Source organism: Taudactylus pleione, unplaced genomic scaffold (assembly GCF_031769625.1).
Source record: "Taudactylus pleione unplaced genomic scaffold, aTauple2 ptg000016l, whole genome shotgun sequence".
In the NCBI taxonomy this organism is placed as follows: domain Eukaryota; kingdom Metazoa; phylum Chordata; class Amphibia; order Anura; family Myobatrachidae; genus Taudactylus; species Taudactylus pleione.
The window spans coordinates 47483075-47601235 of NW_028284418.1; the positions used below are offsets into that span (position 1 = coordinate 47483075).

The window sequence follows — 118161 nt, forward strand, 5'->3', positions numbered from 1 at the left end:
TAACCTCCCCCTCTCATCAGGCACTGTTCCTTCTGCATTCAAGCATGCCCTTGTCTCCCCCATTTTTAAAAAACCTACCCTTGATCCTAACCTTCTAACTACTGACCCATCTCTCTCCTCCCTTTTGCCTCCAAACTCCTTGAGCGGATTGTCTACAACCGCCTTACCACTTTTCTTTCCTCCCACTTCCTCCTTGACCCTTTTCAGTCCGGCTTCCATTCCCTCCACTCCACTGAAACTGCCCTCACGAAAGTCAGCAACTACCTCCTTGCTGCCAAATCCAAAGGCCACTACTCCCTGCTCATTCTCCTTGATCTCTCTGCTGCTTTTGACACTGTAGACCACAATCTCCTGCTGCATATCCTTCACTCCCTTGGTCTACGTGACTCTGCTCTCTCCTGGCTGTCCTCCTACCTCTCAGACCGATCTTTCTCGGTTTCCTCTCAATACTTATCTTCCCCCTACAGCCTCTTACAGTAGGTGTCCCCCAAGGTTCTGTTCTTGGACCTCTACTATTCTCCCTCTATAGGTGAACTCATCAGCTCTTTTGACCTCCATTATCATCTCTATGCTGATAATACTCAGATCTACTTTTCCTACCCTGATCTCTCCCCCTCTCTTTTGACTCCAACTGTCTCTCAGCTATATCTTCCTGGATGTCCCAACAATTTCTCAAACTTAATATGTATAAGACAGAACTGATCTTCCCACCCTCCCACATAACCTCACTTCCCGCTATTTCTTTATCATTGATGTCATAACTATCTCATCTAGTCCCAAGACTCATCCCTCTCCTTCAAACCACATATCCAGAACCTTCGCAGTCCTGTTGTTTCCAACTCAAAAATATTTCCCTATCTCACCCATGATGCTACTAAAACCCTCATACACTCACTGGTCATCTCCAGATTAAACGACTGTAACCTCCTCCTATCTGGCCTACCCAAATGCTAGGACCGATTTTTAGTCCCTGCACTGCTGCCTGCATGATGTGACGTGTAATCCCAGCACACTGTACACTCTGCGTGTATGACAGGAAAACACTGATCTCCCTAATGTACATGGCTGCGCCCGCCTACAGTATGTGTGCTGCTGCTGCTCAGTCCCCGATTACATGAGGACGGTACAGGGATTCCCTCCGTGCTGCTGCTGCTGCTGTACTAGCTCTGCCCCCTGACGGCGGCCGCGGCGCTGCTGTTTACATCACCCGGGCCCCAGCAGCAGGTCAGCTGACCGGTCACACGCATCTCGTGGCGTCAGGTGGTCGCCGCCCCTCCGGAGTCACGTGACGGACACGGCGGGTGGAGTTGGTCGGTATTTGCGGAGGGTCCGGCCCGGTGGGAGAACATGGTGAGTACTCAGAGACGTGCGGAAGGTAGGGAGGCTGCACAGTCGAGGCGGGATACCTGCGCACCGGCCTCCAGAGAGTGACAGGCCGGGGATTCATCAGGGCCTAGCACGGGGCGGGACACCCGGCCTGGGCTGTCACTGCTCCCGTACCCCGTGTCACTGACTAAGTTCTGTGTAACTTCCCCTGGTGAGGCCGGGCAGTGTGATGCCGTGACATCTTCTCTGTGACCGACAGCCATCAGCCTGACTGTCTGTCTACACAGCTCTGCCAAGTTACTATATGCAAAGCTCCCCAGCAGCTCATATCCTGCCAGCAGCCGCTGCTACCATAAGTGTGTGTGTTGCACTGACTGTATATGTGTGTGTATATATATGTGTGTGTGTAGCACTGACTGTGTGTGTGTGTGTAGCACTGACTGTGTGTGTGTAGCACTGACTGTGTGTGTGTGTGTAGCACTGACTGTGTGTGTGTGTGTGTAGCACTGACTGTGTAGCACTGACTGTGTATGTATGTTTGTTTGTGTGTGTTGCACTGAGTGTGTATGTACACTCCACTGTATATATGTGTGTGTTGCACAGTATGTATGGGCAGAGTGTGGAGTCTGTGATGGGCACTGCCAGTGCCTGGTAATGATAGTGAGGCAGCTGAGTGCCACCGTGCAGGAATAATGACAACACCCATCAGTTAGAACAACCTGTGCTCCGGTATTTTTCAAATTGTTGCTTTTGGAGAAGGTGGAAACTTCCAATGGATGTGCCGTTTACTACTGGCCTCCAGCAGCCATGCTGCCCATACAATTCATGTATAAGAGACTGGTAAATGAATCAGCTCTTCACAGAATAAAGAAATAATGGAGGTGAATAAATACCCCCACCACTAATCCTGGTGTTCAATAATAGTTTGTGAAAAAAAAAAATGTAAAAAAAAGCTTAAGGTGATAATGAGATTATTGCAAACACTTAAGGAGGAGTGGGAAATTACCTTTTCCAAAAAGATATGATGAAGTGTCAGAAGTCATGGGATAGCAGTATGTAAAGGTAATGGTAGGTGGTGTCATGCTGTGACATCTTAGAAATGCCCAGACCTGCGTCAATTGTAATCTGACATCTCGTGAGTCAGTGTGAACGCCGACTAGGCTGCTCATGGCAATGTAATGTGAATAATAGTAGTTTGAATGGGGCGTGATAGTGGGTGCTCGACGAATGGGAAATTCCATTTATTGATTTACGGTGTCACTTGTGCCCTCGGAATACCTTATGAAAGGCATTACCACCCATCGTGGACAGCGCAGTGACCGACACAGGTGCTTAATGATCGTGACGAGCGACGTCTGGCCAGAATTGTCCATAGTAACAGACAAGCAACACTGTCTCAAATCACATCCACATTCAGTGCAGGAGGTACCAGATGCATATCCAGCAGGTCAGTGCAGCATTCTTTAGCTTCCATGGGATATTGACGCAGACCCACCAGAGTGCCCCTGTTAACACTACAACACTGGACACAGCACCTCACCTGGGCTTGTGACATCGCTGATTGGACACTGGAGGACTGGTAACATGTGGTGTGGTCCAATGAGTCACTGTTCCAGTTGTTTTTCGGGCTGATGGTAGGATTTGGGTGCTGAGCGCAACTCGCAACTTGACTCATCGGCCAACTCCACATTATTCCTTTATTCATTCTGTGAAGAGCTGCTTGTCTGTTACCACGGACAATTGAAAACTGGGTCCCATAAGGCAATGGACCCCAGTTTTCAATAAGGCACCGTGCAGGCTGGTGGTGGTCCCATAATGGTGTGGGGGTATTCACGTGGCATGGGTTGGGTCTGCTAGCCGGCCTGAATATGTAATTGACCGGTAACCGCTATGTTGCATTGTTTAATGACCATTTGCAGCGCTTCATGTACCTCCACAACGATGGAATATTCCAGTAGGATAATGCACCATGTCATCAGTTCCAAGTTATCCAGAGTTGGTTCGAGGATCATTCTGGAAAGTTATGAGGAATGGTGTGGCCACCACTTTTGCCTGACATGAACCTAATCAAGCATTTATGGGACTTGCTGGAGAGGTCCATTCGCACCCAAGTTCCTGCACCTAGAAATATCAGGGAGCTGTGGGAAGCTATCCAGATGGCATGGGTAAACAGCACTCCAGAGGTCTCTATGTCCACTTGTGGAACCAATTCCACGTCGAGTTGCTGCACTTTGCTGGGCTGGAGGGGGTCCTACAAGATACTAGGCATCTATCCCATGACTTTTGGCATTACAGTGTAGAATTGATATCCCTGTGCTAATTAATAAAATGTGTGTATGTTAAAACCAATGGTCTGGATGCTTCTTGACATACAAAGAACAAGAAGGCTTCTGTAAATCTGAAAATATTTAATAGTGAATAAACATATATATCACAATTTAGTATCCACATATCTGCATTTGCAGAATGAGGATCCTGTAATCACTAGTTGATGGTTGAAAATTAGATTGTTGCTACATGCAGATGGTTAAATTGAAGCATGTTATGAAGTTGCAGTGAGATGATTGTAATATTTCAATATTAGTAAGGTGCTTGTTAGCAGTATATACTTTTAGCACTATATAGTAATAGTTTTAAGCAGATAAGCAGCATGCATACGACTTGTTGGAATTTAAGGTCCAATTAAGAAGCTTAAATCCTGCAAAAGTGGCAGAATCCCAATGTAGCGTTCTTGGTAAATAAATAGTGCAGGAACCCTATCTACCATAGGGTCAGTGCTCCTGTGTGAAAATGTGCACCACCTGCAGATAGTCCAGTGAGACGCCAGGTGTGCCTTGCTGAAGTCAGCAGCAGCACATAATTAGAGGGACATTTATCAAAGCTTGGAGAGCGAAAGTACCAGCCAATTGGCTCCTAACTCTCATTTTTTAAATGCAGCCCCTAAAATGACAGAAGCTGATTGTTAGTACTTTATATATCTCTAAGCCTAGATAAATCTCCCCCTTAGGGGTCAAATGCAATTAGGTGCTAGTTCCTCATACCTGTGAGTAATTGCGGCTGTATGCCGCAGTTACGGTACCTCCGGACTCACACATTTCTGTTAGCAGCCCATAGGGCTTGGAGCAAAAATGCACGGTTCCAGGATGAGATCGGCGTTTCTATGCTGTTCCAACGGCAATTCGCACCTAATTGGATTGACTCCATAGTATCTGCTTGCTGCGATCGGTAGCATTAGGCCTGTATCCGTGTGCTGGTTACAGGAGCTGGTGAGTGATGCAACGTCACTCACTGGCTCCTGGCTTTATGGCAGCTAAGGCTCCTTCACTATTTATTAACCAAACAAGCTAACATTGGGAATCTGTGACTTTTTTTGGAGGACTTATACTTCCAAATTGGGCTGCAACTTCTGACAAGTTGTATATATGCTGCCTGTTTAACGGAACTGGTGCATTACTGCTCAAAACTAATTTCAGCCACAATATTGCTAAAACCATATACTGCTAACAACCCCCTAATATTGAAACATTATTACAATTATCCAGCTACAACACCATAATGTTTCATTTTAATTATCTGCATGAAGCAACATTGTAATCTACAACTGTTTGTTTCTTACGGGATCCTAATTCTGTTAATTCATGTAAGTGTTTGTATCTATTATGTATATTTTAAAATGTGAATATTATATTTTTTAACATGTGGATAATACATTTTATATTTTTAATAAATATTGTGAGATTTGCAGAAGCCTCCTTGGTTTTTTTTTTCCATGTGAAGAAGCATACAGACCATTAGATTTAATATATACAAACTTTATTAACTAGCGCAGTGATATCAATTCTAGCATCAAAGCATGAGCGTGGCTCACTTCTGTAGCTGATGTGTTATCAAATAAGGTTGTGGGCAATCTAGGGACAAAAAGAGGCCCATACAAGTGAAAAGAGGGTGGCCTAGTTCAAGTCATAGTTTTTAGTAGTGTCACTATTATTTCTATTATTAATGATTGCAGCAATGTTTAAATGATAATTAAAATATTGATCCCCTACCCCACTGAGTATAAATATAATTTATTCTTTGCAGGCACCCATTTAGCTCATTATAACTTGCATAGCTTTAATCATATTAATGAACAATTATGAACTGCCATAGTATGAATAAGCCTGCTTAGTGATATTTAGTGCAAGGACACTTTTTTAATTTTTTTTTGTCTCAAAAAATGTGTGACCTATATCCCACCTACACCACTGAAACCAGTTGGTCAATGGATTCTTCTGTTTACTACTTATAATGTACTTGTATTGTCAATCAGAGATTTTGTGCCTTGTGCGCTTTTGTTTAGCGACACTTTTACACTTGTTTTTAGAGCTATCACTAAAGTTTTTTACTCTCACATCCACTGCAGCCAATGAAAATAATACTAGGTTCTATGTGATACAAAATGTGTACCTATATACAAAAGTTGTAGGTACAGAACATCTCATATATGTTGGCAGAGGCGTCAGAGTCTGGTGATACACGGTGCACACACTAGATACCCCCCAAAAAGGGGGAGTGACCTAAATAAAGACGGCATGGCCTCGCGGGGGATTCCGATAATATCACTCCGGGGACAGTTCAGTATCACCGGAGATGCTGGGCTGCCCTTGGAGACTGGGCAGTCTATACTGTCTGGCTCCTCTTCTATGACAGGAGCCGGGTGCTGCAGGAGAATGTCACACTGCAGCACCCAGCTCCAGTCACTGCAGAGGAACCAGCATTTTGATGTGCACCCCCTCCGAGGGTGACACCCAGGTGCGTCCCGCACCCCGCTCATGACGCCACTGCATGTTAGCATTTCCATAGACATTTGCCATCTCCTAATACCACCTACTGTACATCAATTAGCAATCTCTTCTCATCCAGACACGCATCCATGTGCCACATACACATTCTACTGACACTCAGAACTTACAGAGTCTTCTGACATTGCTCCTCCCTCATCACTGTCTGCACAGGACCTTATCTCTATGTTCTTCCCATGTAGGAGTGAGTCCTTTGGGTTCACTGATGTCCAAAACAATACTAGTAGCTTATTGGCAAAAATGTACCTTAATGTTTGTTTGCCTGTTTATGTAGACTGTGAGCTCCAATGGGGCAGAGACTGATGTACTTGATTAAGTATTCTCTGTATAGCACTATCGAAATCAATTTAAACTTTTCCCACTGAACATTCAGACCCCCTTTTCATTGTATTCTGCTCTCTCTCTCCCTTCTTGTAAAACTAACTCCCTTCCCCACAGACGCAAGCCTGAGCATGACACTCCACTATTATTTACAGACTCTATAATTACTGTAGCTCCATTATAGCCTGTGTTTGTCATTTTCTGTTGGCAATCTATGGTTCAGTACTGAATGGTTGACTAGCCTACGATCACTTTTTTTCCCTGGGATGTGATTACATAATGTTGATTCCATGTCATTCTGGCTTGCTGGCTAATGATATTGTACACCTACTTCAGACATTCAATGAACATGCAATAAAAAAAATATTTATTTTTATAAAACCTTTCAAATGTTCAGTGTACTGAGGCATACAGTTGTACTGATATACAATGCAGCAGTTCAATATGACATGCTATGCACACTTAAGTGACGGGCAGTTGTCCCGACATCGGAACAAATGCCTGTCAACAGTAATTGTGTGTCCACACTGGATGACTTTAATAAAAGACGTAACGATCACCCGTTGCGTAGTTCATTAACTGGCCGCTAGTGATATCGCTAGGTTTGGTGTGCAGCACATCAAACCTGGCAACAGTCTCTAGGGAGTGCTCAAACATGCGTACATACTGAGCGATGCAGGCGATGTGTTATGAAATGAGATATTGGCCTGACATCGTTCCAGTATGTACCCAGCTTTAGATTCATATTGTAAGATTTTATTAAATGTGTGTTGATTAAAGCAGATATTCTGCAAGTGCAATTTTAACTTAAATAAAAATGGTAGGCATTCATTTTAAAGAGAAATGACAGTATTGTTGACCCATACATTGATTATGAAAATCTGCATGCTGAAATAGTCCAGGTGATCCATTGACATAGTCTGTAAAGACAGATAAGTATTTAGTAACATTGCCCAAAAGTACCCCTATGTCTTAAAACTAAGGCCCTCATTCAGAGCCGTACGCTCTGAGCAGAGCGCACGCTCTGAATGAGGGCCGGCCTCCATGAAAATGGAGCGTCCTCCTGGACGCTCGTATAGCTGTGGGTCACCACCCACAGCCTATACGAGCGTGCATTTTGATGGCCGCGATGGTCGTGACCATCGCGACCATCGAAACTGCGAGCCGGAGCCTGCGGTTGAGGTTTTCAACCGCAAGCTCCGGAGTGATTTTGGCTCTATCAGAGCCAAAATCACTCCCACTGACATCACTAGCGATGTCAGTGGGCCGGCTTCTGACGGGAGGCGTTCCCGCGGGAACGCCCCCGTCAGGGTGGCACGCCCCCGGCATGCCTACCAAAGGGGGCGTGCTGTCAATCAACATCGACAGCACGCCCCCTTTGATCAGACACAACGAGCGAAGGACTTTCCTTCGCTCGTCGCGTCTGGCGCATGCGCATGACGGAGCTCCCTCCGTCGTGCGCATGCTTAGTCCAGAACATCGACCCACTTGCGAGCGGACAGCCGCTCGCGAGTGGGTCTGAATCAGGCCCTAAGTTGTAAATCGACTGTTGAAGTGAGACAATGAAAGTATCTCATTGGATGATATAATTTAGTGCAAATTGTGGACCTACATACAATTGTAGTAAATGAGTGCTAACGAAAGCAAAGTATGTTTGTCACTATGGTAGTAGGACTTTGAGTAATGCTTATTTAGAGCTTTCAGAACTAGAAAGTGACCTTCATCAATGGTCCGGCACTTTCCAACAATTTTCCATTTTGTTGTTTTTGGTTTTTTTTTCCTTTTAAACATTAAAATTCTTCACCCTTTAACTTTCCTAATTTATATTTCTGCAGAGTTTTCTAAGCGGTTTGTTTGGTCCGATTTGTGAGATTGACGTTGTACTCAATGATGCAGAAACCAGGAAGGTATCAGAGATTAAAACTGAAGAAGGCAACATTGAAAAACATTTCTTGTTCTACGATGGCGAATCAGTAGCTGGAAAGGTAAATGGTTTGCTATCCATTTAAGTAATTCAGAACACCCCACCCTGCTAACACTTATTTTTAAGTCTTCTTGAAACTGGATCTGTAGTCTTAGTGATTGATCCATTCATCGGGAGTATAAAAATAAGGTGGATGGCTTGTATCTGTGTGACCAGTCTTGTCGGAAAGAGCAAAGTAAAAAGGAGCAATGGCCTTAAAGACTCAGCAGTGGTCATATAAAATGTATACTATGGTCTGAAATGTGTTAATATTTGTTATACATATGGCATGTAATCAAAAATCTAAAATCAATTTTATTGAGGGACAATTACTTTCAAGACTTCTTGCCTACTGTGAAAGTGTTTTTTCTAGTACAGTGGTTTTCAAGCACCCCCAACAGGTCTTGTTTTCAAAATTTCTCTCTGTGGAAACAGATTGGATAATTACTGGCCCAGCCAAATAGATGTACATGATTAAAGAAATCTACTAAAAAAGGACCTGTCAGGGGTACTTGAGGATTGGAGTTGAGAAACCACTCTTCTAGTACCATGGCCAGATGATATATATGATTTTTATTCTCTTTCAAACAATTGTGCCCCAAATCTCGGGCTGCCAAGATGAGTGTGATTTTACTGTCCTCCAATTGTCTTGTTTTTACTTATATTCTTAGTATTCTGTAGGGATGAGTGGGGCTTAATGACATCATCAAGCTCCAGTTCCCAACGGTAGAAACTAGTAATAGAGGATTACTATGTAATTGTTTTTTTCTCCCCTTTGACTACTCCAGTGCTGAGGAAAAGTCTAACTTGTCTTTAGTACTTTTGATGTATTGTCTGAGGACGAGTCCCACTTGTTCTTGGCACTTTTGTTGGCCACAGGGCAAGACAATTCTCCACATCAGGAGAGCATTTTCATTAATTGTTGATATGGGATGGTATGTTATATTGATCAGGGGTTGCTGAGCAAGTGCAAGACATTACCTGGGGCATTACAACTTTACCTTTTGTCATTCTATACACTAGTGGTCAAAAGTTTTAGAACACCCCTATTTTTCCAGTTTTTCTTAAAATTTATAGTTTAATCTGTCAATGTTCTCTGAAAATAAAGAACAAATAAACAATTGGAGATAAAAAGAAATACTAGTGTTTTGTTTGACAAACTTCAATCTATAAAATTTTGACTCCTCAAAGTAGCCACCTTTTGCAGATATAACTACCAGATACAATTGTGGCATTCTTTCTACAGTGGAAATCAAATATTCAGGAACAACACTGTTGCTTTGCCTCCACCCTTCTGTCCATTTCATTGCAAACCATCTTAATGGGGTTCATGTCTGGAGACACTGCTGCCCATTCTATTATTTGAAGCTTACCGTTTTGTTCTTTTCAATGAAGGTAGTTCTGACATATCTTGGAGGTATGTTTTGCGTCATTATCTTATTGTAGGATTAACACTTGACCAACTATTTGTAAACTAGTGGGTATAGCATGGAGCTGTAAATTGCTGCAGTAGCACTTTTCGGTCAGGGTGCCAGTCACTCTGTGCAAGTCGCAGACTCTGGATCCAGCAAAATAGCCCCATACCATAAAGTTTCTCCTCCATGTTTAGCAGTTGGTGTCACACATTGAGTTACCATCCTTTCACCTACATGATGGTGTGCAAAAACTCTGCATGATGAACCAAAGATTTGAATTTGGAAACTGGATGAATCTCTGACAGGAAGTGGTATAAAGCCACAAACAAGTTTTACTGAGAGTCAACAGCTTGTGTGATAGGCGGCTCACAGGACAACAGCTTGTGTGATAGGCGGCTCACAGGACAACAGCTTGTGTGATAGGCGGCTCACAGGACAACAGCTTGTGTGATAGGCGGCTCACAGGACAATAGCTTGTGTGATAGGCGGCTCACAGGACAACAGCTTGTGTGATAGGCGGCTCACAGGACAACAGCTTGAAGCACAGCTTAAAGCTAGAGATGTGCGGGTTCGGTTCTACTCTGTTCTTTCCGGCATGTTTGGATTTATGTTATTAGCTATCCAAAACACGTGACAGCCGATAGCCAATAAGATTCGGTTTTCAAATCCGAACGTAACAGAGTAGAACCAAACCCGCACATCTTTACTTAAAACTAGTTGAAGTATAAAGTCTCAGATTTAACTGCGAAGAGAAGACTTTGAGCTGCAGGTTTGACAGGTTGAGTGGCTGTAAGAAAGCCATTGCGAAGAGGCAAAATAAAAAGAGACTTGTCTGGACCATGAAGCACTGCCAGTGGAATACTGAAAACTGGAACTCTTGTGGACTGATAAATCAAAATTTGATTTCTTTGGTTCATTATACAGTGTTTTTGTATGCTGTCGAGTAGGTGAAAGGATGGTTCCTCAGTGTGTGACACCAACTGTCAAACATGGAGGAAAACTGATGGGCTGGTAGTCATTTGCTTGATCCAAATTAGGCTTTGCACAGTGTGACTGTGGTACCCTGAACCAAAAGGGCTTCCACAGCATAGTGCAGAACCATGATACCCTGTATTTATGCGTGGTTGGTCAATGGTTCATCTTACAGCAAGATAATAGCCTGAATGTATGTTTTAGGTTATTTCAAAACTACCTTTGAGAAACGTACAAGACGGTAGGCTTCAAATCATGGAATGGGCAGCAGAATCTTCAGACTTCAGACACCTCATTGAATCTTGCAGCTTTAGGGCCGTATTCAATTAGAAGCGGAAATTACATTGCCGGACTTTTCGCCGTCATCGGAGGTTTTGCCGGCGAAAACTTATCGCACACGTCCCCGCGTATCCCCGTATTCAATTGCAAATGTGCGAAAACGGGACCCGGCAAAACCTAAATCTGCAAAAAGTCCAGTTATTCTTTGGGAAATCATCCTGAAGATGCTCTGACATGGGGGTTCACTATGGGTACCCCCGAATAGCCCTGCTAAAGGTATTTGGGGATTTTAAATGGTCTCAATAGGCACTATTTAGCGTCTTTGAGCAAGTGATGAATAGCATTATGTAACTTTTGGGAGAAATTAAGTAGTCCCATCAAATTTGGGGTACATGAAAATGGGTGCAAGCATATTTAAATATCGCTAAAGTTGAGCATTAAAAAGTGCCAAAAATGCACCTATAGCAAGCACCTGCAATCAAAAATTGCGTTTTTTGACGCAGTTAGTGTCAAGGGGGTGTACAAAGGGTACAGAGTGGTTTCTGCACCTTTGCACCTCAAAACCCCAATTCTGTACTTTCTACTTCAGGGTCCATAGGGTATCCACAGGATACCTTGGGGTATAGGTGATGACTTCAGTCTTCAGGCACCACAGAGTTAAAGTTTTCAGCCTCCCAGGATGCATCTGGGTCCCTCTCCTATACCCCGCCCCCGGGCCAAGGCATCTCAGTTTAGTCGGTGCCTGGCCGGAGTCGTAGGCACTGTGCAGAGGGGGGCTATGAAGAGCCCCTGAAGTTTCTTTTAAAGGCAGCGCTGGCTGCACATCTGGGAGTACAGCATGGACAGTCAGTACTGACGTCCATGCCGTCTCCCCTACACCCCGCCGGTACCAGAACGCCGGTACTGATCCGGGGATGCTGGTAGACATCTGGGGGTGTCCCCAGATGTTTTGGACCATGGCCGGATCCAAGGGGATGCAGGTAAGCAGCGGGGTCCCGCGGTGGGTCCCCGCTGGTCACATGGTCCTGAGTCCCCAGGCAGGGGGCTCCCTGGGGACTGGCTGCAGCGTGGAGCCAGGCGACCAACCTGCGCTTCCACTACCCCCTGGGACAGCGGGCCGCTGCTGAGCGGCTGCTGGGGTTAAATGCATGCCAGGGGAGCGCGCTTTCCCTGTCTCACAGCCGGCGCCTCCCCTGCTGCACACAGCCTCTCTGCTCTGCCTGATTGGCCACAGTGTGTCAGCTGTCCTCCCCAGGCCGGCCTCCTTCATCTTCTGCTCCTCGGTGGCCATCTTTAAAGCATGGTGAACACTGCTGGAAGTCTGTGAGCGGTGGCATTGCGGTCTGGGTCCCCCAGCATACCTCTCCTCTGTTTGTCACAGGTCAGTGTATGCAGCGCTGAGTCCTACCAGCCTGAGGGTCTGAGTAGTTGAGAATCAGCGCTAATAGTGCAGGGATTTGTTTCTTCTGCATTGTATGTGACTGAACTGCTAGCCTGCTGTCTGTACTTTCACTTTCTACTGTCAGCTTTATTACTGTCCCTGATCTTGCTCTGCTCAAAGCCCTTGCGGTGCGTGGTGTGCAGGGTGTTATTCACACTATACCAATACGTATAGGTGTGAGTGTCACATACTTACCATCATGTCTGAGACTGATTTTCCTCTCCAGCTCATGTGTACTAAATGTAAGGTACCAATAGCGGAGGGGGAGGGTAACGCGGAGGGGTTATGCCCCCAGTGCCTGGCACTGTCACGGCCGATTATGGTCACGGTCCCGGTACAGGAACCTCCCTGGGCTTGTTTCGCTAAGGCGCTTACAACCCTTGTGAGCCAGCTAGCTCCGCCACCTGCGTTTACCCAGACGGGTTTGTCCCAGCAGTCAGTGGTGTCGTCACCCATGCGGGAGTTCCCGAGACAATTGATGGTACCCCACAGTCTCCCTGTCCCTTCCCAGGTTTCTCCGGAGCCTGCGTGGGTTAATACTCTTAACTACATCGGTTCAGCATTTGTCCGATGTTTTACAGGGGGAGTCTGTGTTGCGGCCTCATAACGGCCGGTGGCGTCTTTATCTGCTCCTTATGGGGATGACGATGAGACGTCAGATCATGGGGAGATTCTGGATCTATCTGACCAAGAACCTCTCCGTACCAAAGAGCCGGACGCTAAGTCCAAGGTGTATATCCCTGGTCTTATTCGAGCGGTCCGCTCGGCTTTAGTTATTGAGGATATTGATCCTTTGGTGGCCACATTCATATATGCCTTTTTAAGGATATTAAGGGTGAGGCTACGGTGTTCCCTCTTTCTGATCAATTAGTGGATCATTTAGAGGAGGCGTGGAAAAATCCAGGTAAGCGGTTTCAGCCCCAGAGACGCTTAGCCGTGGCTTATCCGTTTGCGGTCAATTATTTTTCTAAGCGGGAATCCCCTACGCAAGTGGATTCACATGTCACACGCCTAGTCAAAAGTGCCACGTTGCCTATGCCTTCGATGTCATCCTTGAAGGATGTCACTGACCGCAAGGTGGAGATCTGCCTCAAATCCGTTTATTCCCTTGCAGGGAAGCATCCAGACCGGCTCTGGCCGTGTGTTGGGTAGCCAGAGCTATGGAGCGCTGGGCGGATAATTTGGAGGCGTCTTTGGACTCTGACTGTTCGGCTGAATAGACCGAGTTGGTGGGCAATCTCCGAGACTCGGCCACTTACATTAATGAAGCGGCCTTAGATATTTGTATGCTCACCTCTAGGATCTCCTCTGCAGCCGTGGCTGCTCGTCGCACCTTATGGTTGCGTTCTTGGAAAGCGGACGCGGATTCCAAAAAGGGATTAGAAGGTCTGGACAGGTACTATTTGGTCCAGATCTGGACACAATTGTAGTTACGTTGGCAGCAGCAAAATGTGCATGTCTTCTGTCTGCTACGATTCCTTCTAGTGCTGGTGGGTCGTCCTTTTGGCCTCACAGGGCCCAAGGTAGGCCTAAAGTACAGTCCTTTCCACGGCAGGCTGGGGCCAAGAAATTGTCCAAGCCCAAGAAACAGGTCTGGAGTACCAGACGTCCGGCTCCTAGGTCAGATAACAAACCTGCGGCCTGACGGTCCAGGCCTCCTTTTGGGGGACCCCAAAGTGGGGGGCGCCTGCTTCAGTTCGCCCGGTGCTGGTCGCAGTGCATGTTCCAATTTCCCAGAGGGGCCTGGGTTTCTATTCCATTCTATTTTTGGTGCAGAAACCCAATGGGTCTTACCGTTCAATACTAAACCTAAAGGCCCTCAGCAAGTCCTTGAGGGTGCCTCTGTTTCGGATGGAGACCTTGCGGTCCATTATTCTGGCACTGGAACCTGGGGACTACATGGTGTCATTGGACATCCAGGACGCTTACCTGCATGTCCCTATTCTTTTGCGCCATCAGCAGTTCCTCAGATTGGCAATCTGCAACGAACATTTCCAGTTCCGGGCACTGCCTTTTGGCCTGGTGACTGCTCCACGGGTATTCACCAAGGTCATGGCGGTCAAGGCGGCTCTCCTGCGGACGCAGGGAGTCCGACTGTTGCTTTATCTGGACGACCTCCTGTTGATAGCGGGGTCTCCAGAGCTTCTTTTACACCATCTGGATCTGACGATTGCGGTACTGCAACGTCACGGCTGGTTGACAAACTGGCAGAGGTCCACTCTCACCCCGTCTCAGAGGATCCTGCACCTCGGGGCCTTATTGGACTCCAGGCAGCAGTGGATCTTTGTGACGGAGGAAAAGATCCTTGCTTTGTAGTTGAGGGTGCGCAGTTGTCTGCAGTGTCGTCGAGTGTCGATACACTTGGCAAAGAGGTTATTGGGCTCAATGGTGTCGGTATTCGACATGGTGGAGTACGCCCAATTTCACTCCAAACCTCTGCTATTGATCCGGTCCAGATGGAATGGATTGCCTCAGTGTCTCAAGTCCCAGACGATGGGTCTCACTCCGGATGTTCGCCTGTCTCTAACCTGGTGTTTACAGACGACCCACCTCAACAAGGGTCGCCCGTTCTGGGTGGCGAACTGGGTCCTGTTAACAACGGACGCCAGTCTCCGGTGCTGGGGAGCTGTCACGGGTCCACACTTGTTTCAGGGCAGGTGGACTCGGGCGGTAGCGGAGCTTCCAATAAACATTTTGGAGCTCCATGCGGTGTCAAGAGCTCTCCAGCGGGCACAGCCGGTTCTCCAGGGTCACCCTGTGCAGGTCCCGTCGGACAACGCCACCACGGTGGCCTATTTAAACCAGCAAGGAGGAACCGGGAGAGTGGTCTTTATACCAGGACGTCTTTCGGAGTCTGGTGGACAAGTGGGGTCTTCCGGAGATAGACCTCATGGCGTCCCGGCACAACAACAAGTTGCCGGTGTACGGGTCTCGAACATGAGACGAAAAGGCGTCTCTGGTGTATGCCCTGTCCGTCTAGTAGACGTTCCAGTTTGCCTACCTTTTCCCTCCGTTTTCCCTTCTTCCGCGGGTATTACGGAAATTCAAATCAAGAAGGAGGTACGCTACTGTTGATAGCTTCCGAGTGGCCCAGACGGCACTGGTTCTCTGACCTCCAGAGTCTGTCAGTAGACGTTCCTCTGAGGTTACCATTACGACCGAATCTGCTGTCATAGGGTCCTTGTCTTCACCCGTACCTGACTCGGTGTGGCTGTTGAAACGGTCATGCTAAGGTCCAGAGGGTTTTTCTAGCTCCGTGGTGCAAACCATACTAAGAGCTCGTAAACCTTCCTCGGCAAGAATCTACCATCGTGTGTGGCATACTTTCTTCCGGTGGTGTAGACCTAGAGGGTATTCCCTTAGGGAGTTCCGCCTGTCTAGGGTGTTGGCTTTCCTACAGGCTGGACTGGATCATGGGCTTCGCCTGGCTTCTCTGAAAGTGCAGGTGTCTGCCCTGTCAGTCTGGTTTCATCGTAGGATTGCTGCGCTCTCTGATGTGCACACCTTTATGCGAGGTGTTCTTCGCATTCAGCCACCTTTTGTTCCACTGGTGGCGCCTTGGAATTGGGCTGTGGTCCTGAGAGTTCTCTAGGGGCCGCCGTTTGAACCACTGGTCTCAGTGGACTTTAAATGGCTTACAGCTGAAACCATATTCCTTCTGGCCATTGCCTCGGCCAGACGGATTTCGGATTTAGGGGTTCTCTCTTGTAGACCCCCTTTTCTGATTTATCATAGGAATAGGGCGGTGCTTCGCACTCGTCCGGGATTCCTTCCCGAAGTGGTATCCAGTTTTCACATCAATGAAGAAATTGTTGTGCCGGCTTTCAATTCACCTGGACTTTCAGTGGGTGAAGCCACTTTGGATGTTGTGCGGGCCTTAAAGATTTATGTGTACCGCACTTCTTCTTTTAGGAAGTCGGACGCCTTGTTTGTCCTCTATGGCTTCCGTAAAAAGGGTTGGCCTGCTTCAAAGTAGACTTTGGCAGGCTGGATTCGTATGGCAATTTCAGAAGCTTATCTTCATGAAGGTCTTCCAGTTCCCTCCTTGGTGAGGGCTCATTCCACTAGGTCGGTGGGTCCTTCGTTTGCAGCTAGACGTGGTGCCTCTGCAGTTCAGATCTGCAAGGCTGCTACGTAGTCTTCTGTCAATACCTTTGTGAGGTATTACGCTTTTGACATCTTTGCCTCTCAGGATGCTTCCTTCGGGCGGCGGATTCTCCTCTCTGCACAGGAGCGTCCCCACCCTTAAAGGATACTGCTTTGGGACATCCCCAAGGTATCCTGTGGATACCCTATGGACCCTGAAGTAGAAAATATGAGATATGGTAAGAACTTACCCTTGTTATCTCTATTTCTACGAAGTCCATAGGGTTCCACAGGACTCCCGCCCTGTCGCACCTGTACTGCAGATGGGCTTTATTTTGGTCACCGGTTTTTCCGTCTCCCTATGGTGAGAATGTGATTCTTGTGAGTGTCCAGATTTTTTTCTTCTCTCTTTCTTCTCCTCCTCCGGCCTATGGCTTGTGACGTAACTGAGATGCCTTGGCCCGGGGGCGGGGTATAGGAGAGGGACCCAGATGCATCCTGGGAGGCTGAAAACTTTAACTCTGTGGTGCCTGAAGACTGACGTCATCACCTATACCCCAAGGTATCCTGTGGAACCCTATGGACTTCGTAGAAATAGAGATAACAAGGGTAAGTTCTTACCATATCTCATATTTTTTTCAGCTGGGTATTCATAGGCGATACTTTTCCGCTGGTTACAAGACGCAAACTTTTCACACCGGCGAAAAGTCAGACAAATTGAATACGCAGCTGATAGCTGCTAATTGAATACGGCCCTGTATGTACTAATTAGTTCTAATGATTGTCTGTCTATATATTTCACTTTTTTTTTTTCCTATTTAAGTTAGATTTAATGAAAAGTGCAGCACAACATTCTGAAGACTAATGCTTCCCATACTTGTTTTGTAGTCTTTAGGATGGTGTCACACAGGCGCTCTGAATGACAGCCCTTTTCCAGCTAAACCCCATTCTTCTCTCTGCATACCGCATGCAGCGCCTTGTGACTAAGGGGAGCGCCCTTCACTTCAACCTGTCAGCATGGAACTGATTCGCCTTTCTATTAGGAAACTGTCCTTGTATTCAAAGCCCCTGTGTGACCTCCATCCTAGATGTGCTTCCAGAGACCAATACAGTGTTCTACTGTGTCTCTCTGACTGTTACTTGCAGCAGAGCAGCCCATAAAGCGTGACTACAGTATTCTTTTCTATATTAAATTGATAAGACTAAGAAAAATGTGTAGAACTTAAACATTTTTCACCATCTTGCTTTATATCTCTATAGGTCAACATTGTTTTCAAGCAGTCTGGTAAAAGACTAGAACATCAAGGAATTCGAATTGAGTTTGTTGGACAAATTGGTAAGCTTGGCATACATATGTTACACACACCCTGTATAACACCAGTACCTGAGATTTTCCCGCGATTCCATTAGATGTGAAGTCTGCTATGTGCCGTTCAGGAACGGCACATCTTGGCCTGCAACACATTGTTTATCCTTACACCCCATGGGGATGTTCAGTGACATATTGCCTATAATTTAATTGCTCCTTTTGTTCTCTAACATACATAAGCTCTTGCACCAATTAGTTTCTGGGGTTTGTCACAGTCTTGTCCTGATTTGGCATACTTATATAATATTCCCTTATGTAGAATTGCATTACCTTCAGATTTGGTCAATGGCAAAATCCGTATTTTTATTTATTTTATTTTATATGCACGGAGTAGTATTGGAAGTTTTAATTTTAAAGGATGGCTGCCATGTGCTTTATCAAAAATTAATGTAAATCACAATGTTTTTAGACATATTTTGTATGGTTTTTGCCATCCTCATTAATACTGTATCTGATCTCTTAATATAATTTATGTAATAGTGGGATACTAGCCACTAAAGCTGTAAACTCAATCTGACTTCTAAATTGTCATCCCATTGATACAGCCCCCCACTAGAATCAGAGATAAACATCCAAAAGGAGCACTTGTGGTGCCATTTTAAATGGTAGCTAGACAGTCAAATTGTCGATGTTGTCAAAAGATTGATATGCAAATGGTCAACACATGATTTTTCTTGATTTTTAAGGTGAGGCTGTGGAATGGAACGGTTAGGGTTAGGTGGAGGATTAGGGTTAAAATGACAAAACACGTCAACCCTTTGTGTCAACTATTTGCATGTCGACCTTTTGACCTTGTCAACCTAAGCCCTTGACTATTTGCATGTCAACCTTTTGACCTAGTTGCTGGGGTGGTGAGAGGTGAGCTGCTGGGGGGGGGGCAGGGGGGCAGGCAGGCATAATGTTATAAGGGGCATTACTGTGTGGGATAATGTATAAGGAGCACTACTACTGCATGGCATAATTTGCATTAGGAGCACTGTGTGGCACAACGTGAATGGGCTTTGAATGGTGTAACGCACGGGTTCTCAAGCTCTGTCCTCAGGACCACAAACAGTGCATGTTTTCCTGGTTTCCTCACAATTACAAGTAAACTAATTGGCTCCACCTGTGTAACATTTAAAATGTGTCAGTAAGTAATGATTACACCTGTGCACCTGCTGGGTGACCTGCAAAACATGAACTGTGGGGGGGGTCTGAGGACCGAGTTTGCAAACCACTGGTGTAACGTGAATGGGCACTGTGTGGCAAAACGTGAATGGGGCACTACTGGCATAATTTGAATTGGGGGTACTAGTGTGTGGTCACACTCCTTCCCAGCGAGACCACACCTGTTTTTAGTTGGTGCGCACTCTCCCTGCTTCAATTATTATGTATGTATGTGTGTGTGTGTACAGTCAATATTTGCAGTGGTGACCCTTCTTTTTCAAGACCTGCAATTCGCGCTGGCATGCTGTCAATCAACTTCTGAGCCACAAAGTGGCTGATGGCCACCCATTCTTGCTTAATCATTGCTTGGAGTTTGTCAGAATTTGTGGGTTTTTGTTTGTTCACCCGCCTCTTGAAGATTGACCACAAGTTCTCAATGGTCCGGGGAGTTTCCTGGCCATGGACCCAAAATTTGGATGTTTTGTTCCCCAAGCCACTTAGTTATCACTTTTGCCTTATGGCAAGGTGCTCCATCATGCTGGAAAAGGCATTGTTCATTACCAAACTGTTCTTGGATGGTTGAGAGAAGTTGCTCTTGGAGGATGTTTTGGTACCATTCTTTATTCATGACTGTGTCCTTAGGCAAAATTGTGAAGGAGGCCACTCCCTTGGCTGAGAAGCAACCCCACACATGAATGGTCTCAGGATGCTTTACTGTTGGAAAATTTTCAAAACCAATACTTGTCATTCTCAAAACTTTTGCCCATGGACACACACACACACACTGCAAAAATGTATTCAACTTACATATACGTATAATCAATAGTATAGTCTTGGTACAGATTATTTGTCCACATAGTTCCCATACTTGTCTAAGCATTTGTTTCAATGGTACACCGAGGCAGCTATGTCTGCATAGACAAAAAGGGGTCAAGTGCCAATTACGAATTGCCTTCCACACAGGTGCTTCTTCAATGGTCCACAGGACATAACTCAGTGCCTACTCAGGGCTGTAGGGAGGATGGTCCAATACCTCCCAATGGTAGCGCCGTAACACCTCATGCATGCGGTTCGCTGACTGTGGCCTGGCGATATCGTGCAGCAATACGATGCCTGCTTGCAGTAATCCAGGTTGTTTTTGACAAATTGTCCTCCACAAATGGTCAATGTGTCACAATAGCGGAGAGCATTCACAATATCTCACTTGGTGAGGAAATCAACAAGAAGCAAGCCCCTGTTGTCCCAAAACACTGTCCCATGACTTTCTTTGCCGTTGGAGTTGTTTTGCATTTCTTTGAAGGTGAGGACAAGGCGCGTTTCCATGTCATGGATGATTGCTTCGTCTCCGGTGTCACATGATGCATCTATGTTTCATCACCTGTAACAATACGCTGCAGGAACTGCACTCCCTCCTCATGGTACTGTGTAAAGTACACAAGAGACAATCCCAGCCTATTGGTTTTGTGACCTTCTGTGAGTTGTTTCGGTACCCAGTGTGAACACTTTTTTTTCCTGTACCCCAGTTGCTCATGAACGATGTTGTACACAGTATCCACGAAGATGTTCAGTTCATCAGCAGTGCCACTAACTGGAATGCGTCTGTCCTCCTGAATCAGAGCTTCAATGCAGCACAAAGTGGCATCCGCGATGGACGTGCTTGGCCGGCTGGATTGCTGCTCACCTTCAACGTCTGTCCTGTTATCAAGGCAGTGCACCAAACCTGTTTCCGTGACATGACGTTATCACCATACACCTCAACAAGTTGGCGATGAATTTCGGCTGCAGGTGTGCCCTTTAGATGCAGACATCTGATCACACTACGCACCTCAATGTTTGACTGACTATGTTTCCGCCATCCCCGTCATCTTACATCTGATGCTGGGACAGTATGACTGATATGAGGCGCAGTCTAATGGGCGTGAGGGGAAGTAGTGGTCTACCTGCTCTGGCCTGGCGGGAAATTAGAACGAAATAGAGAACATTACACACGAGAGGTCTTGTTACACACGAGAGGTCTTGTTACCTTACTTATTGAACCACGTGTGTGTGTGTGTAAAATATTTTTATTTTTATTGCCTTAAACAAAATACTTAATATTTATTTATTAAATAGTTGTGTGTGTACTATTTGACCTAATTTACTGTTTTGTTTTTTTTTCTAGAACTTTTCAATGATAAAAGCAATACACACGAGTTTGTAAATCTGGTGAAAGAATTGGCTCTACCTGGGGAGTTAACACAAAGCAGAAGTTATGACTTTGAATTCATGCAAGTTGAGAAACCTTACGAATCCTACATAGGTTCAAATGTTCGATTGAGGTACCGTGTCATTCTTTTGGTTTAGGATTTGATTATTTTATGGCTTTTTTTCTATTATTATAAAACTGAAAAGACTGAAGATGGCAATCCATAGCTACACAAAAACATATATGGCAGCACTGTCAGTCCCTGAGTTTCATGCTCCCTGCAGTGTTCTGCTTTTCTCTGCTGAAAGTTGCTGGGTAAGCATATTAGTGACAATTGGGTTATTTTGCTTTTCCAGGTACTTCCTCAAAGTGACGATAGTAAGGCGTCTAACAGACTTGGTAAAGGAGTATGACTTACTAGTTCACCAACTTGCCACATATCCAGATGTCAACAACTCAATCAAAATGGAAGTTGGAATAGAGGACTGTTTGCACATAGAATTTGAATACAACAAATCTAAGTGAGTTCTTCTATTGATCATGAAGGGAATATTCATTTAGCTATATGGAGAGCTTTCCTCTGTTGACATAATTATAGAAGATGAACATGAGCTGATTCAGATTCTGAATAGGTCTGACTTGAACAGGCAGCAGTAAAGTATACATGAATCATCCATTATTTTGTTAGACTTCTGAAAGAGTGATATAAAAACCTAATAATCCCTCCCTGCCCCCAGGCCAGGAATCTGAGTGTATTGTTTACCTAACATGAAAGTAACATTAGTTTATTCTAAACCGAATTGTTTTATTCCTCTGAAAACCTGCAGCTACGACTTTATTTTTAACGTATTCTGATACTTACAATGAGATTTACCATGTCTGACTCTTTTTGTTTGGTTAGGAACTTATTTTATGCAGTTAAAATATGTAAATATGTCTGTGTTTAAGTTATGGCATTGCATGTTCTGGTTTATGGAAATTTTTCACTTTTTTGTGTCAAAGGTACCACCTGAAAGATGTTATTGTTGGGAAAATTTACTTCCTATTGGTTAGAATAAAAATCCAGCACATGGAATTACAGTTGATAAAGAAGGAAATTACAGGAATAGGTAAGAATTGTATCTCCTCTGGGTTGTTGGACGACTTATAACTGAGATACAGACGTTTCCTCATACACTTATCCTTTGTGCACCAAATGTCGCGAGACGCATGGAGTGGTTACCTCAATTTTGCTACTTTGTCCACAAGTTTGCGTCTTATGACCTGATTCAGATATGGTCGCTAATGCGATTGCAGCTGCGATTTCGTATGGAATGCAGCTGCAAAAAATATGCTCATGTTGGCATAGTTCACCCATGCACAAAGACGCCCACTGCTGCTTTTTTACCTGCATGCGACTACGCATATCTGCTTAAATATCGGTAACATCGAAGCACATTGGCAGCCATCTTACCCATCTGCCACAGCCTTAGCTGCTCTTCTGACACGCAGAGCTGCGTATGCAGCGGCTAATTTATGCACGCCTATGTAACTGCGTTCAAACGTCTGTGTTTTGCCGACACCCCCAAATGCACTGCGATGCATGCGCAATGGCAAACAATCTGATCGATCTGTGTTAAAATGACATTAGCGTCCATCTCTAAATCAGTCCCCTAGTTTGAATATATTGTGTGTATTAAGTACTTATGCTTTACCTGCAAATTTATACTAATTGCTTTGCAACAAAAAAAAAAATCCTAATTATGCATGGCTCAGGTCACTGATATCGGACTTGTCTGTCTTCTTCAGGGTCCATAGGGATCCACAGGGATACCATGGGGTAATGTGGGTGGAGAGATCCAGCCACAGTCCTTCAGTTGTTCATTTGGTGTGGCAGTATTCAGCGCACCTTTGTAACAGGAGACTACTCAGGCAGTCCTAAGCTTTTATTTTATGATTTATTTCATTTTCTATGTTTTTGGGTTGGCAGTACTGAGCTTCTGGATTAAGACGCAGGTACTGTGACTGTCTACCTCCGCCGGGCCGGAACACCAGTAACGGCTGGTGATTTTTGGTGGGTTTCGGCTGAGCTTGCTACCAGCGATGCTGGGACCCAGACTGCAACCGGACGCACAGAGATGTCAAGTAAGGTGATTCCTCACTTCCGGCGCAGGAGACTCACCGGAAGCCGCTACAGTCAGGGCCCGGAATGTCCGCGTCCTCACTAGACCACCTGGGCCTTATCGTCTGATGTCGGGGATCGACAGCAGACGCTTCTGCTGCCACGAGGCCAGCGTACTCAGCTGGTTGATGCAGTTTAGGGGAGGTAGGCACTCCCCCCGGCAGCTCCGACCCAGACGCAGTCTCTTCAAAGGTTTTCGTGTGTCTGGGTCGCTCCTCCTACCCGCCTCATGTATATGAGACACTCACAGTCCGCTATCGGTGTGCTGCTGTAGCTGTTGGTCTCAGGAGGTTTTGGGTCAGTCTCCCTGTATACCTTTCCCATGGGCCAGGTATATAGTGCTCTATATCCTACCAAGCAGCGTGTTTTGAGTAGTTGATTCAGAGCCCAGTGCAACTAAATTTGCATGTGCATTGTATGTACCTGTTTGCTAGCTGCTGTGTTAATACTGCCTTTTATTTTATATTAGACTGTCAGTTATAACTATAACTGTTTTTCTCCTTATTCCTGTTGCAGGTGTGTGGGTTTTTTCTTTTATACTTCATTTATTTGTTATTTGCAAAGTTGTCACATTGCATTGTTACCTTTTATAATTGATATGTCAAAAAGTAAAAAGGGAATCAGGAGGGGAGAGGCTCCTTTGCTGGTTTCATATAAATCCTGTTTGACAGGCTTGTCCTCTCAGGACTTTATAAAGGATGGTTTGTGTACTGTCTGTTATAAAGAACCACCTCCCCAGTCCAGTATACCAGTCCCTGTACAAGAGCCATCTTGGGTATCCTCCACGTCTCCGGTTATGAAGCAGTTTGTGGATCGTATGGCTACTCCCATACTGCCTCCTTGTATGGGGTATCCACAGCATGATATGTTTGCACCTCCTATACATCCTTCCTGGATGGATGCTTATGCAAGTCAGAGTATGGCTTGCATAAGCATCCATGGTTTAGTCAGCTGTTGCAAGCAGACTGGTAATTACTAAGGCACATAAGCAAAAGTTATCTTTTTATCGGTCTGTTCAGCATATGGATTCAGACGCATCATCAAGGGAATCGGATGATGCACAGGGTTCTTTTCCAGGCTCTAGCTCGGGACAGGAGGATCATCTGTTCAGTGGATGTTCCTTCTTGGTGAGGGCAGTTAAATCAATCCTAGATATTCAGGATGATGATTCAGCTCCTAGTAAGTAGGCTCCAGTGTTTAAACACCGGAAGGTGGCCAAAACAGAGATTCCTAAATCCAAGCAGCTCACTGAGCTTATGGAAGAGGCATGGGGTAACCCGGATAAACGGTTTTATGTGAATAAAAGATGAATATTGTTGTATTTTTTTCCCAGTGGGAGGTACCTCCTACTGTGGATGCTCACGTGACGCACTTAGTCAGAAATGCTACATTGCCTATTCCGTCAGCATCTTCTCTTAAGGATTCTACAGATGGGAAAATTGAAACATGGCTTAAGGCATTATTTTCATCATCGGGAGCTGTTACTTGTCCAGCTATGGCTGGCACCTGGGTAGCCAAAGCTGTTGAAGAATGGACGGAGGCATTGGAAAACTCTCTACCAGATGCTACCAGAGAACAGATGACGTATATCTCCCACATACAGGAAGCGGCCTCCTATTTGGGAGGAGCTGCAGTAGATTTTAGCTTCTAAAGCATCAGCAGCTTCAGTAGTGGCGCGCAGGGTCCTTTGGTTAAGATCCTGGAAAGCTTATACAGGATCAAAGGCGGCTCTGGAAACCTTACCTTTTCTATGGAAATATACTTTTTGGAGCAGAGTTAGATAATAGTTACTTTGGCAGCTTCAAAGTCTGCAGGTCTGCCATCTACGGTTGCAATAAAATCTAGGCACACAGGGACGAGCAATGGAACAATCTTCCTCCAAGCCGTCTAGTTTTCGCAGGACATCCAGGCGACAAACTAAGAGGTCTGGGCCGGACAGACGTCCAGCATCAAAGTCTGACGACAAACCCTCAGCTTGATGGGGGCGGGCCTCCTCCTGGTGGATCCCAGGGTGGGAGGCTGACTTCTTCAGTTTGCGGATTACTGGCATCAAACAACAACAGATGCCTGGGTCCGAGAAGTGGTCTCTCTGTGGGGTATGCATTCACTTTCTGGAGTCATCCTCCCCAGAAGTTTTTTTTTGCACAGATCCTCCATCAGGTGCGGTCAAGGCCTTGACCTTTCAGGAGGCCGTTCACTCCCTGCTGCAGGCAGGGGTAATAATCCCGGTTCCTGTGTTGCGACAAGGAAGGGTTATTATTAAAATCTATTTTTGGTTCAGAAACCAAATGGGTTTCATCGCCTTACTCTAAACCTAAAACCCTCAACGGGTTTATCCATGTACCCAAGTTCCGTATGGAAACTCTCCGGTCAATTATTTTGGAAATGGAGCCTGGGGATTTTAATGATTTCCCTGGACATTCAAGATGCGTTTCTGCATGTTCCTATTACGCCATCCTACCAACAATTTCTATGGTTTGCTGTTTTACAACATTACCAATTTCAGGCACTGCCCTTTGGCCTATCAACGGTCCCCCGGGTATTTACCAAGATAATGGCAGTCATGACTGCCTAGCTCAGGCGTCAGGGAATCAGAATACTACTATATCTGGACGATCTTTTGATATTGGCACAAACTCCAGTTGTTTTACAACACCCTCTTCAACTGACCTACAAAAGCACGGCTGGATCCTCAATTTTCGAAGAAATCCTCTTTCTCCAACACAACAGATAATACATCTGGGAGCACTTCTGGATTCTCAGGTACAAAGGGTGTTTCTACCAGAGGACAAGATTGCGTTCCTATCATTACGAGTACACAAGCGAAGGGTATTCATTCTATCAGTGATGTAGGTCCTGGGATCAATGGTATCCACCTTCGACATGGTGGGGTATGCTCAGTTTAATTCAAGGCCTCTGCAAAGATTGATTCTCTCCAGGTGGAAAGGACAGTATCAGCTAATAAGATCCCAGAGGATCCTTCTCACTACAGAGGTTCATCTCTCCTTCCTTCCTTGGTGGCCGAAAAAGGATCATCTGGACAAAGGGGGCGCCCATTCTGGATTCCAAATTGGGTGCTTCTCAGCACGGACGCCAATCTTCGCGGATGGGGGACAGTGACGGGTAATCACACCTTTCAGGGAAAATAGACAAATCAGGAAAGTCATCTGCCAATAAACATCTTGGATCTGCGAGCTGTATACAAAGCACTTTTCATGGCACAGGACCTGCTCCAAGGCAAGCCGATCCAGATCCAGTTCAACAACGCGACTACACTGGCCTATCTCTATCATCAGGGAGGCACGCAAAGTCATGTAGCCATGAGGGAAGTGACACAGGTTCTGATTTGTGCAGAATGGCATCTTCCGGCCATCTCTGCAATATTCAGACCAGAAGTTCTCAATTGGGAAGCAGACTTCCTAAGTCGTCAGGACATACACGCAGGAGAGTGGTCTCTCCACTCGGGAGTGTTTCAGCTCTTGGTGAACAAATGGGGTCTACCAGACATAGACCTCATGGCATCACGTCACAACCACAAGGTCTCCAGGTACGGGTCCAGGTCCAGAGACCCATCAGCAGTATTAGTGGACGCACTGGCAGTAAGATGGGACTTCAAGCTGGGGTATCTCTTTCCTCCAAGTTCCCTTCTCCCAAGAGTCCTCAGGAAATTCAAGCAGGAAGGCGGAACAGTAATACTAGTGGCTCCGGCTTGGCCCAGACGTCATTGGTTTACCGACCTACAGAATCTATCCATAGACATTCCGTATCCTCTTCCTTTATGGCAGGATCTGTTAATGCAGGGTCCCTGTCGGCATCCGATTTACCTCACCTGGCTTTGACGACATGGCTCTTGAATCTTCCATCTTAAGAGCCGAAGGTTTCTCCAGCTCTGTGATTCAAACAATGCTTAGAGCACGGAAGCCTGCCTCTGCCCGCATATATTACAGGGTTTGGCATTCTTTTCGTCAATGGTATTCCCAAAGAAAGTATGACCCTAAGGTGTTGAGGGTTTCCCCAGTACTGACTTTTCTGCAGGCTGGGTTAGATCTTGGTCTCCGCCTGGGCATTTTGAGAGCGCAGGTTTCTGCATTGTCAGTCGATTGCTTCATTACCAGATATTAGAATTTTTTTTAAAGGAATTCTGAGTTCAGCCTCCTTTTGTCCCACCGGCAGCACCGTGGTATCTGCCTTTTGGTTCTTAAGGGGCTACAAGCTCCCACATTTGAACCTCTGGACTCTGTAGACTTGAAATGGTTGACAGCGAAGACACTTTTTTTCCTTGCTATCTCTTCTGCATGCAGAGTCTCTGATTTGGCAGAGCTTTCTTGTTGCTCCCCATTTTTGATTTTTTACCAGGATAGAGCTGTTCTTCGTACAAGGGAGGGTTACCTTCCTAAGGTATTGTCCCATTTTCATGTAAATTAAGAAATTGTAGTTCCAACTTTTCAGGCTCCAGACCTCTCGGTGGGTGAAGCCTCCCTAGATTTAGTTTGTACGCTCCACATAGATACGGAGAGCACAAACTGTGTTAGAAAATCAGATGCTCTTTTTGCATTATATGGTTTTCACAACGAGGATAGCCAGGTAACAAGCAGACCTTGGCTCGATGGTTACATATGACTATCTCTCAGGTGTACACACAGGCTGATCTCCATGTTCTAAACACGGTGACAGCACAATCTACTCGGTCCGTAGGGCCATCGTGGGCATTTAGTCATCTTGCCTTTGCTGAACAATTGTGCAAGACAACTACGTGGTCTTCTGTCCACACTTTTCTTAGGTTCTACGCCTTTGATACTTTTGCCTCTCAGGATGCTTTCTTTGGGTGATGAGTTCTCCTTTCTGCTCAGGAGCATCCCTCACCCTTAGGGAACTGCTTTAGGACATCCTGTGGACCCTGAAAAAGAAAATAAGCGTTATGGTAGACTTACCATTGATGACTCTCTCTCTTCGAGGTCCACAGGGCAACCACCCTGACGTAACTGGCTGCATTGGGTATTTTTTCTTCAGTCACAGAATCCTTCATCTTGTGAGAGTGTGCTTCTGGTGTATGATTGTTCTTCCTTCTCTTTCCTCCTTTTGCTTTGAGGCTAATTTACAAAAGTGAAGGCCTGTGGCTGGGGGTGGGGTATATATGGAGTAGGACCTGAGGCATCCTGGGAGCTGAACTGTTTGCTGCCTGGATCTCTCCAACCACATTACCCCCATGGTATCCCTGTGGACCTTATGGACCTCAAAAGAGTTATCAATGGTAAGTCTACCTTAACTCTAATTTTTGCCTTCTTACACATACTGCGTACTTTTTCCCTCAACTTTGTATATTACACTCTTATAGTGTACTAGTAATTTAGGATTAATACTTCTTCCTCCACTAGGGACCACAGGGATGACACTGGGTATAGCTTGGAAAAAGAGTGTGGGCACCAAAAGGTTAATTATTATTACACAAGCCCAGGCTCCTCTCCTCCATACCCTGCCCCCAGCCACTGGACCTCAATTTGAGTTTGGTGCCGGCAGGAGCTGAGCACCAGTTTATAGGGGGCTGCTTTAGGTGGTCCCCCACAGTTTTATTTATTTTATTGCTTTTTACAATGAGCGCGCAGTGTAAGGCATCCTATTGGACGCCCCACTGTCGCTCCACCACCGGCAACTGGGTCAGTGACTTCGGCCATGGACTCCAGAACATCCAGAGCCGCAGCCCAGCTCAGTGGAGAACAGGTAAGGTTGCTCCCTGCATGGGAGTAGGAGACCTCAGACGGGAATGGTAGTGTGGGCTCCCAGTCTCCCGCGCTTCCCAGTAGACTACCAGGGATGTGATATGGAGCCATGTTCCCTTGGGTTCAGCCAGGCAGGGGAGGCAGGTGCTCTCTGTTAGCCCCTCCCTCTACCCTGGGGCGCGCTCTCCCTCTGCAGCCAGCAAGCACCAGGCTAGATCCTCCCCTCTCTCCTCCTCCTAAACACTCGAGCGGCCATTTTACCTCATAACCTATCTCAGCATTGGAGAGAGAAGCTGGGCTCCGGTCTCCTCACATAGCCTGCTCCCAGAAGCTGCTCTAGTCACATTGCTCCTAGAGCTCCTTAGCTCATATTTCTGCATTGAGTGGTCTGTGTTTATGTAAGTAGTCGTACTTTTATTTGTGTGTCTGTACCTGCTGTGGTTACTAGTCACCAGGGGAACATCCCTTGCAAGGGTGAGTACAGCTTCCAGTATATTTACTCTTATATAATATATACAGACACACTGTTTAAAAGACCCTTATTGCTTAAACACATGTCCTCAATTTTAATGATGTGTGGGGATTCTGCAATGTCCTGAAATAAAACTACCAAGGAGGTAGGCGCTACAGTGTTGTGCACATGTAAGAAGTGTGGTACGGTCATTTCGCCTCAAGATCCAAAGCACGATGGCCTTCGTGTCAATTGCTTTATGGCCCTGGAACAGGTGACTTCATCCCTTGAATCCAGTCCAGAACCGGCTTGGGCGTCCAGGTTATCACCGGTAATATCACAATTTGTAGACAGGATGGCGTTTCCAGTGCTCCCTGTCGCTGTGTCTCAGCTTCCCATGGCGGAGCCACCCTGGAATCAGACTTTTGCACACAGTCCAGGGGTTAGCTCAGGTGTCCACGTCCTTTCAGCAGATGCTAGATAGGGCTCCAAGATGCAGGCTTGCTGCACGCGAAAATCTCTACTCCTTTATCTGGGGGAGATTCAGATTCCGAAGTGTCTTCAGATGGCGAGGCCAGTGCTTCCATTACCTCTGACGTTGGAACGTCTTCTGTCCTAGAGGAGGCGCTATCGCCAGTAGACGTAGAGGCTCTTATCAGATCAGTAAAGTCCATTCTCCTAGGGGAGGACTAAGAGCAACCTCCCAGATCCAAGGCACCTGTATTTAAGAGACAGAAGAAAACCGTTACGGAATTTCCGTCTACAGCTCAGCTAGAAGACCTCCTAGCGGGGCCTGGACTCACCCTAGTAGGCGCTTTTAAGTTTCCAAGGGCATTGCTACATTTTACCCTCTACCAGCAGCGGGGAGGGCTAAGTGGGAATCTCCTCCCCCTGTGGATGACCATATTACTCCTCTAATTAGGTCATCCTTCCTTCCTATTCCTAATACTGCATCTCTTAAAGATCCTACGGATAGGAAGTTAGAACATTTCTTAAAGACCATTTATGTCATTGCGGGTGCTCTGGCTTGTCCAGCCTTTGCATCGGCTTGAGTGACTAAAGCTGTCCAAACCAGCAATTATTAGTTTCAGGCGTTACCCTTTGGTGTGTTCATGAAGCTCATGGCGGTAATGGCAGCACATCCTCGCGGCAGAATCTTACCTTACCTGGACAACTTGCTTCTTCTGGACCAGTCTCCGACAGTTCTCGGGGATCCCATCCAAGTGACAGTGGAGCTTCTACAGTCACACAAATGGATAATCAATTGGCGGAAATCCACGCTAGTTCTGCCCAAGAGCTGCTACATCTGGGAGTATTGTTGGATTCCAGAGCTCAGTCTTCCTCCTTCTGGACAAGATCTTGACCTTACAAACCAGAATCCGCACCTTTCTCAGCCACTCGTGCATGCAGATTCTGGGGTCATTGGTTTCAACGTTCGATATGGTGGAGTATGGTTAGTTCCACTCTCTGCCTCTTCAAAGGGTCATTCTAAAACGATGAATAAAGTCTCGCCCGAACTTCCAGGCCCAGACTTTAATCCTTCCCCAGGAGGTACGTCTCTTCCTACTGTGATGGCTCCAGCGTTCACATTTGGACAACGGCTGTCACTTTTAGATCCAGGACTGGGTCCTACTCACCACAGATGCAAGCATTGGGGGGCGGTAACCTGTCACCTAACCTTTCAGGGTCATAGGATGCGTCAGGAGAGCCAACTTTCCATCAGCATCCAGGAACTTTGTGCCATATACAGGGCTCTGTGTCCGGCACAGTAACAACTTCACGCAAGTCCAGTAAAGGTACAGTCGGACAGTGCAACTACGGTGGCTTACATAAACCACCAGGGCGGCACTTGTAGTCAAGGATCCATGCAGGAAGTCAGTCAAATTCTCCGTTGGGCGGAGCATCATCTTCCAGCACTGTTCGCCGTCTTCATCCTTGGAGTTTAGACTTGGGAAGCGGACTTCCTAAGCAGTAAGGATGTTCATGCAGGCCAGTGGGCGCTGCATCCAGATGTTCTAATGCGCCGTTGGGGCCTGCCGGACATGGACATGATGGGGTCTCATTTCATCCATCAGCTGCCGAGATACTGCTCCCACACAAGGGATCCAGAACCTCTCCTGGTAGATGCCCTAGTGGTTCCTTCGAACTTCCCTCTGATTTGACATTTTCCCTCTGATCTCAATGATTTCTCGGGTTCTCCGCAAGTTCAAGCTGGAGGGCGGCACATTGATCCTAGTGGCACTGGATTGGCCTCGGCGCATGTGATACGCAGATCTATCTCCGTAGATGCACCTCTGCATCCGGATCTTCTGTCTCAAGGTCCGTGTTTCCATCCAGATCTTACCCGCCTCGCTTTGACAGGGTGGCTCTCGAGACATCCGTTGCAAGGGTAAAAGTATTTTCCAGGAGGGTCATTTGGATCATGCTGCAGGCTAGGAAGCTTTCTTCGCCGCATATCTACCACCGGGTTAGGTGTACCTACCTTTCTTGGTGTACGACTAGGGGGCTCACTGCAGCTCAGAAGCATCCCCGCCCATAGGGGACAGCTTTGGGATGTCCCTGTGTCATCCCTGTGCCCCCTAGTGGAGGAAGAAGAAAAGGAGACTTATGTTGCTTACCTGTTAAGTCTCTTCGCTTCAATAGGGGGCACAGGGCGGCCACCCTGACGCACCTGGCTGCCAGGGTGTGTTTCCTTGGTGACCTGTCCAGCTGCACTTTCCATGGTTTGTATGGTTCTGTGTGTGTGCCGTACTTCCTTCTCCTTCTCCTCTGCCTCGCTCCTGCCGTGGGCTTGCAAACTAAACTGAGGTCCAGTGGCTGGGGCCGGTGTATAGTGAAGAGGAACCTGGGCTTGTGGGTAATTTTCAATTAACTACTTGGTGCCCAGACTGTCCTCTCCAGGCTGTACCGATTGTCATCTCTGTCCACCCTATGGAGTCGAAGAAAGAGACTTAACAGGTAAGCAACGTAAGTCTCCTTTTTTTAGCAAAGGAATTTGTAGGCGACCTCTTTGCCTTTTTACACTAGATCAGGGGTATTAAACATGTGGCCTTCCAGCTGCTGTGGAACTACACATCCCAGCATGCCTTGCCACAGTTTTGCTATTAGGGCATACTAAAACTGTAGCAGTGCATGCTGGTATATGTAGTTCCACAGCAGCACCTAGATTGTGTATATTTTGCTCCATTTTCCTCCGTTTTGTCAGTTCACTAAGTAAAGGGTACTTAAGATTAGTGTTTTGGTGTGACTAAGTCGCAAAGTCCATGGCGCGCTAAATGGGGCTATTTGGCGCAATTTGAGGATAGCTGTATGTGGACACATCTGTATTATGTGTGAATCGCACCTTTTAGTAAACCTGTTTTTCTGTGTAGTTCTCATAATGTTTTATCTTTTGCTTGAATACATCTTTTTTTTCTGCCGACTGGAAGCATGGGGTTTGTTAGACATATAGGACCTGATTGCTAGTTGATGCAGGTCCGGATGTGGCCGCATTTGGAATGCAGATATCTTGCTAATGCGATTATACATGCATTTTATTGCATATGCATTATTCTGTCACACTGTATTGTATCCAATCAGAATCAGGCACAAGGGCGGCACTTGAATTTGTACTGTATTATGGGCGCTGTTCTATACTTTATAATGCTTAGTGTGGTAGTCCTCTTAGTGTGAATGGTGTCTGTAATGAATGTGGCACGTGGGTAATTTCCTATTCTTCGCAGGACCTAGTACAACAACTGAGACCGAAACTGTTGCAAAATATGAAATAATGGATGGGGCACCAGTAAAAGGTAATATTGGCTATTTCTTGGGCTAGTTATTGAAAGCTGGGACATATTCTGCCTAATAAATTGGTTTTATTTTCTCAATGTTAAGCTATTAACCCTGTCAGGATTAGGAATATTTTCTTTTAGATCAGACCACATGTCAGTATTGCTCTGTGCCTTTTATAAGTTTCATATTTTTCCATGTTTAGTGTCAGTTACTCAGTGAAACTTGAAAATTTACGTCTGACGAATATAGATTATAGATTACTCTCGTCTTGTCAACAAGCAGTATGTGAACCCAGGAGATCGACAAGTGTGAACTTAAAGCAATTTACACGTGCTGGCAATACCACTGTAAATGAGGACTAGTCATCCTGTTGAGAGATGTACTTCCTGCGCGCGTGAAATGCTTTAAGTTCACACTTAAGTTCTGGGTTCTAAATACTGCTTGCCGACATTATGAATGCTAGGACTACTACATACCAGACTTCAAAGTATGTTTACTCTGTCTAAAGTGAGGAGCATCATTTATATACAGTATTTTTCAGGGTCGTAACTAGGGGTGTACGAGTGATGCGGCCGTGCAGAGCTCTGTGGGCGGCACTGCTGCTCACCCAACGGCCCCACATCTGGCAGCAGTGCCGCCTGGAGCGTTCTTAGAACACTTCAGGCATGCCCACCACTGCCCTTACAGCACCCCGGAGCATCCTGAGGATGCTTTGGGCATTGTTGTGATTACCAGCAATCGTGGCCCCGCCCCCTCTGTATGATGTCACACGGAGGGGACATGGTCTGCACTGGTAAATGTATTTACAGCGCTGGTATTTTGTAAACAGTTGCCAGTATCATGTCACAAAATTTTGTTTCATAAATGCAGATTGCAAGGCTTAAGCATTGACTCAGGCTAAACATTAGTTTTATGGGGTTTTCTTTCTTTTTTATTTTGCCTTCTAACACAAGATTGGTCGTACAAGGAGTTTGTCCCAATTATTTTATGTTATCAGGGTCCCCGGCAGAGTTATACATTCACTGTTTGTTTGTTTGTTTTTCGTTCCGATCACATCCACTAATACTGGTTGTACTGTAACTCTTTAGGAGAATCGATTCCCATCCGGCTGTTCCTTGCTGGATATGACCCAACACCCACAATGAGGGATGTGAATAAGAAGTTTTCTGTGAGGTATTTCTTGAACTTAGTCCTTGTCGATGAGGAAGACAGAAGATATTTCAAGCAACAGGTAGTTTTTATGCGTTCTGTAATAAATGTTAGTATGGTTATTATAATGCGGTGTAGACAAAAGGTTGTAAATTGTTGTTTGGTATTAGAGTTTTTACATTAGAACTAGTAAGTCAGAATTAGCAGTGTAACAAGTAAGTGGAATAAAATCATGCTTAGTGCCCTGTTCACTGCTTCCAAAAAATGAATAAATTAGAGTAAAATCTGAATTGGTAGAAAACGTGCATTGTTTTTCTGTATATCTGAAATAGAAATGATATTTAAATTATCATTATTATGAAAGTAATTGTACCTACCAATGACCACTCAGTGACTGAAAAAAAGTATAATACCAGGTTAAAATTTGTTCTGTACGTACTTAATGAACTGAATGTGGTGGCCTGTGTCACCCAGCCATTGTGTTCTGTGACCGCACCATTACATATTACAAATTAGGGGACTTTGTTCAGCACTATAACAGAGAGGCTGGGTAAGCTCGCCTTTAACTGGCATGTGAGCTCATAGTTTAACACAAGGGTTGGCAGAGAGGGGTGTAGGTTATATTGGGTTGTTCTATAATAGTGGACAAATCATTTTAAGGTTAAAATTCAAATAATTCTGCCATATCTGTACTATTAAATATAAGCCAAGACTCTGTGTTTGTTATAAGCAGAGCACATAATGCTGACATCTTCAGACATAAAAGTTTATCACCAATCCAAGCTTAACGACCCTAACATGTTTGCAGATTAAATTATCCTGGCTGGACTTTTTTGAGCAAGTGTTTTTATTTTTTACTGTTCACATTGTTATTCTATGGAGTATTCTGTTCGCATGTTTATTTGTTTACCTGTTAACATAACATATATGCTGACCTAAAATGTATAGTTCTAATGTTGGCAGGTGTATATTGGCTATTGCTGACTATTGAATGTTTTACCTAAATTTCTGTATAAAATGTAGTACTAACAATGACACATAGGACTGCTGCCCCAATCTCTATGTAACTATAGCACGCATTTTTATTAAAACTAAAAAAATAATAATAAAAACAAGACCACTAATGAAAAAATGTTTTGTTGAAAATACCATTTTAACAGGAAATAATTTTGTGGAGAAAAGCACCTGAGAAGATAAGGAAAAGAACTAACTTCCACCAACGCTTTGAGTCTCCAGACCCCCAAGCATCAGCCGAGGAGCCTGAGATTTAGGAGTTTGTATCCAACAAAAAGATGAAGGACAGAACTAGATAGGAAAAGGCCAAACCTCCCTCCAGATAGTCTTCCTTCATCCGACACTGCTGTTCATTGTACCACACTAAACATTCTGCGGGTCTGTATGTAATTCCACTTGTACATATATAAATACCAAGTGCTTTTGCCGAAACACTGGACCTTTCTCAGACTAGCATTTTATATAACTCATTTAATTTTTAATTTTGGGATTCTGCATCGGAACATGCGTCAAGCTTAAAACAAACGTCTCCCTTTACTTTCATGCATGTAGGCTGCTGTAAATGACAAAGAGAGCCTTACTCGTAGTGTGTTTAATATGCACTCTATTGCATCGTTCACCTTGCTAGAATTCTGTTTATATTTGTTTTGGACAGGCAGGTCCCAAGTTACTGTGAATCATCCAAAAATTCGTAGGATTCACTTTGAAAATGAAGGCTTTATTAAACATTTTGAAGACATTTCTGTGTATGTGTCAATTTTTTTTTTTAATACCTTTTGTCTAAGTCGTGTGCCACATCAAATATGTATGTTCTTTTTCTATCTACCGTAATTATGGTTTGTTAATTTTTCTGTATGTGGTTTTTGGTTTGTTTAGTTTCATGTGTATTTAAGTGTTTGCAGCTTAAAACAAAATATTCTCTTTATGCGACTTGTGAGCAGTACTAGGTACAATAGAAGCACTTGCCCCCCTCATTGTTTGTTGAGACACGAGCACGTGATTTCTTATTGTACAGAGGATGCTGCAGTTTGAGCTGAGTTGAAGACATGTACTAATGGCAGAGACTTCACACTGCAGTTTGGATTTGTGCGGCCAACTGGTGTGAGGAATCCAGTGCTAAGAGTGAAGAAATCGTGTAAGCACTTTGTAGATATTTTTTTTTTTTTTGTATTAGGTGGAGACGTCTTTAAGCTTTCATTTTACAAAGTAATACAGTTTGCCTCTTCATTACATATCATTGTCCTCTACAACTCCTATACACAGACAGTGTTTAAATAATATGCATTGGGGATTTTGTTTGCTCACACTGGAGGCAACACGAGATTCAGATCTGCTGAACACTGGAGGTACTGAAATATTGGAAAAGGTACATTGTTTAGAGTGCCAAGGACTGGATGAGTATAAAGCTGCAGGGCCAGCCTCAGAATATCTCCCTGCTATTAAAAATGCATACCCTGTTATAGAAGCCCTGAAGTGCTTTTATGATCATTCTTTTGGTGCTGCTGCTGTTAGAAATTGCATTTAGTTCCCTCCTCCCTTCATTTTCCCATAGTGAAGCAAAGCAGCCATTATACATATCATTGCTCATAACACTGAGAATCGCAATACATGAAAATGCATCTTCTACTCTCATCATTTCTAAAGGATCTCCCATAAGTGCATAAAACAAGCGTATTGTAAATCTACAGGGGGAAAGAAAATGTATAAAAACTTGTTCACAGGTTACAATAAACGTTCTGCAAACATTTGGATACATAACTGTTTTAATGTCAAGTATAAATAAACTGACATATGTTCCTTGGAGGATACTCACACAGGAAAAAACTTATTGCTAAAACTGATGAGTGTATTTGTTAGCAGGTGTATTTACTGTTACTATATGTAGGACTTTTTTTGGTGGCGGCTTGTTTTGTTTTTATTGTCATAATTTCAAAATACTTTTCTTGTTCACAGTGTACAGTATATAAATTGCTTTACTATATTGTTTTATATATAAATGTTTTGGGGAAATACTGAAATAAAATATCTTAAACTCTATGCAGTCTATTTAATACATTCAAAGAACAGCAATTTAGTTAACTATGGAGCAATGCATGATTTCATCTGTAAAGGGTTCACAGGGGTCATGCTAAGTTGGAGAGACACTTTACACAACAGCATTTGTGCCGGGAAAAAAAAAACAACCATGCACATTAAAGTTTTCACCAATATGCTGATGCATCTGCGTCTCCTGATGCATGCATTAGTAGCATATACAAGTTCGCTGGTAAGTTGAACAAAGGAAAAAACCTCTAACCACTTGCGGGCATGGACGCATTTTTCTGACCACACCAGGCAGTGCGTTATCTGATCTGGACGCAAATTATTTCGACCAGTCAGATAAACAGTGTGGGCGGCTGCAGGAAGAGAATCTTCCGGTCCTCTGCTTGTCTGCGGCCTCCCCCAGTGACCGATCGGCAGCACAGCAGGACCCCCCACCCAGCTGCTGCAAAGATTAGCAGCCGCTGGAAAAAGGTAAATTACCCGTATCACCTCACCCCCCAAAGTATACCTGGTGTCTGACGCCACTGTAAAATGGAAAATCACAATGTTCCGGAAGTGGTGATCCGATGTTTTACCAAAAAAAAAAAAAAACTTTTTTTTTTTTCACTAATAAAAAAATGTTTCTTTTTATTAAACTTTTCTGGATAAGTTGAAATGGATGTTCTTCACCTAACTTACTCATAAAAAGTCAGTTAAGTGGTTAGTAGAGCAGATACAACTAATAAATACATGAGCAGTTCAAACAGAAAAAAGTTATGCTTCAGTGTGAATCTACAATCTGCCAATTGAAAGCAGTTAGCTAGTGGTTATGATCGCCATCAGTGTGTGTGTATCTGCCCTCAGGCACCCTCAAAGGTATGACTTTTCCAGGCAGTTTTGTATCTGTCAGTCTCCATCTGTTCACAGCTCAAACCACTCCCTTATGGTGCTCGGCCTATATTAAACTTCCCCCTCACACATCTCCAGTCATAAGCGTTTCTCAGGTTCAAGCAAATCTGCATGGCTGTTTTTCTGCCCATGTTCAGAGCCTGGTTGCATATATTACATTTTGAGTCTCCCATATCCCAATATTCCAAAATACGTAATTTAGTGACACCTTTTGCTTTTTGATGGTTCAATGTGCACAAACTTTGTTTAAGGCACATAGGGGCCTATTCATGATAATTAACGGGGCCAAACTTTTCAGAGCAGTAAATCTTTTCACTGCTCCTTTCGGAGCAGTGACGGGACTGCGGATGCGCGACCTACAAGTTAAGCATGCACACGAGCCCTGATGTCTGATGGAAGGATCCCTCTTCGCAATCCGGACCTCCTTCCCATAGGGAAGGATTGGGTTGCGAGCCCAGAGCAGGAGCATTCGCCATATGAAGATGGCGAATGCTCAAAAGATATAATATTTTCGGAGCTTGATGAATTCTGTCTACATACTAGTGTATGGTGACAGTGCGCCATTCCGCAAGAGGAAGGTAAGTAGGAGATATCTGTGCTGAGGGACAGCATGTCTTATATTATTTATTGATATTTACTTATATAGTGCCAGCATATTCCATTGCACTTTACAATTGGGAACAAATACGCAATAAAACAAGACTGCATCTTACAATGTACAGAAACAGTATAAACAAAACAAGAAAAAACTTACAATACAGAACATAGGTGGACATGGTTTATTAATATTGCTGCGTCAGCACTCTTAATACCCAAATGCGCAGAAGGGTGGCAGAACCTAAGGGATAGGTACTGATGAAGGTAGTGGGGAGGAGATAATATAAGTGAGGGGAAGAAAAGAACATGAAAGGGCACTGCTTATGAAAGCTTACAGTCTAATGGGGAGGAGCAGGCAGATGGGTGACAGAGAGAAGGGTTAGACAGCGAGGAGCATGGAGCAGTGGGTTAGGATGAGAGCTGGAATGCTCTGATATAGAAGTGGGTCTTGAGAGCCCGTTTGAAGTATTGTAAAGTGGTGTATCTGATCTGATTGGGAGAGGTAGAGCATTCCAGTGGTAGGGAGCATCGCGTGCAAAGTCTTGGAGTGGGAGGTGGCATTCATTTGAGTGAAGTGGGTGGACGGTTGTGTGAAGGGAGATAAGTTTGGAGATGTAAATGTGAAAAGGACTGGGTGAGTATTAGAAGTTTGAATTGGGTTCTGAAGGGTAATCTGTTTAGGGCTTGTAAGAGATGGGAGGCAGATGAAGCACTTTAGGAGAAAAAGATGAGCCGGCAGCAGCATGGAGGACAGATTGGGGTGGAGAGAGGTGGAAGACAGGGAGGCTAGATAGGAGGAGGTTACAGTAGTCCAGTATGGAGATGACCAGTGAATGGATGAGTCTTGAGTGCCTTCAGGGTAAGAAAGGGTCTGGTCCTGGAGATATTCTTGAGATAGAAATGGCAGGACTGTGAATGGGAGAGAAGTGGAGTTGTGAGAGGAGATGGAGCAAGAACTGTCAGGTAGGAGGACAGCGAGGAGAAGGCAGTCTCACACAGCTGAGTATGGTGGCCCTTGAATTTGGCAGCCAAAGGGTCACGTCTGACTTTAGTGAGGGCAGTTTCTGTGGAGCTGATAGGACAAAAGCCAGACTGAAATGAGTCAATAAGGGAGTGGGAGGAAAGCGAGACAATCCGCTCAAGGAGTTTGGAGGCAAAGGGGAGGAGAGAGATGGGGCGATAATTAGAAAGAGAGTTCGTGTAAAGGGTGTGTTTTTTTTAAAGAATGGAGGAGACCAGGGCATTCTTGAATGCAGAGGGGCTAGTTCCTGATGAGCGGGAGAGATTGAATCGATGAGCAAGATGAAAACAGACAATAGGAGAGAGGGAGCAGAAGATTTGGGAAGGGATAGGGTCAAGGTGGAAGGTGGAAGGAGGAGGACCAGATTAGGACTATGACTTCATCTCCAGATACTGGGGGGAATGAAGTCAGAGGCAGTAAACTGGATAGGGAGAGGCAGGCTGGGAAAGAAGAGGATGTGATGTCCTGACGCATTCAGTTTTAAATATGAAATGAGTAGCAAAATCAAGGGCAGAGAGTGAGGAGGGGGTGATGAGGGGATGGTGGCAGAGGAGGGAGTTGAAAGTGGCCAAGAGATTATGGGGTTGGAGGACTGGGAGGAGATAAGAGTCTTTTAATAAGACTGTTTAGAGAGGGAAAGGGCAGTATTGTAGGTCGACAGCATAGTTTGAAAAGGTGGAAATCTGCATTGTAGCACTATTGCCTCCACTGTCGGTTAGCGGTTCGTGAACACTTTTGCAGGTATATGGTGCATTTGCAATGCCAAAGTTGAGTTGTGGACCTGTGGAGGTGAGTAGTGGCTGCTGGAGCAACAGAGTCAAGAGAAGTAAGGGAGACATTGTATAGGCTCTCCTGCTTGGTCAGGGCAGGAGAGAAACAATGGAGGACAGAAGTGAGTTGAGCAGGGAGTATCCACTCCACAAGGGAGAGTGAGGAGGTCCATTGAGAGATCAAATGAAAACGTGAGGGTAAGGAGTTTAGAGGCAGAGGGGTCAGTGGGGGCATCAATGGGGATATTGAAGTCGCCTTAGATGGGGGAGCCATGAAGCAAAGTTGTCAAGGAATTTGTAGATAGGGCAAGGGGGACCATAGATGACTTACACGAAGGTGAACAGGTAGGAAGAATAGCATGAACCTCAAAGAAAATGATAGGGATGGTTCTGAGGGTATGAGTTGGAAGGCAAGAAGGGGGATAAAGGGACCCCTACACCGACACCATGCCAACAGGGTGGGGGGGGGTATGAGAGAAGGTGAGGCCACTAGAGGAGACAGCAGCAGGGGAAGTGGTGTCCGAAGGGGAAGGATTTCGTGATGGCTCGTAGATTTAGGGAGTTGAAGCTGAAAAGATTATGGGTGGGAACCAGTCTGCTAAAGATCTGGCATTCCAGAGGGCACAAGTGAGAGGGACAGAGTTAAGGAGAGATGTGAATGAGATTATCAGGGTTGCTGTAGCATGGAGGTGAGATTGAGTTGGAGCACTGAGATGAAGAGAGCACAGGGATGGTGTGGGCTCCTGAGGGGGAAGGGAAACTGCAGATGGTGGGCAAAAAATAAATTTATTGTGACGTGAGTGGAGGTGGGGAAAGCTGACTGGGAGGGAGCAGGGGAAGTAAGACAATGATGGGAGCTGAATACAAATGGAGTAGTAAATATATAAGCAGAACTACAATAGTGCATTATTAAGAGATAATCAGGAGATATTATGGGTGCAGGAATAAAATGCTAAGATGAACAGTGTTGAAAGTGCAGAGATGTGAAGATTTATTGCATTCTTTTACTAAGACTCTTACAAAGAAATCATTAGGGCATAGGGACTGATTCAGAGATGGACGCTGTTAGCATCACTGCTGCGTCTTTGGACACAGCAGCGATGCAACCATATGCTAATGCAGCAGGAGGTGTCTGAAGGGAAAAGACACCTCCTGCCAGCACTGCAGATCCCAGTGCTGCGTCCGAAGACACAGCATCGCATCACCATCCCGACCATTGGTCTCAATGGCCGCAGTCATCACCCATCTGAGTAAGATTTCTCAGAATGGGCAACGAAACTGCTCAGTCGGGGCCAGGGAATCTGCGTCAGAAGATGCAGAACCAGGCCTTGGCACGCCTACACACACGGCTGTAGCTTTGGGGGCACTGCGAGCAAACTCGCAGATGGAATCCTGCACATGCATAGTGTTCACTCTAGCTTCGGCGGCAGGCAGGGCGCCGGAGCTAGAGAGGGCAACCTTATGCGCGCGCCCGAAAAGGGGGCGTGGTCATGAAAAGGGGGCATGTCTATAAGACGCGTCCCCTTTTTGTCATACTTGGGGGCGTGCCCGGCGCTTACGGACATGCCGGGCAGCCCCCAAGCGCTGCAGAAAGAGAGAATAGATGCCGGGCGCATGCGCCCAGCGTCTATTCTCCGGCGGTGACCGGGACACCGCATGTTTCTCCACCCGCGGGACACTGCGTCCCGCGGGTGAGAACGGCACCCACAGGCTGTGAGGGCAGGGCGCTTTTTGCCCTCCTCCTGGAGGTCAGAGTGCTTTTTGCCCTCCAGAAGGAGGGCAGGGCGCCGCGCCGCGCCCCGCTAAAACAGCCTAGCGGGAACGCTACATGCACACTGCCCCCATCATCGGAGATGTACATACACCATCGGGTTTATTTACATTTCTGAATAAGGCCCATAGCTCAATAAGGATGCACCATTGCTTTCTAGCATATTTGTGTTAAACACATTGGTCTACGCACCTTGTCAATGCACATGTCGACCACTAAAGGGGATGAAAGGTGTTTACTCGCTCACCTGCTGGTAGGCTGAATGTATAGAAAAGGGACATTTGGTGTCTTTTAAGGAATCAGAGTAATACTGGTGTTGCTAGAATGGTTTTATCTTTACACCCAAAATCAAATAGGGTATGAAACGTCTTTAATTATCAACCTTCTGGTACGCACATTATATGAAGGGGGGATAGTCGTGAATCTGCCTTATTTTCTTGTGAACATCTTTAGAGAAGTTCCGCACATTCTTTCTTCTATAAGAATCACATGGTGGACATTATTTCAATACAGTGTTATGATATCAAAGTTTTTGTTTTGTATGTTCTCATCATATATGAAGAATAAATGAAGAAAACTTTCGGAAAAAAGGGAGCACCATATTGAGGAATTATCCAACATTGTTCTGATGGGCGAGCTGATGAAGTGTATTCCCTGTATGAGAAGGCTAGTAGGTCACTGTGGAGGTTGAAGACATACATGTTAGCGTGTGTGTTTGAAGGTACAGCATCCACCCTTTCTGACATTCCTTCCTGTTCAGCTTCTGTAACTTGTTTATCATCGTATACAGTAAGTAGGCTCAACTGCTGCCTTTGCCGATATGGTGTGACAAATATTCTATGGGCAGCACAGACGGTGTAATGGTTAGCGTTACTGCCTCACAGCACTGAGGTCATGGGTTTGATTCCCACCATGGCCCTACATGTGTGGAGTTTGTATATTCTCCCTGTGCTTGCGTGGGTTTCCTCCGGGTACTCCGGTTTCCTCCCACACTCCAAAAATATACTGGTAGGTTAATTGGTTCCCAACACAAAATTACCCCTAGTGTGTATGTGTGTGTGTAGGGAATATAGATTGTAAGCTCCACTGGGGCAGGGACTAACGTGAATGTCCAGATCTTCTCTGTAAAGCGCTGCTGGAATATGTGTGCGCTATATAAATAACTGGTAATAATAATAATATGGTGCATTTATCTGCGTCTTTTGATGATTGAGCTACTTAGATTTTCTCTACTCTTTTGTTCTACAGCTGTTTCAAGGACCTGAGCCTTAGGATTGGTGGCTGCTTGCTTCTACAAAATATGTCTAACCTGTCTTCTTATCGCACCTTTTCTAGTCTGATTGCCATCTCCTGTTTTCCATAGCACTTACTTATGTTCATTTGAGATGTTGCTGACAACAGCATGATGCCTCGGATCTGAGATAAGCTTCTCACTGCGACTGTAAGTCTGGAGCTAACCCACGGGGAGGTTATAAAGACATAGGGGATGATTCTGATTCGCACTCTGCTGTGATCACTTTATCGTCTTTTGCCATAGTAGTGTCTGCGTCTATATGCAAATGCCCTTCCCCTGGTGTTCAATTGTGTGTATGAATTTGCAATGACTAAGACTCCCACTTTGTGCGTCTATTGACACCATCTGTAGCACCACAGAACTTGCACTAGCCTCATGGTAGGGGGAGATGCTCCGCCTGAGTATGGCCTGCAATGTGAGCCATTTAACGGCTGTGTACATAGCCACTTCAGTGACACACCTATGACATTTCCATAACCTGCCCATAAGACGGACCATTTACGTGGATCTGAATAGCTACCTCCCAGGAACGCCCAGCATATTTCCAGTACATTTCTGATACTGTGTGTCTCATTTGCATTTGTGCGTACACACCATGGGAAGCATGTGCCATGCGACTTTTTGGTGACTTAGATGCATGTGCAATAGCATAAAAAAATATTGTTCCGCATGCAATTCAGAAATAGGCACAGTTACCAGATAGTGGATCTTTAGCAGGTGACTTGAAATGAGTTGATAATTCTTAAGATCTTTTTTAGCATTATGACCTCTGTGGCAAGAACTTGGGTAAACGGTTGCACTTATCATGCAGCAGCCAAGTAGTAGTATACCAGTCCAGGGCCTTGGCACAAGTATACACTCTAATTTTATTAACAGCACAAAAAAAAAACCCTAAAAGTAAATACTGGCCTGTCCGGCTCTAACTAAACAAAGTGATTCCCTCTCTCAGAGTGGAAGGACCTAACATCCTTCTCATAATACAGAAGTCTTATGAATTTCAGTGTTTCTCAACAGGCCCTGACCTGTTCCCCAGACAGTGAGAGCCTGACTACAAAAGCTGACACGCACTTTATCGGCCTCTCACATGTGGTCTGGCAATCAAAGCTGCTAATCAGCTTCTGTCTATCAGACAGAAGCCAAAAACCTGGGGCATATATATCTCCCCTTGACAACACTTCCAGTGTTTTTGTCACACCTTGCTATGGGGGAGATTTGTTAAATCTACTAAGAGAATAAGTGGAGAAGTTGTTAATAGCAACCAGATTCTAGTGATAATTTATCTAGCACATTCTGCAAAAGTGTTCACTGCACTCTAAGGCAGACTTCCTCTATTTCAAATTTATGCTCTCATCCTACAGTGCTGCCCTTTTCCTCTCTAAACAGTCGTATTGCAAGAACCTTAACTCCTCTCAGTCCTCAGACCCCCGCCACTTTCAACTACCTCCTCTGCCCACCCCCTTTTTGCCTCCTTTCCTCACTCTCTGCCCTTGACTTTGTCACCTACTTTACATATAAAATTGACTCCATACGTCAGGCCATTGCATCTGATAAATCTGTTATTAAGCTATCCACATTAAGACTCCATCTTGTCACAAGATGGTGTGTGCCTTTAAATATTCATAGCATTAAATGTGAAATATTACAAAGACTGATTTCTGCTGAGTTATAAGCCGAAGAACCTTGGAATGTATAAACATGCAGATAACGTTATGAACAAGACTGTGTATCCTTACCCCCTAACCACATGTACAGATAGAATGCTAACAAAGACTGCTGTGTTGAGATTTAATCATATGTTGCAATTGTATGAACGCTGTGTTTTATACTATTGTCTACACGCAAATATAGTCAGAGCAATCTTTGAACACACAACTGATGGATGTGTCTTGATTTGCCTCTCCTGAGATCTCAGTAATGCAGGGGTCTGACATACACTAATGAACTTAGGCTGGTGATTAATTACAATAGGTTGGTTCCGATCTATCACATCCTACCAGACCCTCAGCATTCCAACCCCTCCTTTCCCAGACCACCACTCTCCATTCATCGTACCAACTCTGACATCATTCTCCCCTGTATCTGGAGAGGAAGTCATGGTCCTTATCTAGTGTTAATTTCAGGTTCGGCGTTGGGCAGGGCACCTTAAAAAGGGCGTGTCCTTAAGACATCCCATTTCCGTCCCAGCACTTACGGAAATGCTGGGCTGCCCCCAAGCTCTCGGCATCTATTCACTGGTGGTGAGCACTGGACCACTATTCCTCCCATCTCCCCCCGAAGGACACTGCGGCCCATGGGAGGGGCTGGCACCCGGCAGGCTGTTACAGCAGGGCGCCGGCAAGTAGGGCAGGGCGTATTTTGCCATTTGCGCCCTGCTGAAATAGCCTAGCGGGAAATCTATTATCCAGTCCCCCCCCCCCCCCTCTACCCTATCCCCTCCTGCCCACTAAGAGACAGAGGACCTAGATCAATGGAAGACCCGGGTCCGGTGTGAACGGCAATGACTAAAGGAATAACCCGAGTCCATCCACCGATGGGAAAGGGAGCAAGTACTGAAACCTTGTCTTCAGTGTGTACCGGGTCCGAGCTGGGTTAAAGTAAGAGTTTCTGTTTTAAAGTGGTGTGAGTGAGCTAAATACATTTTTTTTTTTACTTCACGTCTGTTTCCATATATAACGTTCTGCTCGACACCATTCAATTTGTTATATATTCATTTTACAGTAAACCGTGATGAATTAAGTAATTTATTAATATGAAAATCACACAATTGTTAACTACAACTAAAAAGAATAATAGAAAGCGCTAGCACACAGATCTTATCTATAAAAACAAAAAAAATGATTCACTCTTTTCCTTGATGAAAAGGTAATACCAGCTATTTTGCAAATATCATTGAGCCAGATTATTTCAGACAGGCATATATTTAACATTAATATATTATACCTTCATTTAAAGCAACATTTGAATCTTTTTTAAAAATTCTTAAGAAAGAACCATAAGAAAACAGTTTTCTTTTTGAAGCGTGGCGAGCCCGCAAGGGGCCGAATGGTATCTCCTCATCTTTACGCTACTTACGATACGTAGCCAGCGCCTCCAGCAGGGGGCCGCAAAGATGAGGAAGAACCTTTATTTCTAAACACTATAACTGGAGCTCCTATACATAAAGCTATCATTAAAATAAAATATTTACCTAAAGGTTGTACACATGATTATTATACACTGACAGGGTTCGTAACTGTTCAACGACCTGTCAATGTCACACAGGCACAGACCAGGTCACCTAATCGTGTGGGGTCCTTGCCTGTGGGCTTTGGGGTCCTCGGAGTGACGTGGAAAGTGCGCGCCGGCGGTTGTCATGCTGCTGCTCTAGCGGGCAGGGGACGTGCGTGTACTGCAGTAATGGCAGTTAGCGGCCGGGAGTCCATATGATGTCCGGTGCGCCGTCTGTGTGATCCCCACGCCATGTACATGAAGAGGCTGGCCCGCTGCTGCCTGCAGCCACTGGCCCGGCACCTGCAGTCATCTGTCCGCCGCGGAGATGTTGCCCTTAGCTCGCTGTCTGGATGGTCCCGGATGCGGTCCATGTGCAGGCCGCTCTCTAGCAATGCCACCAAGTCCCTGGACACCTCGCTTTTTGTTCCTGTGGAAATAAAAATCGCAGACACCCCAGAGTCAGACATAGGCGCTGAGCTGACCCAGGCTCTCAATAAGAGTGAGTCTTGGCGCAATGTAATGTGACTGTGGTGTCTGTCTCTCTGTGTACTGCTGCTGTCTCTCTGCTTACACCGCTGTCTCTGTGTACTTCCGCCGTCCCTCTGTGTGCTGCCTCTCTGCTTACACCGCCGTCCCTCTGTGTGCTGCCTCTCTGCTTACACCGCCGTCCCTCTGTGTGCTGCCGCTCTGCTTACACCGCCGTCCCTCTGTGTGCTGCCGCTCTGCTTACACCGCCATCCCTCTGTGTGCTGCCGCTCTGCTTACACCGCCATCCCTCTGTGTGCTGCCTCTCTGCTTACACCGCCGTCCCTCTGTGTGCTGCCTCTCTGCTTACACCGCTGTCCCTCTGTGTACTGCCGCTGCCTCTCTGCTTACACCGCTGTCCCTCTGTGTACTGCCGCTGCCTCTCTGCTTACACCGCCGTCCTTCTGTGTGCTGCCTCTCTGCTTACACCGCTGTCCCTCTGTGTACTTCCGCCGTCTCTCTGCTTACACCGCCGTCCCTCTGTGTGCTGCCTCTCTGCTTACACCGCCGTCCCTCTGTGCTGCCGCTCTGCTTACACCGCCGTCCCTCTGTGTGCTGCCTCTCTGCTTACACCGCCGTCCCTCTGTGTGCTGCCTCTCTGCTTACACCGCTGTCCCTCTGTGTACTGCCACTGCCTCTCTGCTTACACCGCTGTCCCTCTGTGTACTGCTGCTGCCTCTCTCCTTACACCGCTATCCCTCTGTGTACTGCCGCTGCCTCTCTGCTTACACCGCCGTCCCTCTGTGTACTGCCGCTGCCGCTCTGCTTACACCGCTGTCCCTCTGTGTGCTGCCGCTCTGCTTACACCGCCGTCCCTCTGTGTGCTGCCGCTCTGCTTACACCGCCGTCCCTCTGTGTGCTGCCTCTCGGCTTACACCGCCGTCTCTCTGTGTACTGCCTCTCTGCTTACACCGCCGTCCCTCTGTGTGCTGCTTCTATTTGTGTAATGTAAGACTTAAGCTGGCCACACATCTAAAGATTATCTGTCCAACCAGCCAACTTGTTGATTGGTTGGAATGAAAATGTGGTAAGGATGAAAGCAAATGACAATCAGCAATTTGCTCCCAAACGCCAGAAAATGGACAAAAACTAGTGTTTGAACAAATTGTTTAGATCAAACATTTAACAAACTTGTCTGACGACCATTTTCATCTGTTTTATGGCATATAGGAGCAAATTGCTGATCAACAGTTACTCCCATCCGTTACCAGATTTTCATTCCAACCAATTAACAAGTTGGCTGGTTGGATGAAAGTTGGTCTAGTGTGTGGCCAGCTTTAGTCCTATTAATATGGGGACTCTCTTAAGCACTGTCCACTTGTCTGGTTGCCACTCTCTGGTGCACCTCCCCCTCTTGTTCGCCATCTGCCCCTTCTGGTTGTTCCCCCTCTGGTGTGCAGATATATTGGTATGTGTGGCTGTGTGTATGGGCAACCTGCTGACCACACGTACACTTGCTGCTGGGACCTGCCTGACTGACATCTCAACTGGGCGGGCAAATTTAAATGCCCACCCAGTTGTAATGTCAGCACAGATGTATATCGAGTGGCAGATTGGTAAGTGTTTATTGCCTTACCAATCGTCCGCTCGGTCTGCAGGTCCCTGAGTCAGTGGACAAGTCGCCCAGGTGTGTACCGAGCATAAGGCAGCAAGTGAACAGTCATTTCTTGAAATTAATGCGTTGGAAGAAGGAAAAATGGGCAAGTGCAAGGATCTGAGCGACGTTGACAAGGGCCAAATAGTGATTGATAGTCAACTGGGTCAGAGCATCTCCAAAACTGCAGGTCTTGTGGGGTGTTCCCAGTATGCAGTGGTTAATACCTACCAAAAGTGGTCCAAGGAGAAGGACGACTGGTGAATGGATGCCAGGGTCATGGGCGCCCTAGGCTCATTAATGCGTATGGAGAGCTACTGTAATAGAAATTGCTGAAAATTTTTTTTATGTTGGCTGATAGAAAGGTATCATAACACACAGTGCACTCAGGGCCTGATTCAGAGCCGGACGCTCGCTCTGAATTAGGGCGTCCCTTTTTTTTTGTTTTGTTTAAAGACTGCCTCCTGGCAGCTTGCATAGCTGTGGGTGACCACCCACAGCTTATGCAAGTGGCCAGGTGATGGTCGCGATGGTCAAGACCATCGCGACCATCGGGCTTACGACGGGACCCTTGTGGTAGGGTCTCGTGGCCGCAAGCCCAGGTGGACTTCCTGCTCTAATAGAGCAGGAAGTCCACCTACTGACATCACGAGTGATGTCAGTAGGGCCGCCCACAAACGGCAGGCGTTCCTTCGGGAACACCTCCGTTTGTGTAGCCACCCCCTCCGCCCTGCCTGAGTCCCGGAGCGAGAGAATTTCTCTCTCACTCCAGGGCTCGCGCATGCCGGAGCCGGCTCCGGCATGTGCAGTGGGGGACCATCAACCCACTTGCGACCGTTGTGCGCTCGCGAGCGGGTCTGAATCAGGCCCTCAGCCCGCTCAGAGTGCTACATTTTCCTTTACATCATGTGCACGGCCTGGTGTGAGTGTGGCGTTTACCTGGGGAAGACATGACACCAGGATGCACTGTGGGAAGAAGGCAAGTTGGTGGAGGCAGAGTGATGCTGGTTGCAATGTTTGCTGGGAAAGCTTGAGTAATGGCATTTATGTGAATGTTATTTTGAAACGTACCACCTACCTAAACATTGTTGTAGACCGAGTACACCCCTTCATGGCAGCTGTAGTCTGAAATATGGAGGCCCCACCTTGCAATTTACAGGACTTAAGGGATCTGCTGCTAACATCTTAGTGCCAGATACCACAGGACACCTTCAGAGGTCTTGTGAAGTCCATGCCTCAACAGGTCAGAGCTGTTTTGGTGACCCGAGCGGGCCCTACACAATATTTGGTAGGTAGTTCTAATGTTATAACTGATCAGTATAAATGATTAGTTTGTGTGATCATTCTGACTTGTTATCCTAGCTCTGCTCAATGTGGTGCTTACTCTGTTCTCTTGTTTCCTAGGTGAAGTATTGAAAGTTTTAAACCGGTTTTATAGAAGAAAAGAAATACAAAAGTTGGGAGCAGAGAATGGGCTTGATGGTAAGACATTAATCCATCATAATACACATTTTTTATTATTGTTTATATGTGCCACACAAGCTCTGCCGCTTCGAACAACACAGTACATAAATACAAAATGGTGCAGAGGAATATATCTTTACATGTATACATATTAATTACTAGCTTAGATGTACTAAGGAGAGAGGACCCTGGTCGCTAGTTTACAATCTAGAGGGGCTATGTGTGGACACACATAGGGGGTCATTCAGACCCACTCGCGAGCGGCAATACGCTCGCAAGTGGGTCGATGTTCCCCACTGCGCATGCGCACGACGGAGGGAGCTCCGGCGTGCGCATGCGCGAGACCCGGCGAGCGATGGGCTTTCCATCGCTCGGGGTCTCGCACCAAAGGGGGCGTGCTGTCGATGTTGATTGACAGCACGCCCCCTTTGGTGGGCGTGCCTGCCAGACGGAGGCGTTCCCATGGGAACGCCTACCGTCTGAAGCCGGCCCCACTGACATCACTAGTGATGTCAGTGGGAGTGATTTTGGCTCTGATAGAGCCTGATAGAGCCAAAATCACTTCTGGCCTTGCGGCTGGGAAACCCGACCGCAGGGTTTCCCTCGCAAGTCCGATGGTCGCGATGGTCAAGACCATCGCGACCATCTTTTTGCACACTCGTATATGCTGTGGGTGGTGACCCACAGCTATACGAGCGTCCAGGAGGACGCTCCATTTTAATGGAGGAGGGCCCTGATTCAGAGCGAGCGCTCTGGTCAGAGCGTCCGGCTCTGAATCAGGGCCATAGTCAGAAGGGAACAGGGTTGAGGGTTAGTAGGCTTCTATAAACAAATGAGTTTTAAGGGTACGTTTAAATACTAGGAGGCTGGAGGCAATTGTGATAGGACTCAGTGATTGCAAAATATGCGCTATACCCAGTGCTGTCTCTGGTAATGAGTGGCAGGAATGAAATTGATTTGCTCCCTGCCTGGAGGACACCAGTCACCATGGCAGCGGGGCTGCACTTCCTGCTCCTCACCTCCACCCAGTTCAGCCCCCATGATGCATGCAGTGTGCCTGTTTGTGTGTCTTCTGTCTGTAGTCAGCCCCCATCTCTATCTCCCCCGTGATGTGGGAACTGCAGGAGACCTCCACTCTGATCTGCTGTCTATGAAATCACCTGCAGCAACATGACCCATCACAGGCAGGACTCTCTGAAAGTTTTTTGCAGTAAAACTTACCCAAAGTGCTAAACAACACACATACTGTGTGATATATATTATTTTCACCAAGTCACTATTATTGTGCAGGGCTTTATTTTCCCCATCTTTTAATAATCTTGTAGTTTGGCCAGGGTCTGTATAGCTAGGCGGTGGATGGCTTCTCAACTTACATTTCCAAAATGGCTCGGCTTGATTCATTATGCAGTCGCCCATGGATGCTTTATGTACACTTAAGTTGGATACACACTATATGATGTGCGGAACAGCAGATGGGGTGATGCGATGAACGACAAAGTTTGATAGTGCTAGGTCCTCTTAAGTATGCTCGAGGATCGGGAGCCCTCCTCTGTCTAAGAGATGTCACATGGCTGTCTGCGCTTAATCAGTCAATTCATTTTGTTTGGTTGTTATTACTGTTCTCCAGTATGCTTTGTACTATTTTGTATGTAAATTTGTCTTCATCCAATATTCGTAGTTTACCTTTTAACTCCGTTTTTTTTTTCTTTAAGCATTGTCTTGCAATGTTCCTATTGTTTGTGTTTTCTTTAATGCCCTTATTATTATAACTGTTTGTTTTGTAGGTGTGTAGTTAAAACCTCCAATAAAAATACACAATTTAAAAAAATCTCTAAAATTAAATTTTTTTTTTCTGTCAAATATTTTGACCCCTCCACAGGCCTGTTTATGTCCACCTGATCCCACAACATGGCATCAGACCTCCCCCTTAAATGCACCTTAGACCTTCTCACATAAAGTTTCATATATTTTTATTAAACACATTTCTATACTGCATATAGGCATTTACTCTCTTACTGAAGATGTTTGTATTGCAGTTTAGGACACAAGGGGAAGTAAATCTTATATCCACCTTATACTACATGTATCACAGTTAAAGAGCAGCGGAGGGTTAGGTGTGACGACTGGATGGACCTGGCTGGGATTTAAGCATTAGCCATTGCAGCATTCACCTTTCAAAGGCAAACCAGAATAGGCATCAAATCCGTGCACTCCCGATCCTTGGGGGGCTCCTGGCAGCCTTGTCCTGGATAGATATTTTCATGAAAATGAACTCTTGAAGCTGGCGGGCGTGATGTAATGTTACTGTTGGAAGCCTGGGACAGTGACAGAAGCGGCCATCTCTTCCAACACTTGACCGCTTCCATTTATTGCTTTTGCCTAGATCAGAGGTTCCCACACGAGGTCCTCAAGGCACCCCAACATTTCAGTTTTTAGAGAGATCCATGGTTGAGTACAGGTGGTTAAATCAATTTGACTGAGGTACTAATTAAGTCACCTGTGTGCAAGCATGGATATCCTTAAAACCTTCAGTACAGAGTTTGGGAACCTCTGGCCTAGAGTACTTAACAGCAGTGGGGACTTCTGTGCCAGTATAGTAGTCTTAGGATTTCTGGTTAGTCGCATGATCAGCTCATCTCCTGCCCAGAGTCCCCTTTCTCTGCCAGGTACATGTCGCTGGTGCTGAGTCCCACATAATTATGGCAATGGTGTTTGCAGTTTAAAATGAAATAAAAGAAAAGAGAAACTCTTATGCAATACGTATCTTGGTGAATTTTCATTCCAGAAATTGTAGGATGGTGTACTGCAGATTTAGGACCATACGTTTAGGTGACAAGTTTCATAGTACCAGTCTTATGCTAGCAAGCATCAACACTCAGGTTACTGAGAATACCATGGATATTTTGGCTGCTTAACTGGGGTTTTCACAGATTTTGTCTTTCATTGTTATTACCTATTAATACTTGGTGAATCCCAGCCATAGTTCTGGTGGTAACATGTTTTGTTCTTCTTAATCACAGCTCGTCTTTTTCACCAAGCTTTCATAAGCTTCAGGAGGCATGTTATGGAGACTGACCCTTTGCATGTGGATCTGCACATCGTCTTGAATGATATTTGCTGTGGAGTTGGTACGTGAATTAGTTTAAGAAAGGGGTTTTTATTGTATTTGTTTTCTCCTTCATCCACTAGGGGACACTGGAGTTCAAGACAGTGGGGTATAGACGGTGGTAGAGCAGAGCCTGGCACTTTAAATAATTCTGAAGTGTGACTGGCTCCTCCCCCTCTATGCCCCATCAGCCCCAGTTTTTAGAATGTGCCCGAGAGAGCCGGTCACATAGGGCTGAGCTCCAGCCCACACTTAGTATTTTTTCTTTTATTTCAACTTTATTTTAATTTCTAGCTTTCACAAAGCATTGAGGACAGGCTGACAGAGTACTGCGTCTGTCACCCTGCTATATGGAGGCATCAGGAGACCCGCCACCACTAAAAAAAGAGTGCGTGTCGGAGTCCCAGGCACCCTGGCAGTAGCTCAGGAAGGACACGCCACAGCTTAATATAGAGGCTGTGTCCGTGCTTCCGAATGCCTAGCCGCAGCCCTGATGCCAGCAGTGGTAAGTATAGCTCTGTTCCCCTTATGGGGAACGGAGTTTAATCTGCGGCCCCTCTGCCCCCTCCCAGGCTCAGGTGGTATATACTGTAGTATAACCCCTCCTGGAATCCTGTTATAACGCCGCTAGCGTTATTACAAGGGGCGGAGCTACCGCGCATAGAGCGCGGATACATGTACAGGGAGACTGTTCAGACAGTCTGTAATGTTGCTGCCTAGCAGCGAGCCCTGATATCCCTGCACTGAGCGCTGTCTGACTTAATAGAGCTGACAGCACTCTGTTTGTCTGCTGCTCTCACGAGAGCCGAATCCTCCCTCTTCTCTATCTCCACGGAGAGGGAGCCTGCCGCGTCCCGCTACTCCCATAAGGGAGTCTACATTGCGCAGCAGCGCGGCTGTTCCCTGCCGCGCTGGCGCTTGACACTGGCCCTGGCTTCTGCAGGGGGAGGAGCACAGCCGCCGGAGAGCGAGGCTGTTATTCACAGCGCTCTCGGCTGCTGGTTGCGGCGCCGGAGATTGCACCGGCGCTGGCTACAATTGGCCGCATGGCGCGGCTTAGGGAGCTGCTCAGCGCGGCTGTTCCCTGCCGTGCTGGTGCTTGTAGAAGCGCTGGCTTCTGCACACAGCCGCCGGAGAGCGAGGCTGTTATTCACAGCGCTCTCGGCTGCTGGTTGCGGCGCCGGTGCTTGTATGAAGATGCACCAGCGCTGGCTATTACGTTCCCGCTCCCCCACTCGCATTATGCCTGCTATACCAGCCATTGTTTGCGCCCCGCCCGCTTATTGATAAGGGGCGGAGTCTAGTCCATGCTGGCGTGCACAGATGCCGCCATTACCTCCAGCCGGGGCTTATTGCCAGCATCTCCTGCATCCTCACTGTGGAGTTCTGTGGGGGGTGCAACCCTTAACAGGGTTGTGGGTTTTATTCCCAGTACGGCCCTAGCTGTTTGGAGTTTGTATGTTCTCCCTGTGCTTGCATATGGCCTCTCCCGTTTTTTTTTCTTTACTTAAACCTACAGCACCTGGTCTTATTAGGTTTAACGGCACAACTGTGGAGTTTGTAATTTAACCTGCAGTCTTTATATAGATTCTGGCTCTGCCTCATCTCTGTTACGTCGGTAGTTCCCCTACGGAACTGGGCAGTGTACTGGTTTAATATTATATTTAAAAAAAAAAAAAGAATGAAGCATAGGGAGGAACATGCCACAGCCTAATATAGAGGTTGTGTCCATGCCACTTTGCCCACCACATATCTATCAGCGCCTACGGCCACACACCCGATCTTGTCTGATCTTGGACGCTAAGCGGCGCCAGGCCTGGTTAGTACTTGGATGGGAGACCGCCTGGGTATACCAGGTGCGGCAGGCTTATTACATTGAACATCTGGGGCAAATATGCTTGATGTGTAACAGAATAATGCAGTGTGTTTCTTGCATCTATAGCTGCCAGAGATCACTCTGCCTAAAAGTGTATAGTATGCATAGTCGGGGCCACTGTTCTGGCTGCTGCCAGAAATTACGGTTATTGCATATCTTTAACTCAAGGTTACAAAAAGGGTGCGTCCCATCCCCAGGCTTATGCCTCACATTGGCTCACCTTAAGAATGAGCCGTACTCTTCTCATGCATATATGTGGCTGCACATATGTTAAATCTCAACAGCCTTCGGTGCTTACCTTAGAAGGTATGCATCTGTGCATCTATATGGATTTATATCTTATTTATTCCCTTCGGCAGCACACACAACGCGAAGTAGTAACATATGGCCGTTGTGGTGGTTGGCATTGCTGTCTCGCATCACTGAGGTCATCTTTTGATTTCCATCATCTGGAGCCAGAAGGGCACACCTGATAAGGCGAGTACACCGGTAACGGAAGGGTCCCAGGATCGCAATCAGTCTGGGATAGTACGTTGCTAACATTTCCTGCCCCAAAGCCGTAGCAGAATGACAGCCACGCGCGGCACATGAGCAGTCTCCCTGCGTGGAGGTAAGCCACATGTATGTATATACTTGCATTTTATACTAAACCCGGCGTTAAGACCTGGGGCTCAGTTCCTTCCATGGCTCTAACTATTGCCCATGTTATATTTTTCAAATTATATCGCCACCTACTAATCTTGTATGTAGGTACGCGTAGGCATGTGGGGATTTGTGTGTATATATATATATATATATATATATATATATATATATATATATATTGCTTCTTATCCTTACCATTAAAGCAGGGGTAGGATATGTTCTTCTCAGTTTTATGTCTGATGCCTAGCATATTTAAAGAGGATGCTGCGATGAGAGGCTGGACTCTCCTGATCCGGTAGTTTGTTCTATAACTCCGCTTTACACCATCTCTCCCTAGGGATTGGGTGGTGTGTGTGTATATGTATATAATTATGGATATGTGTAGGTATGCCTATACTTCCACAATCATTAAGGTACATATTATTCCACATCTGGAAAGCTGCCAGGGTTTACCAGAAGCTGTCTGTTATATCCATACATATTATATGGTGGCTCTATAGACTAGAGTCATGTTCTGCAGCTTACATAGGATAGTCACAGGCTCCTACGGCATTGCTTCTAGTATGGACTCTATACATGTCCTGGGGCCTTCCTGTATGTCCACACATGTATATAAGGATATGTACTTACACCCGCCTCGGGTTATAGTCCTGTTTCCATCAGTCTATATCTACGGCGTCCACTTCGGGGGACCTATTAATTACAACTACACTCTAGGACGCACTTAGTAACCAACTTGTAAGACACTAGGAATGCAGTGTGTATATATAGATATAGCATGCTGATCTCCTATTGCGGGATATATGTGTGTGTGTGTGTGTGTATATATGTATGTAGCGTGCTGATCTCCTGGTGCAGGAGTTTGACAACTGACTTACTATGTCGGTACTAACTCTTCCTTTCAAAGAGTTTGCCTTTTCATGCAGCTAAGTTTATGTGTGTGTATGTGTATATATACTGATATATTCCCGTTCCTTGTATGAATTTTCCTAATAATTGGAGAAATCTGTTTTTGGCCCTGACTGGCGTTATCACTACATATATATATATCTCTTCTTACTTGGGATAATTAACGCATTCTATGTCTATGTACAGGTACCTTTCCCAGTATCGATTCTGGTACTTTATATTATTGTCTTGTCGCATATCTCAATAAAATGGGTATCTGATGGTCCCTTGGGTACATTTCCTATCAGTACATAGAGAATCCAGGATCTATTCCATCCTCCTGGCTTATTTAGTTAATTTACATGAGGCCTAGGGCCACCCGCCGATATAGGCAGGGTCTGGCCTGGGTTGTATCAGATTGTGGGCGTAATACACACTTCACCATTATAAGTGTTAATGTAAGGATACACTGGCAGACCGTTTTTGGGGTATGTGTAATCTCTATATGGATACATATCCCTAAAGGAACAGGCTCAGGTATAGTGTCCTGTTGTACGGCCTTCTTGTCTCCACTAACAATTTGCTAGTTTCTACAGTATTTTCTTCTGCAGCATCTCCAGACTGAAGTCCGTGCTGTAGAGCATTGATCTTTGCCCACTGAGGCTACTCTCTGTACCTGACGTGGTGGGTTGCTGTGAGATGAATAAGGTCAGTGACATTCTACATAGCGTCCAGAGGGCTTCTGGTCGCTCACAGGTAAGCGGGCTTACCCCACTAATACCTCGGAAGTTGCTTCCTTTTCATGCATCCTGACATAGCTGTTATTCTCTCTTACGCACCCTAGCTGCTGTCCTAGCGGCCTTCAGTTCTTTTAAATCAGTTGGCTGTACACTTTAGAGCTTTCCTGGTGTGTAGGTGCATAGTTGTAACATTGAGATTTGTGACCCTATTCTACTGGAATCTGTTGGGTTTATGGACTGAAGCGCATCTATGGGCTAATGCACATCTTTACTATAAAGTGTGACAGTCTCTATGTTCCATACAGGGGGCCTGGTTTGTTTCCTGTTCAGTATCTGTTGATAAATTCAGCACACTGACAGATACCTGAATGGTACCTTCATAGTTGTCCTAGTGCTTTAGCCTTGCGGATGGGATACTTCCCTATATTGGTAACTCTCCCTGGGTGGAGCTGGCATCCGTGCTCTTTTTCTGCTAAGGGTATCCTGGGTGTTTTCATACTATGTTCAGGCCAGTAGTTGGTACTGATTACACTCTACCATCATGTAGGAAGTTGTCTGCTGTTTGACAGGAGGGGTGGTACTGCCGTCTGACCCACTGGAAGGAATTGTAGTCTCAATCCTCTCGTATCCGCCTCATGCCCAGTGGGATCGCCACTCGTTGACAACTTCTATGGTCTAAACCTTCCACTGGTTACCAACCCTTTAGTAGTTGGACCTCGAGAATAGTTCAGGGCGACTGTTAGGTCGTGACTCTTGCCTCCTTGTTTGCTTTGTTAGGAGTCTGTGGACAGGTTCAGCTCTGTCTCTGTATATTGGTATCATTATACTTTTATCTATATGATTGATGTCCCGCAGTGCTGGGATTCTGCTGTCTGAGACTGTTGCAGCTTCCTGTAGTTGTCGCTGGTACGGTTTTCTCGAGTTTTGTTCTCATGTTACTACCATTCTATGGATTCTAGTTGGGGTTTTCTGCTCCCAGCGGTCTTGCTTGGTCTGTTTTTGGCTGAGCTTACGGTGTTCTGATGCTTCTCATCTGCGGCTACTCTCTAGCCGTATTCCATTGAATTTACGCTGTAAGTTGTGGAATGTCTGTGACTGTTCAGAAAGGAGCCCTGATTGTCTCCTGGCTCTACGACATGCCTCCAGTCTTGGGCTGTCCCTGTTTCGGTTGGCCGAAAGGTCGGCAAGTTCTCCGCGCTTCCCACCCGGGAGGTTGGCTTTGGGACGTCCCCACTGTCTTGAACTCCAGTGTCCCCTAGTGGATGAAGGAGAAAACAGGATTTTGGTACTTACCGATAAATCCCTTTCTCCGATTCCACAGGGGACACTGGACGCCCGCCCAGCGCTGCGTTCCTGCCGTTTTGTTGGGTCCTTATCTAGTTGTGTGACTGCATGTGTTCCCTGCAGTGGGTTCCTCTGTTCTCCTTCAGTCGGTATTGCTCCGTTCTGTGGTCTTCTCCTTCTCCTTACCGTCTCCTCTCGGGCTCAGTTCTTAAAACTGGGGCTGATGGGGCATAGAGGGGGAGGAGCCAGTCACACTTCAGAATTATTTAAAGTGCCAGGCTCTGCTCTACCACCGTCTATACCCCACTGTCTTGAACTCCAGTGTCCCCTGTGGAATCGGAGAAAGGGATTTATCGGTAAGTGCACTCTTTTATTTCATGTTTTAAATCCCCAACATTCTCATTGTTTGGTATTGCGCTCTCCCTGGTGTCCCCAGCATTTGTTCTGTTGCACATGGGGAAGGGGACAAATGACGGGGTTTCCACAGGAGTGGCTGCTACCAAAGTAAATAAATATCTTTATCATTTGATATCCACTGTTAAATGGGTTGGGTACTGGATGCCGGCGCTCAGGATCCATGCAGTGAAAATCCCGACGTTGGCATCCCGACTAGGTCACAATCCCAACACCTACAGGTGAGTACCTACCCCAACCCCCTAACCCTCCCTCCCCGCAGCCTAAACCTAACCCTCCCCGTCGGGATGCTGGCGCCGGGATAGACTGGTGTGCGGGATTGTGCGCCGCCACTGCAGACTGCGAATTTAGAGGGATGTTGAGGAGCAGACACTAAAATACTAAAAGTGAAACTATTAGAGCTGAACACTACCCCCCTTCCCTTTAAGCCCTACCACCACCTCCAGTTAGTAATTTATCAGTGGAGAATACAAAGTACAATAGACACAAACACAATGTGCCACATGCACAACTAAGATAACAACCAGTAAGGGAACGCAGTGTTCCCCCCAGATGCACTCGGAGGAATTGATTTTACGGTGAGTACAAACTAATAATCTTTCGCCTCTTCTGGATGACTCTGCAAACTGTGCGACTTCCCAAAGCAAGCCTCGGGAGGAGGGTCACGTACAAGTCAAGCCGTGCACATAACTTTAAGACCAAAACTTGGAACTTTGGCCACAAGTATGTGGAAGCAATTGCATTTAGTGAAGGTGTGCACCAAGTGGCCGCGCTGCACAACTGTTCAACCGAGGTATCCTGCTGCACCACCCAAGATGCACCAGCTGAGCGAGTAGAATGCGCCCGGATAGGGTCAGACACTGGTTCTCTCAAAGCAGCATAAGCCTTTTTAATAGCAGAAGTAACCCAGCGAGCCATGGATTGCTTGGATGCAGGCCAGCCCCGAAGGTGAGGACCAAGAGACGTCCGACATTCAAACTGTCCAAAAAGTCCGGTCCACATAAGTCCCAACACCCGGGCTATATCCAAGTAGCCGATCCGTATCAGAAGGACAAAAAACAGGTAATTCAATCTCCTGATTCATATGAAAGCGAGAAACCACCTTACGTTAAAAAGACTGCAGAGAGAAGAGCACCGCCTGGTCAAAGTGAAAAATCTGGAGAGGATAACCGGCTGATAGTGCTGCCAATTCCAAGACCTGCCAAGCAGAGGTAATGGCCAATGTGATGCTGCGTATCCACTAGCCGATAAAATGAATGCTAACTATATCGTAACCGTTCATTATATCGGCCAGTGGGTAAGCCGTCAACGGCCAGCGATGCGCGCTCCTGCTGGTTGTTGACGACATCTATCATCGCCCGTAGTTGCAGGGCAACCTGACGATATTGTCAGGTTCTGCAAATACACGGATGTGGGAGGATGACGTCACTGAACGATATCATGATTGATATCGCTCAGTGTGGATGCTCACTGTCGTTAATGACATTGAGCACACCACTGCCAGGGACATACTACATGATATCGCTCATGGAGGGAATCGTGTAGTGGATATGCTGCTACTGAGTTTGATGTGTGTGGAAGGGGGGGGGGGGGGGGGGTCAGCTCCAATAGTTTAACTATTTAGTGCCTACTCCTGAGCCCCCCTCTATCCCCGGTCTGGAGTGTCCCTTAGATGAGACGAATGATGAGGTATATAGCCTTTAACTATGACAAAAACACAATTGTCCTATTGTGATATATTTACAAACCATTTGTTTCCTTACGTAGGTCACATTGATGATATTTTTCCATTCTTCATGAGACATGCCAAAAAGATATTCCCAATGCTGGACTGTCTAGATGACCTCCGCAAAATAAGTGACTTGCGGTTACCCCCTAATTGGTAAGGGTGTTTTCATCTTGGGGCAGGTCAGGGGTGTTATTAACCCTTTTCAGTGCAATCCGTGTAGGGGGTTATTATCTTATATCCCATGCTTCCTTCCTTAGTGTTCTAAGAAATACCTGGCTCATGTATATCTCAGGGGCGGAGGGCATTTGATTGCTAATTACACATGGATTCGTCCCGTTGGTAACACACAGGAAGCACTGGTGATGTGACCTGGAGGTTTTTATGTGAGCGATGATCAGGATCTTTTTATACCCAAAGACCACAGTCACTATTGTAAGTGCTTGGCCTATATAGCTTCCTAATTTAACACCTACTTTCCCAGAAGTTTCAAGTGTGTAAAAACTAGAGGACCATGTGGTGATGAGGATCAGGAATACATCCAAGAAAGGGAGTAAATAAACAACAAGTCCCTAAAAGTCTGAAAATTGAGGGTGTTCAGTCTTCAGGTTTTACCTGAAATGTCTTCAATATTATTGTCTTTCCATGAATTTATAGAGAAATTAAACAAAAGATCGTAGGGTACGCTGTAAAAGGGTCTTTGATATAAGTTAGTGCATATATTGCAGTCACCTTTTTTATATGGTATAATCGCATTGGACAATATTACAACCACAAATTGAAGTTGTATAGTAGGTCCCTTCTCCTGATGTTCCAATGGTTTTCAAGAAAACCTAGTGTTTAGCGGTGTGGATATGATATAGGCACAGTAGGTAATCTGGTATATTACTCATCTTAATGATAGGTTACAATGCACATTTCTTTCTACGCAAATACCTGGAGCACTCCTTTGGTATAGAGTAATTATACGCTGCCAAACTTTAAAATGTATTAAATAAGTACATATTTTACTGGTAATGAAAAAACAAGACTTTACAATAAAACGAGTTGAGTAAAAATTGGTCAGTTCTCAAATATTTATAAGAATTTATGAGATTACATAGAATAACATAATAGATCATATGAAATATATTCCCAAAAGTGTAATACCACTAATGTCCTGGGGTGGTGCTACACGTTTTGCACACCTTAGGGCGGCTTCCCCAGGCAATGATGAACAGTGCAAGCTTAATGTAGTGAAGCTAATTGAAGTAATGATGATTGATAGTGTTAATGTTAAATAGGTATGATAAAGAAAAATGATTTGAACAGATGTGACATATCGGCCCTCCTCTGTCCTCCCTTAGCTCGCCTTAGGACACCTTCGTCACAGTTTGACAGGTATACCGCCCTAGTCAAACTCCCCACCTGCCACTGTTATAGAGGTGTCTTTGTAATTGCCTCTATGGCCTGTATTCAATTGCCAGCGAAAAGTCCAGGACTTTTCGCATGCCAGAGTTTTTTTGCCGTCATCGCCAGTTTTGGATCCAGAAAAGTATCGCACTCTTCACCGCGAGTCGCCCTATTAAATTGCAAATGACGCGAAAACGTGTCCCGGCGAAACTCAAACAGGTGAAAAGTCCTGTCAGATTTGGGGAAATCAGCCTGACACCCCCCAATAGATGCACTGACATGGGGAATCACTATGGATATCCCCCGAATAGCCCTTCTGAAGGTATTTTTGCTCTCAAATGGTGCTACTTAGCGTCTTTGCACAAGTGGTGAAGAATAGCATTTAGGAGGGGTTTTTTGGGGCAAAAATAAGTAGTCCCAGCAAATTTGGGGAATATGAAAATGGGTGCAAGCATGGTTAAAAATCGCTAAAGTTAGCTTTTACAAAAAAGCACCTTCAGCATGCACCTGCAATCCCCCAAAAAACAGCTTTGGCATACTTGGAGGACCCCCTGGAGTCTATTTCGCTAGTTTTTAAGTTTGTCCCCCAACTTTTTTTTTTCACCACCAAAACGAAAGTACTTTTTTTTTTGGGTGTTCTAAAGTAATTTTTAAACTTTTTTTTTTTTGAGGCAGTTTAACTTTTGGGGACTGTACAAGGCTGCAGGGGTGTTGCCGCAACTTTGCACCCCAAACCCCAAATTCTGCACTTTTTTCCGCCTTCTTTCAGAGGCAAATCTTTCCCGCTGGTTAGAAGGCTCAGATTTTTCACGCCAGCGTAAAGTCAATGGAATTGAATAGGGGGAAAAGTTCTTGCCTGGCAAATGACGTCACCGTCGAACTTTTCGCCGATCTCTGCTTTTCGCCGGCAATTGAATACGGCCCCAAATGTTGGTGGAGTGCATGTTAGTACGGTGGCCTCTGTGTATACAGATGTGTTCTTGCACAACTTTGCTGCAGTCGCGGTAAAAGCCCCCTCTCAGCACGCCAGGTTCTTCGAGACTGCTAGCGCCTGGTGTCTTTTTTTGCTTTTTTTTTTGCCAAAATGCGACTAATTAGCAATGTGATGTGACTAAGACGCACCAGCAGACACTGCTGATTAATTTGATATGCAACACTTGTATATCTAGATTGTGTGCTCCTAGGAGCAGGGCCCTCCTTCCCACTGTCTCACAGCATTTCCATGACGGCCTTTCACCTTCAGAGCTGTACTGTGTATGGAGAATTGGGTTGCTAATTGTTACTTGTGCTCTGTTTATAAGTTGGTTACTGTATTGTAATGTAATGTTCTGTGTACCCTTTACTGTATGTACGGCGCTGCGGACCTCTTGTGGCGCCCTATAAATAAAATGTAATAATATCTGTAAGCGACTGAGTCTCTGAATCTGTATATGAAGTGCTACAATGTAGTGGTCGCAGCTTTTTTCATTCCAAGTTCCATTGTGCTTCATATACAGACTCAGGTGCACACAGATCAAATTAATCAGCATAGTCTGCTGGTGCGTCCTAGTTGCATCCCATTGCGACTTAGATGGGTTTTTTGGCAAAAAAACATGTCCGATGCTAGCAGAGTTGCACAGAACCTGGGGGCTCACACGCCAAGCAAGTCACGTTGTGTGGCATGTTGAGGCTAGATGTATGTGGACACATCTGTATATACGGCCTTTTTCTTGGACAAATGTTTCTGACACCTCCATAATGGATGTATAGTACTGCGTTGTGTCATCGGCTGTATGGACTTGATTGTTAGTGCCCAGCAGGATTGTGGTGAGATCTGCATGTTATATTAAGGGTTCCAATGGCCGATCTGTAAAATAATTGCTGAATCAATGCTTGAAGTGTTTACCTTTGGAACTTATTTGTATGAACCAGAGATTCTTACGAAGGATTTGGTATCTGCATGCATTCCTTTCATGTTTGCTGTATCTGGGACGTGTGAGAAGTAACACTATAATAAGGCAATTACTGGCAGTCTGTCAATTCTGCATAATTTCATGATTATTTGGATAATGAAATAAAGTGAAAAATGAAATATTATTTCTGGAAGAATTTCCTTCTTGACATTTAATGTTAGGAAGAGTTACTTCTAACAAAGATCTCCATCCTCTGGCCTTTATTAGATGAGTAGTGTACATTCATAACTTATGACATTCTGTGATATAAAGTATGCACTATCAGCTCTCTTGCTGTAGATCCCATCATTGTAACAGTGCTCTCCTGTTCTAATTGTCCCATGTGAAACGCATAAGACAGGGGCTTGGTGCAGGGAGATGGGAATAAATCCATAACTTCACAGTTGGAACCCACATTCTTTATTATATAGATGAAATGGATTTCTACTGCACAGTTATAGTGACCTGCATTTATGAATCTGTTTTGGCACACCTTGTAATTACAATGACTGTAACTTTTGCCAATAGGTATCCTGAAGCGAGATCTATTCAACGCAAGATCATTTTTCATTCTGGGCCTACAAATAGTGGTAAAACCTATCATGCAATACAGAGGTATCTGGGTGCCAAGTCAGGAATATACTGTGGCCCTCTCAAACTGCTTGCACATGAGATCTACAAAAAGAGCAACGAAGAGGTAAGAAATGGGACCTGTTATGTTGGGACTATATCTGGGTTTTTTCATTGTTTTATTATGTTGGTTTTTTTTCAGTGCCAGACCAGGATTATTTATTTCTATGCAGAAAATTAATTTATTATTTTTTTTGTTTCGTTTTGTTTGTAGAAATTCTTTAGTAACTCATTGCCAAGCAAGATATTTCGGGATGTAGTTTCATGTGTATATACACCATTGGAACTTTGCAATAACAAAAGCAGATTGTTGGCAATGCAATACTTTAATTAAATTAAAAAAAGGAAGGGAGGAAGAACAATCCCTACTTTTGTACATTGCTCCCTTTTTAGTTAGTACCCCACCATGCATTAGGGATGTCCCTGACAGGGTGCTGCATTTGACAGAGGGATGAGGAGCGATGGCCCACTGAACCTGAATATGACACCTGATTGGACAGGAAGCATGTTCAACCAATCAGGATGCTGGGATTTTCGTCCACGAACAGTCCCAGCTTTATTCATTGATGTCATTTGACTTATTTTGAATTTCTTCAATCTATTGCCTAGTCTGCAAATAAAAACCAAACCTATAAATGAAAGGCAGTAGTTTAGAAGTTGTTCAACCAATCACAGTTAGCAAGCGCTGCTCAGAAGACAGATATATATAATAAATATATAAATATATAAAAATAACCTCACATAGTACTCCAGCTTTGTTACAAACAATTCTCTTTAAAGTTGCCAGCATGTGCAAATTTAGGACAAGCCGTCCTCCACTTTCAAGGTGTGTATGCTAATCCGATGGTCCTAACTAAACAGTATGAATACTCGCATATATTCATTTACTTTTACATTTGGAGTAAAACATACCAGATGATTCACCGAAACCGGTGTATGCACTGGAAAGACCAGCATTTCCAGGCCTCCTTACATTTGTATTAGCCCATACATTTCCAGCACCTGTTGCTTACCTGTAAATTGGTTGAGTAACTTATTGTTTGTACACTATAGTTTGTGTGTCGGGTATGGCGAACAACAGCTGTCAGGGTGCAATAATGCGTTAGCAGCCATTTAAATCATATATATTTTATTTTTTTTGCTATTTTGTTTGCTAGCAGGAGTATTGTGTGTTTTCTATGGTTTTTATGATGTTTTTCTTATTTATTTTTTTATTTTCCCTCTTTCTAGGGAGTTCCTTGTGATTTAATCACAGGGGAGGAGATGATCTATGTCAATTCTGATGGCAAAGCAGCAGCACATGCAGCGTGTACAATAGAGATGTGCAGCGTTAATACACCTTGTATGTAACATTACTTACACCACCTAGAATGAATGGCAAAGTTACTCTAACATTGTGTAATAAGAAAAACTTGTGTTGATGACTATTAGATCCATGATCGTTGTGGATTTCCATATATTCTGATGATTGTGAGGTTATGGAGACCCTTTGATGTTTGTCCACCAGTGATTTGATTTATTTTTATGTTCTTCCTTTTTAAAGATGAGGTCGCGGTGATAGATGAAATTCAAATGATAAAAGATCCTAGCAGAGGTTGGGCATGGACCAGAGCACTCCTCGGTAAGGGGCATTCATTTATTTTTGTCTGTAGAAGTATTGGAGGGGGGTGATAACCACCGCTGAGATGTGTCTGATGAACAATTTGACCGATTGGTTTTTGACTGCATTAAAATGACTGAAATCGTCCAAAACTGACTGCAAACACATCAGATGTCAGATATCGTTATCTGACCATCGGGAACGCTCATCGTTCATCGTTCAAACATATCAGATTTTCCTTCAGATATGAACGATTTTTGAAATCGTTATCGTTCAGGCCTGAAGAAATATCTGACCGTGTGTATGCACCATAACTCAATGCTGTTAAACTTCTGCAAACACCAGAAGTTACTTTCCAAAATACGAAACTCAAAATGTGGCCCTCAAAGATACACATAGAAGGAAGGGAATGGGTATGTAATGCTGGCTGGTTGGCATACTTACCCCCCCCCCCCCCCTTCTCCCCTCCCCATTAGTGCCTAAACCTAACCTCTCCCCCTTCATGCCTAAACCTAACCCCCAATACCCCCCTCCCTCCCACGGCTAACGCTAAGGGCGCCTTGGACTTGCCTCGTTCGGGCTGGCGTTCCTGCGTCAGGATTAAGATAGGTGTCAGTATTTCAACGCCTATCTTAAGTCCCTTGTCGGGATTTTCCCTGTCTGTATTGAGACCGGCGGCATCGCGGCCGCTGGTCTCCTCATAACTACATCCAAGTTGCTGATGTAAATGCGTTACTTGTGACCATTTTTTGTCTTACCCGCTCTTGTTGGCCCAACTATCAAAAGGTTTTTCGATGCAATTTTTTAAAATGGATTCGTCTAACCTTTCTGTTCCAGGGCTTCGGGCACAAGAAGTTCATATATGTGGAGAGTCTGCTGCTATTAATTTAGTGACAGAGTTGATGTACACTACGGGGGAAGAAGTAGAGGTAATATTATTTTCCTTCTCTTTCCTTGTGTTGCTGAAACCTATGGTCCTTTGTGTGGCATTTTTTGCTATGCTGAACAACATTAATAAGTTGTCTTCCAAATGTAATTAAAGAGTGAATACACACACAGGGCTCATTCAGGGGAAGATGCATGCGTCCTCACAAAATGCATCTGCACAAAATCCCATTTTTGTGACCTTTTCAGAGGTACTGTAGTTGCATACGCAAGTCTCCAGCTGCAACTCCATCCCCTTGTCGTACCTGGTTCTGATGTGGATGGATTGTGACTGGGGGGGCATGGCTTCACTGAGTTCTGAAATTGTGTTTTTGCTGTGTGTGACCAGTCGCATGCAGTCATCATTATCAATTTTTGCAATTTCACCAGTGTCTGAGCACATGCAACTCAGACACCTGCAGGAGGATTTATGTGAACTTTTCTGCGGCCATTTAAACGAGCTCCGACTACACACCCACACCATGCCCTCTCTGTACTTTAGCTGCGCCTTTATGGGCACTGCCCGTGACTCCACATCCATTCCAGCCTCGTTCTCTACTGCTAGTCTCACACAATGGCAAGCCACAGTTGCAAAAGGAAAACATGCGCCTGAATAAGACCCATAGTCCAGGTGCAATATTGGAGCCCAGCATTAACGTGCCCTTGTCGCCTAAATACATTGCAAGCTGTACTCCATAGGATCACTGCCTCCAGATGCCTTTGCTTTGAATGGGATGGTTTCACCTTGTATTTTTATAATTTCTATTTGTTAAATAGATGAGGTTTCAGAAAGCATAACTTCATTAATAAAACACAGATACTGTACTTCCATAGAGTGTAGTAACGTCTTATAGCCTGTGGGTGTCAGCAGTAGTACCTGCTGGTTAAAAGAAGCTACTACTCCTTAAATCCTACGGTTTTTAAGGGTTTTTTCTTTTCCGCTGCATTTCCTATGATGTGATTTGTAAATGTAAAATAAAATCATGTGACTAATGCTGGGTACACTCTCAACTAAAGATATATCGTAAGTGCATTGGTGGGTGTGTACAACCTATAGGTCTGTGAATTACGTCGTTCACAGACATATCAGGATGGCCCTGCAGCACAACCGATGCTGATATATCATGCAGATGTATTGTTGCGTAAACGTGTATACGGGCGACCCATATGCCGGCCGCATTTCCCAGAGACACAAGTTTTGATTACATTGCTGCATGTTTGACTAACTGATGAACTGAGCAATTGCAGCACACATACTACAGTCTGATCATATAGGGAGAATTTTGCGATTGTGTGTATTTCTCCATACACTTCAACATTCCTTTCCATTAGGATCTAAGTTTAATGAGTTGTGAAATATAATGCTTACAGTCTTACCTAATGTTCTTGTAGTGATTTGATTAGTTGATAGTTATTTGACTTTACAATATAGCCTCCAGCCAAGATGAAGACTGACTTCCTTCCATTTTAACAATGGATTATAAAATGCAGATGATCTTTGAATACTGTGCCAGTAAGGGGAAGATGATCGGGTTCAGCCTGTAGATGTTTGTCACTATGGTTTAGAAATCCAGCAAATTAAAAAAAAAAGCAAGTCTTGGTGATAAGACCCAGAGGGTCGCTACCACAGTTTTTTGCGTAATAAGTGAGGTTCTATTTATTTTTTTTGTAGGTGAGGAATTACGAAAGACTGACCCCCATTAAGATCTTGGATCATGCACTTCAGTCACTGGATAATCTCCACCCTGGAGACTGCATAGTTTGCTTCAATAAGAACGATATCTATTCTGTGAGCCGGCAGATTGAGGCTCGAGGATTGCAGTGTGCTGTGATTTATGGCAGCCTACCGCCAGGTGAATGAGATGTTCATGTACACATCTTCCTTTCTATACCATGAGAGGATAACTTACTATCTAAAATTCTGCAGCTGTTAGTTTTTTAAAAGTTGATGAGCCTGGGCTCTTCATAGAATCATTGAAGCCTCTTCAAAGCTGAATTGCTCCCATATGACAGGGGAGTAGAGTTCCATCATTGCTTCAGCCTGATCCCACTGCCAGCACTGTAAACACCACTAACATTTCAAGCACTGTTGTGATCCCACCTTAATTTATTTTACTTTAGTCTGCTGACTTCATTTTTGACTAGCTTCGCACACATTTATGGTTTGGTCAGGTCTTTGCTTTCCTTCGTTTACTTGTAGGTGGCGCGATCAATTATTCTTATTCTAAATAGATTTTCTCTAACATCTAATTGGGTGATAATGGATATACTGTGGTATTGAGTGTCTTGTGTGTGTTCTTTTACTCATTTGACTGGGTACACACTAGACCATTTGTGTACCCTGCGACGGCAGATGCGACTGGACGATATATTGGGTGGTCTGTACTGCACAATCTGGTGTATAACCGCCTGATTTAACCTTCAAGACGCATAATGTCATTCCTTGAATCTTCACATTGGCCTGCGCTGCTTGCTGATCTGAAGACCCGACAAACTGCACGGGAGCGCGCAATAGTGCATACACACTGGACGATTTGATTCTTCTAATTCGTCGGAAATTGGCAAATATATAGTCTAATGTGTACTTTAGACTTCTCTCTCATCTTGCACTATTCTGGATTTTACACCGATTATTCCTGGTCCCTTGAAAACTGTAAAAGGGCGGTTTGACTGTAAAACGTTTTAACGCTCTTCCTGTTCTTCTAGGGACAAAACTTGCTCAGGCAACAAAATTTAATGATCCAGATGATCCATGTAAAATCCTGGTGGCCACAGATGCTATTGGAATGGGGCTGAATTTGTGAGTAAAATTTCTATATTATTACTTTGTCAATTATTTATCTTTTGAATGCGAGCAATGATTAACTTGGAAGAAACTACCAAATAGGGTGCTTTGTCCTTTGGATATCTTCAGATTTCCACTTTTTTAAGGAGCGGTCTATGCAAAACCATGTTGCCCAATGCGCTGTTAGTGCACTGCACAAAGAATTGCACTGTGGAGGGATAGTTGATAACCTCTTCATTATTTGTACATAGTGGGCCTTATTCTGAGTTGCATATAAGTTCATCTGCAGACAAATTTTGTGGGTTTTTGTTTTTTAGCAAACTGCGCATGCATCAAGCCTGTATATGCAACATGCAGTAATTACAGGTGATTCAGATTCATATGGGTCTCTGACTCACATCTAGGTGGGTGTAACTGGGTGGTAACAGGGCATTTGCAAGCAGGATAAGGGTTTTGTTAACAAGGAGACAGAATTGTGAGCTAATCAGAGATCACCTGCTTTCAGTCTGATCTCTTTCCCCAAGGATAGGGCTGGTGCAAATGACGATGATGGCGGCTACTTTCACAAGTGGCTGTAAGGGGCAGGTGTGGCTAACTCTGAATACAGGACGAGATTCACATTTATTTCAGAGCAGGGGAAGCAGATGCAATTGTGGCTGCTTTCTGTACAACTCTGAATCAGGTTCAACATGTCATTTCCATCCAATGTAATATCTACATCAGTGGTCTCCAACCTTAATTGGGGTGGGAGCTACTTGAGAAAAATGAGACATCTTGAAGAGCCACATTTTATTTTTGAAAGCAAAAATCTGGCTAATAACCAAATTTGTCATAGAAAAACAACAATGCATTTATTAATACAGTGATAAAGCTACTAAGCTTTGGATGGAGATAAAGTGCCAGCCAATCAGCTCCTAACTGCAGTCAAACACCGCCTGTGACATGGCAGTTAGGAGCTGATTGGCTGGGACTTTATCTCCGTTCGCTTTACGGTCCCACACTCCTTTTTCAAAGTGCCCAATCTGTACCTCTGATGCCTGTTGAAAGCTGCCTCTCAGGGTGCTGCTGGATGTATTATGCTGGTGGGACAGTGGATGGCCTGGTCCCACACTCCCACCAAACACTGCCTTCTCTTAACGCGGTCAGCGGCGAGCCTGCTGGCAGTGTCTGTCATGCAGTGACAGCCGCCGCACCGTGTGACATGCTCGTCCTATGTGCGGCTTGTGCGCCGTGAGGTTAGAGCCGTAACGCAAGCTACCCAGTTTGCGGCTGCGAGCCACCGGTCACTCGCCAGCAACGGGTTGGCGACACCTGATCTACATTTCTGTGTTCCCCTTCCTTGTGATCAAATGGTCACTGGGCTTATACTTTTTAATTGTTACAGCAAAGTGACCGAGGACCTGATGATAATGATTTCTGCAGTGTAAAGCTGGGCATCCAGTATACAATTATCTGTCAGATATCTGTCCAATCTGGCTGGTTGGAATGAAAACCTGGTAATGTATGGGAGCAAATGCCAGTCGTCCATTTGCTCACAAACATTGGAAAATAGCCAAAAATGGTTGTTCAGACAAATTGATTAAAACACACAAATGTAACCAATTTAAACATTTTTTTTTTTTATGTCCTTTTTTCAGTGTTTAAAACCATATGTTTGACTGTCATTTGCTCCCATACATTACCAGGTTTTCATTCCAACCAGACAGATATCTGACAGAAAATTGTATAGTGGATGCCCAGCTTTAGCTTAGATGTGTTAGAGCCTTCAATGCTAATATTGCAGGAACCATTATTATCTGGTCCTCTGACATTTTACTGTCGCTAATTTATCTGTTGGGACACTTTTATCCTTCTGCCGTACGTTTGTGTGAAGTGTTTCCAGAACAATTAGCATCATATATAAACGCCAGCTTAATGATCGGAGTAGTGGCTCCAATCAAAATTCAAATAACACTTATCTAGAGTCTAGGTAAGTGTTATTTGAATTTTGATTGGAGCTTTAGGTGCTCAATGGTTTCTCATGCTAAATTACTGTTGTTGTGGTGATGATTTTATTGTGCACAGTCTGGTTATATATTTACATTTATTATTCTGTCTGTATTTTTTTTCTAAAGCAATACTATAGGTAAATACCTGTTTCTAATAGTGGGTACACACCTAAGCGATAGGTCTGCAGATCGAGTGATCTGCAGATGTTGGTCGTTCATACACACTGAGCAACCATCAACTGCATGCTGCAGCGGGTCCTGGTGGTCATGGGTGGGGGGGGCGGGCCCCAGTGGGTGGGGGGGGGCGGGCACCCTGCCACCCTACACCCCGCGGCTGCCGCTGTGTGTGCGGTCAGTCTGCAGACCGCCCGTACACCCCTGCCAATGAACAGATATATCTGTCCATCGTCTGTGCACGCCGTTCAGACATATCGCTGGCACACACTGGCCGACGTGCAGCAGATATATTGGGCGATCAATTGATCAGCCAATATATCTGTCAGTGTGTACCCAGTATAAGCACTTGATATCGAGTTGTAATTAACACTGCCTACTTTTGTATTTATAAGCTGTAGAGAAAAGTTGTAAATTTCTTTATGTAAAACTAAATACTGTTGAAAAGCGAATTATCTTATCCTTAAAACTGGGAAGAATGTCCTCCCCGTCTTACATGAGTATTCCCACTTAATATAGCCTTGCGGTGTTTATATTGTGTGTGTGTGTGTCTAATATATATATTTATTAGAGAGAGTGTGTCTATCCTGCCATGATGTCAGGTCCTTGTCTCACACACTCTATATATAACAGAACTGACACTATCCGCAATGCAGTTTACGGGAAATGACAGATGAATAGGTTGTGGGGAGAGTTTTCTCTGCTAAACGTTTCATTGAAGTATTACGATCACAGTGATGGTGGCTTTTTTCCCTCTCCGTTGTGTGTAGCATTTCTGGCAGGAAAGAGACTGACGGGGTATGTTTGATGTTATGAATCCCTATTGTGAATTATTGTGGAATTCTGTACCCTGTGATAGTGATTTCTAATATTACAATGTAAATGTGCACGATGCCTTTTCATAAACTGGTAGTTTTGGTCATAGAAATCACATCTCCCCGTACGGGCGATTTCACACTAAATGGTCGTAACCGCACTCTAACTCAAAATACTGTACGGCAATAGTCAGGTTTTTTAACCATGTAAATACATGGATGCTTTCAGCCGGCACAAGCAAGGCATGGACGCCATGTTACAGCCGTGAATAGCCACTGACAAGGACGGCTGCCGTCCACGGTTTCAGTGTTAAAGATTGGTAAAAAATTCATACACAAGGCACAAAACCGTGTGTGTGTGTAAGGGACATATCCACAGGAAAAAAAACGCCCATTTTTTTTACGTCCGATTAAAAACGTTTAGTGAGAAACTGGCCTATGAGATGATTTTGTATGTGACAGGGAGCTGAGTGAGTGTCTGTAGCAAAAATAGTGATTGTACTGGATTACTGGGTGCTCTATAATCTCTTGTCTAAAGGTGAATAGGAACAAAGCAGCGATCACCACGCATTAACCCTTAGCTGTGCTTTGCATGAATGGGTAGCTCTGTATCAGAAAATCTTATGTCATGGTGAGAGGTGCACGTTAACTGTATTAATCAATTTACATTTTTTTGTAGTCTCTCTCATACTGTGCACACAGGAGAAGGGCATAGGTCACTAAATTCCACAATAGAATTCCATGGCTGAACACACAAACCTTATCAGAGATGAAGTCATTGTGAGGGAATGAATAAAGGGTTAGATGGCCAATTGGAGCCAGCAGTTTAAATTAAAGTCTGAATGATTTGTAAGTCCACAGGTGGTTGGTGTTTCACAGAGCTCTAATAGCTTTTGTGCTGCTGCCCATAAACCATCATCTGTTTTACATATTCATAAAATGCAGACAGGTGTGTCAGGGGTCGGCTCTTGCAGCAGTTTCTTTAAGAAACCTGAGTTCTATGGGCCTGATACAGCCAAGAAAAGCCTTTTCTCTGCTGTATCTATGAATAACGGTAGTAGGTAGCACACCCCCTTCATAGACAAATTTTTGAGGCAAAATACTGATTGTGTATTCATAGGGTGGTTGTTGAATAGAATCTGTGTGGTGTTCCACAATTTTTATATGTTCTATGGGCCTGATTCAGCAGTGAATGCGAGTTCACTGCTGATTGCAGATTCCCGATTATCGGGAATCTACGCGTGCGCAAGACCCATTCTGCCAGTGTGCCGGAAGTGCCAACGCTGCTGGATACAGGTTATCTGGGAGGGAAGGGCTGCCACGGCAGTGATGGGTTGGGAAGAGACGGGGGCAGAGGGTGGACTGCCAGGGCTGAGCTACAGCCCCAGTCCATCCCTGCATCAGTCCAAATTAAGGCTCATGCCAAGATTGTACTACATGGAATCTGACATGTTTATATTAGTATTCGCTTTACTCTGTTTAGTCCTATTGCCTTTGGTCACATTAGAACAGGATGTCTCGTTTGCATGCGTTATAGGTCTAGTGGCCATATTACATAAATCCTTTCTAGAGAATCCACGTTATAGGTAATGAGTATTCTACAGTATATATTTTTTTGTTTTGTTTCTAGGAGTATAAAAAGGATCATATTCAATTCCTTGATTAAACCAACTCTCAATGATAAGGGGGAGAAAGAGATTGATATCATATCCACTTCCCAGGCCCTTCAGATTGCAGGACGAGCCGGCAGGTTCAGCTCCATATTTAAGGAAGGAGAAGTTACTACCATGCTGCAGGATGACCTTGTGCGGCTGAAGGACATTCTGAGCAAGCCCATCTCAGAAATACAGGTGCATACACTGTAGCTTTCTACAGACCTAAAAAGTTGTTCTAGATCCTGAATGGGAAATGTGTCCATAATGTATTACTATCAACACAGCAATTTCACAGCTGACCCATACAAACTTGTGTGTGAGCCCTACAGACCGCTGAGGATTTCAGTTGTAGTTTTAATTCCTTTTAGCGATGAGAAATAGATGCCAAACGGAGTTTACATATACTCACATTAAAAGCCAGTTAAGGTATTCTAGCTATTTCTTGTTGACCATATTTTTGTTTTTCATTAGGCTGCGGGCTTGCACCCCACTGCAGAACAAATAGAAATGTTTGCTTATCACCTGCCTGATGCTACTCTGTCCAACCTCATAGTGAGTATGCTGCAGAGTCCCTGTCTTATAATCTATTCCTTTTATAGGTAACATCTGCATGTAATGTATAAGTGTATGTAATATTAGGGGTTTGAGAATTTCCTTGTTCCCTATTTCAAACTCCTTATTTTTTAAGGCGATCGGTTCCTATTCAGTCCTCCTGACAGCTGTGTATATAATATTATATTCTTTGCACTGACCCCATAAAGTAATTATACAGCTCTGCACATGGACAGGGCGTACCAGGAATAGCAAAGCCTTTGTAATGGGAAGAGAATTAGAATTAATGGTGTCTAATAAAAGCCACTAATGGTTGGTTTGTCTTAATGACAGCATCACTTACTACATTGTTTTAATTTCTCTTGACTTTTAGGACATATTTGTGAGTCTCTCTCAGGTGGACGGGCGTTATTTCGTGTGCAATATTGAAGACTTTAAATTGATCGCTGACATGATCCAGCATATACCTCTGAACTTAAGGGCACGATATGTCTTCTGCACAGCTCCCATAAACCACAGTTTGCCATTTGTTTCTACTTCACTGCTAAGGGTGAGTGTCTCTTCTTATATCAAGCCTGGTAGTACAGGTTATTAAAGAGTTAACTGGTTAGCTTCATGACCAGACACATTTTCGAAAGAACAAGAGTAACTTATTAGAGCAGCCAAGTGAAATTCCAATCTGTAGGTCTTTTATTTTATTTTTTTCTGTGCGACATTGTTGTCTTGTATTATGTCTAAAGTAGTGTGGTTTTTTTTGGTTATTTAGAAAAAAACTTAGATACTTTTTTTTAGTTTTATAATTATATTCTATTTATGGATTGGGCTTATATCATAATTTTGTATGTATTACGCCATGCAGCGCGATATGCCTGACGTGAGTGAGCTACCAGGTCCGGTGCAACTTGGCTAGCGCCGGGCGTCTTTTATTGCCGAAAATGCATACGAGTCGCTATGTGATGGGACTAGGAGGTGCCAGGAGACTGTGCTGATTAATTTAATATGTGACACTTGTATGTATATCTGTGTGTAACTGAGTCTATAGACAAAGGAACATGTAATGGGAAAAAAGCTGCATTTGCTGCATCATAGCACTTCATGTACAATGAGACTCAGTCACACGCAGATATACAAGTTTCGCTTGTTATATCAATTCATCTCCTGGTGCGTCCTAGTCGCATTGTATTGCAACTAAGACACATTTTTGGCAATAAAAGACGCCCAGTACTAGCTGAGTGGCACAGGAGCTGGCGTTTGGCTGTTTGAAGCGAGTGGAGCAATGATGTGTGAGGACACACCTGTACGTCCATTTACCTTTTTTGTGGATCTTTTTTTTTTTCCCTTTTTGTATTTAATTTTCTACCGCAGGGTCCATAGGGTATCCACAGGATACCTTGGGGTATAGGTGATGACTTCAGTCTTCAGGCACCACAGAGTTAAAGTTTTCAGCCTCCCAGGATGCATCTGGGTCCCTCTCCTATACCCCGCCCCCGGGCCAAGGCATCCCAGTTTCGTCGGTGCCTGGCCGGAGTCTGAGGCACTGTGCAGAGGGGGGCTATGAAGAGCCCCTGAAGTTCGTTTTAAAGGCAGCGCTGGCTGCACATCTGGGAGTACTGACTGTCCATGCCGTCTCCCCTACACCCCGCCAGTACCAGACCGCCGGTACTGATCCGGGGATGCTGGTAGACATCTGGGGTCACGGCTAGCGGTGCCCCCAGATGTCTTGGACCATGGCCGGATCCCAGGGGATAGCAGGTAAGCAGCGGGGTCCTGCGGTGGGTCCCCGCTGGTCACATGGTCCTGAGTCCCCAGGCAGGGGGCTCCCTGGGGACTGGCTGCAGCGTGGAGCCAGGCGACCAACCTGCGCTTCCACTACCCCCTGGGACAGCGGGCCGCTGCTGAGCGGCATGCGCTGCGGCGTCCCTGGGGTTAAATGCATGCCAGGGGAGCGCGCTTTCCCTGTCTCACAGCCGGCGCCTCCCCTGCTGCGCACAGCCTCTCTGCTCTGTCTGATTGGCCATAGTGTGTCAGCGCTCCTCCCCCAGGCCGGCTCCTTCATCCTGCTCCTCGGTGGCCATCTTTGAAGCATGGTGAACGCTGCTGGAAGCCTGTGAGCAGTGGCATTGCGGTCTGGGTCCCCCAGCATACCTCTCCTCCGTTTGTCACAGGTCAGTGTATGCAGCGCTGAGTCCTACCAGCCTGAGGGTCTGAGTAGTTGAAAATCAGCGCTAATAGTGCAGGGATTTGTTTCTTCTGCATTGTATGTGACTAATCTGCTAGCCTGCTGTCTGTACTTTCACTTTCTACTGTCGGCCTTATTACTGTCCCTGATCTTGCTCTGCTCAAAGCCCGCGCGGTGTGCAGGGTGTTATTCACACTATACCAATACGTATAGGTGTGAGTGTCACATACTTACCATCATGTCTGAGACTGACTTTCCTCTCCAGCTCATGTGTACTAAATGTAAGGTACCAATAGCGGAGGGGGAGGGTAATGCGGAGGGGTTATGTCCCCAGTGCCTGGCACTGTCACGGCCGATTATGGTCACTGTCCCAGTACAGGAACCTCCCTGGGCTTGTTTCGCTAAGGCGCTTACAACCCTTGTGGGCCAGCTAGCTCCGCCACCTGCGTTTACCCTGAAGGGTTTGTCCCAGCAGTCAGTGGTGTCGTCACCCATGCGGGAGTTCCCGAGACGATGGTACCCCACAGTGTCCCTGTCCCTTCCCAGGTTTCTCCGGAGCCTACGTGGGTTAATACTCTAACTACATCGGTTCAGCATTTGTCCGATGTTTTACAGAGGGAGTCTGTGTTGTGGCCTCATAAACGGCCGGTGGCGTCTTTTTCTACTTCAGGGTCCATAGGGGGTCCACAGGGTTGACCTTGGGGTATAGGTTGGCAACCAAATCCGGGCACCACGCAGTTAAAGCTTTTAGCTCCCAGGATGCACTTGGGTCCACTCTCCCTATAACCCCACCCCCCAGCCAGAGGCACCTCAGTTTAAGTTGGTGCCCGGCCGGAGTTGGGTCACCGTTACTGCAGGGGGGCTGCTTAGCAGCCCCTAAGCTTAAAAGAGTTTTATTTTATTATTTTTTACTACTCTTCAGAGCGGCAGCATCAGACTGTCCAATGGACGTCTGAGCTGCCACTCCTACACCCCGCCGGCGCTGCGACGCCAGTACAGATCTGGGGATCGCAGCGGGACCCCAGAGTCTGTACTAGCCGGGCTCTGGAGGAATCCCTGGGCTGCTGCCGGATCGACGGGGACAGGTAAGTCGCGTGGTCACCGCTTGCGGTGATCCACGTGTGAATATGCAGCCTTATGCCTCCGGTCTCTGGGGACAGACCGGAGGCGCTAGCGGTGGCGGCGGGCTCCCCCTCCATGGAGGCATACCCCGCGTGTCCACAGCCCACCAGGGATTATAGCGGCAGCGGGAGCCGGCATCCCGGGGGGTTAATTGCTAGCCAAGGGAGGAAGCCTTCCCTGTCTAGCGGCTCCTCCCCTCAGCTCAGCGCGCCTTTCAATAATACAGTCTGGCGTCGCTGAGCTGCTTCCTCCGCGGGCCACGCTTCTTCTGAGGTCTCCAGTGGCCATTTTCTCTCTGTGGTGCTGCAGAACTCTTAGGATGTCAGTGAGCCCAGTCCCCCTGCGTACCTGGCCATTTTGGGTGAGTGTACACAGCGCTATAGCCTTCCCAGACACTGAATCTGGGCAGTTGAATGTAGCGACATTGTGCAGTATATTATATGTCATGCAAATGTATGTATATATATTTTTCTGCATTGTATGTGACTTATGCTAGTGCTGACTGTCTGCTTTTTCTCTCACCTGTCAGTGTATATCTATCCCTTTTCTTTATCTGCCCTAATACAGGTGTACCTGGGGTGGTTCTGAGACCTCACATATATATATTTGTTAATATCTGTGAGGTTTGTCACATACTGTTGCGTGCTGCACGTTGCCATATTTTAGATGGAACTGTGAGTTGCATACGCTGATAATGGGTCCCTGCAGCTAATCTTAGCGTCAGTCAGGACCGGTATGGCGCTGCTTAATATTTCCGTCAAGATAGTCAGATATATCTGACCAGGAGATTGCACACGATACTGCACCCATTATTGCTATCCTGCAAGTCATAGCCTGCAGGAATTAGTGCGGAGGATTTTAACTCAGAAAGGTTTATGTATGCGGCACCATCTGGTGCGGGGCCCCTTGCACGACCCCCTTAAAGGGCGGTTTATTTCTCAGGATCCTCTCCTTTGAGGATCGCCGGGCGGGCCCCATTGTCGTCACTCGCTTGGAGTTACTTCACCATACTGCCCTTTTGAACTCGGGGTATCTCGCAATTTCTTGCAATTTACCCCTGTGCAACAGACTGTCGCTCCCCGCCGGGGTTTTTCACAGTACATGAATTACCTCCGATACCACATCGGTCTGTCATTCCCCTTGCAGGGATTACCACAACGGCCACCCTGGTGGATGTCGTTTTATACGAAATACTAATTGGCGTGATATACGCCCTGTGGTTACTGACCAGTGGCTCTGCCGTGAACTGGATGGTATATTCGGCTCTTTCCCTCTCACATGGGGGGAGCCGATTTCAAGTATTATTATCCCTGCTTTGGGGCTGGTAGCCAGGTTCATTCTGGATATAGAGAATGTCGATCCTGCACCTGTATCATACATCTCCCGTTTTCTGCCCAGCGGGTGGATCTCATAGCGGGAGTCTGGCTGTCGCCAGATACGAGGAGTCACAAAGGCCTCCTGTTTCCCATTCCCTGAGGCTCCTCACAAGTAATGGAAATCCCCTTCTGGGATGGATTTGTATGTTAATCATCGGGTTACAGGCATTAATACGCCTCCCATCCAGGCCTGGACGGATTTTACGGATCCGTAGGTGGTAACTTTGCCTGAAATCAATGTACTCGTTTTCAGGGCCTGTTGCCCGTCCTACCATGGACATCGCATGGTGATGCTTTTGTGATGTTTTTCCCCTCCAACACGTCTGAGGTTCAAATATCTTTTGCCGCTCACATAAAATATGCAGTGGTCATATGTGGGATTACCTCATGGGATGCCGGTCTTCTAACTTTCAGGGTTTCGGCGGCGTCTGTATCCGCCGCAGTACCCTATGGCTGTGTTATGGGAAAGCAGAGGTGCACACTCCTTCCATGGGGAAGATCTTGTTTGGTCCTGACAAGATCGTTGCATCATTGGCAGTATCACTAATGGGGAGATACCGTCTTTAGCTACTCCCACTACATTCGGACTAACTCTGTTAAGTCTTTTTGTCCTCAGGGTCAGCCTAAAGGCCTGTTTTTTCCTAGGCTGTCGGCCTCCATGGGGGCCACCATATCCAGTACCGAGCAGTCCTGGACTTCCGGACGACCCTGTTTCTACACCTGAGGATATACCCTCAGCCTGACGGGACAGGTCTACATCTGGGGAATTTCCAGAGTGAGGTACTGATTCTCAACGGCCTCTCATTGCTCAGGCGGCCTCCTCACAGGCATTGTTACACGGGCCCTTCTTCAGACCTGATCAGGGCCTTACAATCCCAGAAAGCTATACAGTCTTTGTGGTAAGCAGAGCTATTTCGGCCAGCCTCTCTATCTCAGTGAGGGACTGGTTGTTCTACTTTCTTTCTGGGGCGGTGACCGACTGGTCCTCATTTGCCTATACTCTGTCTCAAATCTCTGAATCAGATTCCAACGGTGCCTGGACTCAGGTGGAATCGTCCATGCTCCATCATCCGACGTTTGGAACCTGGGGATTTTAGGGTATATCTGAGTATTCAGGATACGTACCTACGGGTACGTACAGAGCCCTCTCATCAGCATGGGTTCAGGTTTGCTGTGCCACAGCAACACTTGTAAGTTTCGGGCTCTGCCTTTTGGGACTGTCCTCAACTCCACCGGGGTTTACCAGCCTTATGGATTTTCTGACAGTTCACCTGTTCAGGGTATCCGAATGCTCCTTTCTCTGGACGGTCTCCTGCTTTTAGCAAGATCACCAAGGTACTTTACCGCCAGGTCAGGATAACCGTGGCTTCTTCTCGGCACAGATAATTAGTCAACGGAGAAAAAGTCCTCCCTACATCCCTCACAGGGTTTTCTTCATCTGGGAGCACTGCTGGATTCTCAGACTCTGATAATTTTTCTGGCGTAAGACAAGATCTCCACTCTTCAACTTGGAGTGTGCGGATATCTACACATTCGACATATGTCATTACTCTTTGTGATGCGCGGTCTACCAGAGTGTCTACCTTTTGGTAGGGTGGAATGTGCTCAGTTCCATTCCAGGCCTTGCCATAATTGACTCCCCTCCAGATGGATCGAGTTTTTCCCAATCGGATCGCTGTTCGAACAATGATACTTTCTCCGGAGGCGAGTTGGTCTCTGTCCGGGTGGCTATGGCCATCTCGTCCAGGGTGTTCTTTGCTACAGACAGTGTCTGGTCCGCATTCGTTTCGGGGCAGTTGGACGTCTGTCGTTTCTGCCCTGCCACTTAACTTGTTGATACTTTAGGCTGTCTTGGACCTTCACTCTGACCTAACCCATATGTCACGGTAAACCTGAATAGGTTCAGTCCGACAGTGTCACAACAGTGACTTCCATCTAGGCAACACTGGTAGTTGGGTGGCAATGTCAGGTATGTCATCCATTCTGACATAGTCCAAGGGTCTCCTCCTGGCCAACTCTGCAGTGTTTATTCCCGGAGCTCTCCATTGGGAAGCGGGCTTCCTCAGCCGTCGCGACGTGCATCCCGGGGACTAGTCTCTTCTCCAAGAGAGGTTTCAACTCCTGGTGAGCAGAGGGGGCCTCCCTGAGGGGATTGATCCTCATGGCCTTCTGACTTGATCACACATTACCGGTGTTACAGTCCAGCTCCAGGAGTACTGAAGCTACCTTCAGTGACTCTTTGTCAGTGAAGTGGTCCTTCCACTTTGTGTACCTGTGTCCTCCGGTCTCCCTTCTTCCTCGAGGTCTTCGGAAGTTTAATTCGAGACGGAGGGGCTTTCCTTCTGGGGGCTCCAGTTCGTCCCAGACATCACTGGTACTAAGATTTTCGGAGTCTCCTCATCGATACTCCGTTCCTACTGCTTCACTATCTGGACCTGTTGTCTCCGGGTCCTTGTTTTTCCCTGGACCTGGATCGTTTGTCTTTGACTGCGCCCCTACTGTGGTCCTAGGGCTTCCCTGGCTCTGTCTTCATTGAGATGTTTAGAGCAGATAGGCCAGACTTTGCTGGGATCTGCCACGGACTGTGGCATACATAATTCTTATGGTATCGTACCTGTCGATACGATCCTCCGGTGTCCAGGATTTTCAGATATTCTGGCATTCCTTGCGGCTGGCTTGGGTTTCACCCTTGGCCTGGCCTTCCTGACAGTGCGGATCTCTACACTGTCGGTATGGTTAAGATATGGAATTGCTCCGCTCTGGTATCCAGTTCATCCTTTGGAGTGTTTTCTGGATTATGCCTCCACTTGTCCTCCCTAGGGACTCCTGGGGAGTTAGTAGTGGTTCTTTGTTCCCTCCGGGGACAGTCAATGGAACCGCTGGTTGTGATAGCCATTACATGGTCTATTGTTTAAGCTCTCTCTCTCTCTCTCTCTCTCTCAGGGTGTTTAAATCAACCAGGAGAGTGTCTGAATTGGGAGCGTTCTCATGTGGCTCCCTCTTCTGGAGGGCATCATGTCAGGGTGTGAGTTGCTCTCGCCCTGTATTTCTTCTTAGAGTGGTTTTTAGGTTCCATATTTTTCTGGAACTTATGGTACGGCCATTCAGTCCCCAGTCTTCTCGGCTGGTGTGGCCTCATTGACTGTGGTCCGGCCTCTTTGGCTTTATATGATCCGTTCAAGTTCCTTATGGTAATCGGACTCCTTATTGGTGGTCTGCGGTTTCTGGTTTTCACAGGAAACGATGGCCGGCCTATAATGAAATGTTGGCTGGATGGCCTCGTATGTCTTCCTCAGGGGCCTACCCATGGGTAGGCATTTCTGTCGTTGAGGCTTGTTTTTTCTCGGGCCATGTAACCCTCGTGGGCGGCTCGTTGTGGCGCCTCGGCTGTTTTGCCTTACTAGGTGTTCACTTGGTCTTCTGTCCATACCTTTTTAAGGTTCTAGGCATTGGTTTCCTTTGCCTCTCAGGATGCTTCCTTTTTGGCGACGGATTCTCCTCTCAGCACAGGAGCGTCCCCACCCTTGGTTGAACTGCTTTGGGACATCCCCAAGGTCAACCCTGTGGACCCCCTATGGACCCTGAAGTAGAAAACAAGAGATATGGTAAGAACTTACCTTTGTTATCTCTGTTTCTACGAAGTCCATAGGGTCCACAGGGCGCCCACCCTGACGCACCTGGCTTCATATGGGCTGTGTTACTGGTCACCGGTTTCCCGTCTCCTTTTCTGTGAGTATGGTTCTAGAGTGTTCCAGTTTTCTCTCTCTTTTTCTCTCCTCCTCCGGCCTTTGGCTACTTACAAACTGAGGTGCCTCTGGCTGGGGGGTGGGGTTATAGGGAGAGTGGACCCAAGTGCATCCTGGGAGCTAAAAGCTTTAACTGCGTGGTGCCCGGATTTGGTTCCCAACCTATACCCCAAGGTCAACCCTGTGGACCCTATGGACTTCGTAGAAACAGAGATAACAAAGGTAAGTTCTTACCATATCTCTTGTTATCTGCTCCTTATGGAGATGACGATGAGACGTCAGATGATGGGGAGATTCTGGATCTATCTGACCAAGAACCTCTCCGTACCAAAGAGCCGGACGCTAAGTCCAAGGTGTATATCCCTGGTCTTATTCGAGCGGTCTGCACGGCTTTAGTTATTGAGGATATTGATCCTTCGGTGGCCACATTCATATATGCCTTTTTAAGGATATTAAGGGTGAGGCTACGGCGTTCCCTCTTTCTGATCAATTAGTGGATCATTTAGAGGAGGCGTGGAAAAATCCAGGTAAGCGGTTTCTGCCCCAGAGGCGCTTAGCCGTGGCTTATCCGTTTGCGGTCAATTATTTTTCTAAGTGGGAATCCCCTACGCAAGTGGATTCACATGTCACACGCCTAGTCAAAAGTGCCATGTTGCCTATGCCTTCGATGTCATCCTTGAAGGATGTCACTGACCGCAAGGTGGAGATCTGCCTCAAATCTGTTTATTCCCTTGCAGGGAAGCATCCAGACCGGCTATGGCCGTGTGTTGGGTAGCCAGAGCTATGGAGGCGTCTTTGGACTCTGACTGTTCGGCTGAACAGACCGAGTTGGTGGGCAATCTCCGAGACTCGGCCACTTACATTAATGAAGCGGCCTTAGATATTTGTATGCTCACCTCTAGGATCTCCTCTGCAGCCGTGGCTGCTCGTCGCACCTTATGGTTGCGTTCTTGGAAAGAGGACGCGGATTCCAAAAAGGGATTAGAAGGTCTGGACAGGTACTATTTGGTCCAGATCTGGACAAAATAGTAGCTACGTTGGCAGCAGCAAAATCTGCATGTCTTCCGTCTGCTACGATTCCTTCTAGTGCTGGTGGGTCGTCCTTTCGGCCTCACAGGGCCCAAGGTAGGCCTAAAGTACAGTCCTTTCCACGGCAGGCTGGGACCAAGAAATTGTCCAAACCCAAGAAACAGGTCTGGAGTACCAGACGTCCGGCTCCTAGGTCAGATAACAAACCTGCGGCCTGACGGTCCAGGTCTCCTTTTGGGGGACCCCAAAGTGGGGGGCGCCTGCTTCAGTTCACTCAGTGCTGGTCGAGGACTACGACAGACACTTGGGTTCAGGAGGTGGTCTCTCACGGGTATGCCCTCTCCTTTCGACACAGGCCTCCATCCCGGTTCTTTACCACAGGCCTTCCGCTAGACCGGAGCAAAGCCTCGGAACTGCGGAAGGTTTTGCACACTATGCTCCAGGCCGGAGTTTCAGTGCATGTTCCAATTTCCCAGAGGGGCCTGGGTTTCTATTCCATTCTATTTTTGGTGCCGAAACCCAATGGGTCTTACCGTTCAATACTAAACCTAAAGGCCCTCAACAAGTCCTTGAGGGTGCCTCTGTTTCGGATGGAGACCCTGCGGTCCATTATTCTGGCACTGGAACCTGGGGACTACATGGTGTCATTGGACATCCAGGACGCTTACCTGCATGTCCCTATTCTTTTGCGCCATCAGCAGTTCCTCAGATTGGCAATCTGCAACGAACATTTCCAGTTCCGGGCACTGCCTTTTGGCCTGGTGACTGCTCCACGGGTATTCACCAAGGTCATGGCGGCTCTCCTGCGGTCGCAGGGAGTCCGACTGTTGCCTGATCTGGACGACCTCCTGTTGATAGCGGGTTCTCCAGAGCTTCTTTTACACCATCTGGATCTGACGATTGCGGTACTGCAATGTCACGGCTGGTTGACAAACTGGCAGTGGTCCACTCTCACCCCGTCTCAGAGGATCCTGCACCTCGGGGCCTTATTGGACTCCAGGCAGCAGTGGATCTTTGTGACGGAGGAAAAGATCCTTGCTTTGTAGTTGAGGGTGCGCAGTTGTCTGCAGTGTCGTCGAGTGTCGATACACTCGGCAATGAGGTTATTGGGCTCAAGGGATGGGGCTCTCGTATTCTGGTCTGGGCGGAGCGCAATCTCCCAGTATTATCAGCAGTGTTCATCCCAGGAGTCCTCAACTGGGAAGCGGATTTTCTCAGCAGGCAGGACGTGCATCCGGGAGAGTGGTCTTTACACCAGGGCGTCTTTCAGAGTCGGGTGGACAAGTGGGGTTTTCCAGAGATAGACCTCATGGCGTCCCGGCACAACAACAAGTTGCCGGGGTACGGGTCTCGAACAAGAGACGAAAAGGCGTCTCTGGTGTATGCCCTGTCCGTCCAGTAGACGTTCCAGTTTGCCTACCTTTTCCTTCCGTTTTCCCTTCTTCCTTGGGTAATACGGAAATTCAAATCAAGAAGGAGGTACGCTACTGTTGATAGCTCCCGAATGGCCCAGACGGCACTGGTTCTCCGACTTCCAGAGTCTGTCAGTAGACGTTCCTCTGAGGTTACCATTACGACCGAATCTGCTGTCACAGGGTCCTTGTCTTCACCCGGACCTGACTCGGTGTGGCTGTTGAAACGGTCATGCTAAGGTCCAGAGGGTTTTTCTGGCTCCGTGGTGCAAACCATGCTAAGAGCTCGTAAACCTTCCTCGGCAAGAATCTACCATCGTGTGTGGCATACTTTCTTCCGGTGGTGTAGACCTAGAGGGTATTCCCCTAGGGAGTTCCGCCTATCTAGGGTGTTGGCTTTCCTACAGGCTGGAGTGGATCATGGGCTTCGCCTGGCTTCTCTGAAAGTGCAGGTGTCTGCCCTGTCAGTCTGGTTTCATCGTAGGATTGCAGCGCTCTCTGATGTGCACACCTTTATGCGAGGTGTTCTTGGCATTCAGCCACCTTTTGTTCCACCGGTGGCGCCTTGGAATTGGGCTGTGGTCCTGAGACCAGGGACCACCGTTTGAACCACTGGACTCAGTGGACTTTAAATGGCTTACAGCTAAAACCATATTCCTTCCGGCCATTGCCTCGGCCAGAAGGGTTTCGGATTTAGGGGTTCTCTCTTGTAGACCCCCCTTTTCTGATTTTTCATAGGAATAGGGCGGTGCTTCGCACTCGTCCGGGATTCCTTCCCAAAGTGGTATCCAGTTTTCACATCAATGAAGAAATTGTTGTTCCGGCTTTCAATTCACCTGGACTTTCAGTGGGTGAAGCCACTTTGGATGTTGTGCGGGCCTTAAAGATTTATGTGTACCGCACTTCTTCGTTTAGGAAGTCGGACGCTTTGTTTGTCCTCTGTGTCTTCCGTAAAAAGGGTTGGCCTGCTTCAAAGCAGACTTTGGCAGGCTAGATTCGTATGGCAATTTCAGAAGCTTATCTCCATGAAGGTCTTTCAGTTCCCTCCTCTATGAGGGCTCATTCCACTAGGTCTGTGGGTCCTTCGTGGGCAGCTAGACATGGTGCCTCTGCAGTTCAGATACTGCAAGGCTGATACGTGGTCTTCTGTCCATACCTTTTGTGAGGTATTACGCTTTTGACACCTTTGCCTCTCAGAATGCTTCCTTCGGGCGGCGGATTCTCCTCTCAGCACAGGAGCGTCCCCACCCTTGAAGGATACTGCTTTGGGACATCCCCAAGGTATCCAGTGGATACCCTATGGACCCTGCAGTAGAAAATAAGAGATATGGTAAGAACTTACCCTTGTTATCTCTATTTCTACGAAGTCCATAGGGTTCCACAGGACTCCCGCCCTGTCGCACCTGTACTGCAGATGGGCTTTATTCTGGTCACCGGTTTTTCCGTCTCCCTATGGTGAGAATGTGATTCTCGTGAGTGTCCAGATCTTTCTTCTCTCTCTTTCTTCTCCTCCTCCGGCCTATGGCTTGTGACGTAACTGAGATGCCTTGGCCCGGGGGCGGGGTAGAGGGGAGGGACCCAGATGCATCCTGGGAGGCTGAAAACTCTGTGGTGCCTGAAGACTGACGTCATCACCTATACCCCAAGGTATCCTGTGGAACCCTATGGACTTCGTAGAAATAGAGATAACAAGGGTAAGTTCTTACCATATCTCTTATTTTTTCATCCAAATAAACCCATACTATATGACCTGAAAGCTGTTTCTGCTGATGGTATGAAGCACTGTGATGTTGGGAAGAGAATGAAGTGGTTGCGCAGTCCCACAATGCACCTCATGCAGTGTATAAAACCGAGCATTGATAAACCTTGAAAACAAGGGCATACTCTTCAATATAGAGTATACCTTATAGGTACATGCAGCCAGGCAGAGTGCTTATCTTACACTACCATTAGGGCCTCAGTATGATGACTATATTAGCGCCATTAAGGATAGATATGTAATTTTAATAATTATGGATGAATGAAAATTATATACGTTTTTGTGGGGTTTTTTTCTTTTTCGTGTGAATCTCAATATATATATATATATTTTTTTTATTTATTTTTTTTTGTTCTCTTCAAATTAAATAATAATGCTTGTGAAAGCCGGCATCCTGGGCCTGTAAGCTTGGACACTTGCTTAGCATATACTGTAGCCATGGCTAGAGCTACTGCTATATGTACAGTGCATGACTAACTGCCTGTGGGGGTGTAGGTGTAAAGGAACAACCCTTGGAAACATGTGAATAACACATATGGGACCTCATTCAGAGTCTGTTGTTGCGGCCGCACGGTCGTACGCCACCGATGTTCGCTATACTGCGCATGCGTAAAGTTCGCAATGCGCGTGCGCAAACTAGCTGCTACGATCCGAAATTTCTCTCTCCTTGAACACAGCCAGGTCGTAGTTTGAGTGACAGAATGAGGCGTTTGTGGGTGGTAACAGGGGAAGGTGCTTGAAAACGGGGGAGTGGAGATCCGAACGCAGACGTGCCTAATTATGCGAACAGCGTTTTATGGGAGTGCATACGGTTTATGGGAGTGCATAATTAACAAAGTAGCGTCATGTGACATGGGAGGTTTTTACACTGACATGATCGTAGAGCTTAAGAGAGGGTATGGTCAACCTTAAGCTCTACGACCAGTTTCGATGGTTCCCGATGGTCTCGATTAATCCTTATATGCCCATAGATGACGTGCAATGCGTACGAGAAGGGGGCGTATTTTTTTGAATTCCGACCGCTTCCTCCCCTTGGTCGGCCAGCTACCGATCCGAACTTAGGGGGACAATTTGCGAGGGAATCATTTGAATATCCGGACCCTTTTCCCGTACGACCGTGCGGCCGCTTCGACCGACTCTTAATGAGGTCCATGGTGTGGTTGGCAGGAGGTAGTACATTGTAAAAACCAAGATGTGTGGTTAGCTATTTCTGAATGCTTTTAATATAACCTAGGACAATATTTAATATTGGAGGACAGAGGCATCAAATAGCCATTCCTGTGACAAAGGCATTTATACAGTATTCTAGTCTTTGTACTTGTTGGTATTTAGGTTGTCTCCATTGTTAAATCTACAAGCTTCATTCTACAGCACATTTCCTATAAATGCAAGAAGAATTGCACGTCTTCCTCACAATTTGTTCTCTGCTCAGCTAGAAACATGTATTACATATATATGCCTATTGTCTTTTAAGGTCCTGTGTTATGGAACCCTTTATATAAAGGTCTTCTATTGCTGTTTCCCTAGTTTGCCCGACAGTTCAGCAGGAATGAGCCTCTGACGTTCCAGTGGATTTGTAAACATGTTAACTGGCCCATTTCACCTCCTAAAACCATCAAAGATCTGATGCACCTAGAAGCTGTCCATGACATCCTCGATCTCTACCTGTGGTTAAGGTGAGTCCAGCTGCTGCTCTTCTCATCTGGGACATCAGTTTATATGGCTCAATTGTGGCCTATAGTACAGCAGCACCCCTTCATTTATGCAGGATATAGGAAATAATGTGTTGCAGTTCATGTTGTGGAAGTAAATCCGGTTTCCCTACAGCTAATTGTGGGATGGTATAGGCTCCTGCAGACTTGTAATCAAACACACAATCCTTTAGATGGGACACATATAATATTTGGTAGCTGAGTGCTATGCAGTGAGCAGACCTGGTCTTCACTATCTGTACCATCATCTGTAAAAGCAAGAGCAACCCAGAAGGGGCACTTTCCATCTACCTCACTTGCAATCACGTCTCTAAAAGTCAGTATCTCACCTGCTTAATCGCTGGTTAACAAAGTGTACTCGCCACATACGGTAATCTAACTATCTTAGAGTCTGAGCTAACATTTAATTTTCATAGATTTGTTTTATCGAAGCACATTCTCAGTTTAACTTGTTTTCTGCGATATTAAATTGCCCTGGTAATACTGTATATTTAGTTTTACCTTTGAATACGTGTAATGTAAATATAAAGGTATACTCTGTTGACGTTTTGTTTGCTATTCCCCATTAATCTCATGCCAGTTTTATTGAAGTAAAAGGTCTGGTGGGTGTGATCTACTGGTGTCATTAATGGAGGGGTGTAGGGGTCCTACTGGGACGTGACCAGCTCCAGACAAAAATATGGTAGAGAGCAAGTAAATAGGTAGCAGACACAAGCCTCTTGGATTACACAGTACACACATATAGGTAGCAATGTGCATTCATCTGACCTAGGTACAAGTCATTTTAACTTGAGAAGATCCGTTGTTTACTATGTCATTCCAATAAGCAGATTGTTGATGCCCAATGTATTGTGTGTAAGTTTGTTTGATGTTTACTTCAAATAACTTTCTACATTCATCTGCAGCATTGAGCACAGGCAGTGAGTAGTATTTCACCTCCAAGGAGACAGGCCATAGAAGACACCACTTCCCTATAAGCTTTCTGCTATTCCTCCTTTTATTTTATTTTTTCCCCACCGCATTGAAAGAGGTGGATAATGGGACTTAAAATCCTAGGAACATAGCAGTAGAGGGGTGTGTAAAACCAAAAAAGAGGGAAAGAATTGTAAAAAAGTGGGCGCTAATCAATATCTAATCACCAGTTAGTGGTTCTGATTAATGTACCCTGCCACTACAGCTGCCCCCACATAGGCAAACCTGGGAATTTACCAAAAAATAACACCGTACTAAATATAAAAATAATGGGAGCGCTAGTAATTGGCTGCTGGTTTAAAAAATAGATTTATTCCAGACAAAACAGTCGAGTATAAATTATATCGATCAAATCATTCTAATACAGGTGGAATGATTAATAAGGCGAATTGCCACAAATTATAGCACGGATCCGGCTTAACCTATTTAAAAAATATATAACAAACAGACATTTAAAAAACATATAAAAAATACCAACATATATGTCAAACAATTGGGATATGCCGGCCACTCTTGTATAGATCTATAAGCATCAATTCAATCAGATTAAGGTAGCGGAGTATGGAGTGGATGTTTAGTAATAGTCAACAGATATGTATTAATAGTTTGTTAGTATAAGTGACCATTCACTGCCAATTAGTATGTGAATTAGTAAAGTTCAGTCACGGTTTAGTTAGCAGATGAAAAAAAGCAGCTTATATTATGCAGATTGAAAAGTACTCCTGCTGCTGTATATTTCATACATTACCAGCCATCCATCACTGTGGGAATATAACGAGGTGATGCTGACCTCTACCCCAGACCAGGGGGAGGAAGTTGGGCAATGCTAACCAAATGTAAGAGTCAGTGTTGGACACAGTGTGTCAACTGTAGTAGCGCTGTATGTCAAGCGGTCCAGAGGTACAATTACTAATGAACAACAATCTGATACTTATAATTGTTGATATTTTTTAAACCAGCAGCCAATTACTAGCGCTCCCATTATTTTTATATTTAGGGTGTGTAAAACACCTGCTCCTGAAGGTAGGAATCTGTTACCATCATCTCCGTACCGGATACCTGAGGTGAGGGGGAGATACTTATTGCCATTTCCTCTGCATTGTTTAGGAACTTCTGTCATGGTCACCGCAATTACTTGGGAAGAGTAGGGCTGAACAGCAGCCTATCCTTGTCTGCTGCTGCAGAAGATATCGTAACCTCTACAGGGGCCAAGGAGAAGACGGTGTAGAGAAGTACTTTTGAAAGACAGTACATTTGCTATCAAGATAGCACTCGCAGCTGACAGTAGGCCAGACCGTGTAGTAGTAGTAGTAGGGAGCCTCTGTGAGTTGGGTCAACACCCCCCAGCACAGGGAGTAGGAAGATAGGTGATGGGCATGTCATAAGCACATGCCCTTTGTCTTTCTATGCAGTGGTGACCTCTGCAGGCTCCCCAAAAGGTGGAAAAGGGTGGCTGACTGCCTCTCCAGTGTGCCAGCGTGGGAGGCTCTCAGCCTTGAGCCTTCGGCCTAGGTTGTCTACCTTTTGTTATGGTCCTGAGACCAACAGTGATGCAAGTCCAAACATGGGGGGAAAATGCCCTTCACTTTTACTACAGGCCAAGGTGGAAGATGGAGATTCTGATTTAGAGAGGGATTCACTAAAAACTAATGACATTTCTTCCAGTTTGGAATTTGGGCAAATTGAGGAGAGACCTACAATGTGGACATTGATTGATTGATTGATTGATTGAAATAAATATATCAAACAGGAATAAATGTTGCAACAGCCAATCCTGTGTAAAAGTCTACGTTTGAAAAACTTTAGTAAAATAGTATGTCCTGAATTTTCACATAATTAATTTAAAAGTAGTGTACAGAGTCAGAGAAAAGACTGGAACATGAGTATCCATTTAATGATGAGGATGATGACCTACAACTATGGACTATAGATCATAATGTGGATACAGCCCAATCTCCGTATGTCTAGTACTACTACTGTCAGTCTTGGAGAAGGGGAAGTAAGAGTAAGCAAGTCCACCATAAGAATTTTTCACTTAATCTTATTTCCCCTCTATACCTTTTTCAGTTATCGCTTTATGGATATGTTTCCGGATGCAGAACTTGTGAGGTCTATACAGCGAGAGCTGGACTCCATCATTCAGAGAGGAGTCTATAGCATCACTAAACTGATTGCAGCCTCAGAGAACAATGTTGCTCTTCAAGTCATTGACGAGCTCTCCACCAATCACGGGACCGTTCCAGATGAGAACCAACGATACGTACACAGGAGAGGCAGAACAGCTAGGCAGATACCAATAACTACTGAACAACACAATACGTCTCTTACCTCTCGATTGGTTCAGGATGGACTTCTTACACCAGATATGTTAAAACAGCTGGAGAAAGAATGGTTGTCTCGTCAGTATAGACACGGAAACCAGAACAGCGTAGTACATGAAATGGACATTTCAAAACCGCCAAGAAAGAAGAAATAGCGCACTTAGCTACATACTGTTTTAATATAAAAAAATAAAAAGACTTTATAGAGAAACCACATCGCTATGGTATTGTTGCATACATTTTTGCCTTATGCACATCTATGTGAATCCACTATCTAAAATCATACTTGTAAACCATTTCCATAGTAACAACAAAGGGTGGTACAAATGCTGGTCATTATGCCATGTTTAACAATGGAGTTTCAATGCATCGTGTTACCTTTAAGCGTTAATCAATCCGTAGGGCTGTCTCCTCTAAACTGGGCAATCTTACAATGCAGCTGTTATAATGTTGTTCTGTTATAGCATCCCGAAGGGGATGCACAAGAAATGTAACTTGCATCTCTAGTGTTCACATAACTAAGCTTAAACTAGAGTGAATAGGATTTGCTGAAAGAGCTGCATGTCCATTTTGCATTTCATTATTTTACTTGCTTTGGATGCCCTACTTCCACTAGCCCAACAGGCCAGGTTTTGTGGATTTCTTTAATAATGCGCAGGTGAGTTTGATCTATTTTGCTGTGTAAGTAATTATGCCACCTGCTTCGACAGACCGATAACCTGACCAAATGTGATGTTGCGGGTACTGAGGATTGGAGCCGTTTTAGACTGTCCTTGTAAAGCACAGAGACTTGTAGTTGCATTTAGTTTTGTATGTATTTTTTATATCATAACCTTATTTTTTGTTTTGGAGCTTTTTTTCCTTTTTATTATCTTGTGATAAAACAAGTTGTTTGCCCTCCCGTACTGAGGGCCTGATTCGGAGTTGTACATTATTGCACAGCTACTGCCACTTTGTACGTAGCGGCTGTGTAATATGTCAATGCCGCAGGAGGCGTCTTGTGTAAATAGCCGCATCCTGCCGGCTTCTGTGATCCACTGCTGCGAAATTCACGCATCCGGTGAATCTGTGTCGGCAGACTCCATGGCATGTCCAGGAAATGGGGCCCACAAGTCAGTTTTCTGGTTCGCTGGCCACATTCTAAGTACAGATCCCGTGTATGTGTCTATCGGGAACCATTGGACATGTACGCTAACCATCAAGTAGCTTATACTCTGAATCAGTACTTTAGACCACTAAGTGCCAGAGGAGCGTGTAGACGCGGCTACGTCTTTATGTTAATGCCACGACAGATTTTGAGCCTACGGAGATGGCCACTTCCAGCAGCGCTATGCTGTCTCAGTGCCTCTTTAGACAGACCAACTGTCTCCACATCGAAGCTTGCACCAGCCCTATGGCAGGTGCAATTTCTCCATCTGACCATGGCATCCAGTGGCCACGTTTCCAGCCACTGTCAGCGACACCCTCCAGCTGGCAAATCGTCTCCCAAATTCGTTCTGCAACTCCAAGTGCTAACCATCGGGAAGCTTACCCATGCCACTCGGATGCATGCACAGACAGAAAACATTGTACACACTGGCTGATATATCGTGTGTGCGTCGGCCAGTGTGTACCAGCGATATGTCTGTGAACGACTGTGCTGCACAGCCAATGCCCAATATATCTGCAGATATATTGGTGCATCGTGTTGTGTGTATGGGCGCTTACCCGACTGCCCGTACACTTGCTGCAGAGGCCACCGGGGAGGCGGGCGCGATGCAACCCCCGGCCAGATATATCTTTTAGATGGCAGTGATGGTTGTTCAGCGTGTATGAACAATCATCGTCTGCAGATCAGTCGATCTGCAGATATATCTTTCAGATATGTAACCAGCTTAAGTTGCAACGGTCTTCGACTTAAAAGCGGGGAGACGTTTCCCATAGCAGTGAAAAGCGTGGAGACCTTTCCCATAGCAACCAATCTGCTTTGAAGTAGCATTTATCAAGTACGGTTTATAAAATAATAGGTAGAAGCTGATTGGTTGCTCTGGGCAACTTCTCCACACTTTTCACTGCTTGATACATAATACCAGACAGTCACAGGAAAACTAAATTTTTTTTTTTTTTTCCTAATTGTTTCTCAATTTTCCAGTGGAAATCTTTTTTACTTCTGCTGTTTTGGATTTAGATATAATATATTCTCAGCTGAGCTTTATAAGTGATGGGTCATTAGAATGCAGGGGGGGAGAATGTAACCATTCACATTTCTACTTCAGGGTCCATAGGGGTCCACAGGGTGACCTTGGGGTATAGCTGGATCCTGGATCCTCGGGCACCACGGAGTTAAAGCTTTTAGCTGCTCCCAGGATGCACTTGGGTCCAACCTCCCCTATACCCCGCCCCCAAGCCACAGGCACCTCAGTTTTAGATGGTGCCCGGCCGGAGTCGGGTCACCCTGCGGGGTGGGCTGCAGGAGCAGCCCCCTAAAGCTTTTAATTTTTTATTGAACTTAGTTAAATTTATTTATTTTTTACTATAAGTTTTTTCTCTAGAGCAGCAGCGCTGGGCTGTCTGTACAGACGCCCACGCTGCCGCTCCTTCTCCCTGCTGGCGCCGCGACGCCAGCACTGAACTGGGGATCGCGGCGGGGGAAGCCAGAGTCTGTACTAGCCGGACTCTGGTTTCCCCCGGGACTGCTGCCGGAAGACGCCGGGGAGATCAGGTAAGCCGCGCACCGCTGATTAGCGGCGGTGCGCGGGTTCCTTTCAAATGCAGTCCCATGCCCCCGGTCTAGGGGACAGACCGGGGGCGCTAGCGGTGGCGGCGGGCCCCCCCTCCAGCGGAGGCATACCCCGCCAGACCACTAGACCACCAGGGTTAATATCGCGGCAAGCGGGATGCCGGCAACCCGGGGGTTAATATGCTAGCCTGGGGAGGAAGCCTTCCCTGTCTAGCGGCTCCTCCCCTCAGCTCAGCGCGCCTTTCAGCTCGGAGTCTGGCGTCGCTGAGCTGCAGATACTCGGCCACTCCTCCTCTGAGGTCTCCAGCGGCCATTTTCTCTGTGGCAGCGTGGATACTCTCAGGGAGCACGCGGACCGGTCCCCCTGTGTACCTCTCCCCTGCAGAAGGACAGTGTACACAGCGCTATAGCCCTCCCAGACACTGAATCTGGGAGGTTGATTGTAGTGGAAAGGTGCAGTGAGTATATCTTCCTGCATGGTATGTGACTTTTGCTAGTGCTGCCTGTCTGTGTCTTTTTTCTACTTACTGTCAGCCTGTACCTATCCCTTTCCTTCTCCTACAAGCCCTACAGGTGTGCGGGGGAAGGGTGTTTCTACTGACCTCACCTATATAGATCACGTATTTGTGAGGTCCGTCACATACAGTTGTGTGCTACACAGTACCATATTGTGGGCTGTTGTTCAGCACACTGGTGAGTGCGCACGTTTTCTTCCTAAGTCATGTCTGAGGAGGAGATTGAGCACTCCGGGGCTCCAGCATTGTTCTCCTGCAGGCGCTGTTCTGCAGGAGTGGATAGGGAGGATTTGTCACAGGACGGACGGTGCCAGGCGGTCCCTGGTACGTCTAAACCTCCCATTTCGCAGGAGCCACCATGGGCGATGTTTTCCCAGGTGCTGGTGTCCATCGCGGACCGTCTGTCGGTCCCGACTGCCGCCCCTACTAGGGTGTTGCCCCAGCCTGCCATCCCCCATTCCCCGGGTGTCCCACAATTATTGCAGACTCCCCCGGGGTCTCAGCCTGTTGGTCCCTATGCGGGGTTGCCAATGTATATTCAGTCCACCCCTGTGGCACAGCCGGCTGTGGTGCCGTTTCAGGCTCCTGTGACAGCTCCTCCACCCTGGGTGGATGCGCTTTCCCACACTGTCCAAGATTTGGCGGCAGCATCTTCGGCTTTTCAGTCGATGTTGCGCAGTGACGTGCCCTCCAGGGCGTCTAAACGCTCAGTCATGGCACAGGCTGCGCATCTTTCGGATTCTGAGGGGTTCTCGGATGATGGTGAGGTACAGGATGACTCAGCCTCAGATGCCTCAGTCCAGGAGGTAGACACTAAGTCTTCCATCAATGTGCGGGCTCTGGTTAAGGCGGTGCGGGCTATTCTTCTGATTGAGGATGAGGCACCCGCTCCCAAGTCAAGGTATCCTAGTTTTAAAAAAGCTAAGGTTACTTCTACAGCGTTCCCCTTGTCTGATCAGTTGACTGATCACATGGCGGTGGCCTGGCAGACGCCCAGTAAGCGTTTCCTGCCACAGAAACGCTTGGCGTCCAATTATCCATTCCCGGAAGCGCATTGTAAGAAATGGGAAACTCCGCCTGCAGTCGATTCCCATGTAACACGCCTCATCAGGAGTGCTACTTTGCCATTGCCGTCTATATCCTCGCTGAAGGATCCTACGGACAGGAAGGTGGAGACTTGTCTAAAGTCTATTTATTCTCTCTCAGGGGCTGTAGCCCGGCCGTCCATGGCCATCTCCTGGGTGGCCAAGGCCATTGAGGGGTGGGCCAACGCCTTGGAGGACACGTTTACGGATGAATCTCCGGACGTCCAGGGGGCGTTGTTAGGACAGATGAGAGATGCCGCCTCCTACATTGGAGAAGCATCTTTGGATGCTAGCCTGTTGACCTCTAGGGTTTCGGCGGCAGCAGTGTCTGCTCGTAGATCCTTGTGGTTGCGGTCTTGGAGAGCAGACGCGGATTCAAAGAAAGGCTTGGAGGCCTTACCTTTTAATGGGGAATTACTATTTGGTCCGGACCTGGACAAAATAGTAGATACCCTGGCAAAATCCAAGTCAGCCTTCCTCCCTTCAGCTACTACACCTGCTAAGGTCCGGAGCTCGGCGTTTCGTTCCTTTCGGGTTCAGGGCAAGGCAAAGGGTCAGTCCTTCCCGAGGCAGTCCGCACCCAAGACCGCCACAAAGCCAAAGAAGCAAGCCTGGAGTGCTAGGCGCCCTTCTTCCAAGCCAGAAGATAAGCCTTCTGCGTGATGGGACGGGCCTCCCTCTGGGGGACCCCAGAGTGGGAGGCCGACTTCTTCAATTCGCCCAGTGCTGGCACAATACCACCACGGATGCCTGGGTGCGAGAAGTGGTCTCCCAGGGGTACGCCCTGTCTTTTCGGCACAGGCCGCCTTGCCAGTTTTTTTGCACAAGTCCTTCTCAGGACAAAACCAAGGCCTTGCAGGTTCAGGAAGCCATAGAGGCCTTGCTGACGGCGGGGGTCATTATACCCGTACCACAGTCTCAACGTGGGATGGGGTATTACTCTACGCTGTTTCTGGTGCAGAAACCCAATGGCTCTCATCGCCCCATCCTCAATTTGAAGTCCCTGAACAGGTTTCTCAGGGTTCCCAAATTCAGGATGGAAACTTTGCGTTCCATCATACTGGCGATGGAACCGGGGGATTATATGGTCTCCCTGGATATCCAGGACGCCTACCTCCATGTGCCTATAGCAACATCGCACCAACGGTTTCTGCGGTTTGCTATTCTCCACAACCACTACCAATTCAGGGCTCTACCCTTTGGTCTCTCCACGGCACCAAGGGTATTTACCAAGGTGATGGCGGTCATGGCGGCTCACCTTCGGAGCCAGGGGATACGGTTGCTACCGTATCTAGACGACCTCCTCTTGCTGGCAAGCTCCCCGGAGGTACTGATCCAGCATCTCCACCTGACGGTCGCTTGTCTACAGGCGCACGGCTGGTTGATCAACTGGAAGAAATCCTCCCTCATCCCATCACAACGGATGGTTCATTTGGGGGCCCTGCTGGACTCTCGTCAGCAACGGATTTTTCTGACTCCAGAGAAGGTCTCCTCCTTACAGCTGCGGATTCACAGTTGTCTGAGCAGTGGCAGAGTGTCGGTGCACTCAGCGATGAGAGTTTTGGGGTCCATGGTGTCGGCATTCGACATGGTGGAGTTTGCCCAGTTCCATTCCAGGCCCCTGCAGGGGCTGATTCTTTCAGAATGGAACGGATTGCCACACAGGATCCGCTCTCAGATGCTGGTGTTGTCCTCGGAGGTGCGTCTGTCCCTAGCCTGGTGGCTGCAGACAGCGCATCTCCTGGAGGGGCGCCCCTTTTGGATCCCGGAATGGGTTCTGCTCACGACAGATGCCAGTCTCCGGGGTTGGGGGGCGGTGACAGGCTCCTTGTCACTTCAGGGTCGTTGGTCGGCGGAGGAAGCGATTCTTCCCATCAACATCCTGGAACTGCGGGCAGTATACAGAGCCCTGCAGTCGTCCGGCACCGCTCTTCACGGAAGGGCCGTTCAGGTGCAGTCAGACAACGCCACCACGGTGGCGTACATCAATCACCAGGGAGGGACTCGCAGTCGAGCTGCGATGTCGGAGGTGTCCCGCGTCCTGGCTTGGGCGGAGCGCTATCTTCCAGCTCTCTCGGCAGTTTTCATCCCAGGAGTCCTCAATTGGGAGGCAGACTTCCTCAGCCGTTACGATGTGCATCCCGGGGAATGGTCGCTTCATCCAGAGGTATTCCAACTACTCGTGGACAAGTGGGGGCTGCCAGAGCTGGACCTGATGGCGTCCCGTTACAATCACAAGCTGCCTGTGTACGGGTCAAGGACAAGGGATGCAGGCGCAAGTCTGATAGACGCGCTGTCGGTGAAATGGCTGTTTCAACTGGCTTACTTGTTCCCTCCGATATCTCTGCTGCCTCGGGTCCTGCGCAAGTTCAAACAGGACGGAGGCACACTGATCCTGGTGGCCCCAGCGTGGCCCAGAAGGCCGTGGTACTCCGATCTGCGGAGCCTGTCCATCGACGCTCCGTACCTCCTACCTCAACGGCGGGACCTGTTGTCTCAGGGGCCCTGTCTTCACCCGGATCTGGGTCGACTATCTTTGACGGCGTGGCTCTTGAGACAGCCGTCCTGAGGTCTCGGGGCTTTTCTAGCTCCGTTATTACCACCATGCTGAGGGCGCGCAAGCCTACTTCCGCGAGGATCTATCACAGAGTGTGGCACACTTACTTTCAGTGGTGCGAGGCCAGAAACTATGATCCCCAGGTGTTCCGAGTTTCGCGTATTCTGGCTTTCCTTCAGTCCGGTTTGGACTTAGGATTACGTCTTTCTTCACTGAAGGTACACGTGTCTGGTCTGTCGGTGTGGTTCCAGCGCAGGATCGCTGCTATGCCGGACGTACACACCTTTTTCCAGGGTGTTTTGAGAATCCAGCCTCCCTTTGTGCCACCTGTGGCCCCGTGGGATTTGGCGGTGGTTCTTAGGGCCTTACAGGGTCCTCCTTTTGAGCCCTTGGAGTCAGTGGAGCTCAAGTGGCTAACTTTTAAAACTGTTTTCCTCTTGGCAATTGCTTCTGCCAGGAGGGTTTCAGATTTGGGGGCGCTTTCTTGTCGTCCCCCTTTTCTGATTTTTCATCAGGACAGAGCGGTGCTTCGCACTCGTCCTGATTTCCTGCCTAAGGTGGTTTCCAGGTTCCACATTAATCAGGAAATTGTTGTACCAGCCTTTCAGTCACCTGATCTTTCGGCTGGGGAGACTTCCTTAGACGTTGTAAGGGCACTCCAGGTTTATGTGGACCGGACTAGTTCTGTGAGGAAGTCGGATTCTTTGTTTATCCTCTTTGGTTTTCACAAGAGGGGTTGGCCTGCCAACAAACAGACTCTAGCCCGTTGGCTTCGTTCTGTTATTATTGAGGCTTATATGCAGGAGGGTTTAGCTGTTCCAGCCTCTGTTAAGGCTCATTCCACTCGGTCCGTGGGCCCTTCTTGGGCTGCTAGCCGTGGCGCCTCTGCTGTTCAGCTCTGTAAGGCGGCCACCTGGTCTTCCATTCAGACCTTTTTGAGGTTCTATGCGTTTGACACCTTTGCCTCTCAGGATGCATCCTTTGGGCGCCGGGTTCTCCTATCAGCACAGGAGCGTCCCCGCCCTTAGTTGGACTGCTTTGGGACATCCCCAAGGTCACCCTGTGGACCCCTATGGACCCTGAAGTAGAAAACAAGAGATATGGTAAGAACTTACCTTTGTTATCTCTGTTTCTACGAAGTCCATAGGGTCCACAGGGCACCCGCCCTGACGCACCTGGCTTCATATGGGCTCTGTGACTGGTCACCGGTTTTCCGTCTCCCATTTCTGTGAGTATGGTTCTTGTGTGTTCCAGTCTTCCTTCTCTCTGTTTCGTCTCCTCCTCCGGCCTGGGCTGCTTACCAACTGAGGTGCCTGTGGCTCGGGGGCGGGGTATAGGGGAGGTTGGACCCAAGTGCATCCTGGGAGCAGCTAAAAGCTTTAACTCCGTGGTGCCCGAGGATCCAGGATCCAGCTATACCCCAAGGTCACCCTGTGGACCCTATGGACTTCGTAGAAACAGAGATAACAAAGGTAAGTTCTTACCATATCTCTTGTTTTTTATTACAATGCTGCAGATCTTCATTATAAGAGTTCGGCCGCTCCTTTCTCATGTATAGAATTGGTAAGTAAGGGATTGTGCTAGCTTTGGTAGCAAAGGCTGATTTCTTGCTTGTTTATGTTCCCCAGCGGGGCTTCTGCACAATGTTTAAATGAGGAAAACCTGATAATTGTCTGTGGTGGGTTATTACATGTAATGTTATTAGTGTGTGTTTACCGATCTTTTGTTTCTGTCTAAGCAAGAGAGGGCACAAGCTGGAGCCAACCTACTTACTAACCAAGCATGTTGCAGAGTGCAGTTGTTTGGAGACCTGTGCATACTTGGGAGCATTTGGTAAACTATTGAATTAAACTCATCTCAGCATATAATAGTTGTGCGAATGGGACAGTAAGAGATAATGAGGGAGATGCATCAAACCTTCTATAGAGGACTGGTGGCGTATTTGCCTGTAACAACCAATCAGCTTGTAGCTGTCAATTTATATAATGTACTTGATAAATGATATCTAGAACCTGATTGGTTGCTAGAATGTTTGTTGAATAAATCAGTATTTTCAGAGTTTTGCTTATAGCTGATCTTGATTTAGAGCAGGGGTGTCAAACTTGCGGCCCTCCAGCTGCAGTGGAACTACAAATCCCAGCATGCACTGCCACCGTTTTGCTTTTAGGGTATGCTAAAACTGGCAGGGCATGCTGGAATATGTAGCCTCACAACAGCTGGAGAGCCCTGACTTTGACACTCCTGCTTTAGAGTCTAGTAAGATTATTGACACTATCCTGGCCCTGAGTTGTCCGGTCTCTAACCTCATGAATGTGATGAAAAAGGAAGTAAACAATCGGGTTAAAACCCCTTCCACCTTTCTCAATGTAATCATACAGGGACATGCTTGTTCTAAGAAATGGTTCCCTTCACCTGCAGGCCATTAGGTGGCTTTTATCTGTGGGCCAGAAGAGGAGGAGGTATTCAGCAGCAATGTACTCTAAAGCAGGGGTCTTCAACCTTTTACACAGTGTGGGCCACATTAAAAAAATTCAACAAAGCCCGAGGGCCACTGAGCTATAATCCACACAGTAGCACAATCTTGAATCACCCAATTCACATTACACCACATAATCGTGTCCCTTATTCTTATTCATGTATGACACACAGCAGTGCCCCTGAAGCACCATGCCCACAGTAGTAGTGCCCCTTATGCACAATGCCCAGAGGTGTAGTGCCCCTTATACACAATGCCCACAGTAGTAGTGCCCCTAATGCAATGCCCACTGTAGTGGTGCCCCTTATGCCACCTTCCATTGCTCCATGGTTCAGTTCTGACTCTCACATGCCCATTGTAGACACTTTTGACAGTGGACAGGTGTCGGCATGTACACTCTGACCGGTCTGTGGCTAAGTAGGCAGCAAGCTGCGATGTGCTATGTGTGTTCTGACACCTTTCTGCAGCATTAATTTTTTGTCAGTAATTTGTGCTACAGTAGCTATTCTGTGGGATCGGACCAGACTGGCTAGCCTTCTCTCCCCATGTACATCAGTTCACTGGTTGTCCCACCTTGGACCACTTTTGGTGGGTACACGGCAAATGTTGGCCGTGGCAGCACATACACTACCAGATGTGGCCAACCGATGATTGGGTCTGTAAGATGTTGGAAGATTCCTCATGCCTGATCGTCTGATCATTTATCGGTCGCGGCAATACACTATTTGATTATCGGCCCAATGTGCCATTAATCTATGGATCGGGATGATAATTGCATATTGTATGCCCAAAATAAAGAGTAATGATGAGCGTATGTAGAAGACAAAAATTATTTTAATAGCTAATATAGAAGGAAAATGAGTTCAATCATTTGTTATTAACAGTATGAAAAATGTATATACAGCCTCATATGTAGGTTATGTTTATGTAGGTTGAATTTATCTGCTTTTGTGTAGTGTGCTTCCACAAGAAAAACTATCCTACTTTCTGCCAAAGACCTTTCAGTTCTCTAGATCCACTTTATCAGAAAGCTTTACCTTTTTAAAGTTTGGAATGTTTTTTGGTTTTTTTGTTAAGATTGGAATCCTATTTTTTCTACAGTATGGTCATACCCACACTCTGATGCTTGGCTTTTGATAGAAAATTAATTCCACCTTCTTAAGCTTCAATGTTAATTCTTTACTCCAGATGGCAGTAGTACTTTAAATATCAAAGTAATTCCATGAAAGAGGTGTTTAAAAAAAAAAAAAACATTAATGTGGCTGTAAGAAGTTATTTACCCTTGTTTTGTTTCTTCAGGCTGTTGCAGATTTTATAGTTTAGCAGTGTGATGTGACTACTATGGAAACCACAGTCACATGGCACATTATGTAGTGAGTAGAGAGGTTTTGGAACATCCTACCCAGCTCTGTTTGCACTGTAAAATGCTCTCCCTCCTTCTTACACCTCTGCCATTACATAACATGCTAAAATGTACCATTCTGTTTGTGTGTGACTGGCAGGCATAGTTGTCTACCCTCCAGAGGGGTTTTGAGGACAACTAAGAAGCATGACGATCAGTTGCACACTTAATTGGAACTTAACTGGCTATCTTAAGAAAAGTGGCAATATATTAACTTATCCGTACTGAAGGCTTGATTCAGACCCGCTCGCTAAATGCGTTGCACACACCCAACTTATGCAAATCCAGCAAAGGCAGGCGATCGCACAGCAAGGCATTAGCAGGCCCACCAAGTCTTGGCGTGCGATTGCTGTGTGTATGCAGATGCCCACTAGCCTGGCTTAAGACGCCCACTGATGCGTCATCTCCAGGAAGTGTATGCAGCCATCGGTAATGTCGGATGAGATCGCAGCGCTTATGGTTAACCATACCCTGCTGATAGTACTGCGAGTGCTTCAGTGTGAAATTCAACCAAGTGACGTGTACAATGATTCTGCGTCTAAATTATGCACACCTCTGAAACAGTGTTAAGACAGTCGGGCACGCCTGCGTTCGCACCACCACTTTCCGTTTCCATCGACCAGCCCCTGTTACCACCCACAAATGGCTTATCCTGTCACTCAGTCTAGCGAGCAGTCTATGCGTAGCGAGCGAATGCTTCCCGATCACCTGGACTGGTTTGCGCACCATGATGCATGCACACATTGCGAACCATCTGTAGCTACGAGCAAACGCAGCCTAGCGAGCTTGTCTGAATCTGGCCCGGAGTTCGATTATGAGTTTAGACATCTATTGAATGTTCACAAGTCCGCACCAGTAGCATATGCACCAGGTTTACGTCAGACATTTGTCAAATACATTTATGCTCACATTGTTAACGGTTTTGTTTGGGAAATACATATTCACTATTGAGTTTCAATAAAATGTAAAAACCTCAATCATGTACAAAAAAAAAAAAAAAAATCTGTTAAGACACTGGGGGTACATTTACTAAGTAGCTGTGTTTTGCATTAATTATTATTACACTTTTTAAATCCTGCAGCCAGAGCTGCTGACAAGTGGCTGCTTTCAAAACAAAATTAATGCGTAGAAAATAAGCCACGTACACTGAAGAAAGCACCTATCTGCTTCAGACATTAGTATGTAATCAGAAGCTGTTTACTTCATTAAAGCCTTCCATCTCTCATCCTAACTGGCTGCTACATGTTCCCTCCACCCTGTCTACCCCATCTGTGTCACGCCTGTTTGCCCCTCCCTTTTAGACTGTAAGCTCTTACGAGCAGGACCCTCTACCCACTTGTGCTTCTCCCTACTTTATTTTCATCTACTTCTTACTCCCCACTAGGGCACCTAACACCTGATTGATATGCTCTGTTGCTTATGTGTGTTATGGTCTCTAATGTAGCAATGTATATTATCCATGTCCTGGTCCTGTATTGTATTGTACTGTAAGTCACTGGTCACCTCTTTGTCTATGTACTTTGTAAGGCGCTGCAGAACACTTGTGGCTCCATATAAATAAATGATAATGATATTGCTGGCTCATAATCCACATGCATTTGCACCTGTCCTCAGGCTTACAGTAATTTACCTACGTTACAGTGCCCATTCCTGTCCCACCTCTCTAATCACAAATGGACAAAAGTATGAAATCTGTGGCCATTTTCTGGCCATGCGAAGAGCCAATATATGTATTTTACAGTACGCAAAGTGACAGAAGTCCAACTCCACATTGTGTAAAAGGGATGTAGTCATATTGATGGCGGACAGAATGCCAGACGTCGATATACGCTGCCCGACAATATGCTGACGCCGATATCCCGAAAGTGAACAGGATACCGACGTCTGCATCTCGAAGAGCAGGAATCCCGACCGTCTGGATGGGTAAGTAACTGCTCTGTCCCCGGGGAAAGGGGGATTAGGTTTAGGCACCCCCGGGGGGAGGTTAGGCTAGGTATGGGGAGGGGGGTTAAGGTTAGGCACCACCTGGGAGGTTTAGGGTGCATGATTTAGGTTTAGGCACCACTGGGAGGAGGTTAGGATTAGGCACCCCCAAGAGAGGATTGGGTTAAGGGTGTGGGAAGGGGGAGGGTTAGGAGGGGGGGATGTCGGCCTGGTCTGATGAATCGCAATTTCTTTTACATCATGTGGATGAGCGCCGTTTACCTGGGAAAGAGATGGCACCAGGATACCATATGGGAAGTTAATGTTGGCTATGATGGAAAGGTTTTTATCATCAACATAGAAACAGTAGTCCAAATGGAATGCATATGTATGTTAGTATAGGTGCAAAGTCGATTTCTAAAACTTGACCTTTAATACATATTTTTAATAAACAGTATTGTAAAATCAGTGAAGTAAAATTGTATAGAACAGTGGTGAAAATTAAAATAAAGGCTGTAAATGATCTGTGTCCTATTTATTATCACTTAAAGCTGTATTCATCGCTCATCCATTCACAAATTTCTTTCCTTTGTATAAAGATAATGTTGTTGTCACATGATCTTAGTGAGGCAGTAATGTGAATATACAGCCCTATATTTAATATGTGAGATTAATCCCTATGCTTCAGTGATTCAATATCTTCACTGTGTGCATACGATATAAGTGTTCACATACAGCATTTTTGCCTAATTGAAAAAGTTACAGCAAAACGCGCGTTATTAGAGTTCAGCTGTAATATATGTGTAAGGTGCCCTGACTGAATAGAATTATGTAAAATTGTAACAAATCACCAATCAGCTCCTAGCTATCATTTGTGAAACCCAGCCTGCAAAATGTAAATTGAAAACTGATTGGTTAGTACTTTATCTCTCACAATTTTACCTCTCTCCCAGTTATGATACATAGGCCCCTAAGTGAGAAACGCATGTGGAATTAGTGTAGGTGACAGTAGTGCTGGCCATACACCTGCACGATTTTGGGCCGATTGCCTGATTTTGGATGAGTCCTTAGGATGGATCCTGTGAAAATCATGTATTTTTGGAGTAAGATACGATCCGATGCACACTCCTGCGGCTCCTATAATCGGATCTTATGATCAGATGTGCAGCACATACAGTATGTTCCATCCTATCGTGTGCAGATCATACCGTATATTTTGTGCATGCGATGCATCGTGTGTCCATTCAAGTCATTTCAATGACTGTTTCCCAATGAGCGCATGAAGCACATGATTGATCATACGACAGATCCTGTGCTAAGAAAGACAACAAATATGCCGCCGGGACTGCCAGAGAGCTCCGGGGAGTCGGATGGTGAATCTGATGCTGGTGGCGCAGGTGTATGCCCAGCTTAACAGTAGCGTCACCTCTGATAAAGGGAGTGAAATATATGAATTCCTAAGTGATATACACTTACCTGTTACACTGATTGTGAAGTGCATATTGTGTGAACATAGACATAGTTCTTCTTTCACTCCTAAAGAACTGTAAACTATTATCTTTTACCTTCTATTTCTCTGAAGTTGTATATACAGTTATAACGTAGAATCAGAGACTAGATACATTTGTTTTAGAATTCTGTGTATTTTAATAATTAGATACATATGTATCGACTGGAGCTATGTGAACACTGATATTTTATGCACACAGTGAAGATATTGAATCCCTGAAGCATTATAAGGGATTAATCATCTCACATAATAAATAAATATAGGGCTGTATATTCACATTACTGCCACCAATAAGATCATGTGATAACATTATCTTTATACAAAGAAAATAAATTTGTTAATGGATACACGATGGATACAGCTTTAAGTGATAATAAATAGGACACAGATCATTTACAGCCTTTATTTTAATTTTCACCACTGTTCTATACAATTTTACTTAGCTGATTTTACAATACTGTTTATTAAAAATATCTATTAAAGGTCAAGTTTTAGAAATTGATTTTACACCTATACTAATATGCATGTGCATTCCACCATTTAGACTACTGTTTCTATGTTGATGATAATTGTTGCTGTTATTAGTCCAGGGATAATGTGAAATAATTAGGCTATATATGTTGTGCAAAAACCTGCAGCCCCTGTGTGCACAAAAGAAAAAAAAGAGTCTCACTAAACTCTTAACAAACAACAAATCAATAAATAGATTTCTGCCACAGGATGGTGCTGGATATCACAGAGAAAAAGTAAAAAGATACTTATTCCTTTTTTGAGAGAAATAAAACACAGTCTCCTGTTTTGTAGGTTCTCAAGAAGTCATGGTGAGCTCCATGTGGTACATAAAAGAAAACATATAGTACAAAAAAAAAAATCTCTTAACAATGATAAAAAATGAATGAGTTTAAAATCAGTCCATATAATATTTGTGCAAAGAGGAAATCTGGATGTGGTTCAATAGATGCGTACCAAAACTCACATGCCAAGATGCGAGTATGTGCTCATCTGGGTATCTTTAACTTTTAGTCCAGGGATATCACCCCTAATATTTATACATATACTAAATATATTTAAAAGTATGAACATTAAATAAGGACTATACTGTATAGGTTATTGTTAATATACTTTTGTGCGGCATTTAGTTTTGTTTCTTGGTATGATAGAAAGGTGCCACCACACACAGTGTATTGCAGCTTGCTGCCTATGTGGGCTGCGTAGTCACAGACCAGTTAGAGTGCCCATGATGACACCTGTAGAAAGTGCCTACAATGGACATGTGTGCGTTAGAATTGGACCATGGAGCAATGGCAGAAGGTGGCCTAGTCTGATGAATCATGTTTTCTTTTACATCATGTGGACGGCTGGGTGCGCATGAATCATTTACCTGGGGAAGAGATGGCACCAGGATGCACTATGGGACGAAGACAAGCTGGCAGAGGCAGATGCTCTGGACGATGTTCTGCTGGGATTCCTTATGCCCTGACATTCATGCAGATATTACTTTAGACATTGTTACAGACCAAGTACACCAACTCATGGCAGCAGTATTCCTAATGGCAGTGGCCTCTTTCAGCAGGATAATGCACCCTGCCACACTACAGAAACTGTTCAGGAATAATTTGAGGAACATGACAAAGAGTTCAAGGTGTTTACTTGGCCTCCAAATTCCCCAGATCTCCATCAGATCCAGCATCCAGAGTCATTGAGTCCCCACCTTGCAACTTACAGAACTTAAAGGATCTACTGATAATGTATTTGTGCCAGATAACAAGACCCCTGAAAGTGTCCTGGGGGGGAGTCCATGCCTCAACGAGGCAGAGTTGTCTTGGCATCACGAGGGGGACCTACACAATATGAGGCAGGAAGTTTTAATGTTCTGTGGGCAAGTAGACAGAATTGTGGGCTATTAAGAGGTGAGTGTATGCAGAGATCCATCTGAAGTTACACTAACCCACTTTCTTCCACCTTTCCCACTCTGGCTTCTAGCCCTCAGCTCCCAGGTGTCATCTGTTTGTCTCCCCCCTCCCTTTAGTATGTAAGCTCCTATGAGCAGGACCCTCCTGCCTCATTTACTCCTGCTCACCAGCTGCACTCTTCCTCTGTGGGCTCTCTGCCCCTTCTTTGTCTTTAGTTTGCACCTCCTTGCGTTGCTCTAAACTTGTTACCACTTGCACCAGTGGCTGTGTGGAGTGATGTAGTACTATGTATTAATTTGTGTACTATATTGTACTGTTTTGTTGTTTCCCCTCTGTATGGCACTGCAGACCACTTGTGGCACCCTATAAATAAAGTCTAGTAAGTCTTTTGCATCAAGTATAGGGCTGGTAGAAGTGAGGGGCACCTGTGAATCCTCTCCAGCGTTGCAAGTACCCCATTTATTGGTGTAGTGTAAGCAACTCAAGATGGAATTACCTAGCCATCTTGTTAAAATAAATAATTTCAATGGCCTCATAGCAGGCTATAGGGGCTGCAGTAACAAAGAAGGTGTCATCACTGCGCCATAAATAGACCTCACACAACTCATCCTGCATGCCAGCAAAGCATTCTGTGTCCCAAATGTGGGCTGTATCCTGGGCTGTTTTATAGGTACTGTAATAGTTACACCTACTGTATGAGCCTGGTATCTGTGACCTCTGCCACTATTCACACATTTGTACAATAAGTGAACTTTGCTTTGTTTTATTCTCAGTGAATTTTGCTTTTTGAGTCTTATCAACCCCTACTTATGTATGTATTACAGGTTGAGTCTCCCATATCCAAAATGCTTGGGGCCAAGGGTATTTTGGATATCAGAATGTTCCGTATTGTGGAATATTTACATACCATAATGAGATCTCTTGGGAATAGGATCCAAATCTAAACACAGAATGCATTTATGTTATATATACACCTTATACACACAGCCTGCAGGTAATTTTATACAATATTTTCAATAATTTGTGGCTCAAAAAAAAGTTTGTGTACATACATGAAATTAATGTATGTTTCATATACACCTTATACACACGGCCTGAAGGTAATTTTATACAGTAGTTTTAATAATTGTATGCCTTAAGCAAAGTTTGTGTACATTGAACAGTCAAAAAGCAAAAGGTGTCATTATCTCAGTCATGCTAAACATATTCCGTATTTCGGAATATTTGGATATGGGAGACTCAACCTATATACTCTATATTCTGCTTTTATTTATACTCAAATTCCACTCTATTACTTTCCAGCTCAACTGTGGTAGTCATCTGTGTGTAGGTTGAGGTTATAATTTCTAGTGACTTAAAGGCCTATTCATCATCACTTAAATGGTCCATTACACATGCGGAAATGCTAGATTCTTCATATTTTATATAACGGGCCATTCATTACTAGGGGTCTGATAGGTCCCCCTAATATTCAGCAAACTCTAAAAAACTTAACATTTTCACCTCCACACTGTCTCCCCATCAGTTTTGCTCATGCATCACCTCCGGTCACATGTGCAGAAGCCGGCCATGAGGGAGGTAAGTAACACTGCTACTGAAGTAGCAGTGCTACTAATCATGGGGATAGCTGCTTTTTTGGAGCAGTTGTCCATGCAACGGAGCAATCCTGAATTGTTTTGATAAGTATCCCCCGTGCCAAGGTGGATAGTTAATCATCGGTGGCTATTCAGCCCCCGAAAATAATACGCCCCTTGATGTAAGCACTACTCCTGAGACATGTTGTGGTTTTATTATATAGAAGGTATATTTAGATTTAGGTGAATGATTCAATTTGTTTCTATTGTCTGATTTTAAATCTCACATGATTTTCATTCCAGCTTTCTTGAAATTTAGTATTAATTACTAAATTAGTATACATTAATATTATTATTATAGATATAGTTTAAAAGACAACTGTGTACTGTGATGCAGATACTCTCCTTCTCCAACCTTTCTGAAGACTTCTGACATGGGCTCCAGTAAGAAAGGCTGGTGAGTCTACTATCCAGAAAGAATGTGATTTCATTAGATGAATGCCTTTATTGTTACCGCTGTCCCTGCGGATTTCTCTTCGTACATAGCAGGGATATTTTCATGAAGAATGAAAATATCCACAGCGAAATGGATACTTAATCGCGGCAGTTCTGTGATTATGAATACATATGCCCCTTTATTAAAAAAAAAAAAAAAAAAAATATTTAAAAAACTTACACCCTTGTATGTAATAATGTGTATACAGGTAAAATTACTGTTGCTGCGTAACGCCTGCCTCACTGCCTGGGACTCTGCACCCAGAGTCCGCATCTAATGTGACATTGGCTAAGTCTTTGCTAACCATAGATGACTCCATATAGCTACCATTGCCAAAAAGCACCTGCGACGGTATTGGGCTCGCTTGACTGCACTGCGGTGTTGCAGTCCGTGTAGCATCGCTACTTGAGGCGGACATGGTGATGGGGTTACATAGTACAGAGTTTGCTAATATAACATTACAGAGGTTGTAATAAGCCCACTCCATGCATCCTGTACCGCTCCTGTTTCCATTATGGTCGTGGACATCGTTCTTCGGTTTGCAAATAGCCTTAAGTTTATTTACCACCTACTGTTGTGTTTTCTTCACTCCCTTGTAGAGAGAATTTTAGCAAAGTTTCAATATATGATCGTGTCCTTCACTGTGCCCGTTATTTAGGCCTTTATCTCTTCATCTCCCCACACTTACGATAGCCCCCGTACCTCCTGATCTTTCCAATGCACCATTATACGAGGGTTAGGTCTAGACTATAGAGCGCTGATGGACCTGTGACATCACACCCACGTGACCCGGCCTGAAAGGGGGAGGGGCAGGGATGCAAACGGGGGACCAAAAATGTCTCCTCGCGGGCTCGCTATGCTCGCCATGCTTCGGGCACGGTGGCTCACCAAAAATATTTATTCCCCCTCTATGCCCTAGTGGATGGTAACGCAGGAGCGGTCCAGCCTCCTGCAGCGGTTACGTGGTGGATACGTCACAGAGGTCATTTAGCCACATAGGAAATAGCAGCAACCATTATACGAGCTCTGTTGTTGTCTGCCGCTGATGAGGTCATCTGTAGCAGCCCCGAACAACCAATCAGCTCCTTCTCAACGCACCATTCAGACATAAGCCAAGGCATTGACCTGGGTTGCAAGTCCCGGGAATAACCCCTGGTTGATTGCAGGGCTGGCAACCCGAGTCTGATCCTTTCAGACTTAAGCAGGACCTGGGTTGACTTGATGTGCCGAGGTAAATTCACAGGTTTTTGACTGTCTGAAAGGGGTTTTACTGAACCAAGCTCACTCATAGGGGCATATTCAATAGGCTGCGAGAAAAGCCAAAAACCCGCACCTGCGAGGTATTTCCTGCAGGTGCGGGTTTTTTGTTATTCTATTAGGTGCGTGTTTTTTATAAAAACACGCGCCGGGAGGTTTTTTTTTGCGCACCTCCTGAGCAAGCGTGATTTTTCCAGAAATCAATGTTCTTAGGAAAAATCACGTGTACTTGCTCTGACAACACCCCCCCCCCCCTCCCCAAAGGACTAATTAAGCAATTGGAAGTATCCAATTAGCTTAATTAGTCCTTAATTACTCACCTTCCGAAGCGCTGTCTTCTCATCTTCTTCTGCATCCAGCGTCGGGAGCCGGCTCTTCTGCAGCAGCGGTGAGTATGTCAGTGTGTATGAGTGCATGAGTGTGTGTGTGACACCCGGTGCGGTGTGTGTGGCCCCCCGGAATGGGCGCTGGGAGAACTACATCTCCCAGCAGCTCTTGCTCCTCCCATCAGCCCCTGGGACTCCCAGCAGCCCCCTCTCCAGTAAGAAGATAGAGGGGAGGCCGCCGGGAGCCGCGGAGACCCGGAAGGGTAAGTGATTCTTTATTTTATTTTTTGAAATTTACCCGCCCACTTTTTTTTCTAATTGAACCCTGCGGGTTTCGCGATCGCGCATACCCGCGGGATTTCGAAATTGGCCGCGAGGGGAGCAAGGTTTTTTCCTCGCAAAACCTCGCTGCCAATTGAATATACCCCTATGTCACAGAAATATAACTTCAACAATTTCTTGCCTAAAACTTTTCTCCCCAATGTCTACATTTTCCTGTACTTACCTGGAAATTCCATATGTTAATCACACCTTGATCAAGTTTCTCTATCTACTATTTATTTTCATTGTTGGCAACAATCCCAGCAATGGCACACTAATGCACTGCCTTAAAAAAAAAGAGAAAATCTCATGAAAGGTAGAACATCGTTATGGAAAATCACATACTTCTGCTGATTTCCTCAGTATACTACTATTTACCCCTGCTACTACATGATTTGGTTATTTCCAAGCAATTATAAGTTCAGTCTTTCAGCTCTGGCTTCTAATTACAAATGCTTCTTTCATTCATTTCAGTCTCACATAATAAAACTTAATAACTTTAAACCCAACCAATGCTGGGTACTTCAGCTAGTTTATACAATTATGGGAGGCAGTCTTTGGAGTCAAAAGACCTGAGACCAAGTTGAAATATAAAACAATTAATTTTGGCACTGATTCAGAGCCGGACGCTCTGACCAGAGCGCTTGCTCTGAATCAGGGCCCTCCTCCATTAATATGGAGCGTCCTCCTGGACGCTCGTATAGCTGTGGGTCACCACCCACAGCATATACGAGCGTGCAAAAAGATGGTCGCGATGGTCTTGACCATCGCGACCATCGGAAGTGCGAGGGAAACCCTGCGGTCGGGTTTCCCAGCCGCAAGGCCAGGAGTGATTTTGGCTCTATCAGAGTAAAAAATAACTCCCACTGACATCACTAGTGATGTCAGTGGGGCCGGCTTCAGACGGCAGCCGTCTGGCAGCCACGCCCCCGGCACACCCACCAAAGGGGGCGTGCTGTCAATCAACATCGACAGCACGCCCCCTTTGGTGCGAGACCCGGAGCGATGGAAAGTGGACTAATGTAGTCGTAGTACAGTAGGAGCATGTTCTCTTGATTGATAAAGAATAAGCACAGAGATCGATGTATATACGCCTGTCCATATCGGATTATTCGTAGGTACTTGATGCTAGTGCAAGTATATGATAATGATAACTAGGAGACTGCTTGTTATTGATTGCGAGTGATCTGATGACGCCGATAGGTGCCATTGTTGCTGTTTGTTTATATATTATGCTTTTATGTGTTTGTTTTAGAACACAAATTTCTGACACAAGATGTATTTCTTGTTGTTGAATTAGAGAGAGTTTGTTTTAGGTTCTAACGCAAATGTAAAATAAAATATGTGTGTAAGTATATGTCATATATGCTGGAGGTAAACTGGCGCATATGCTACTGGTGCAGGCCCGCAAGCAGTTGTAGCTTTTTACGGAACTCATTTTAAAGCATTGATTTGGGGCGTAGTTCTATTTAAACTCTGCATCTCTATTTAAACTCTGGATGGATCTAAAAATATCCTGCATCTCAGTGTCTTTCTACTCTGGTCTGCATGTTCTCCAGAGTCACAAGTAAAATAATACACTCTAAATGTGAATCTCTTACAAAGTCACTATGTAAGTTACCTGTGAAAAGGTAAAGTACAAGATTCTATATGTAAAATTACAGTAGAAGACACAGAATTTTCTAAGTATTAGGGGCATATGTATCAAAGCTTGATGTGAGATAAAATTTTGATATGTATATATATATATATATATATATATATATATATCACCAACCAATCAGTTACAAACTATCATTTCTGAAACACAGCCTACAAAATGTAAGTTAGAAGCTGATTGGTTTATGATATATATTTCACAATTTTATCTCACATCAAGCTTTGATACATATGCCCCTTAGGCTCTTTTTACACCCAACGGTTTTGTCCAGACTGAAAAACCATCAGTTTTTTTTCCTGTGGATCAGTCCCTTTTCACACACAATGGTTTTGTGCAGTGTGTAATGTTATTGACGGGTATTTGAATCTCTTTTCAATCTTCAAAACTGAAACCGTGGACGGCATCCATCCTGGCCAGTGGTTATCACATATTCGTTCAGTGTGGAAGCCTAATGTATATGTAACTTCCACTGAAGTTAAACAATGGTAAAAAACGTCCAGTTTTTTGCAGGACGGACAAAACCGTTGTGTGAAATAGCCCTTTGTGTGCTTATTACACTCACCTGCTCAATATTAGCAATGAGATGCTTGAACATGGAGTAGATTATGGTGAATAAATTTTTAAAGATTTTGAAAGAAATTGCAACAATTTTGGATCATTTGGTTAAGAAACCACAGTGAAAATGGTGTAAGAAAACAAGTCATTAAGTAAATGAAGTTGGAAACAAAGTTACAGATCTCAACGAGATACCTACCTAACATTTTGTGGTTCTACAACCCAGCAGTTGATGTTGCATGGTAAGGTGATAAGATGAACATAGGGCCTGATTCATTAAGGATCGCTATTGCAAAAATATATAGCCAGCATAGAGACGCCCACTACCGCTATCGCACATCCGTAATACCTTGCAGTCCTGCGTATACTTCGGGAACATTACGCACAACTACAACAAGTCTGACCTTACTCAGAAATTGCTAACCCATCGCATGTAGTGAGTACTCAGGCTGCATATGCCGTCGCAGTGGAAAATTTATGCACGCCATTGTAATAGTATTCAAACGAAAAGGCACGCTTGCGTTTCTCCTACCACTCCCCCGTCACCACCCCCAAACGCTGATGTCCGTCCCTTTGTCTGCGATGGCTTTGTATCTGCGTAGGTAATCGCAATGCCAACTCACGCACGCGCACTGTGATGCAAACGCAGTACGCACCATCAGCCGCTGCTGCAGTTGCCATCCGTAATGAATCAGGCAACATTTTAACTATTGTGTTTCAGTACAGTGTAAAAAATAACACACACATTTTGATTTTAGATGTTCTGGCTCAGTTTTTGCACAGTCACCTAGGCACCAGTTTCCTGAAATGGTCTCACAGAATATAGAACACGTAGCTGTGTGAGTTGGAGCTGCTTGCTACGTTACCAGTCCTTGGGTATTACTATAAGTAATAATAATTAATAATCATAATTTTATTTATATAGCACTTTTCTCCTAAAGGACTCAAAGTGCTTTACATTTGCCTTTACTGTACAAAATACAAAATAAGCTTAAACAAGGGACATTAGTGAAATGCTCGGGTGAATAGGTGAGTCTTGAGTCTATTTTTGAAGGATTCTAGAGTGGAGGCCTCTCGAACTGTGCGGGGAAGTGAGTTCCATAAAGATGGAGCCCCAAAACTGAAAGCTCGACCCGCAGACGAATTCCGGGAGATTCTAGGGCCTGTTAATAGCCCTTCGTCAATGGATCGCAGTAACTGAGTGGGACAGTAAGGGATCAGAAGCTCCTTTAGGTACCTTGGGCCATGGTCATGTTGGGCTTTGTAAGTTAGTAAGCCAATCTTGAAAACAATTCGCCATCTGACAGGCAGCCAGTGAAGGGAGTAGAGAATGGGTGTTATGTGGCTGGAATGGGGCTGGTTGGTTAATAGCCTGGCAGCTGTGTTTTGTACCATCTGCAAGCGGTGCAATTCTTTTGCTGGGAGTCCAAGGTAGAGGGCGTTGCAGTAGTCTAGGCGTGATGATATAAATGCATGTATGACTTTAGGCAGATCTTCTGAGGGAATTAAGTGCTTGATTCTGGCTATGTTCCTCAGATGAAAGAATGAGGATTTGATTGTGGCTGATACCTGATGTTTAAGTGTCAAGCCACTATCCAGGACGACACCAAGATTCTGCACATGTTCAGTGTTTTGTAATTCTGATTCCCCAAGCGTTAAGTTCTGTTGATTGGCTATGCTGTAGCCCTGTCCTGTGACCTATCATAAGGACCTCTGTTTTATCAGGGTTCAGTCGCAGCCAACTGGCACTCATCCACTCCTGAAGCTCAGCTAGGCAGCCAATTAGGGTTGTTATGGGGTCCTTTGTACCTGGAGCAAGGGACAGGTACAGTTGTGTATCATCTGTATAGCAGTGGTAGACCAGGCCATGACGTCTGATTATTTCATCCAATGGTAGCATGTTTACTGCAAAAAGCATGGGAGATAGTATAGAACCCTGTGGGACACCGCATGGAAGTGGCACTGGTGATGAAGAGTTTACTCCAGAAGAAACTCTCTGTGACCTGCCGGTCAGAAATGATTTGAACCAGCTAAGGACTGTGCCATCCAGTCCACAGAAATTTTTCAGGTGCTCAATTAGAATCCCGTGGTCCACAGTATCAAATGCTGCTGAGAGATCCAGAAGGATTAAGATTGAACAATCACCTCTGTCTCTTGCCATCAGAAGATCATTAAGCAAACATACCAGAGCTTACTATAAGTTTACAAAGTGTTTTTCAGTAGAAGAAACCTATATTTCATGTATAACCCCACCCACCCCCGTATGACTTACATCATTGTTGCAAAGTATTTCTAGCATGTAAAACACATATATACATAACATGTTATAAAA

The 118161-nt window shown here is 45.6% G+C and overlaps 2 protein-coding genes across 2 annotated transcripts; both read left to right on the forward strand.

The window, feature by feature from the left end:
• Window positions 1–1169: 1169 nt before the first annotated feature.
• VPS26A (VPS26 retromer complex component A) lies at window positions 1170–36349 on the forward strand. Its single transcript, XM_088476092.1, has 9 exons — window positions 1170–1350; window positions 8324–8473; window positions 17905–17980; window positions 21321–21477; window positions 21701–21865; window positions 22347–22453; window positions 33396–33464; window positions 34536–34678; window positions 35757–36349. Exons 1-9 carry the CDS (start codon window positions 1348–1350, stop codon window positions 35865–35867), a joined length of 981 nt encoding a protein of 326 aa, XP_088332218.1. The 5' UTR covers window positions 1170–1347; the 3' UTR covers window positions 35868–36349.
• A 10940-nt stretch (window positions 36350–47289) lies between these two features.
• Window positions 47290–93756, forward strand: SUPV3L1 (Suv3 like RNA helicase). Its single transcript, XM_088476102.1, has 15 exons — window positions 47290–47703; window positions 50728–50805; window positions 53808–53915; window positions 61508–61622; window positions 65318–65486; window positions 66650–66761; window positions 66963–67040; window positions 67857–67948; window positions 69616–69796; window positions 70650–70743; window positions 75336–75555; window positions 75832–75912; window positions 76286–76462; window positions 90063–90211; window positions 93287–93756. Exons 1-15 carry the CDS (start codon window positions 47454–47456, stop codon window positions 93693–93695), a joined length of 2313 nt encoding a protein of 770 aa, XP_088332228.1. The 5' UTR covers window positions 47290–47453; the 3' UTR covers window positions 93696–93756.
• Window positions 93757–118161: the final 24405 nt, after the last annotated feature.

Bases quoted from the DNA above. Each gene is read 5' to 3' on its own strand.
- VPS26A (XM_088476092.1), top strand. The intron at 17,981-21,320 runs GTAAGCTTGGCA...TTTTTTTTCTAG, and splicing joins TGAGTTTGTTGGACAAATTG to AACTTTTCAATGATAAAAGC. The intron at 21,478-21,700 runs GTACCGTGTCAT...TTGCTTTTCCAG, and splicing joins GGTTCAAATGTTCGATTGAG to GTACTTCCTCAAAGTGACGA.
- SUPV3L1 (XM_088476102.1), top strand. From the start codon at position 47,454: ATGTACATGAAGAGGCTGGCCCGCTGCTGCCTGCAGCCACTGGCCCGG. The intron at 61,623-65,317 runs GTAAGGGTGTTT...TTTTGCCAATAG, and splicing joins TTGCGGTTACCCCCTAATTG to GTATCCTGAAGCGAGATCTA. The intron at 76,463-90,062 runs GTGAGTGTCTCT...CTGTTTCCCTAG, and splicing joins TTTCTACTTCACTGCTAAGG to TTTGCCCGACAGTTCAGCAG.